This window comes from Euprymna scolopes, chromosome 46 (assembly GCF_053919585.1).
Source record: "Euprymna scolopes isolate OS-2025 chromosome 46, ASM5391958v1, whole genome shotgun sequence".
Lineage (NCBI taxonomy): Eukaryota > Metazoa > Mollusca > Cephalopoda > Sepiida > Sepiolidae > Euprymna > Euprymna scolopes.
Window position 1 is genome coordinate 23,109,854 of NC_136527.1, and position 144,179 is coordinate 23,254,032.

Here is a 144,179-nt window from a genome sequence, read left to right on the forward strand (position 1 = left end):
CGTTCTTTTGTTTTTACGTTTTTTTTTGTTTGTTTTGTTTTTGCAAGCATAAACTAAATGTTTTTGCTATATTTTTCTTTTAAACATATTTATGGGTACAACCGTTTTTCCGCGAGTATTTTTACGCTCTTAAAAATAAAAAATCAAAAAAAAAATCAACGTTTTTTTTCTTTTATCTTTTTTTATGACCCCGCCTTTTTTCTTAATTTTGTTTGAAAAAATAAATAAAACTGAAATATGTTTGCAAAAGAACAAAAAAATCATGTTTAAACTTAAAATATAACAAAAACATTTATTTTTATTTCAAGGGTGCCATTATATACATTTTGTGCTTCCATAACTGGGTGGACAGACAGTAACGCCACCTATAGTTAAACGGAGGAAACAGGCTCTCTCTTTCTTCCAGATTACCTTAAATTGTAAGGTTAAAAACACCCTCTCCACCCCATGTTAAGAATGGCTTTCTAAATAATAATGTTATTATTTCCGCACGGATAAATACGTGCACTAGTACCATTTTTTTTTTTTTCATATAAAACACATTATCTCTCAAATAAAACAGCTGAAATAAAACAGAAACAAGTGAATTTTTATTATTGTTTCAACATTTTTTTATTATTTTGAAAATTTGGCTTCGATTTCTAGTTTTTTGTCTGTCAAATAATTTACGCCGCTAAACTACACATTTGCCAAAAGGATGAAAAACATAAACAAATCGAACTTACTAGAGGATATAATAATTTCCGGTGAATGCTGGAAAAAATATCCAGTAAATAAAACGTTGTTTAGTAAATCGTTATTTGGCCATTTTGAGGCCAAATTTGGCCTTGTTCCGCTCTTGTATGGACCATTGTTTTTTTTTTTTTTACGCTCTTGCATAGACCATGGTTCCAGGCAAGAGCGAAAAAAGGGGCAAATTTGGCCTCAAAAAGGCCAATATGTCAAAGATTAGATAGGCCAAATTTTAAAAGCAATACAGTGGCTTCGATTTCTAGTTTTTTGTCTGTCAAATAATTTACGCCGCTAAACTACACATTTGCCAAAAGGATGAAAAACATAAACAAATCGAACTTACTAGAGGATATAATAATTTCCGGTGAATGCTGGAAAAAATATCCAGTAAATAAAACGTTGTTTAGTAAATCGTTATTTGTATTTTAAACTAAATATTTCATCGTGGTTTATTTGGGGGAAGGCATTTCATTTAACTTAATATGAAAATGGATAATAAACTTTAAAATATCAATTATTGAATGGATTTTATTATTTCCTTTTCTTTAAAAACTCCGTTTTATTTTTATTTTTTATGGATACATGTGTCCAGTGACACCGATATGATGGCTAAAATCGCAAATTATTGTCTTTAAGATTAAAATAACGCATGAATTTCTGTTTGCTTTTTTATATAAAAATAAAACATTGTTGATGTTTACAATTAAAAATAGTTTTAATATTTCAGGAACATTACGATAAGCAGTATTCATTCAATATTTTCACAAAAAATAATATCAAAAATATTTAATGTGGTTTTAATGATAAAAATTATCACAAAATTTTCGATTACATGGTTTAATGACTATTTTTCTCTCAAAAAACATTCACCTTCATTTCAAGCCACGTGTGCCACTATGTTCATAAAAATCACGTGCGTCGGCCATTACGGCACATTACGATAAGTAGTATTCATTCTCATTCAATATTTTCACAAAATTAATATTAAAAAAATATTCAGGAAATATACACATTCATTTCAAGTCACGTGTGATACTCTGTTCATAAAAATCAGTAATCTTAAACTTCATGCTATTCTCACGAGATCCTCATTTAATTAAGACTGCATAATGAACACTCGTTACAAAAAACAAAAAAACAAAACAAAAACATTTACCTTGAAACGATTTAAATTAATATTCCTAACACATAAATAAATGTTATTTCATCTTAATACAATGATTTCATGTTCTTTTTCTAGTGTCGTTATTTTCTGGAGTAATATCTATATTTTTTATTTTATGTATGTGAGGATGTGCCTTGGTGGAAACCTATTTATTGCTGATCTGGTTAAATTTACTTTTAACGGTCCTGCAGATACTCTACTACTTTTGACTTTAAGAGATTCCTGCACCTGCAATCTCGCTCATAAAAATTGATAGATCCCAATTATGTTATCTCTCACGTAAATATTAAAATGTTAAATAAAATAATATTAATTTTATCCATGATATTCACCAAATAAATCGGCTCTATTTCGAAATAATTTCTTTTTTATTTTTACTCTTCAATTTTATTTTCTGCGAACTTGCTCTTCCGTTTGTCGTGGGGGCAAGAAAAACTACCTTCCCACCGTTTTATATACGATAAAATAAGCACGCGTCATTTCTAGCATGAGCGACAGAAGAAAAGAAAGGAGATTGGACGAATAACCACACCTAAAAGGCAAGGCCAGCTGACCTACTTATGTCTCCCTTCCCCGGCATCCTAGCTGTTAAAGGAAATATACACAAAAATTAATCTTTTATGATTAAAAGCTAAATGATTGTCTTTTTGTTTCAGACGGAATGAATTAAAATACAATTCTCAAACTTCTAAACTAAGTTTATTTGTAAAAATTTCGTCTGGAATTAATGACCTTCATTTATTCATTTTCCGAGAGCGATGTAACTTGTACACCTTCTCGGCCCAAAAAGTTAAGCCGGCTAGGGGGCTACGAGTCCCCGAATTTGGAGATCCACTCACTTGCTGAAGGATCTCATGCGGTAATAGCAGCGCAACTCCAGAACCAGAACCAGCGCCAATGCAGCAACAGCAGTAATTCAAAGGGCTCTTTTCAGGGTTAGGTTCTACGAAAGACCTACCACTTTGTTTACTCTGTTAGCCCTCCTCATAACCACTCCAGAACCAGCGCTGATGCAGCAACAGCAGTAATTCAAAGTGCCCTTTTCAGGGCTAGGTTCCTACGAAAGACCTACCACTTTGTTTACTCTGTTAGCCCTCCTCATCACAGTTCCAGCAGCAGCCTTTTCCAGCCCTTGGTGCCTCCTGAAGCCTCCAGCTTCCTGCATCTCCTGCCTGCAACTTCCTGCACTGCACCTGCACCCTCCTGCATCTCTCGCCTGCAACCTCCCTTGCACCTCTGGTCCGCTACCTCGCTCGCACCTTGCACCTCTGGTCCGCTACCTCGCTTGCACCTTGCACCTCTGGCCCGCTACCTTGCTTGCACCTTGCACCTCTGGTCCGCTACCTCGCTCGTACGTTGTTCCTCTGGTTCGCAATCTAGCTCCCTACCGGTCGTCCGTTCTTAAACACTGATCCCTCCGTTCTCAGTATCGTCCGTTCCTTAACACTGACCCCCAAGCTCTCAGTGTTCACCATTTGTTCCGGATCGCTCTGACGTTTAAAGTTAAAAAAATGTCTTTTGTTTTTTCATTTTTTTTCAGCAAATTATTTTATAGTGTTTCGATAGGTGTAAGAAACTGCGTGAAAAATATTGAATAATTCGACCCCGTGTCTTTCCAAGCACATAACTACTCGAAAAATGTAATTCAAACCCTAATTTTATTTTCAATTAAAGGAGCAAGAACCAAGGTTTTATTTTCAAAAAAAAAAAAAAAACGTGATTTTAAAAAAAGTTTTAAACTTCGGACTTTATAGGTAAATTTCTAAAAAAAAAACACTTCTTTTTTGTTTTAAAATATAATATATTATTTATTGATCTTTTATCTTCAATTTGGCATATATAAAACTTTGGTGAGTAAATTCATTATTTACATTTTAATAGACATTTCAAAATAGGGGGGCGTGAAGTAAAAAAAAAAACGTTTGTCTAAAATATTATATTCGGTTCATTGGAAAGAGCATAACACTTCACATTGACCCTGAAAATATCGTACAAATAAAATCAATAGAAAAATTTTGATAGATTTTTAAAGTTTAGAAATTGAAAAATACTGAACTCGTAAAATTCAATTAATTTTATTACTGTTTTTTTTGTTTCAATAAAAAAAATAATATTTCTGTTACTTTTTATACAATTTTAATAGTTCATTTCGGAAGTATAATCCATAAAGAAAATAAATAACCCACTTTTAAAAGAGAAATTACGAGTTTTTTTTAAAAATATTTTATTCACAGTTTCGTGTTAGGGGTGTCAAAAATTCCCCCAAAATTCTGATACACCTAGTGTTTCCGGTGTGCTAAAAACGAATATATACTTCAAAAGTCGCACAGAGAATTATTTTCCATGTTACGAGGAAATTACTTTTTCAAAAAGTGGAGATCAGTTTTCCATATAAATTTAATGTAAAATAATCACCCACTTTCTGGCCACATGGTGACAATTTTTTAATTTGTTTTGTAGGCCTGCCTTAAAGCCGTTTTGATAAATTGTTATTTACTTTCCAGCTGAACAATCATCTTTATCCTTACCACTTCGATAGGTTTCTGGGTATGCTGAAAACGAATATCACATTAAAATTTGCTGCAAACAATTAAGTATCTGGATATAAAAAATGTAATTATTTGTTATCAGTGGTGGCCAATTAAGTATGCACTTGCACATACAGAATTGGCCACCACCGATAACATAGGGAATTACATTGCTTAATATTAGGAAAACTACTTGTTTGTGGTAAATATATGTGCGAGTGCGCACATACAAAAATGGTCATCATTGATAACATAAGGAATGACACGTATCTTTATACAGATTATACTTTATTTTTGTTCTTAAATACCTTCGTGTCTTTATTGAAAGAGGAAATCAGAAAAGAAAACAAAAACAAAATACTTTTCGCCCAAAAAACAAATGTAAAAAATTACCCCCTCCCCAAGTGGTCGTAATGTGGGCGCTCAATTTACGTTTAATTTATATTTAAATGTTATCCCTCACTTTTTGAAAAGTAAATTTTTCATATCATGAAACTATTTCTCTGCACTGATTTTTGAAGTATATATTGGTTTTCAGCATCCTCGAAAAGAAAACTTCTAAAAGTCGTCATTGTAAAGGAATTTGAGGCGTTTTGGAAAGATTTTAGACATTAACCAAAACAATAAACCTTACAAATATTGACTAAATAAAAACAAATTACAATGCTTTTTAAACAAATTACAATATTAAAGTTCTGAATTTTTTAGATGAGGAATGATTCTTTGTATTATTTAGATTATTAAGACTACTGTTCTCATCTTGAGTGTTATTTATCATGCAAATATTGTAAAAATAACACTTACTGGGTATTTATTAGCTCCCCCACTGAGCAAACTAGGCACAAGGCCGAGTTTTAATATGAGGAGTGAAGGGGAAATGGAGACCAGCTCCTCGGGAATAGGGGAGCTGGATAGTGGAAATTGGTATGAAGGGTTGCCCCTGCATTGACCAAGGTCTTATATGTGGGGTTGCCCCCACATATGGTCTTTGCTTGCAGTATCTGCCGGAACAGATACTACACTTTGATCCCAACCTGAAGCCCAAGAACCAGACAAGTGTGACAGTAAACTAACTGTAATTCAGTTTTAAAAAGTGAAGACAATATAAAATTAACTATTTCATATTTAGTAGACATTAATTGTGATAGATGAAAACATTTGAATTATTATTAATGGGTTTTCATAAGTGAATATTCTGCATATGTCATGTGTACAGTTTGACTGAGAAATGACCTTTTATTTGCGTTTTCAACCTTTTTCGATCATTTTTTCTCTCACGGCATATGAGTTAAAATACATCTGATTACTGTCGTTTGTATTGTGTCTTATCCTTTTTTCTGCATTTTTCTCTTCTCTTTCCCGAGACATCTGTATACGTACACTTGCTTCATTTGCATATGTGCTAAGATGGTGGCTGCTTTTATTTTCATTAGTCAGCTATCCTACAGCTGCTTCTGATTTTCTCACATGAGCACCATGCACGTTATATTACAAGAACATGTGTTTTTGGATAGCTGAATTATATATGCAGCATTTAAATAAAATCTGAGTATTATATCTAATTTCTTTCATAATTTATTTCAGCTGGTAAGACCCTTCTGGAAAGTTGTTTAATCCAGGTATTTTGAAAGTTAAAAAAAACCTGATATTATTTTAGTTTTTCAATAAGTGTGATTCATTATTAATTTTGTTGGATTGTATGTTTTATTGTTAATTCTTCCTGTTATTTATTACTAATTCTGTTACTCCCCCTTTGCTATTGTTATGGACTTTTATTTTTCTTCTGGTTATGACTGAAGGTAACCTTTTGTCCATGGAAATAAACTTTGGGTACGTTTCAAATGTTACCTATGATAATCATCTGGGAGGATGTAAGCAAGTAAACTTTTAATCCCCTTCCTAATCTTGAGGTCAAAGAGGATAAACTAGTGATTGTCACAAGGAAGAGATATGCTTGTTAGTTCTATTTTGATATAGAGCACCTTATTTTTCATTGGTCGCTAAAAGGAAATCATTTCCTGACATATATAAAAGATTTCAACTGCAAAATTCCCTACAATCATATGAAACCACCAAAAATGTATTCTCTTCTCTACCTGCATAACTAAAACTCTCCTCTGTCCATATAGGAAGAACAAGAGAAAGAAAAGACAATTAAGATATGCAATCAAAAATCTTAATTGAACAATTCTCCTGACCTGCGGTAGGTCCATCTCTCGCAATCGAGTTACTTACTTAACTTCCTGGAAGCTGCATGATTGGTCATAGGGACGAGGTTAAGGTTGGAGTCTAAGTATATATAAAACGAGCTACAGGCGGAAAATGTTGATTTCTTTCGTATTTTACCTCTCTTAGCCATCAACAAAATTATGTGATTAAAAACAATACATTAAGATGGTTCTAATTAAAATACATGACTACTTTTTCAAAACTTTAAAATTGTCATCCATTGTGGGTATTGCTTGTCAGTCCCAGAGTGGTATGATCACTGTTAAAATGGGTCAATATTCTATGAGATATGCTATTGATATTCTTAGCTATCAGGGTTGTGGAGTCAGATGGTGAAAGTCCGACTCCGACTCCTAGAATTCCTAGAATGCTGACTTCGACTCCTTTGATATCTTAGACTCCGACTCCCGACTCCTTGATCCCTATGCTGAAATCAATTCTGCAGATCCATATACCAGCCTCCCACACCTATTCAGCATTTTATAATGATTTTTCATGCATTTTTTACGTTTAACATTCACTTGTATGATTAATATACTCACATATACACTCAACCAGATTTATTTATTTACTTATTTTACTCACGGTAACTCTACATGAGGCATATCACCAATTGGACAAAAATGGCTACTTTTTGGGACCATGTCTAGGAAAGATTAGCAAGATGTCGATTTGTGTTACATTTAAACTTCTGCATATCAGTACGATCAGGAAAACAGGTAGCAGGAAGGGAATTCAGAACTCTAGCTGTTCAAGGGAAGATACTATTAGAATAGAAAGCTTTTTGGCATCTAGGGGCCTCAACAGTGAAGGGGTGAGATCTTATTGCTAAACGGATTTGTCGGGGATATGTATGGGGTACAAGTGCAACGAGTTCATCGGAACACATTCCACAGAGATGCAACATTGTGATGATGGGAAAAGAGCTGAAGCTTAGTTGATAAAGTGGGATTAGATTGACAATTCTTTTAAAACCTATCCAGGAGGATGAGATTAGGGGTAGGTGCAGCAGCCCAGATGTGGCAACAATACTCCATGCATGACCGAATGTTGGCCTTGTAGAGGTACGGGATACTCTCAGGTGTGAGTAGTCTTTTAGCTCGATAGAGGGAACCCATCATCTTTGCAGCAGTCGTTGCAATGTCCTCTACGTATCTCTTCCAGTCCATATTGCCCACAAAGTAAACTATAGTAAAATCGTCCCCCAAAAGGAATTTGGAGGTAGAATTCTCAGGTAGGGTGTTATTTTTCATTGATATAAGCGGTTCAAGAGGCGTCTTGTAATTGGTAAAGGAGAGCAGCTTAGTTTTATTTAGTGTTATTTTTCATTGATATAGGCGGTTCAAGAGGCGTCTTGTAATTGGTAAAGGAGAGCAGGTTAGTTTTACTAGCATTAAATGTTACTACTCATTTGCGTCCCCATTCAACTATGGACTGGAGGTCATTTTCTTATGATTCTACCGTTGTCTTAGATTTATACACATCTGTTCTCCATAATGCATGTTATAGAGCATTGGATCATCAGTAAATATACCCATCTCAGACACAATATCATCAGGGAGGTTGTTTTTTAATATGAGGAATAATAATAGTCCAAAGATCAACCCATGAGACACTCCCGCATTAATGCTATGCTGCTTGGATTTATGTCCATCAATGGCAACCTTCCTCCTTCTATTGTCTAAGATGGATCTAAATATATTACGCATACGCCCAGTTATAACGTACAATTTAATTTTCATTAGTAGCCCTTTGTGCCAAACACTATTATAGATTTTTCAGAAATCACGAGTTCCTATCATTGGTGATTATATGCGTTCCCTGGTTATTTCAGCCTGCTTTCTTTTGGCTGTCACTATTTCTCTCTTACAATGATTTATAGCATCTACGAATTTTTGCTTATTTGTTTTAGAATTATGACGTACAAATTGTCAGAATGCATACTGTCTTTGTGCCATAGCAGCTGTACAATCTGTAGTGAATTAGGGGGGGGGTAAGTGGAGCTGGTGGAAAACATTTTATCATGCTTCAACAAAGCTTCGTAACCTGGTGGAGATGACCTTTTATCCTCCTTGCAACCTCTTTCCCACAGAAGAGACGTTAAAAGCCTGTCTCTAATTTATCATTATTTTCATGGCAGGTGTTTGTCTGAGCTCCAATCTATGGTCCCCTCACCAAACTTTCATGAAAAACACCTGTCGAGCTGAAATCACTATTAATAATTTCTCCTACTATTTATCATGAGCCTAAACCGAAACATAAATTCCATGAACAAAGCTTCTTTCTTAGAACTGCACGCCTGTGGAACTCTCTTGCATTTGCCCGCTTTCCAGCTGACTACAATGTGTTCATATTCAAGTCCAACATAAACAAATTCCTGATGAGCCATCCCCTTAAGTAATCCAATTTACCAAATTTCCATTACTAACGATTACTAGGATATTGTCCCATTGACTTCTGTACACTCATTAACCATTATCCTCAAGTGACCTTTGGGCCTTGATAAGTGGTGACTCCTATGTAAAGAAAGCAAAAAGACTAATCCAATTAAAATTTAAATTCCAATCCGATTGTGATCCAACGTTATCCACAGTTATCCCACTCAAAGACAGAACTGTCTTGTGTGACGTCATAACCAAAACGAAAACGGCTGTCAAGACAGGATTTGCCATGATTCAACAGACCGAAATATCTTGAAGTGTAAGCATTACAGTACAGTACAAAATATGACATATTTCCAAAAATAAAAGCAAAACCATACAAAAACTGCTAAATTGTGCAAACTATTGCTTAGGAAGCAATTAATTTATTGCTTATTCACCAAACCTGTTTTCTTGCTCTTATTTACTTATACTGCTTCCCTCTTTTTAGAAATCATTATTTATCATTCTGTGACTAAGTGTAATGTTTAAATATAAGGCCTATACTGGCCACATGTATATTGTTACTGATGCATGTTACAGAATGATAAATTATGAGGTTTGAGGGTACCGGTTTGACAGTTGCTGGTTGCTATTTCCAACTGACAGTACAGGTCCCCTAACTCTTTGGTAGTGCTTGGAGTGTCTGTTCTGCCATCAGTTGTGTAATATCGGGATATTTGTAGTGCATGATCGCACATGTAAAGGCATGCTGCACTCATCTCTGGTGGGCATTACTGAGGCCACATTCCTGTGGATGAGGAGTCGGCCGATGGTCTACTCGTATTGCACGATTGTGGCTATGCAGATCCGTTTTGCCTAGCACCTCAATCTAGATCTGAAACTACGAAATAGAATAAATGACAGGACCAGCAAACATCACTTCTGGATCTATTTCTGACAAGATATCCTGAGGATTGTGTAACAAATGCTGATTGCCTACTTAGGAATGCTGATCATGCTGTGATAATAAGAGAATCACTCTAAACTCTCGACCCCAAGTTGAAGAGCCATTACTCAAAACGACAACATACTAAAATAAGGCTGACTGGGATGCCATTACAGATCACACCAGAGACGCCATAATGGGAAATATCTTTTGTCTTCCTACAGAACAGTGCACAAATGGGAATACAGCATGGTTCAAAGCAGCAATTGAAGCAGATGTTCCTAGACAGAAGTTCCATAGCAAACGCCACTCTCCCCAATGGTTTACTCCTACTTGCGCAGCTGCCATTGCTCAGAGGCAACAGGCATACATATTTATCAAGCATAAGTCCTATACAAACAGACAAAGTATATAGAAGCTAGAAGTAATTGTAAGAAAGAAGCAGTGACAACTAAGAGTGAATATACTGAAACCACCATTGAAGCGCAGAAATTAGGAACTCATGATTTCTGGAAAATCTACAATAGTGTAGTAAATAATGGGCAATCAGTAATTCCTCCACTATCCAACAATCATAAGGTTGTTTGCACAGCAACTGAGAACGCTAACATGTTTGCCCATTATTTTCCCTCAAACTCTTCCTTGGACCCAGCAAACCGTTTTCTCCCTAATTTTCCCCTGTGAACAGAAACCACACTAGATGATCTGAAAATCACCCCTTCTCAAGCACAGAAAATCATAAAAATCCTAGAACCTCAAAAGCAGGTGGACCTGATCTCATCTCCGCTGTGCTATTAAGAAACTGCTCCACTTAACTAATGTCTTTACGAATATTGCTTTTCTGACAGCTGGAATACTGTTTCTGTGGTACCAGTTTACAAAATTTCTGGAGAATGAACTGACCAATTAAATTATTGCTCAATTACTCCTCTCCCGCTTTTCACCAAAATATTTGAATCTTTAATTAATCCAGGTCTAGTCCACCACCTTAGAGCTACAAAACTTCTGTTTGACCATCAATATGGATGTAGGCAAGCCTGTTCTCCTGTAGATATTCTCACTGTAATCTCTGAACGTATATACCAAGCACTGGGTAAGGCAGTGGAGGGGAGGCCAATAGCCCTATATCTAAAGCTTTTGAAGGGTATGGCACGATGGTTTTCTCATGAAAAGAAAATCTATGGTTTTATTGGATTAATGCTTAGCATAATTAAATCCTTCTTAAATGTGAGGAGAATCCAGGTTGTCCTCGATGGACGTATGTCTAAAGAATATGATATAAACGCGGGAGATTATTGCTAAGGCTGTTGCAATGAAGGCGGCTCTCTTTACTGTGCTAGAAAGTTACTTCCGCCTGAAAGTATCATGTGCCTCTACAAAGCCACCATTCGCCCATGTATACAATACTGCTCTCATATTTGAGCTGGTGCATCTGCTACTAGTCTTTCGCTTCTGGACAGGGTTCAAAAGAAAGTCGCCAACCTGATAGGTTCTGAACTGTCATCTAAGCTTCAGCCGTATTTCAAGTATTTTAATGATCGAATCTCTGACGAACTACAAGCACTTGTACCCACTCGATGAAAATACTCCAGATAAACCCAACAAGCAGCGAAGTGCCAACCCTACACAGTAAAGATCAACAGATGTAAGAAAGCCTTCTACTCTAATAGCTTTTTCCCCAGAACTGCTAGACTTTGGAATTCTCTTCCAGGTTCCTGCTTCCCCAACTGTAGTGACATGCAGACGTTCAAATGTAAACATACATCTTGCTGCTAAACTCCCTAAAAGTACCTCTTAAACTTATGTCCCTGATAGTAGCCACCTACATCAAAGTGGCAATGTGGCTTCTTTGATGTGAAAATATAATTAAAAAGACTGGTAGAACCAAACAGGAAAACCATGTAAAAAATAACTTCACTGGACTTAAGATTCCCAAGAATCTGTGTCAAATTATGCAAGAGTACCGAATATTTTTTAAACAAAGAATATAGACCTTACCCAACCTAAACAATTCCCTCTCTCTTGTTCATCTTCTCCACTTCTAAACTCCAAACCTACTCTAAGCCTTTTCAAATAGATCTTATTATCATCTTTGATATCCAAGTGATGCAGAAAAGGGATAAATCAAAGTCATGCAACATGTTAGTACTCTCATCTCCATCAATAATATGTTAGACTCTTCATCCGACTTTTCCTGTTGATATCGACTCTTTCCTATTGTGATATCAGTTTGTTCCATGGCTGAATTGCTATCTTACTCAGTGGACTCCCTCGGAGAAGCCAATGTGGTCTTTCTTAATGGTATTTTCGTTCCTGGATCGATGTTGTCAGATCAAGGTTGTAAGCAGATGTTCCGCATGCACCTTTATCATGAGCATGTCAACTGATCCTTATCCTATTTTATCTATAATTTGGTTTCCAACATACATCTAACTTTCCTCGACTGTGTAACCCCTCCTCGTGAAGAAACTTGTTTCAGACCCCTATTTATCTTGATTTCTCGGCTCGTGTCGTCTAGTCTTATCTGTGGATGTTACATGAAATCTGGTATGCTGAAACCGAATAACAAACTCACGCAGGAAGAAAGACAACAAACACTTGTAGACTATTCTACTGAAGCTTACTTCGCAAAGTTATGTACAAATGTTTTTACAAATATCATTCAGTTCTTAGTAAGTTTTTCAGAGTCTCAAATCTCTTCACAGACAGCGACAGACGGGTGGATGAGTAGGTAGAGGGTCACATCTCTATGCGGTTTGTTCTTCTCGAAATCAACAAGCAATCTCTTCTTTGACTAATTTTCACGTGACAGTCGTATATATAGTAAGATATGTGGATGGGGTAGAAGCTCTCCCAGCCAATAAGATCTTGCCACGCAATCGAAAAGCCCCAGGTTTTATGTGGGTACAATTTCCAAACCTGGGATTTGAATTACTAATTCTCACGACTTGCAGTGTTATGTTTCGAGTTTCCTGTCATCAACTTAAAATATATTTCTCTGGTTTCAAACAATATCTATGTTCACATGAAATAATATATATATATATATATATATATATTTATAGTCTCCATTTTAGCTCCTCGGGTTATCTGGCGCTACCCGGGAATGATTAGTTATCTCAACGTAGTTATTCGACCCATCCTGTGCCCGCTGGGGATTCCAAAGCTCCTCAATTGGGGGATTACGTCACAACTGTGGTGGTTCTTATAAAAAAACAGATCTCCAATCTTAAAATCTACAGACTTTGTTTTCTTATCCGAGTTCTCTATCAGTTTTTTCCTTGCTTTCGAAATGTTAACCCTTACAAAAGTAAAAGATTGATGCATCTTTTGTAGAGTGATCTCGTGTTGCTGATCGCGATAGTATACTCTGTGAAATAATAATATATTATCTAATGGCAGGATCACTGATATTTTTCTTCCTCGGTTGGTATGGTCATCCTAAAATACTGCTCTACATCATCCACCCACCTCCTGTAACCACGTTTCCTTCTACATTGCAACGACACTATTTTCCTGTTATCGATCTTATTACTGACTCCACTGCCTTTTTCAATTCTGAATTTAGTCTCTGCAGAAAATGTAAAAATAGCTGCTTAATTATAACAATAGTAAATGCTACTGACGAAAGAACAAAATACCAATACAACTCAAAATCAATATTTGTTAAGAAACACGGAAAAAGGTGTATCTTTTTTCTTTAAGCTCCCACACCCGGGTAGCTAATGCTGTATTTATCCTTGTGTTAGCTCTAAACGAGCTCATGTGTGCATAGTATCTTTGTTTAAATTGGCCTTGTGTAATACCTATATATTTTTCCCGTATATTTGTAGATCGGTCCGTTAATGTGGCCTCATAAACAAGGTATTCAGCTTTACAATTGCCCTCCAATGAGCAACTATTTTTGGTCCTGCAAGAGCAGCCTGTGTTATCTTTCTTGGTTCCTTAGATATAATTGACTTGATAGATAGAGCCGTTGAATAACTAACTTGTACAGTATTTCTATTAAAAATTTTCTGCAGTTTGTCTTTTTCTGGATTATGTTTATCTAGAAGTCTAAGAAAAAATCTGCTACTCTAGTGTTTGTATTCAATGAGAACGGGGGTAAGAAGCAAATTATCTTCCATCTCCTATTTCGTTTTTTATTTTCTTTTTTATGCTGAGTTGAAATTTTATGTTTTCCCTGAACCCACTTTTATATAGTGCTTCATTATAATATGGGGCTGCTAGTTCGAACACTTCAGCATTCGAATAAAGTCGTGTTATTCTTTTGCTAATATTTGCTACCATATTTTTATGCACTGTGAGTAGGTGGCATGGACCCTTATTTATGTACATTAGTTTTTCATTTAGTTTGTGGAAGGTTTATGTAATTTTTCTCGAGATCTAGTGTTGCATCTAAAAATCTACTTCATCGAAATTTGTCTATGCATTTTTAAAGCATAACTCATTGAAAAATTCAGCTAGGTCTTAACATCGTTAGATGACACTCGATTACTCCCATGCGTGCTTACTGCTCGAGTTAATAAAAAAATAATTTCTTTTGTCTTTTTCATATCTCTTTTTCATAACTCAATCTTAACGCTTCACGCAAATGTCAAAACGGTTAACTATAATCATCTTCCAAAGTCTCATGCATGAAACGGACACCGAGAAAGGAATATTTGGTACTCATTTAGAATTTGAGGCAGATTATCGGGAATTCCTGTCAAGCATTGTTCAGGCAAGACTGGGAATCATTGGTTTAAGCCGAGTGATGTAATAGACACAGACTAATTTCAAAATGAACAAACGAGAAAAAATACAAATACAAATAATCAAGTCTAGTGTACGTCCATTACAGTCACGTGATAGGCAAAGTCTGTCATCCCTATATAACCCAAAAAGTGGCGGTCCTGATTATCGGGCTTGAAACCGATGGTACCAATGACTTGTCTTTTCTAACAACTATCTGGACACAAAATACAAAATATAAATACGCTCTTATTTTTCAGGTTTTCGTTTTCGGGTTTTCCTTTGAATGGAGCACTCTGCTGGATTACTTTTTCAAAAGAAAAACTAATCATATATATATATATATGTTTTTATCAGAAATACAATGGTAAAAAGAGTCGAATCTTACTTCCGTTATTGTTTTTATTTCGTTTTCCTCAAGTTAACATGACCTTTCTTTATCAAGTGTGCACAGATCGTCTACGCTTCTTTATTCTTTGTTAGAAAAACTAGTAAAAAACGGTCCCAAATGAAGCTACTGTGCAGTGGATTTTTCGTCAGTCAGAAAAAAATTGTACACTTCATTTTATATAAAAATATCACATCTTTTATTTTCTGTTTCTTTATTTCTAAAGATAAAGAGTGTGGACCAGAAGGTTGGTAGATGAAGCCACGCTTGTTATATTTTAATTGATGGCTGATTGTAGACCTCTCTTATCTTTTGCCTTTTTCTCTGGGTTATATATGTGACCTGCATTTTGCAAGTTCGCTTACCTTTGACAGCTACGCATGCCACAAAGTTGACCTTTCACCACTGACAATACAAATTCTGACAACCTGACCCCATCGTTCAGTGCATTTGCTACCAGCTGTCATGCAGTTATGCACCTTCAACATGTGACACAAAGGAATTAAACTCTTGTCGCTTTTACTTTCCAAGTCATGTGAGGACACATAGGGTTAACATCAATTACAGATTCTCATAATACAACAATAATAACATATAATATCTTTAAATATGTAGTCAGTATCCAAACTTTAATTCTCACAATGTATATTATGTAAAGAAAGTAACAATCCGTTTCATACCACATTGAACAAAAGCAATATGTACTAATAACAATACACATACAAAATCGCTCCTGAATACTGCTGTAATGTCATGTGGATAACAGTTTGTGCATCATACATGAAGGAAAAAATTGAAAGTATCTGTAATCTATAAAACGTCAGGATAGTAATCAAGAGTGGTTCAGCTCTCCAGAACATGTTGTGCATGTAAAACTGCTTATGAAAAAATCATGACTAAGAGATTCCATGTAAATGTGGAAAATTATACAAATGTAAGCCATGTCTTTCAATAACAGTAACATTAGAAAAACAATGAAAAGCTGTTATGTGGAAAGATTTAAAAATCAGTTATGGGAGAATATATATGGATGGAAAATTGAAACCATCTACCTTTATGGGATAAAGTAAAAATTATAGATGAAGAACAGTGAAGACCAAGCTGACTTTAGAAAAAACATCACGTGCATATGGAGTAATAAATAGTGATAAAGAAGAATCAGATTATGTAGAACAATCGCTAACAACACACAGCATGCTACTCTCATGTACTACATAAATTCAGTTGTAATTTACTCCTGAACGTTGAAGTTTCAATCCTTTGTGAGATTGAAAATAGAATTTCAAATTATGTAGGAGTTTTGAATGGAACGCATTGTTTTGTGCATGAGAGTAGCATGCTCTTGTGTGGTTGGGATGACTGGAACAATTGCCAAAACACAAACTCTTTCAAATTATACTTATACTTAAAACACCCTGATTAAATCACAGAAAACTATGCAAAGAAGTAGTCTAATCACGTATCCTGATAGGACACGCCTAAAAAACACTACTACAAGTCAGCAATGATATCATACAGTGGGTTTCCATTCATGAACAAAACTAGGTATTGAAATATAGCTTTATTGAGAGTAGATACCACTAAAGTCTTAATCTAAATCATTTAAAATTATGTATGCCTTTTGAATAAAACCCTTCCAAATTATACCTATACTTAAAAAAACTGACCAAATCCCATAAAGTCATGCAAAGAAGTAGTCTTATCATGGATCTGGATAGGACATACGTACATAACTCACTCCTAGATTCTAAAAAGTGAAGAACGTCCCAAATGTATACCATATCACAAACCTTATACAGTGCAACACCTTTTACTTGACTGCTATGACCTCACACGAATCTAACAACACTACTACAAGGCCACAAACTTACAAGAACTCTTTGAAAAAGAAAAGCCTTAAACGATTCTAAATTTACTAAAACGAGCAAACCTTTACCATAAAATATAAACGCCATCAAATAAGAAACTCTTCCAAAAAATTACCCGAATATACCCAGCGAAAATGGACTCCGAAATTATTTAAAAAATTGTTTAAACTTATATAAGCCTTAATTGAGCCAAAGACGGTCGACATGCTGGTTAAACAAAAAACGTCAGAATTTTGTATAGATTTGTGCATTCAAGAGAAAGATTCCAAGTTTGACGAAATAAGATCGGAGGTAACATAGAAACATTGTAAAAATAATACCCAAGATGAGAACAGTATTCTGAAGAATCCAAATAATATGAATAATCAATCCTCATCTCTACAAGGAAGAAAAGTAAAACATTTTAGTTTAATATTTGAAAATAGAAACTAATTAACTTTGTTTACAAACCAGTAGTGATTAAAATTATACGCATTTATTTTGGATTTTATGAATAATTAATTTATATTTATAAAAATCAACATAATAAATTCAATTTTACCAAATGAAATATATTTTTTCAAATTTATTGTATTTTTCAGAATTTGCAACAATGAAATGACATCCATTAATGCATCAGGTGGACCATTCGTCATTGATGATTTCAATATAATTTCTTCATGTAAATTTTCTAAAGTCAAAATTTATTAGCGCATCTCATCATACTATCCATTGCATATACTTATTGTGGAATTAGATGCGAAAAAACATGGAAGACAAACCCCATTCCTGTGAAGTATGTGGTATTTCTTTTGCACGAAAGTCACATTTGTTGAGTCATATAAAAACACACAGAGGAGATAAACCACATTCTTGTGAAGTATGTGGTTCTTCTTTTGCAAGGAAGTCAAGTTTGTTGCGTCATATGACAACACATACGGGAGAGAAACCACATTCTTGTGAAGTATGTGGTTCTTCTTTTGCACAAAAGTCAACTTTGTTGCGTCATATGACAATACATACAGGAGAGAAACCACATTTTTGTAAAATATGTGGTTCTTCTTTTGCACGAAAGTCACATTTGTTAAGACATATGAAAACACACACAGGAGAGAAACCACATTCTTGTGAAGTGTGTGGTTCTTCTTTTGCACAGAAGTCAACTTTATTGAGTCACATGAACACACATACAGGAGACAAACCACGTTCCTGTGAAGCATGTGGTTCTTCTTTCGCACGGAATTCAACTTTGTTTAATCACATGACAACACATACGGGAGAGAAACCACATTCTTGTGAAATATGTGGTTCTTCTTTTGCACGAAAGTCACATTTGTTGAGTCATATAAAAACACATACGGGAGACAAACCACATTCTTGTGAAGTATGTGGTTCTTCTTTTACACGAAAGTCACATTTGTTGCATCATATGAAAACACACACAGGAGAGAAACCACATTCTTGTGAAGTGTGTGGTTCTTCTTTTGCATTGAGGTCAAATTTATTGAGTCATATGAACACACATACGGGAGACAAACCACATTCCTGTGAATTATGTGGTTCTTCTTTTGCACAGAAGTCAAATTTGTTGTATCACATGAAAACACATACGGGAGAGAAACCACATTCTTGTGAAGTATGTGGTTCTTCTTTTGCAAGGAAGTCAAGTTTGGTTCGTCATATGAAAACACATACGGGAGAGAAACCACATTCTTGTGAAGTATATGGTTCTTCTTTTGCACAGAAGTCAACTTTGTTGCGTCATATGACAATACATACAGGAGAGAAACCACATTTTTGCGAAATATGTGGTTTTTCTTTCGCACGAAAGTCACATTTGTTGAGTCATATGAACACACATACGGGAGAGAAACATTCTTGTTAAGTATGTTGTTCCTCTTTTGCGTAGAAGTCAACTTTGTTGCATCATATAAAAATACATGCGGTAGACAAACCATATTCTTGTGAAGTGTGTGGTTCTTTTGCACTGAAGTCAACTTTATTGAGTTATAGGAACACACATATGATAGACAAACCACATTGTTTTGAAAATGTGGTACTTTTGCACAGAAGTCAAATTTGTTTAATCACATGACAACACATACGGGAGAGAAACCTCATTCTTGTGGAGTATGTGGTTCTTCTTTTGCATACGAGTCAAATTTGTTGAATTATATGAAAACACATACGAAAGACAAACCACATTCTTGTGAAATATATTGTTCTGCTTTTGCATGTAAATCATATATGTTGAGTCATATGAACATTCGACTTTGTGTTATCATCCGATAATTCACACGGGAGACAAACCACATTGTTGGGAAGTATGTTCTTTTGCAGAGGAGTCAAATTTGTTGAGTCATATGAAAACATAAGGGAGACGAGCCACATTTTTTTAAGTATGTTGTTCTTCTTTTGCATGGAAGTCACATTTGTTGAGTCATATGAAAACACATACTGGAGAGAAACATCCAACCAGATGTCTGAAATTTACCCTTATTTTCGGGAGTCCAACCCAGAGATCTTTTTCATGATTCTAGCCGTCCTTTACAAACGATTGCACTGAAAGGGACGGCTAGAATCCTGAAAAGATCTCTTGGTTGGACTCGCTAAAATAGGGGTAAATGTCAGATATCTGGTTGGATGTCCCACCCCTAGAAGAAAAAGTTAAGAAAAATGAAAAAAAGAAAGAAACCACATTGTTGTGAAGTATGTGGTTCTTTTGCACAGAAGTCAACTTTGTTATGTAATCTGCTTACACATGCATTAAACAACGTATGATGATCTTCCAGTATCAATACGTCAAGATACTATGCAGCATCATGGAACAAGAATTACAGAAAATTGGAAAAATGTGGCAAACCACAGTGTAGCGATAGGTGTATCAGAAGTTTTGGCCAAGTCGCCATAAACATTTGTTTGAATAGACACCTATCCGTCTATCAGATTATAACAATATGAAAACGTAATTTAAACCCGTAAATCTTATTTCAATAAAACGAGCAAAGACCAAATTTTGATATCATAAAAGCTTTAATAGAGAAATAAACAATTTTATTTATTTTTCCTTGGATTTCTTCACTTAACATTTCACGGAATGTCGAATAAATAACACTAGTTGAATCTTACGATATTCATTTAACTGGCAAAACATCACTTACCTGTTCCACATGACTATGATATGCTTTCTTTTAATCTTCCTGTATGAGAATTTATTCATATTTATGTATTATAATCCATGTATTTTTTAAATGGAAGGATTTTTCCACCACATGTCACGATAAATCGTGTCTTTAAAGAAAGTTTAAAGAAACCGGATGTTAAGATTCTCACTTTGTTATCTACGGAAGCCTATAAGTGTAAAAAAACACTAATTCGGGAACGTTAGTAATCTCGATATGGGATTATATTCCTCCAAATTTTCCACTTTTAAAGGTTTTCGGGGGCGCTGAAAACGGAAATAACCATTTATATATACGGCAAACGAAACTAGTACTTTCCAAGATAAGAAATTTTACAAATGGTCACAAAGTGGGGGGTCACTTTTCTATAATAATGTGACGTCAAATGGGCACCCACTTTATGGCCACATTGCGGGTGGGCAATGAACAGAATTTGGCCGTAATTTTAAAGGAATTTTCGAGGGTGGAGTAATTCTTCATATTGACCCTATATGAATAAAGGGTGGGATTCTTCATATTTACCCTATATGATGAAACAAACATTTAATGTAATAATAACAAACCAAAAGACGTCTTCTTTATAATATAAGTTTTTTATTCCGTTTTGTATAAAATAAACGAAGGTTTATGTATATATAAAAAATATAAACAGAACATTTTAGGATTGACATTTCCTATTTTCCAATGTAACTAAGATTTTAATCAAATAATTTCTTATAAATTCTTCAAAGATGTGAGAAATTAAGCAGAAAGACAAAGAAATTTCATTTGAATTTATTGAAATAAAAAAGAAATTGAGTTTATTTTAATTTCAGGGGAAAAAATTAAGATAAGTTTGCAAATGTCTTTAAAACAAGAAAATAAATAAAATTTTCCAGCGTACATTTTGAAATCAGAATAAAAGTTTAAATAATTTTATTTAAAACAAAATAAGAAAATATAAATTCTCTTTAGACAGATTTAAATTCCAGAATAAAAAGTTTTTCAATATTTTTTTTTTTACAAGAAAATAAATTTTTCCAGCAGACATTTTGAATTCAGAATAAAAGATTTGGATTCATTTTTTTTAAGCAATAAAATAAGAAAATCTTAATTTCCTTGGACAGATTTATAAAACATGATAGAAAGTTTGCAATAATTTTTTTTTTACAAGAAAATAAATTTTTCCAGCAGACATTTTGAATTCAGAATAAAAGGTTTGGATTCAATTTTTTTAACAATAAATAAAAAAATCTAAATTTCCTTGGACAGATTTATAAAACATGATAGAAATTTTTCAATAATTTTTTTGAACAAGAAAAACAAATACATTTTTCCAGCAGACATGTTGAATTTGGAATAAAAGGTTTTAAATATTTTTTTGTGAACCAACAAAAGAAGAAAATCTTTATTTTCTTGGATAGATTTAAAATCCAGGAAAAAATGTTTACAGTATTATTTTTGTTTTTACAAAACAATAATTTAAAATTCCATGTACTAATTTTACATTCGGGATGAAAGTATAATGATTTTAAAACAAGAAAATAAGTACAATTAACATTAACAGTTATATATTAGAATTAACCAATGGAAAAACAATTCATTTAAATTTTACGAAGACTAAGATTTTTCTTACAACAAAAACTAAATTTATTTTGTAACAAGAAATGGCAAGGATGTAGAAAAAATTAGATAAAAATTAATTCATTATTTGCATAGTCTGCGGCAAATTCGTATTTAGTTAATACCACCTCTTCAATTACTTCATCTTCTTTATCATATTCTACAGTATACTTGTTATTTTCAAAACTAATTACTAGACCGTTGAATTGTTTATCTACATTATTATATTCCCAGATATGTAAAATACTCCTACCTATGATACTGCCTAACAAAATATCCCTAATTTCTACATGATCTGGGAACTTCTCTATCAATAGGTTATTTGGAAGAGATGGATGATTTCTTTCTAGTTTTTTTAAATTCTACTTCTAATTGTTTTCTATGTTTATCTGAAATTCTTTTCTTAACAGTTTTATTTAATGTTTTTTTATATTGTGTATTTACTTTATGGTCTTCTGTGCTCTTTTTAATTGCTAAACTTATTAATTTATCCTGAAATTCTACATCTATTTTTTCGCCATGGAGGACATCTAAAACCTTATTTCTATTTGCTTTGATGAGATTGCTTATTGTAAAAGTATCTAAAGTTGATGAGGACTGTTTCCTACCACTATACTCACCAAAGACACTTTCTGCTTCCATAGTGTGTAACCTAGCTGAGGTCAGAGCATCCGTTCTTAATTTATCTACCCTAGCAAAATTAACTGTATACTGCCTTTGGATGACACCGATGATAGCTTCTAAAGACTTTTACATCATCAACGTAAACAAGTCACAGTATTGGGAAGGAGGACGCCTCATCAATTTACCTAAATCCTCATCCAAGTCAATTGGATTCCCCCCAAAATCAAAAGTTCTTTCTAACACTTTTATGGGATCTTGAACTAAAATCTTTAACTGATCAACTACACCTTCCACTATCTGGATCCCATCTGTGATTGTATACTGATCTTTCAAGGATGTGTAAAAAGTTTTCATCCAAGGACTTGAAAGAAGCTTACCTATAACACCTAAAACCTGTAACTCAAATATGCTACTTCATTCCCAAAGGCAGCTTCTAAATCTTTGCACAAAGATTTAGTATTCCGAAAACGCCTTAAAAATGCTAAAAATTCTTCTCTATGTGTAAAGTAAACCAAAGCTAAATGAAAAATTCTATTATTTCTATGACCTCTATATCTAGGAGCTACCTTAGTTGAAAATTTATCTCCTAAGAAATCCTTAAACTCTCTAATTAAACCTAAAGAATTATTATATCTAAGAGAAGACATTTTCATAATTATCTGATGCCCTATACAATCCTTGCCACTAAGGACTAACTCACTAACACTAGCATCCTCAAAATGCTTCGATTGCAGACATTTATCCTTTGTAATTGCTTCCAAAGGATGTATGTTGCAATTGAGCTCTATTAATTGCTTTTCCCATTGCAATTCCAATATTTCTACAGTACGGTGATTGACAGCTGCTCTGTCCGTCAAACACGAGCCAATTTTTTCAATTATTTTATTTTTTATGCTAATTGCTGGTTCACCAACATTTTTAGAGTGTACCTGAGCCAATTTACTAATGCAGTCATTGATGTGATTTGCATAGTCCTTTGCATAACCACCAGGTACACTCTGGACGGCTATGACATGGGTTGACTCAAGCATTGTCAACATGACATTATTAATATGTTCGCCATCCTTCGTGGTGGCGTCAAAAATCAAAGTACACGCATCAGAGTTAAGGATTTTATCCACAGTCATATAGTCTGCAATAAAACTTAACTCTGCTGGCATCTTAAATACTGTAGCTGCTGAAAAAAGTTTACATTTTTCATTTAAAAATTTACATAGAGAATTTACCAAATGTGGCAAATTCTTTGTTGCCACATTATGCATTTTACATATGTAAAATAAAATTCTGGAAAAATACTTAGTTTTGTTTTTTGTAGCTTTTTTTTAAAAATCTATCTGTGTTTAAGTACTTTTAAAGGTTCTCGTGGTGCTGGTACTACTGGTGGTGGTACTGGGACGACTGCTGCTGGTGGTGGTGGTAGAAGTACTGGTGGTGGTTGTGGTAGAGGGACTACTGGTGGTGGTGGTAGAGGTACTACTGGTGGTGGTGGTGGTGGTGGTGGTAGAGGGACTACTGGAGGTGGTAGTGGTGGTAGAGAACTCTGGGTAGAACAGAGTATGCACAGTTTTTTGCATAAACTAATGAACTCTGCAGACTTTGACGAGAAGAAAAATCTCTTGTATTTGTTCATTTTTTTGCAAACATTGGCAACATCATTAAATGTAATTACAGGAAAACCATTTTCTACATTTATGCTAGTTGCCCACTCTGATATCTCCCGCAGTAAAATACGTGGCCATTCAAAACTGGCTCATTTCCTTAAAAATTTTCAAAATTCTTTTAAATGGAGGTCATTAATGTAGGTTTTTTAGACTGAAAATAATAGAAAAAGAATTCTTATCAAACTTGGAACTTAATTTTTCAGATTATATAAAGTTTATGAAAATCGAAACAATTTCAATAATCCCAAAAAGCAAATGCTACAAACAAATAGTTATTAGAATCATTACATTTTGGGCTTCTGTGCACAGAAGTTGTCAAAAAACAAATGTATAACAAATGTTATCAAAGGCAAGATAAGTTATTTTTCTACCAAACTGGATATATTTTTTGTATGTTTATTCAGCTCGAAACCGATTTAAAAAATTAAAATGGCGGTCGGTCGACTCTCTCTTTAACATGATTAGTTTAGGGAAAAGGTGTTATAAAAAAAAACTAGACAGAATACTATTTAAAACCCACAGAAAATATGTCAGCCTATGTCACTGTAACATATAATAAGCGAGTTCCTAACAGTATTTTGTCTAGTTTTTATTTATAACACCTTTTTTCAAACATACCGTGTTAAAGATAGAGTCGGTTGCCATTTTAAATTTTCCAAAACACTGTTTTTCGAGCAGAATAAACGTTATATTCAATAAAAACACAAACAAATATATCCAGTTTGGTAGAAAAGTAAATTATCTGTCCTTTGATAACATTTATTTGTTATATATTTGTTTTAGACCACTTTTTAATACAAACATAATAAGTTTTACTTTATTGCCGAAACTGTCTGCAATAAAGTGTAGAAATTACCTTAAAAATTAATTTTTTTTTTACTCAAATAAAGTTTAAAAAGTCAAAATAAAATTTTAATACATACATCAGTCACAGAAAGTAAAAAAAAATATGTGTGGTAAAAATAAACTCACTATTATTCCAAGGTGTGTCAGAAATTTCGTGAAAAATATTGAATAATTTGACCCCATCTTTCCAAGCTTATAACTACTCGAAAAATGTAATTCAAACCCAATTTTTCTTTCAATTAAAGAGCAAGAAGCAAGGTTTTATTTATAAAAAAAACAAAAAAAAAACGTGATTTTTTTTAAAAAAAGGTTTTAAACTTCGGACTTTACAGGTAAATTTCTAAAAAAAACTACTTTTTTGTTTTAAATTTGAATATATTATTTATTGATCTTTTATCTTCAATTTGTCATAGTTAAGACTTTGGTACAAAAATTAATTATTTACTTTTTAATAGATATTTCAAAATGAAGGGCGGGAAAAAATTCGACCCCTTGTCTTTCCAAGCTTATAACTACTCGAAAAATGTAATTCAAACCCTAATTTTTTTTTTCAGTTAAAGGAGCGAAGACCAAAGTTTCATTAAAAAAAATATAAATACAAACAACGTGGTTAAAAAAAGGGGTTTAAACTTCGGACTTTACAGGTACATTTCTAAAAAAAATGTATTTTTTTTGGTTTTAAATTAGAATATATTATTTATTGATCTTTTATTTTCAATTTGTGATATATAAAACTTTGGTACAAAAATTAATTATTTACTTAATAGACATTTCAAAATAGGGGGCGTTTAATAGATATTTCAAAATAGGGGGGCGTTTTTTTTAAAAAAAGAACGTTTGTCTCAAATGTTCGGTTTATTGGAAAGAGCATAAAATTTCACATTGACCCTGAAAATATCGTAAAAATAGAATCAATAGAAACTTTTGATAGGTTTTTAAAGTTTAAAAATTGAAAATACTGAACTTGTAATATTCAATTAATTTCATTACTGTTTTTTAAAAAATAAAAAAAATATTTCTATTACTTTTTATACTACTTTAATGGGTTATTTTGGAAGTATCATCCATAAAGAAAATAAACAACCCACTTTTAAAAGAGAAATTACGAGGTTTTTATATTTTATTTGCAGTTTCGTGTTAAGGGTGTCAAAAATTCCTACAAAAATTCTGATACTGCTTATGCGTGCAAAACAAACCCACATGTTGCAATGCAACAATTGCAACATGTGGGTTTGTTTTGCAACATTGGTGCATTAAATAAAGACACTAAAATATTATCCACTTAGGTAGAAAAGTAACTTATCTTGCCTTTAATAACATTTATTTGCTATATTTTTGTTTTTAGACCACTTTCTTTTTAATCTTTGTGTACAGACAGACAGTAATAATACAAACGTAGTAACTTTTACTTTATCGCCGAAACATTTTCGGCGATAAAGTGTAGAAATTACCTGAAAAATTAATGTTTTTTACTCAAATAAAGTTTAAAAAGTCAAAATAAAATTTAAATACAACTTTCTCATCAGTTACAGAAAGTAAAAAAATACGTGTAATAAAAAAATAAACTCACCATTATTCCAATAAAATTCTTTAAAGACAAGTAAATAAGTCTGCAAAAACTATATAAATAAAACGAAACACTAAACAGTTGCGTAGTCGTGACAGGAGTCAATATATAATAAATGAAAATACCGATATATATATAAAATTTGTAATAATTGCAAAAAGAAACCAGAGACTGAAATTCTTAACACAGAACGTGGACGTGGGTTAGCGACAGTGTCGACCAGTTTAAAAGAATGCTCATGATTTTTCTGTCCGACTTATAAATAGCAAAGGGAGATAACTTATCGTCCTTTTTTTTTACTGTTGGCGTTTTTATGCTATCATACGTGAAAACTGGGATCTTTTATTTTTGGATTTACACGGATTACAGATTAACGAGCATATCAAATGTAATTTTTTTTAATATCTCAAAGAAATACCTGAATTTTTTAATTTATTATACTATAAATCTGCATTATACGGTATCGTCTTTTTTATATCGAAAAAAAGGAAACCAGGAATTAAATATAAAAATATATACTGACCGAAAAATATTGACTGGAAAATTCTAAACAAAAATAAGCTTCCACTTAAAAAAAACAAAAAAAAAACACGTGGTTATCGAAAAAAGAAGGATTTACATTTTGGACTTTACAGGTAAATTTACAGATAAGTGTTTTTTTTTTGTTTTAAATTTGAGTATTTTATTTATTGATGTTTTATCTTCATTTTGTGATATATAAAACGTGTGCACAAAAATTAATTATTAAAATTCTCATAGACATTTCCAAATGGGGGGGGTGAATTTATAAAACAACGTTTGTCTAAAATGTTATATTCAGTTTATCGGAAAGAGCATAAAATTTTACATTCACCCTGAAAAAACGTAAAAATTGAACCAATAGGAAAATTTTGATAGATTTTTAAAGTTTAAAAATTGAAAAATATTCATCTCGTAAAAATCAATTGATTTCATTACGTAAAAAAATGGCTGTCTGAGCGCACGCACGCACGCACGCACTTTGTAAACACTGTTTTTGAAAAAATGAAAAATAATATTTCTATTATTTTTTAAACAACTTAAATAGTTTATTTTGGAAGTATATTCTATAAAGAAAATAAATAACCCACTTTAGAAAGAGAAATTACGAGTTTTCTATATTTTATTCGCAGTTTTCTGTTAGGGGTGTCAAAAATTCCCCAAAAATTCTAATACACCTAGTGCGTCACCAAAATCCGTTTTTCATGGTATCCAAAAGGAAAAAAAAAAAGAGGAAAAACATTTATGGCAAATTCCTGGGAAAGAGTAACTAGAGGAAATGAGCAAAAGAAATACAGACCCGAATCAGTTTAAAATGATCCAAGTTTATTAAAACAAAAAGTTATCGATTGCCTTTATTGCCCAAGGCTGGGGTTAAAAACCCCCTTAAGGAAACATTTAAAAATACATACAAAAAATACAAAAAAAGACGTCAATCCTTACTTGCAAGAAAGGCTGAAAGAAAAAACCATTTAAAAAACGGAAAATTCAGTCCTTTTAACAAAATGTTCAGTCCTTCTTTGACAAAATGTTCTTTTTTTTCTTTTCCGAAAGGACAAACAAAAGTTTCTTTGACCTAAAATGGGAGAAAGAGTCATTTCCTTTGTGAAGGCTCATGTGCCTTTTAATTCAAAGGGGAGATAAGACCATAAAGCCGCTTTTATAGGCTTAATGTGTACAAATACGGGGTAAATTCCTGAATTATGGAAGATTTCCTTCCAAAGGAAACTTCGGTTGAAAAATCTTTCAAAGAGGGGATTTTCTTTCTAGGGCCGATATTCTGCTCGTCTCGTCGGCGAAATTAAATTTTGTTCTTCTTAGAAAACAACTCCTCAACACACAGTAGTTTCCTTCGTTAGTCCTTTGAGAATAATAATTTAATAACCAGTATTAATCTTCCAGTCGTAAGACCTTGTTGTCTTATAATGACTGAGAATAAAATAAAGTTAATAGTTTACTTCTAAACAAATGTCTTTCTCCAAAGGAGGAGAGAATAACCCGTGGAATTTAACGTCAAGAATCCTTTCTGATCTGACGGAGCCGAATAGCGTCCTTCTTCATGACCGGCTAGATTCAAACTGACGAAAACGGGCAAAAAGCCTTTCCTCCTCCTCCCCTCCAGAGGGTAGGAGTGGGACCGGCTGCTAGAAAGGGGACTATACCTAAGCTGCTGCTGCTGATGATAATAGAAGTGACCTGCCGGTCAAGGAATGCGTTCATTGACCCAGATGCGGAGATGTTGAATGGGTCTGAATAAAAAAATAAATATAAATTATTTCTCTATTTAAAATTTCAACAATTCAATAAAAACATTTAAACTTCTTTAGATTCAATAAACAACATCTAAACTTCTATAGATTCAATAAACAACATATAAACTTCTTTAGATTAAAAAAAACAACATCTAAACTTCTATAGATTCAATAAACAACATCTAAACTTCTATAGATTCAATAAACAACATCTAAACTTCTATAGATTCAATAAAAACATCTAAACTTCTATAGATTCAATAAAAAACATCTAAACTTCTATAGATTCAATAAACAATATCTAAACTTCTATAGATTCAATAAACAATATCTAAACTTCTATAGATTCAATAAACAACATCTAAACTTCTATAGATTCAATAAACAATATCTAAACTTCTATAGATTCAATAAACAATATCTAAACTTCTATAGATTCAATAAACAATATCTAAACTTCTATAGATTCAATAAACAATATCTAAACTTCTATAGATTCAATAAACAATATCTAAACTTCTATAGATTCAATAAACAATATCTAAACTTCTATAGATTCAATAAACAATATCTAAACTTCTATAGATTCAATAAAAAACATCTAAACTTCTTAAGATTAAAAAAAACAACATCTAAACTTCTATAGATTCAATAAACAACATCTAAACTTCTATAGATTCAATAAACAATATCTAAACTTCTATAGATTCAATAAACAATATCTAAACTTCTATAGATTCAATAAACAATATCTAAACTTCTATAGATTCAATAAAAAACATCTAAACTTCTATAGATTCAATAAAAACATCTAAACTTCTATAGATTCAATAAACAACATCTAAACTTCTATAGATTCAATAAACAACATCTAAACTTCTATAGATTCAATAAACAATATCTAAACTTCTATAGATTCAATAAAAAACATCTAAACTTCTTTAGATTAAAAAAAACAACATCTAAACTTCTATAGATTCAATAAACAACATCTAAACTTCTATAGATTCAATAAACAACATCTAAACTTCTATAGATTCAATAAACAACATCTAAACTTCTATAGATTCAATAAACAATATCTAAACTTCTATAGATTCAATAAACAACATCTAAACTCCTATAGATTCAATAAACAACATCTAAACTTCTATAGATTCAATAAACAACATCTAAACTTCTATAGATTCAATAAAAAACATCTAAACTTCTATAGATTCAATAAAAAACATCTAAACTTCTATAGATTCAATAAACAACATCTAAACTTCTATAGATTCAATAAACAATATCTAAACTTCTATAGATTCAATAAACAACATCTAAACTTCTATAGATTCAATAAAAACATCTAAACTTCTATAGATTCAATAAAAACATCTAAACTTCTATAGTTTCAATAAAAAACATCTAAACTTCTATAGATTCAATAAAAAACATCTAAACTTCTTTAGATTCAATAAAAAACATCTAAACTTCTATAGATTCGATAAAAAAACATCTAAACTTCTATAGATTCAATAAAAAACATCTAAACTTCTATAGATTCAATAAAAAACATCTAAACTTCTATAGTTTCAATAAAAAACATCTAAACTTCTATATATTCAATAAAAAACATCTAAACTTCTATAGATTCAATAAAAAACATCTAAACTTCTATAGATTCAATAAAAAACATCTAAACTTCTATAGATTCAATAAAAAACATCTAAACTTCTATAGATTCAATAAAAAACATCTAAACTTCTATAGTTTCAATAAAAAACATCTAAACTTCTATAGTTTCAATAAAAAACATCTAAACTTCTATAGATTCAATAGAAAACATCTAAACTTCTATAGATTCAATAAAAACATCTAAACTTCTATAGATTCAATAAAAAACATCTAAACTTCTATAGATTCAATAAACAACATCTAAACTTCTATAGATTCAATAAACAACATCTAAACTTCTATAGATTCAATAAACAACATCTAAACTTCTATAGATTCAATAAAAAATATCTAAACTTCTATAGATTCAATAAACAATATCTAAACTTCTATAGATTCAATAAACAACATCTAAACTTCTATAGATTCAATAAAAAACATCTAAACTTCTATAGATTCAATAAAAAACATCTAAACTTCTATAGATTCAATAAACAACATCTAAACTTCTTTAGATTAAAAAAAACAACATCTAAACTTCTATAGTTTCAATAAACAACATCTAAACTTCTATAGATTCAATAAAAAACATCTAAACCTCTATAGATTCAATAAAAACATCTAAACTTCTATAGTTTCAATAAAAAACATCTAAACTTCTATAGTTTCAATAAAAAACATCTAAACTTCTATAGATTCAATAAAAAACATCTAAACTTCTATAGATTCAATAAAAAACATCTAAACTTCTATAGATTCAATAAAAACATCTAAACTTCTATAGATTCAATAAAAAACATCTAAACTTCTATAGTTTCAATAAAAAACATCTAAACTTCTATAGTTTCAATAAAAAACATCTAAACTTCTATAGATTCAATAAAAAACATCTAAACTTCTATAGATTCAATAAAAAACATCTAAACTTCTATAGATTCAATAAAAAACATCTAAACTTCTATAGTTTCAATAAAAAACATCTAAACTTCTATAGTTTCAATAAAAAACATCTAAACTTCTATAGATTCAATAAAAAACATCTAAACTTCTATAGATTCAATAAAAAACATCTAAACTTCTATAGATTCAATAAAAACATCTAAACTTCTATAGATTCAATAAACAACATATAAACTTCTATAGATTCAATAAAAAACATCTAAACTTCTATAGATTCAATAAAAAACATCTAAACTTCTATAGTTTCAATAAAAAACATCTAAACTTCTATAGTTTCAATAAAAAACATCTAAACTTCTATAGATTCAATAAAAAACATCTAAACTTCTATAGATTCAATAAACAACATCTAAACTTCTATAGATTCAATAAAAAACATCTAAACTTCCATAGATTCAATAAACAACATATAAACTTCTATAGTTTCAATAAAAAACATCTAAACTTCTATAGTTTCAATAAACAACATATAAACTTCTATAGTTTCAATAAAAAACATCTAAACTTCTATAGTTTCAATAAAAAACATCTAAACTTCTATAGATTCAATAAAAAACATCTAAACTTCTATAGTTTCAATAAAAACATCTAAACTTCTATAGTTTCAATAAAAAACATCTAAACTTCTATAGATTCAATAAAAAACATCTAAACTTCTATAGTTTCAATAAAAAAACATCTAAACGTCTATAGATTCAATAAAAACATCTAAACTTCTATAGATTCAATAAAAAACATCTAAACTTCTATAGATTCAATAAAAAACATCTAAACTTCTATAGATTCAATAAAAAACATCTAAACATCTATAGATTCAATAAAAAACATCTAAACGTCTATAGATTCAATAAAAACATCTTAGCTGATAAAAATATTTTTTTAAAAATTTCCTCTATTTAATAAAAATTATTTAATAAAAAAATCTGTTTTCTAATATTGTCAATTTCAATATTTTATTTTATTTATAAAATGACGTCAATTTCCCTATCCAATCAAATGGAATTCTTACTACCGATGTAACACAGCTTATGGCCCATTTTCTTCTTCATATTTTAGTGTCTTCCTGGAGGGCTGACTTTTATACGTGCGCCGAGCAATTTAAGAAGAAATGTTAACTTTAAACTTTTGGAATAGTGAAAAGCATTTTAAATTTAGAAAATAATATTTTTTTCTTTGGTAAACGATAAAAGGGTTGTTTTTTTTTTTTGGGGGGGGGGTGAGTCAGTATTGAAAACAAAAAAAAATTAATCAACAGCGAAAAATGTTATTACGATAATTCGCCTAGTAAAGAATACGCTTGAAATAGAATAAATTAATTTTGTGAAATAGCCGTTCCCGTTGTCATCTTGCTCTAAATAACGTTGTATGGTCTTTACTTCCGGGTAGTGCATCCTTATTTTAGAGGATGTTTTAGTACCGAACAACATATTGACCTCTTCTTGCTCAAATCCGGATGAAAACATTACCAGCCTAGCTTTCCTGTTAATAAAGCTACTAAAACTCGATTCGCAGTTCAGCCCTATTCTTCATACTAACAAGTAACACGTACCACAGCATGGTGGCAACAATGGGATTAAATAAGTCATAAAAATATATGAACGATACAATAAAACTACAACTCAAAATAACAGGTGAACAGAAGAAAAATGACACTTTACATGACATGCGATGAAATAAATAATACATGGGGTGACGCCATTTTACAAACCGGAAGTACCCCAACAGTTTGAACATTTATGTACTACTTTATCTCGTTATTTATATCCCTTAAAGTTAACTCATGTCAGAAGATAATAAGTAATAAGGTCGTCAATAATAAATAAATATGGCACATCTTCTACCAATATTGACTGGTCAGACCGACCAAAGTGAAGCCGTGGCCGTTTTAAAACAGAAAAACAACCTATACATAGAAGATGAAGAAATAATTGAAGAAACTAAACAAACCAGAAAAATCTGCTGGACCATAGGTGAACAAAACCTTAGCAGTCTAGTGGTTTAACTAACGAACAAAAGAAATCACCAGAACACCCGTGGAATTTCTTCGAAAGCCAACTTAGGGTGAACCTCAACTTCAGAATTCACAGATTCCACCCGATGCAGTCAAAAACAAAAGATATCGATACTGGTAGTGATGAAGATGCATACCTTCAGTACTTCCACTCAATCACTGTCAAATGCATCGACAGTATAATTAAGAAACCCAGGGATGAGGCTTACACGACCCTGAACATCAGGCCATCTCACCTGAAATGCCAAACAAACGATACTCTCCACATGAAAATCGATTCAGGGACATCAGAACATTCCATAAGTTGTACGGAACATTTCATGAAGCCCTCTCCATCCTACAACCTTGTCCCCATGTGAAACTCACCTCATATGGAGGCGATCGAATTAGATGTCTGGGAACCATCAGCTTCCCATGCCAATATAAAGACTCAGCATGGACTAACACAACATTCTATGTGGTAGAAGTACCAGGAGGTGCAGTCGTGAGGCTCCAACATGCGAAATGCTAAAGCTAATCACAATCTATGTGGATATACTTAGAAGATGTTCAACTACACCTATCTCCTCCGTCACCCAACTTATTGGGAACTTTAGTTGGACTGTCAAACTCCTACTAAAGGAAGATTTAGAACCCTTTATTGCCCCTCATGCAAATGCAGCATCCACCTTAAATACAAAAAAAGGTAATTAACAGGCTCATCGACAAAGATGTGCTCCAGAAGGTTGAGGAACATATAGATTGATCAGGACAAGACTATAACGTTCGAAGTGGATACTTCGTGGAAGAGCCTGAGAATGGCACTGATCCAAAATGGCAAACCAATTGCATTTGGATCCAAAACACTAACCGATGCCCAAACCAAATACAGCCATATAAGCCACAATATGCGCTAAACCACTGCATTCAGCACCACACTGGCTGCAGTGCATGTTACTAAAGGTACATGGCTTCTTATACCGAATCAGCTACAGCAGCGAAATAATCTTTGCTGAGACATTAACGTAACCTAAGCCCGGAAAACAACATACCAATCGAGTATGAGACTATTGGACAGCAGAAATACTGAGGTCAATGAGGACAAAATCAGCTTAACCATCAACGGCTCATTTGAAAAGCAGATGCTACGTATTAAGATGAAAAACAACCCAACCATAAATCTCATCAAGGAAGTCATACACCAGGGATGGCCTGACAACATCCGCGATATACCCACAGAGATCTGTTCATATTGGTCCTATGAGGAACTTGCCGCTGAATCTGGAATATTTTCAAGGGCCGACAAGTATTCAGTCCAGATACCATGAAAGAGGAAATCCTCCAGCAGCTCCACCACGCCCATCAAGGCATAGTGAAAACACGCAGGCTCATCAGAGAACGTGTGTACTGGGTCAATATAACAATACTACTAGATAGCAAACTCTCATCAACAGCGTAAATACTACTCAGCCAATCAGAATCATCGAACATGAAGACCCAACATTACCACCACAGTGTAACAAGACAACTATCAGCACTATACCAGTGCGTATAGATACTAAACCAGCCAAATGACATATAGCATCCTGGGACCATCATCCGAAATGACGATGGACCTTAGAACTACATAGTGGAAATGCCAAATGGCACCACTTATGGCGCCATACCTTTCCAAGCGACTAAGAAGATCCATTTTTATATATGTAAACCTGATACCATACCTAACACAACCAAACCAGAAGGTCGGGGACGAAATCCAGAAATCCAACAAACACATCTCTACTAGACAAAAACATGTACTACTCCCAACTAAATCTGAACTATAAAAATATCTTCGTGGTACAAGAACTGATCCCACACTTTGAAGCAAGGGCATAACATACCATACAAAAAAAAAACAACAAACAAAAAACACACAAACAAAAAAAACACACACAGAACTAATGTTAACTTATTGCACAAAATATTCACCTCTTCTCACTTAGGCCCGGATGTAAACATTACCGGCCTAGCTTTCATTCTTAATAAAGCTACTAAAACTCTCTCCACGCTTTGGCTCTATTCTTCATACCAACAATTAACAAGTATCACATCAGAGAATGGATGTCTTTGTGTCTTATCTTCTTAGTTGCTATCAGATTCAAGGGGTAGTCGGCAATGCCACCCAGGCTATGACAATGATAATTTCAATTAAACTAGCGGGGGTACCTGGCGCCGCTCGGCTGTTTGGAGGTGTAAAAGAAAAACAAAGTGTCAGTAGTCAGTCAGGCTCAAACACGTGATGCGGTGATGCAAAGGCGGAAAAGAAAGTGAACAGCAATCTTTTGATATGATGCCTTTAAAACGTGCCGGGTACGAGGGCCAGTGAGCTGATTTGATTCAATTTAGTTTCGCTTTATTTATACGAAAAAGATAAACACAGGAAATCAGGGTTTTTTAAAAAGTTTCTCAAAATAAATGAAGAGACGACGATTATAGATATTACAATCTAGGGAGTATATAAAAAATTCTAAAATATAGTAACCCTAACATCCCCTCCCCGAGAACCCCAGCGAAAAAATCCTTTGCTGGGCATACAAAAACGCGCGCGGCCGTTTTGCCTTTTATATATATATAGAAGATGTCTTTATTCTGTTGGATATCCATAGGCACATGTTTCGTCATATCTGAGTCTCACGTGTGGCTTTACGTACATAGATGAAATGGTAAAACTTCAATTATTGGCACACAGCACTCTACCGGTTCAATGAAAATGCTTGTGACAGTGAGAGAAACTGGAATGGAGCTCTTCATCTTATCCTCTTTCACATGGCGGGTTAATGTGACACAAGAGTCGGAAAGAGGGATTTGAAGAGTCAGCGCCCAAATGTAAGAGTACACTAGCCTGATACATGCCTGGAAAGCCCGTCCACATTCTCAGGATATTAGCAATGATTATAATAAGCAATCGGTGAAGGCCAAAGTGAAGCATATGTTTTATTTAATGAATCCATTATCCCAGGCATTATCAACTTATTTTGGATACCAAATATTAAATTATTATTGCGTGAAGGATGGCGATAGAACTAAGAAGGATGTTTGCAGCTAGATTAATTTGACATTTTTGAGATCTTAATTCTGAATATGAATTGACCTTGTGTCTAACTCATACTATAAAATATAAACAAATCAGACTTTCGTGATATTATTTCAGTGTCTGTTCTCTCCCAGAAGGATCTGCTCGCAGGTAAACATTTCTGTAAGAGGCTGAATGTTTCTTTTCCATCACAGTATTTGTTCAATTTTTGGAAAACTAGATTCCGATTATGAAATGACTTTTCCACTGTGTAGATTTTGGCATATATTTAAATTGTTGTATGTTGTTTGTGCAAAAGGTTTTAATTATATATTAGCTATATACAATGAATCACATTCCACCAATAAATTATTACCAATGATTTTCTTAGGCTGATGACATTTCTTTTTGTGTTTATGGATGGGCGTACTATATTTGAGGATTGATGAATAAACTTAGCTATACTTTGTAGCGGTGATTAATTCCTATTGCCATTTCCAAAAACAAGTTAGGTTTCACAAGAATGTATTAACTCAAAATATTTCGATCCTTCGACAATTGTTTTAAACTGGAAAAATAATACTCTTAACGTTATATATGGGGATCGTACGCTTATGACAATTTTGGTAATTCGTATGAATTTTGGTGCGGGTACATCTAAGGATTACTTGTCAGCAAACAGAAATATAGAGGTGGCGCAAGTGTCATATATGGTAAAGAAGGAAGTTTGAATTGGGAAGCATGATAGGCAAGATGCGTCTGAAAATATAAAGAGAATCTATGTCATTGTAACCTCGATGTCTGTCCATCTGCGTCTCTCAATTCCCATCGTTAAGGCTAACGTAGTACAAATTTATTAAGAAGTAATTAGTTAATTAGATGTTGGTCTTTCCTCCCAGCAACAATTTTCTTTAAATAAAAAATTTGAAAACCAGCAGATCTTAATTATGTTTTACTACATGTGTAATTTTTGTTTGTTTAGTTAAAGTGATGGCCAGAAGTCAACAACCACAAGGCGATCACAGTAAGTCAGGAACAATAATTAAATCGACTATAAAACAAAAATCTTGATCGCTTGAAGTCAAAACCACAAGTGAAAAAAAATTATGCATTTATGAAAAACCGTGTATGAAATTTTGTTGAACATTAAAAGGTTACATTAAGTTAAATTAATAAAGCTGTATAACATGTGCTTTGGGTGACAAAATAAAATTTCTTCAAATTTCTCAAGCTTCTTAGGCCAAAATGCTCAAGAACGCCTGCTAAACAACAACTCTCTGTCTTTGGCCGGAGGATGCTAAGAGTCGAAAAGGAATCTTATATAGCTCACATACATGCCTCTATCTCATGCATATGCAGAATAAATCTATTTAATCCAAAGTTATTGAAAATGTATTTTCTAATATTTTGTTAAATTTATTTAGGAAGAGGTTAAGAAATGATTTAACACCAAATGTTATGTCAGTAGAAAGATTCATTCACGTAAATAAATATAAAAACAACTTCACAAACTATAACTGCTATACAACTTACTATCTACACGGAGATTGTATATTGCTAATCAGTTTATAATTGTTGAATTTTTATGGATATGTTCATGCTGCAACAGGAAATGATACGTAATTCTCTGGTCTAATTTCACATATAAGTATAACAACGAACAATGACACAGTTATTAGGTTTTTTCTAGATAAGAACATCAAAGAGTTACAAATTGATTGCATCGTTTTACGCATATCTTGGGACATTTTTTGTTGAAGATGCGAAAATTCAGAAATCAAGCTCCATCACCTGGAAAACAACTTTCTGGCTTCAAGATATTATAATAGAATGGTGTAAGCTCCTCCAATTGTGGTAAAATTTGCCCGGAAATCTCTTATCTCCATTTTAGTTATAGAACAATGCGAGCATCACGTGGCCAACAGGAACTGCAAATTGTGGTACTTAAGAAATGACAGATTGAAAAGACACCAGATTCAGGTGCTACTGCTACAGATTTAATGAAATATTGGAATTCACAATGCCAATTTTTACAAGAACAATATGATGTGACACCTTTCTTGACATTTTTTTCTAGTCTAGGAATCCATCAGATAACTTTCACGAACTAATATGCCCTAATAATGACTTTTTTGTTTTTAGTCTAGGAATCCATCAGATAACTTTCACAAACTTATCTGCATAATCATGACTTTTTTGTTTTCAGTCTAGAAATCCATCAGATAACTTTCACAAACTAATCTGCATAATCATGACTTTTTTGTTTTCAGTCTAGGAATCCATTAGATAACTTTCACAAACTAATCTGCATAATCATGACTTTTTTGTTTTCAGTCTAGAAATCCATCAGATAACTTTCACAAACTAATCTGCATAATCATGACTTTTTTGTTTTCAGTCTAAGAATCCATCAGATTACTTTTACAAACTAATCTGCATAATCATGACTTTTTTGTTTTCAGTCTAGGAATCCATCAGATAACTTTCACAAACTAATCTGCACTAATCATGATTTTTTTTGTTTTCAGTCTAGGAATCCATCAGATAACTTTCACAAACTAATCTGCACTAATCATGATTTTTTTTGTTTTCAGTCTAGGAATCCATCAGATAACTTTCACAAACTAATCTGCATAATCATGACTTTTTTGTTTTCAGTCTAGGAATCCATCAGATAACTTTCACAAACTAATCTGCATAATCATGACTTTTTTGTTTTCAGTCTAGGAATTCATCAGATAACTTTCACAAACTAATCTACACTAATCATGACTTTTTTGTTTTCAGTCTAGGAATCCATCAGATAACATTCAAAAACTAATCTGCATAATAATGACTTTTTTGTTTTCAGTCTAGGAATTCATCAGATAACTTTCACAAACTAATCTGCATAATCATGACTTTTTTGTTTTCAGTCTAGGAATCCATCAGATAACTTTCACAAACTAATCTGCATAATAATGACTTTTTTGTTTTCAGTCTAGGAATTCATCAGATAACTTTCACAAACTAATCTGCATAATCATGACTTTTTTGTTTTCAGTCTAGGAATCCATCAGATAACTTTCACAAACTAATCTGCATAATCATGACTTTTTTGTTTTCAGTCTAGGAATTCATCAGATAACTTTCACAAACTAATCTACACTAATCATGACTTTTTTGTTTTCAGTCTAGGAATCCATCAGATAACATTCAAAAACTAATCTGCATAATAATGACTTTTTTGTTTTCAGTCTAGGAATTCATCAGATAACTTTCACAAACTAATCTGCATAATCATGACTTTTTTGTTTTCAGTCTAGGAATCCATCAGATAACTTTCACAAACTAATCTGCATAATAATGACTTTTTTGTTTTCAGTCTAGGAATTCATCAGATAACTTTCACAAACTAATCTACACTAATCATGACTTTTTTGTTTTCAGTCTAGGAATCCATCAGATAACTTTCACAAACTAATCTGCATAATAATGACTTTTTTGTTTTCAGTCTAGGAATTCATCAGATAACTTTCACAAACTAATCTGCATAATAATGACTTTTTTGTTTTCAGTCTAGGAATTCATCAGATAACTTTCACAAACTAATCTTCCTAATCATGACTTTTTTGTTTTCAGTCTCGGAATCCATCAGATAACTTTCACAAACTAATCTGCATAATAATGACTTTTTTGTTTTCAGTCTAGGAATCCATCAGATAACTTTCACAAACTAATCTTCCTAATAATGACTTTTTTGTTTTCAGTCTAGGAATCCATCAGATAACTTTCACAAACTAATCTGCATAATAATGACTTTTTTGTTTTCAGTCTAGGAATCAATCAGATAACTTTCACAAACTAATCTGCATAATCATGACTTTTTTGTTTTTAGTCTAGGAATCCATCAGATAACTTTCACAAACTAATCTGCATAATCATGACTTTTTTGTTTTCAGTCTAGGAATTCATCAGATAACTTTCACAAACTAATCTTCCTAATCATGACTTTTTTGTTTTCAGTCTAGGAATCCATCAGATAACTTTCACAAACTAATCTGCATAATAATGACTTTTTTGTTTTCAGTCTAGGAATCCATCAGATAACTTTCACAAACTAATCTGCATAATCATGACTTTTTTGTTTTCAGTCTAGGAATCCATCAGATAACTTTCACAAACTAATCTGCATAATCATGACTTTTTTGTTTTCCGTCTAGGAATTCATCAGATAACTTTCAAAAACTAATCTACACTAATCATGACTTTTTTGTTTTCAGTCTAGGAATCCATCAGATAACTTTTACAAACTTATCTGCACTAATCATGACTTTTTTTGTTTTCAGTCTAGGAATTCATCATATAACTTTCAACAACTAATCTGCATAATCATGACTTTTTTGTTTTCAGTCTAAGAATCCATCAGATTACTTTTACAAACTAATCTGCATAATCATGACTTTTTTGTTTTCAGTCTAGGAATCCATCAGATAACTTTCACAAACTAATCTGCACTAATCATGATTTTTTTTGTTTTCAGTCTAGGAATCCATCAGATAACTTTCACAAACTAATCTGCACTAATCATGATTTTTTTTGTTTTCAGTCTAGGAATCCATCAGATAACTTTCACAAACTAATCTGCATAATCATGACTTTTTTGTTTTCAGTCTAGGAATCCATCAGATAACTTTCACAAACTAATCTGCATAATCATGACTTTTTTGTATTCAGTCTAGGAATTCATCAGATAACTTTCACAAACTAATCTACACTAATCATGACTTTTTTGTTTTCAGTCTAGGAATTCATCAGATAACTTTCACAAACTAATCTGCATAATCATGACTTTTTTGATTTAAGTCTAGGAATCCATCAGATAACTTTCACAAACTAATCTGCATAATAATGACTTTTTTGTTTTCAGTCTAGGAATCCATCAGATAACTTTCACAAACTAATCTGCATAATAATGACTTTTTTGTTTTCAGTCTAGGAATCCATCAGATAACTTTCACAAACTAATCTGCATAATAATGACTTTTTTGTTTTCAGTCTAGGAAACCATCAGATAACTTTCACAAACTAATCTGCATAATAATGACTTTTTTGTTTTCAGTCTAGGAATCCATCAGATAACTTTCACAAACTAATCTTCCTAATCATGACTTTTTTGATTTCAGTCTAGGAATCCATCAGATAACTTTCACAAACTAATCTGCATAATAATGACTTTTTTGTTTTCAGTCTAGGAATCCATCAGATAACTTTCACAAACTAATCTGCATAATCATGACTTTTTTGTGTTCAGTCTAGGAATCCATCAGATAACTTTCACAAACTAATCTGCATAATCATGACTTTTTTGTTTTCAGTCTAGGAATTCATCAGATAACTTTCACAAACTAATCTGCATAATAATGACTTTTTTGTTTTCAGTCTAGGAATCCATCAGATAACTTTCACAAACTAATCTGCATAATCATGACTTTTTTGTTTTCAGTCTAGGAATCCATCAGATAACTTTCACAAACTAATCTGCATAATCATGACTTTTTTGTTTTCAGTCTAGGAATCCATCAGATAACTTTCACAAACTAATCTGCATAATAATGACTTTTTTGTTTTCAGTCTAGGAATTCATCAGATAACTTTCACAAACTAATCTACACTAATCATGACTTTTTTGTTTTCAGTCTAGGAATCCATCAGATAACTTTCACAAACTAATCTGCATAATAATGACTTTTTTGTTTTCAGTCTAGGAATTCATCAGATAACTTTCACAAACTAATCTGCATAATAATGACTTTTTTGTTTTCAGTCTAGGAATTCATCAGATAACTTTCACAAACTAATCTTCCTAATCATGACTTTTTTGTTTTCAGTCTAGGAATCCATCAGATAACTTTCACAAACTAATCTTCCTAATCATGACTTTTTTGTTTTCAGTCTCGGAATCCATCAGATAACTTTCACAAACTAATCTGCATAATAATGACTTTTTTGTTTTCAGTCTAGGAATTCATCATATAACTTTCACAAACTAATCTTCCTAATCATGACTTTTTTGTTTTCAGTCTAGGAATTCATCAGATAACTTTCACAAACTAATCTTCCTAATCATGACTTTTTTGTTTTCAGTCTAGGAATTCATCAGATAACTTTCACAAACTAATCTTCCTAATCATGACTTTTTTGTTTTCAGTCTCGGAATCCATCAGATAACTTTCACAAACTAATCTGCATAATAATGACTTTTTTGTTTTCAGTCTAGGAATTCATCATATAACTTTCACAAACTAATCTTCCTAATAATGACTTTTTTGTTTTCAGTCTAGGAATTCATCAGATAACTTTCACAAACTAATCTTCCTAATCATGACTTTTTTGTTTTCAGTCTAGGAATTCATCAGATAACTTTCACAAACTAATCTTCCTAATCATGACTTTTTTGTTTTCAGTCTCGGAATCCATCAGATAACTTTCACAAACTAATCTGCATAATAATGACTTTTTTGTTTTCAGTCTAGGAATTCATCATATAACTTTCACAAACTAATCTGCATAATCATGACTTTTTTGTTTTCAGTCTAAGAATCCATCAGATAACTTTTACAAACTAATCTGCATAATCATGACTTTTTTGTTTTCAGTCTAGGAATCCATCAGATAACTTTCACAAACTAATCTGCACTAATCATGATGTTTTTGTTTTCAGTCTAGGAATTCATCAGATAACTTTCACAAACTAATCTACACTAATAATGACTTTTTTGTTTTCAGTCTAGGAATTCATCAGATAACTTTCACAAACTAATCTGCATTATAATGACTTTTTTGTTTTCAGTCTAGGAATTCATCAGATAACTTTCACAAACTAATCTGCATAATAATGACTTTTTTGTTTTCAGTCTAGGAATTCATCAGATAACTTTCACAAACTAATCTGCATAATAATGACTTTTTTGTTTTCAGTCTAGGAATTCATCAGATAACTTTCACAAACTAATCTTCCTAATCATGACTTTTTTGATTTCAGTCTAGGAATCCATCAGATAACTTTCACAAACTAATCTGCATAATCATGACTTTTTTGTTTTCAGTCTAGGAATCCATCAGATAACTTTCACAAACTAATCTGCATAATCATGACTTTTTTGTTTTCAGTCTAGGAATCCATCAGATAACTTTCACAAACTAATCTGCATAATAATGACTTTTTTGTTTTCAGTCTAGGAATTCATCAGATAACTTTCACAAACTAATCTACACTAATCATGACTTTTTTGTTTTCAGTCTAGGAATCCATCAGATAACTTTCACAAACTAATCTGCATAATAATGACTTTTTTGTTTTCAGTCTAGGAATTCATCAGATAACTTTCACAAACTAATCTGCATAATAATGACTTTTTTGTTTTCAGTCTAGGAATTCATCAGATAACTTTCACAAACTAATCTTCCTAATCATGACTTTTTTGTTTTCAGTCTCGGAATCCATCAGATAACTTTCACAAACTAATCTGCATAATAATGACTTTTTTGTTTTCAGTCTAGGAATCCATCAGATAACTTTCACAAACTAATCTTCCTAATAATGACTTTTTTGTTTTCAGTCTAGGAATCCATCAGATAACTTTCACAAACTAATCTGCATAATCATGACTTTTTTGTTTTCAGTCTAGGAATCCATCAGATAACTTTCACAAACTAATCTGCATAATCATGACTTTTTTGTTTTCAGTCTAGGAATTCATCAGATAACTTTCACAAACTAATCTACACTAATCATGACTTTTTTGTTTTCAGTCTAGGAATCCATCAGATAACTTTTACAAACTTATCTGCACTAATCATGATTTTTTTTTGTTTTCAGTCTAGGAATCCATCATATAACTTTCACAAACTAATCTGCATTATAATGACTTTTTTGTTTTCAGTCTAGGAATTCATCAGATAACTTTCACAAACTAATCTACACTAATCATGACTTTTTTGTTTTCAGTCTAGGAATCCATCAGATAACTTTTACAAACTTATCTGCACTAATCATGACTTTTTTTGTTTTCAGTCTAGGAATTCATCATATAACTTTCACAAACTAATCTGCATAATCATGACTTTTTTGTTTTCAGTCTAAGAATCCATCAGATAACTTTTACAAACTAATCTGCATAATCATGACTTTTTTGTTTTCAGTCTAGGAATCCATCAGATAACTTTCACAAACTAATCTGCACTAATCATGATGTTTTTGTTTTCAGTCTAGGAATTCATCAGATAACTTTCACAAACTAATCTACACTAATAATGACTTTTTTGTTTTCAGTCTAGGAATTCATCAGATAACTTTCACAAACTAATCTGCATTATAATGACTTTTTTGTTTTCAGTCTAGGAATTCATCAGATAACTTTCACAAACTAATCTGCATAATAATGACTTTTTTGTTTTCAGTCTAGGAATTCATCAGATAACTTTCACAAACTAATCTGCATAATAATGACTTTTTTGTTTTCAGTCTAGGAATTCATCAGATAACTTTCACAAACTAATCTTCCTAATCATGACTTTTTTGATTTCAGTCTAGGAATCCATCAGATAACTTTCACAAACTAATCTGCATAATAATGACTTTTTTGTTTTCAGTCTAGGAATCCATCAGATAACTTTCACAAACTAATCTGCATAATCATGACTTTTTTGTGTTCAGTCTAGGAATCCATCAGATAACTTTCACAAACTAATCTGCATAATCATGACTTTTTTGTTTTCAGTCTAGGAATTCATCAGATAACTTTCACAAACTAATCTACACTAATCATGACTTTTTTGTTTTCAGTCTAGGAATCCATCAGATAACTTTCACAAACTAATCTGCATAATAATGACTTTTTTGTTTTAAGTCTAGGAATCCATCAGATAACTTTCACAAACTAATCTGCATAATAATGACTTTTTTGTTTTCAGTCTAAGAATCCATCAGATAACTTTCACAAACTAATCTGCATAATCATGACTTTTTTGTTTTCAGTCTAGGAATCCATCAGATAACTTTCACAAACTAATCTGCATAATCATGACTTTTTTGTTTTCAGTCTAGGAATTCATCAGATAACTTTCACAAACTAATCTACACTAATCATGACTTTTTTGTTTTCAGTCTAGGAATCCATCAGATAACTTTCACAAACTAATCTGCATAATAATGACTTTTTTGTTTTCAGTCTAGGAATTCATCAGATAACTTTCACAAACTAATCTGCATAATAATGACTTTTTTGTTTTCAGTCTAGGAATTCATCAGATAACTTTCACAAACTAATCTTCCTAATCATGACTTTTTTGTTTTCAGTCTCGGAATCCATCAGATAACTTTCACAAAATAATCTGCATAATAATGACTTTTTTGTTTTCAGTCTAGGAATCCATCAGATAACTTTCACAAACTAATCTTCCTAATAATGACTTTTTTGTTTTCAGTCTCGGAATCCATCAGATAACTTTCACAAACTAATCTGCATAATAATGACTTTTTTGTTTTCAGTCTAGGAATTCATCAGATAACTTTCACAAACTAATCTGCATAATAATGACTTTTTTGTTTTCAGTCTAGGAATCCATCAGATAACTTTCACAAACTAATCTGCATAATCATGACTTTTTTGTTTTTAGTCTAGGAATCCATCAGATTACTTTCACAAACTAATCTGCATAATCATGACTTTTTTGTTTTCAGTCTAGGAATTCATCAGATAACTTTCACAAACTAATCTTCCTAATCATGACTTTTTTGTTTTCAGTCTAGGAATCCATCAGATAACTTTCACAAACTAATCTGCATAATAATGACTTTTTTGTTTTCAGTCTAGGAATCCATCAGATAACTTTCACAAACTAATCTGCATAATCATGACTTTTTTGTTTTCAGTCTAGGAATCCATCAGATAACTTTCACAAACTAATCTGCATAATCATGACTTTTTTGTTTTCCGTCTAGGAATTCATCAGATAACTTTCAAAAACTAATCTACACTAATCATGACTTTTTTGTTTTCAGTCTAGGAATCCATCAGATAACTTTTACAAACTTATCTGCACTAATCATGACTTTTTTTGTTTTCAGTCTAGGAATTCATCATATAACTTTCACAAACTAATCTGCATAATCATGACTTTTTTGTTTTCAGTCTAAGAATCCATCAGATTACTTTTACAAACTAATCTGCATAATCATGACTTTTTTGTTTTCAGTCTAGGAATCCATCAGATAACTTTCACAAACTAATCTGCACTAATCATGATTTTTTTTGTTTTCAGTCTAGGAATTCATCAGATAACTTTCACAAACTAATCTGCATAATCATGACTTTTTTGTTTTCAGTCTAGGAATCCATCAGATAACTTTCACAAACTAATCTGCATAATCATGATTTTTTTGTTTTCAGTCTAGGAATCCATCAGATAACTTTCACAAACGAATCTGCATAATCATGACTTTTTTGTTTTCAGTCTAGGAATTGATCAGATAACTTTCACAAACTAATCTACACTAATCATGACTTTTTTGTTTTCAGTCTAGGAATCCATCAGATAACTTTCACAAACTAATCTGCATAATAATGACTTTTTTGTTTTCAGTCTAGGAATCCATCAGATAACTTTCACAAACTAATCTGCATAATCATGACTTTTTTGTTTTCAGTCTAGGAATCCATCAGATAACTTTCACAAACTAATCAGCATAATCATGACTTTTTTGTTTTCAGTCTAGGAATTCATCAGATAACTTTCACAAACTAATCTACACTAATCATGACTTTTTTGTTTTCAGTCTAGGAATCCATCAGATAACTTTCACAAACTAATCTGCATAATCATGACTTTTTTGTTTTCAGTCTAGGAATTCATCAGTTTACTTTCACAAACTAATCTTCATAATCATGACTTTTTTGTTTTCAGTCTAGGAATCCATCAGATAACTTTCACAAACTAATCTTCCTAATAATGACTTTTTTGTTTTCAGTCTAGGAATCCATCAGATAACTTTCACAAACTAATCTGCATAATAATGACTTTTTTGTTTTCAGTCTAGGAATCCATCAGATAACTTTCACAAACTAATCTGCATAATCATGACTTTTTTGTTTTCAGTCTAGGAATTCATCAGATAACTTTCACAAACTAATCTACACTAATCATGACTTTTTTGTTTTCAGTCTAGGAATCCATCAGATAACTTTTACAAACTTATCTGCACTAATCATGACTTTTTTTGTTTTCAGTCTAGGAATTCATCATATAACTTTCACAAACTAATCTGCATAATCATGACTTTTTTGTTTTCAGTCTAGGAATTCATCAGATAACTTTCACAAACTAATCTACACTAATCATGACTTTTTTGTTTTCAGTCTAGGAATCCATCAGATAACTTTTACAAACTCATCTGCACTAATCATGACTTTTTTTGTTTTCAGTCTAGGAATTCATCATATAACTTTCACAAACTAATCTGCATAATCATGACTTTTTTGTTTTCAGTCTAAGAATCCATCAGATAACTTTTACAAACTAATCTGCATAATCATGACTTTTTTGTTTTCAGTCTAGGAATCCATCAGATAACTTTCACAAACTAATCTGCACTAATCATGATTTTTTTTGTTTTCAGTCTAGGAATTCATCAGATAACTTTCGCAAACTAATCTGCATAATCATGACTTTTTTGTTTTCAGTCTAGGAATCCATCAGATAACTTTCACAAACTAATCTGCACTAATCATGATTTTTTTTGTTTTCAGTCTAGGAATTCATCAGATAACTTTCACAAACTAATCTGCATAATCATGACTTTTTTGTTTTCAGTCTAGGAATCCATCAGATAACTTTCACAAACTAATCTGCATAATCATGATTTTTTTGTTTTCAGTCTAGGAATCCATCAGATAACTTTCACAAACGAATCTGCATAATCATGATCTTTTTGTTTTCAGTCTAGGAATTCATCAGATAACTTTCACAAACTAATCTACACTAATCATGACTTTTTTGTTTTCAGTCTAAGAATCCATCAGATAACTTTCACAAACTAATCTGCATAATAATGACTTTTTTGTTTTCAGTCTAGGAATCCATCAGATAACTTTCACAAACTAATCTGCATAATCATGACTTTTTTGTTTTCAGTCTAGGAATCCATCAGATAACTTTCACAAACTAATCAGCATAATCATGACTTTTTTGTTTTCAGTCTAGGAATTCATCAGATAACTTTCACAAACTAATCTACACTAATCATGACTTTTTTGTTTTCAGTCTAGGAATCCATCAGATAACTTTCACAAACTAATCTGCATAATCATGACTTTTTTGTTTTCAGTCTAGGAATTCATCAGTTTACTTTCACAAACTAATCTTCATAATCATGACTTTTTTGTTTTCAGTCTAGGAATCCATCAGATAACTTTCACAAACTAATCTTCCTAATAATGACTTTTTTGTTTTCAGTCTAGGAATCCATCAGATAACTTTCACAAACTAATCTGCATAATAATGACTTTTTTGTTTTCAGTCTAGGAATCCATCAGATAACTTTCACAAACTAATCTGCATAATCATGACTTTTTTGTTTTCAGTCTAGGAATTCATCAGATAACTTTCACAAACTAATCTACACTAATCATGACTTTTTTGTTTTCAGTCTAGGAATCCATCAGATAACTTTTACAAACTTATCTGCACTAATCATGACTTTTTTTGTTTTCAGTCTAGGAATTCATCATATAACTTTCACAAACTAATCTGCATAATCATGACTTTTTTGTTTTCAGTCTAGGAATTCATCAGATAACTTTCACAAACTAATCTACACTAATCATGACTTTTTTGTTTTCAGTCTAGGAATCCATCAGATAACTTTTACAAACTCATCTGCACTAATCATGACTTTTTTTGTTTTCAGTCTAGGAATTCATCATATAACTTTCACAAACTAATCTGCATAATCATGACTTTTTTGTTTTCAGTCTAAGAATCCATCAGATAACTTTTACAAACTCATCTGCATAATAATGACTTTTTTGTTTTCAGTCTAGGAATCCATCAGATAACTTTCACAAACTAATCTGCATAATCATGACTTTTTTGTTTTCAGTCTAGGAATCCATCAGATAACTTTCACAAACTAATCTGCACTAATCATGATTTTTTTTGTTTTCAGTCTAGGAATTCATCAGATAACTTTCGCAAACTAATCTGCATAATCATGACTTTTTTGTTTTCAGTCTAGGAATCCATCAGATAACTTTCACAAACTAATCTGCATAATCATGACTTTTTTGTTTTCAGTCTAAGAATCCATCAGATAACTTTCACAAACTTTGTGGCAAATTCTGGAAATAAAATAAATTTGAAAAATACATTACATGTGGTAAAATTGAATTATCTTGATTTTTCTTAAAGATAACCAAACATTAATAAAATTAAAAATAAAACGAATACAGTTTTTGAAATAATGATTAGTTAAAAAATTAATTTGTTTTTATTTTCAAATATTTAACTAAAAACTTTTACAATTCTTTATTTTCAAATATTTAACTAAAAACCTTTACAAAATCGAAATGAGAATTAATTATTCATCGTATTTGGATTCTTAAGAATACTGTTTTACTCTTGAGTTTTATTCAAGTGTTTTCTCAAAATTAGGAACCTTGCTCGTGAAATCAGAAATCTATACAGAATTCTGATTCGAACACTTTATTTTGTACATGAGAGTAGAAAAATAAACATATATTTTGTAAACAAACAAAAACGATACAGAGATATTTTTAAAATAGAAAAACAAAAAAGATTTTAAAGTAGATAAACAAGAACAACAACAGATATATGGTCTCCTAATTTTTTAAGCTTTTTTCTCTTTCGTATTTCTTAACAAATATTGATTTTGAGTTGTATTGTCGTATTGGTCTTTTCTCAATAGCATGCTATTATTATAATTTTTTTTGCTATTATTATAATTTTTTTTGCTATTATTATAATTTTTTTTGCTATTATTATAATTGTGCTGTAGCTATTTTCCACTATTATTATATTTTCACTTTTGTGAAGGGACTGACTTCAGAATTGAAATAGGCAGTTGGATCAGTAACAAGACCAATAAAAGGAAAATAGCTCCCTTGGAAAATAGCAGTAGCTACAGTGGTTACAAGAAGTCAGTGATGATATTGAGCGGTATCTTAGGGTGAGCAGAGCAGTGAATGAGAAAAAATGTCAAATAGCTCTTGTAACTTCAAGGGACCCAGTCAGACAATTCATAAAAAGACTCATGTTTAACAATGAGAGTTTAAAATGGGCAGAATTGAAGACAATTCTCTAGAGGACTACTATGATACTGTCACAAACTCTAACAAACATACAGTCGAATTAGTGAAAAAGGTAAAGTTAGAAGGAATACAGGACTATATGCAAAGGATATCTAGATTTGAAGCAGGCACTTATATTGTGATAGCCCAGAGAAGCAGGCTAGTCAGACACAGTAGCTGGGATTCGTTATAGGGAAGCGAAGATACTTATCATAAGACACGATCTACAGGATCTCCAAGCGGCTTATGAGAAAGTCCTTACAGAAGTAAAATTGAAGATCTGACTAAACTCAAGAAAGGAGTATGAAGACAAGCCCATGGGAGTTTGTTACAAGAGACTGTTGACTCTAGCTGAGGCTGTGGATCCAGCCAAAAGAGGAAACCAAGTAGAGAATATTTACGTGTTACTATTTTGGTGGGGGTGGATTGCATACAGAGATTCTGCAAGAAACGATGGTGCTCTGACTGACAAATAGGACAAGGGCATACCAATGCACATCGTAAGTAACATAGGCACATTAAAGTTTGTTTCACAATTGGTGAATAGGGGAGTTTTGTTGTGATAAGAGTGAAACAATCCTCTTTTAAGCAAGTCTTTAAAGTCTTAGATCAATAAAAGAAAAATAGTGTCCTTGAAAAATAGCGAGGACGGTGGCTACAAGAAGTTGGTTAATGATTAAGAGCGGTATCTCAGGGTGACCAGAGCAGTGAATGATGACAAATGTCACATAGCTTTTCTAACTTCAAGGGACCCAGTCAGACAATTAATAAAACAACTCATGTTTAACAATGAAAGTTAAAAATGGGCAGAATTGAAGACAATTCCCTAGAGGAATACTATGATATTGTCACAAACCCTAACAAACATATGATCGAATTAGTGAAAAAGATAAGGTTAAAAGAGATACAGGATTACATGCAAAGTATAGTTAGCAGAAGGCGCTTATAATGTGAGAGACCAGGGAAGCAGACTAGGCGGAAAACAGGTACTGGAATTCTTTATAGGGAAGCAAAGATAGTTATCATTAAGCACGAGCCATGGGATCTTCAAGTAAAATTGAAGATCTGACTAAACTCAAGAAAGGAGTATGAAGACAAGCCCATGGGTGCTTGTTACAAGAGACTGTTGATTCTAGCTGAATCTGTGGATCCAGCCAGTCCTTGAAGATATGGAGACAGAGGCACAAGAGGAAAACAAGTAAAGAATAAGAGACCAGTATTTAAATTATGTGTTACTCTTGTGGTAGGGTGCATTACATACAGAGTTAAATTATGTGTTACTCTTGTGGTAGGGCTGCATTACATACAGAGTTCTGCAAGAGGCGTATCCATGGAAACGATGGTGCTCTGTTTGTGTGATGACTGGAGTATTTTTAACAACATGGTGATTTCTGTTTCAGACTTTTTTTTCTAATTCTATCATATCGGTAAGATAGTCTTGTAAAAGATGAATAGGTGTTGTGATAAAGGTTGCAAAAAAAGAACTTCATAAGAACGTAGTTTATCTTTCATATGCGTTTAATATAACGCAAAATTCACTTCCATGCAATAAGGACTTCACAAAAATGTGGTTTGATGTTTTCCCTATGCTTGTTTTCATATAACTCAACAAAGTTGACTTTTGTGCAAAAACACATACTTAACATGAATGTGGTTTTTCTCCCGTATGTATTTTCATATGATCCAACAAAGTTGATTTCCGCGCAAATGAAGAACCACATACTTCACAAGAATGTGGTTTCTCTCCCGTATGTGTTTTCATATGATCCAACAAAGTTGACTTCTGTGCAAAAGAAGAACCACATACTTCACAAGAATGTGGTTTCTCTCCCGTATGTGTTTTCATATGACCCAACAAAGTTGACTTCTGTGCAAAAGAAGAACCACATACTTCACATGAATGTGGTTTCTCTCCCGTATGTGTTTTCATATGATCCAACAAAGTTGACTTCTGTGCAAAAGAAGAACCACATACTTCACAAGAATGTGGTTTCTCTCCCGTATGTGTGTTCATATGACGAAACAAATTGGACTTCCATGCAAATGAAGAACCACATACATCACAAAAATGTTGTTTCACTCCCGTATGTGTTTTCATATGATCCAACAAAGTTGACTTCTGTGCAAAAGAAGAACCACATACTTCACATGAATGTGGTTTCTCTCCCGTATGTGTTTTCATATGATCCAACAAAGTTGACTTCTGGGCAAAAGAAGAACCACATACTTCACAAAAATGTGGTTTCTCTCCCGTATGTGTTTTCATATGACCCAACAAAGTTGATTTCTGTGCAAAAGAAGAACCACATACTTCACATGAATGTGGTTTCTCTCCCGTATGTGTGTTCATATGACTCAACAAATTGTACTTCTGTGCAAAAGAAGCACCACATACTTCGCAAGAATGTGGTTTCTCTCCTGTATGTGTTTTCCTATGACGCAACAAATTTGACTTCCATGCAAAAGAGGAGCCACACACTTCACAAGAATGTTGTTTGTCTCCCATGGTTGCGTGAATCTGAGTCCACAAAAAGTATATGCAATGAAGTGTCTGATGATAGATACACTGATAAGTTTCAACTTTGGAAAATTTATATAAATGAATTGATAATTATTTTAAACGTTTTTAAATCATCGATGAAGAAAGGTCCTTCTTATCCTTTAATGTATTTTTTTATTGTTCAAATTCTGGAAATAAAAAAATTGAAAAAATACATTACATGTGGTAAAATTGAATTATGTTGATTTTTTTAGAAAAAAATATCCAAAACATTGATTATTAATGAAACCTGGGTTGCAAAGTTCGGAGTTAATTTTTTCATGGTTTTGCTGCTTGCGCAATTTAGCAGGTGTTTTGTAAATAAAAATGTAATTTAAGAAAATAATGAACAACAGATGCACATGTTATGTTCATGGATTAGTTTATGGGTTAGTATCAGAATGTAGACGGCAGAAAACTAAATGTAATCGTTGGTTATGTTTGTAGGCACCGCCAAAAATGGCCGAAAAATCAAGTTATTGTTGGTTTTTAAAGCGAAATTACATTTATTAAAATCCATTATTTCTGAGTAACTTTTTTTTCCAGAAAGATAAAACCCTGAATTTTATCATATAGAAAACAGAATGTAAAACTTTTTTCTATTATTTTTAATTAAATTTTAAATGTTAAATTTTTCCAAAAAGTTAACAATTGACATTTTTTGTCGTGCACAAAAAACGTACTTAAATATTAAAAAAAAAAGGTTTTTGAACTAATTAATTTATTTACTTGTTGTCTAACTAAGATTTAGGATGATTTTCTATGAGAATATGCAAAAATATTATAAGTACCTGGATTTCAAATAATTCGACTTATTCATATAGGCAACCAGTTACTTCGCGTCGATCTGGAGTCTAGATCGACAATGTTTACGTTTGTGTTTAATAAAAAGCCAACTATGGAAGACCAAACAGGCAAAAAAAATCTCATTTTTCAGTGACGAAAATTTCAATGTATTATTAACGCCGAGGCTGGCCAGTACCAGATGGGTGACCATTTGTATGAGTTTGGTTTTTAATGTGTATGCCTGTGGGGGCAAGACTCCACAAAATAGGGAGGCAATTTAAAGCAGAATAAAAACAAATTATTTCAGCGCGTTTGGTCCACCGTAGTAGAAAGGCGGCAAACGTTTTCAAACGGGATCGAAAAAATGATCCTATTTTTAACAAAAAGGGCAAAATATTTATCGAATTTTTTTTGTATCGATTCTTCAAAGCATGCTCTGGTCATGCATTATTTTGCTCGCTAAAAAGAATTGTTACCTTATTTATCAAAGATTTTAAAATGGCTTTTTCGTATAAATATTTAAAAAAATTTTTTGTTGTTTTGCTTAACTTAAATTAATTATTTTACTTAACATATTGTAGTAAAAAAAAAAATCGTGCAAACCTTTTACCACTGGCAACGCCCGCTTCAGAGAGTGAAAGAAGAAGAAGAGAATGGCCACTTCGTCTATTTATAGACTAGAGATCATGGGAAGAGTATGCAAATAACGTTGGACGGTTTTGTCCTATAAAAAGCCTGTATTTGGGAGAGAGGGTGTCTTTTTTGTTTGGCAGAAGCAATTGCTGTCAGAAGTGCATTGGACTGCAGGATTGAAGAGTGAAGATTGAGTTGTGGAGTCATTGTATTTAACCACACATATTCACCGAATTTCAGACTTCAAAACTCAAAAGCGGGATAATTAAACACAATCGAATTCTGATATTCAGACGTCAAAATAAGGTATGCAAACAATTTTTTTAAATCTAAAATTCTGTCCCTTACAACAACACAATATGTTGTGTTCAGTTTCAGATGATTATTTTAAGCATATTTTTACCCCCTCAAAACAAGGGGGTTTGTAAGCTAATATATATATATATATATATATATATATATATATATATATATATATATATATATATATATATCGTTTAGGGAAATAAGTACACTGTTATTAAGTTAATTCTTCTCTTAATAATCGCTGAAAATTTCGTATTGATGGGATAATTACCTGATTTTTGGTAAATTATTAAAAAGACGGTCCGTCAAAAAGTACTTACCTGTCCCCCAGTTTTGGCGGTACCTATGTTTATGGGTTAGTATCAGAATGAAGACGACACAAAACTAAATGTAATCGTAGGTTAAGTTTATGGGTTAGTCTCAGAATGAAGACGACACAAAACTAAATGTAATCGTAGGTTATATTTGTGGGTTAGTATCAGAATGAAGATGACACAAAACTAAATGTAATCGTAGGTTATGTTTGTAGGTATGTATCAGAATGAAGACGACACAAAACTAAATGTAATCGTAGGTTAAGTTTATGGGTTAGAATCAGAATGAAGATGACACAAAACTAAATGTAATCGTAGGTTATGTTTGTAGGTATGTATCAGAATGAAGATGACAAAAAGTAAATGTAATCGTAGGTTATGTTTGTGGGTTAGTCTCAGAATGAAGACGACACAAAACTAAATGTAATCGTAGGTTATGTTTGTGGGTTAGTATCAGAATGAAGATGACACAAAACTAAATGTAATCGTAGGTTATGTTTGTAGGTATGTATCAGAATGAAGATGACAAAAAGTAAATGTAATCGTAGGTTATGTTTGTGGGTTAGTATCAGAATGAACACGACACAAAACTACATGTCATCGTAGGTTATGTTTGTGGGTTAGTATCAGAATGAAGACGATACAAAACTAAATGTAATCGTAGGTTATGTTTGTGGGTTAGTATCAGAATGAAAACGACAAAAAACTAAATGTAATCGTAGGTTATATTTGTGGGTTAGTATCAGAATGAAGACGACACAAAACTAAATGTAATCGTAGGTTATGTTTGTGGGTTAGTATCAGAATGAAAACGACACAAAACTAAACGTAATCGTAGGTTATGTTTGTGGGTTAGTATCAGAATGAAAACGACAGAAAACTAAATGTAATCGTAGGTTATGTTTGTGGGTTAGTATCAGAATGAAAACGACACAAAACTAAACGTAATCGTAGGTTATGTTTGTGGGTTAGTATCAGAATGAAAACGACAGAAAACTAAATGTAATCGTAGGTTATGTTTGTGGGTTAATATCAGAATGAAGATGACAGAAAACTAAATGTAATCGTAGGTTATGTTTATGGGTTAGTATCAGAATGAAGATGACAGAAAACTAAATGTAATCGTAGGTTATGTTTATGGGTTAGTATCAGAATGAAGATGACACAAAACTAAATGTAATCGTAGGTTATGTTTATGGGTTAGTATCAGAATGAAGATGACAGAAAACTAAATGTAATCGTAGGTTATGTTTGTGGGTTAGTATCAGAATGAAGATGACAGAAAACTAAATGTAATCGTAGATTATGTTTATGGGTTAGTATCAGAATGAAGACGACACAAAACTAAATGTAATCGTAGGTTATGTTTATGGGTTAGTATCAGAATGAAGATGACAGAAAACTTAATGTAATCGTAGGTTATGTTCATGGGTTAGTATCAGAATGAAGATGACAGAAAACTAAATGTAATCATAGGTTATGTTTGTGGGTAAGTATCAGAATGGAGATGACAGAAAACTAAATGTAATCGTAGGTTACGTTTGTGGGTTAGTATCAGAATGAAGACGACACAAAACTAAATGTAATCGTAGGTTATGTTTATGGGTTAGTATCAGAATGAAGATGACAGAAAACTAAATGTAATCGTAGGTTATGTTTATGGGTTAGTATCAGAATGAAGATGACAGAAAACTTAATGTAATCGAAGGTTATGTTTATGGGTTAGTATCAGAATGAAGATGACAGAAAACTAAATGTAATCGTAGGTTATGTTTGTGGGTTAGTATCAGAATGAAGATGACAGAAAACTAAATGTAATCGTAGGTTATGTTTATGGGTTAGTATCAGAATGAAGATGACAGACAACTAAATGTAATCGTAGGTTATGTTTATGGGTTAGTATCAGAATGAAGATGACAGAAAACTAAATGTAATCGTAGGTTATGTTTGTGGGTTAGTATCAGAATGAAGATGACAGAAAACTTAATGTAATCGTAGGTTATGTTTGTGGGTTAGTATTAGAATGAAGACGACACAAAACTAAATGTAATCGTAGGTTATGTTTGTGGGTTAGTATTAGAATGAAGACGACACAAAACTAAATGTAATCGTAGGTTATGTTTGTGGGTTAGTATCAGAATGAAGATGACAGAAAACTAAATGTAATCGTAGGTTATGTTTATGGGTTAGTATCAGAATGAAGATGACAGAAAACTAAATGTAATCGTAGGTTATGTTTATGGGTTAGTATCAGAATGAAGATGACAGAAAACTAAATGTAATCGTAGGTTATGTTCATGGGTTAGTATCAGAATGAAGATGACAGAAAACTAAATGTAATCGTAGGTTATGTTTGTGGGTAAGTATCAGAATGAAGATGACAGAAAACTAAATGTAATCGTAGGTTATGTTTGTGGGTTAGTATCAGAATGAAGACGACAGAAAACTAAATGTAATCGTAGGTTATGTTTGTGGGTTAGTATCAGAATGAAGACGACAGAACACTAAATGTAATCGTAGGTTTTGTTTGTGGGTTAGTATCAGAATAAAGATGACAGAAAACTAAATGTAATCGTAGGTTATGTTTGTGGGGTAGTATCAGAATGAAGACGACACAAAACTAAATGTAATCGTAGGTTATGTTTATGGGTTAGTATTAGAATGAAGACGACACAAAACTAAATGTAATCGTAGGTTATGTTTGTGGGTTAGTATCAGAATGAAGACGACACAAAACTAAATGTAATCGTAGGTTATGTTTGTGGGTTAGTATCAGAATGAAGACTACAGAAAACTAAATGTAATCGTAGGTTATGTTTGTAGGTAAGTATCAGAATGAAGACGGCACAAAACTAAATGTAATCGTAGGTTATGGTTGTGGGTTAGTATCAGAATGAAGATGACACAAAACTAAATGTAATCGTAGGTTATGTTTGTAGGTATGTATCAGAATGAAGATGACACAAAACTAAATGTGATCGTAGGTTATGTTTGTGGGTTAGTATCAGAATGAAGACGACACAAAACTAAATGTAATCGTAGGTTATGTTTATGGGTTAGTATCTGTGATGAAAAGAGAGACCAACGAGAACAGAATAAGGCAAAGAGTGGAGTAACTGCTCAAGTGGGCTTTATTGAACTAAATCCTCACATGAGGAGTCCATGAGAGTAGCGTGCGTACCACGAGGAGACTCTCGGAAAAGGAGGAATCAGGTAAAGGGAGGGGGGCTGTACAGGAAGTAGGAAAAGGGAGATAATCAACGGATGTTGATGGGAGAGTTCTTCTGATTTCACCACATTTTCCGCCGCTCAGGGAAAGTCCAGGTCAGTCAGCTTCTTAGGGACCAGGTCGCTGCAGTAGTCTATTTCGGCCGAAATAGGAAACAAAGAGAAAAGATATAAGAGTTCAATGTTGGTAATTTTCCTCTAGGTACCGAGGTTTCCGACGAACTCTAGAGGAGCGTCGCGGATTGGTTGCATCATATAGGATCGGAGAGGGCCTCGAATTATCGTCTTGGAAGGTTGATTGAGGACAAGGAGGAGCGAGATTCTCCACGATAGAGTTAGCGGTGTCAGTAGGGTTTACCATAAGAAGGTGTTCAGGTTCCTCGAGTGTCGAAGGGAGTATGTCGGGTTGGTCATTTGGCAGAGCACATGGTGGGTCAGAAAGGGTGGAATCTGATTCCAGAAGTGGCTGGGAATGAATTGCTTCTTCTGCTAAGGGAGCAATATGACGAAGAGATACAGTAGTTTCTCTTCCATTATTAAGCCGTACGTGGGCATAGTTCGGATTCACATCCAGGATCTCAACTGTTTCCACCGAGGGCTCATATTTACTACCGAGCACGTGTCGCTTCAGGAGAGCAGATTTAGATTTTGTCATCCATGTCGGTATAGATTCACCTGTAGACGATTTTCTGGGGAAGGTAAACATGCGTTCGTGAGGGGTACAATTAGTAGCAGTGGAGAGCAACGAACGTATACAATGGAGGGCCACGTCTAGAACTTTTTCCCAACTACTAACATGAAGATTATTTGACCGCAGTGCTAAGTTCACTGTTTGCCAGATAATTCCATTGTATCTTTCCACTTGACCATTACCTTGAGGATTGAAGGCGGTAGTTCTGCTCGTGGCAATTCGCCGGGAATTTAGGAATTCCTTTAGTTCATCCGACATGAAGGCCGTGCCCCGGTCAGAGTGCACAAAAGATGGATTTCCAAAAACGGAGAATAGGTTGGTCAAATGCTTCTTTACCGTAGCTGCTGAGACGTCTGCGCAAGGGTAGGCGAACGGGAAACGAGAATATTCATCCACAATGGTCAGTATGTACCTGTTGCGAGAGTTGGAAGGTAGAGGTCCTTTGAAATCCATACTTAGTCTCTCGAACGGTTTGCTCGCCTTTATGAGGGGTTGGGAGGACACTTTAATAAATCTTGGTTTTATCTCGGAACACACCTGGCAAGACCTAGTCATAGCCCTTATGTCTTCCACCGAGTAGGGCAAGTTCTTACTTCGAATGAAATGCAGCATTCGAGTCACTCCAGGGTGACATAAGCTCCTGTGTAGATCGAACAATTTGTTATTCATTTTTGCGGATGAACAAATTCGAGACAGTGCATCGGCGGCCGCGTTTTGTTTTCCGGGGCGATACACTATATCGTAGCTGAAGCAGGCAAGCTCTAATTTCCACCTAGTAATTTTCTCATTTTTTATTTTGCTTTTACCTTTAGGGTTTAGCATGAAGGAGACAGATTTTTGGTCGGTGATGAGCTTGAAATGCTTCCCAAGTAGCAAGTGTCGCCATTTTCTGATCGCTTCTACAATGGCATAGGCTTCTTTTTCTACAGCAGAATGCTTTTGTTCTGTAGGCGTTAGGGTTCTTGAAAAGAAAGCCGCGGGCCGACCGTTTTGGGTTAGTGAAGCAGCAATAGCATGTTCGGAAGCATCCGTTTCAATTTCAAGGGGGGAGTCCGAGTCTATACTAGTCAGCGAGGATTTGGCAATTTCTTTTTTTAGGTGGAAGAAAGCATCCGACTGTCTCTCAGAGAGGGGAAAACTAGTTACTCTAGTCAGGGGATGTAATTTCTCAGAAAAATTGGGTATCCACCTTGAATAGTGGGAGAACATTCCCATCGCTCGACGGAGGGAAGAGAGGTTTTTTGGTACTGGTAGGTCCATCAATCCTTTAAGTCTGTCAGGGTCGGGTTTTACTGACCCTTTACTTATGCTATACCCAAGCAAATTCACGGAGCCGAGTGAATAGTAGCATTTACTTGCATTCAAAGTTAAGCCATACTTTGCCACACTATCCAGGAATCTTTTCAAATTGTTGTCATGGTCCGCCTGGTTTCGTCCACATATAGTGACATTATCAATATAAGCGTAGGTACCTAGAAGGTTTTCACGCTTTATCATGTCATCCATCACTCGCTGGAAACTCGCCACACCATTGGTCACTCCGAAAGGGATTCGACAAAACTGATACAGGGACCCAGCAGCTTCAAAGGCTGTATATTTCCGCTCTTCGGGTTTTATCGCGACTTGATGATAAGCACTTGTCAGGTCTAATGTGCTAAATACTTGGTAGCTGGCAATCTCGTTCACCATGTCCTCTATCCGCGGAAGGGGGTAAGCATCCAATAACGTAAAGCGGTTTATTGTCTGCGAATAGTCGACGACAAGTCTTTTCTTGTGATTTTCAGGCGATATTACTAGTGATTGGGCTCGCCAAGGGGATTGCGAGGGTTCTATAATGCCTTCTTTCAGCATACGTTTTACTTCTGACTGAATGAATTTCGAGTCAGGTAGGCTATGTCTTCTGGATTTTATAGCTACCGGACGGCAGTCTGAAGTTAGATTCGCAAAAAGGGAGGGATAGCCAATGTTGTTCATAGCAGTAAGTCCACACACAGTAAGGGGAGTAAGTGATCCCCCAAAAGGTATTTCTAATGAAGAAAGTCGACATAGAAAATCATGCCCGAGAATGACATCGCAGCACAAGTCTGGCATAACAGAAAGCCTCACCTTATGGTATTCTCTATCTTTCAAACGGAGGGATGCTATACAATGAAGATAGCAGAAAACTAAATGTAATCGTAGGTTATGTTTGTGGGTTAGTATCAGAATGAAGATGACAGAAAACTAAATGTAATCGTAGGTTATGTTTATGGGTTAGTATCAGAATGAAGATGACAGACAACTAAATGTAATCGTAGGTTATGTTTATGGGTTAGTATCAGAATGAAGATGACAGAAAACTTAATGTAATCGTAGGTTTGTTTATGGGTTAGTATCAGAATGAAGATGACAGAAAACTAAATGTAATCGTAGGTTATGTTTGTGGGTTAGTATCAGAATGAAGATGACAGAAAACTAAATGTAATCGTAGGTTATGTTTGTGGGTTAGTATCAGAATGAAGACGACACAAAACTAAATGTAATCGTAGGTTATGTTTATGGGTTAGTATCAGAATGAAGATGACAGAAAACTAAATGTAATCGTAGGTTATGTTTGTGGGTTAGTTATAGAATGAAGACGACACAAAACTAAATGTAATCGTAGGTTATGTTTGTGGGTTAGTATTAGAATGAAGACGACACAAAACTAAATGTAATCGTAGGTTATGTTTGTGGGTTAGTATCAGAATGAAGATGACAGACAACTAAATGTAATCGTAGGTTATGTTCATGGGTTAATATCAGAATGAAGATGACAGAAAACTAAATGTAATCGTAGGTTATGTTTGTGGGTAAGTATCAGAATGAATATGACAGAAAACTAAATGTAATCGTAGGTTATGTTTGTGGGTTAGTATCAGAATGAAGACGACAGAAAACTAAATGTAATCGTAGGTTATGTTTGTGGGTTAGTATCAGAATGAAGACGACAGAACACTAAATGTAATCGTAGGTTTTGTTTGTGGGTTAGTATCAGAATGAAGACGACAGAAAACTAAATGTAATGGTAGGTTATGTTTGTGGGTTAGTATCAGAATAAAGACGACAGAAAACTAAATGTAATCGTAGGTTATGTTTATGGGTTAGTATCAGAATGAAGACGACACAAAACTAAATGTAATCGTAGGTTATGTTTATGGGTTAGTATTAGAATGAAGACGACACAAAACTAAATGTAATCGTAGGTTATGTTTGTGGGTTAGTATCAGAATGAAGACGACAGAAAACTAAATGTAATCGTAGGTTATGTTTGTGGGTTAGTATCAGAATGAAGACGACACAAAACTAAATGTAATCGTAGGTTATGTTTGTGGGTTAGGATCAGAATGAAGACGACACAAAACTAAATGTAATCGTAGGTTATGTTTGTGGGTTAGTATCAGAATGAAGACTACAGAAAACTAAATGTAATCGTAGGTTATGTTTGTGGGTTAGTATCAGAATGAAGACGGCACAAAACTAAATGTAATCGTAGGTTATGGTTGTGGGTTAGTATCAGAATGAAGATGACAGAAAACTAAATGTAATCGTAGGTTATGTTTATGGGTTAGTATCAGAATGAAGATGACAGAAAACTAAATGTAATCGTAGGTTATGTTTGTGCGTTAGTATCAGAATGAAGATGACAGAAAACTTAATGTAATCGTAGGTTATGTTCATGGGTTAGTATCAGAATAAAGATGACAGAAAACTAAATGTAATCGTAGGTTATGTTTGTGGGTAAGTATCAGAATGAAGATGACAGAAAACTAAATGTAATCGTAGGTTATGTTTGTGGGTTAGTATCAGAATGAAGACGACAGAAAACTAAATGTAATCGTAGGTTATGTTTGTGGATTAGTATCAGAATGAAGACGACAGAACACTAAATGTAATCGTAGGTTTTGTTTGTGGGTTAGTATCAGAATGAAGATGACAGAAAACTAAATGTAATCGTAGGTTATGTTTGTGGGTTAGTATCAGAATAAAGACGACAGAAAACTAAATGTAATCGTAGGTTATGTTTGTGGGTTAGTATCAGAATGAAGACGACACAAAACTGAATGTAATCGTAGGTTATGTTTGTGGGTTAGTATCAGAATGACGACTACAGAAAACTAAATGTAATCGTAGGTTATGTTTGTAGGTAAGTATCAGAATGAAGACGGCACAAAACTAAATGTAATCGTAGGTTATGGTTTGTGGGTTAGTATCAGAATGAAGATGACACAAAACTAAATGTAATCGTAGGTTATGTTTGTAGGTATGTATCAGAATGAATATGACACAAAACTAAATGTGATCGTAGGTTATGTTTGTGGGTTAGTATCAGAATGAAGACGACACAAAACTAAATGTAATCGTAGGTTATGTTTATGGGTTAGTATCAGAAGTAAGATGACAGAAAACTAAATGTAATCGTAGGTTATGTTTGTGGGTTAGTATCAGAATGAAGACGACACAAAACTAAATGTAATCGTAGGTTATGTTTATGGGTTAGTATCAGAATGAAGATGACAGAAAACTAAATGTAATCGTAGGTTATGTTTGTGGGTTAGTATTAGAATGAAGACGACACAAAACTAAATGTAATCGTAGGTTATGTTTGTGGGTTAGTATTAGAATGAAGACGACACAAAACTAAATGTAATCGTAGGTTATGTTTGTGGGTTAGTATCAGAATGAAGATGACAGAAAACTAAATGTAATCGTAGGTTATGTTTATGGGTTAGTATCAGAATGAAGATGACAGAACACTAAATGTAATCGTAGGTTATGTTTATGGGTTAGTATCAGAATGAAGATGACAGAATACTTAATGTAATCGTAGGTTATGTTCATGGGTTAATATCAGAATGAAGATGACAGAAAACTAAATGTAATCGTAGGTTATGTTTGTGGGTAAGTATCAGAATGAAGATGACAGAAAACTAAATGTAATCGTAGGTTATGTTTGTGGGTTAGTATCAGAATGAAGACGACAGAAAAGTAAATGTAATCGTAGGTTATGTTTGTGGGTTAGTATCAGAATGAAGACGACAGAACACTAAATGTAATCGTAGGTTTTGTTTGTGGGTTAGTATCAGAATGAAGACGACAGAAAACTAAATGTAATCGTAGGTTATGTTTGTGGGTTAGTATCAGAATAAAGACGACAGAAAACTAAATGTAATCGTAGGTTATGTTTATGGGTTAGTATCAGAATGAAGACGACACAAAACTAAATGTAATCGTAGGTTATGTTTATGGGTTAGTATTAGAATGAAGACGACACAAAACTAAATGTAATCGTAGGTTATGTTTGTGGGTTAGTATCAGAATGAAAACGACAGAAAACTAAATGTAATCGTAGGTTATGTTTGTGGGTTAGTATCAGAATGAAGACTACAGAAAACTAAATGTAATCGTAGGTTATGTTTGTAGGTAAGTATCAGAATGAAGACGGCACAAAACTTAATGTAATCGTAGGTTATGGTTGTGGGTTAGTATCAGAATGAAGATTACACAAAACTAAATGTAATCGTAGGTTATGTTTGTGGGTTAGTATCAGAATGAAGATGACAGAAAACTAAATGTAATCGTAGGTTATGTTTGTAGGTTAGTATCAGAATGAAGACGACACAAAACTAAATGTAATCGTAGGTTATGTTTGTGGGTTAGTATCATAATGAAGATGACAGAAAACTAAATGTAATCGTAGGTTATGTTTGTAGGGGTGTATCAGAATGAAGATGACACAAAACTAAATGTAATCGTAGGTTATGTTGGTGGGTTAGTATCAGAATGAAGACGACAGAAAAGTAAATGTAATCGTAGGTTATGTTTGTGGGTCAGTACCAGAATGAAGACGACAGAAAACTAAATGTAATCGTAGGTTATGTTTGTGGGATAGTATAAGAATGAAGACGACAGAAAACTAAATGTAATCGTAGGTTATGTTTGTGGGTTAGTATCAGAATGAAGATGACAAAAAACTAAATTTAATCGTAGGTTATGTTTGTGGGTTAGTATCAGAATGAAGACGACAGAAAACCAAATGTAATCGTAGGTTATATTTGTGGGTTAGTATCAGAATAAAGATGACAGAAAACTAAATGCAATAGTAGGTTATGTTTGTGGGTTCGTGTCAGAATGAAGATGACAGAACACTAAATGTAATCGTAGGTTATGTTTGTGGGTTAGTATCAGAAAAAAGATGACACAAAACTAAATGTAATCGTAGGTTATGTTTGTGGGTTAGTATCAGAATGAAGATGACAGAAAACTAAATGTTATCGTAGGTTATGTTTGTAGGTTAGTATCAGAATGAAGATGACACAAAACTAAATGTAATCGTAGGTTATGTTTGTAGGTTAGTATCAGAATGAAAACGACACAATACTAAATGTAATCGTAGGTTATGTTTGTGGGTTAGTATCAGACTGAAGACGACACAAAACTAAATGTAATCGTAGGTTATGTTTGTGGGTTAGTATCAGAATGAAGACGACAGAAAACTAAATGTAATCGTAGGTTATGTTCATGGGTTAGTATCAGAATAAAGATGACAGAAAACTAAATGTAATCGTAGGTTATGTTTGTGGGTAAGTATCAGAATGAAGATGACAGAAAACTAAATGTAATCGTAGGTTATGTTTGTTGGTTAGTATCAGAATGAAGACGACAGAAAACTAAATGTAATCGTAGGTTATGTTTGTGGGTTAGTATCAGAATGAAGACGACAGAACACTAAATGTAATCGTAGGTTTTGTTTGTGGGTTAGTATCAGAATGAAGATGACAGAAAACTAAATGTAATCGTAGGTTATGTTTGTGGGTTAGTATCAGAATAAAGACGACAGAAAACTAAATGTAATCGTAGGTTATGTTTGTGGGTTAGTATCAGAATGAAGACGACACAAAACTGAATGTAATCGTAGGTTATGTTTGTGGGTTAGTATCAGAATGACGACTACAGAAAACTAAATGTAATCGTAGGTTATGTTTGTAGGTAAGTATCAGAATGAAGACGGCACAAAACTAAATGTAATCGTAGGTTATGGTTGTGGGTTAGTATCAGAATGAAGATGACACAAAACTAAATGTAATCGTAGGTTATGTTTGTAGGTATGTATCAGAATGAATATGACACAAAACTAAATGTGATCGTAGGTTATGTTTGTGGGTTAGTATCAGAATGAAGACGACACAAAACTAAATGTAATCGTAGGTTATGTTTATGGGTTAGTATCAGAATGAAGATGACAGAAAACTAAATGTAATCGTAGGTTATGTTTGTGGGTTAGTATCAGAATCAAAATGACAGAAAACTAAATGTAATCGTCGGTTATGTTTATGGGTTAGTATCAGAATGAAGATGACAGACAACTAAATGTAATCGTAGGTTATGTTTGTGGGTTAGTATCAGAATGAAGATGACAGAAAACTAAATGTAATCGTAGGTTATGTTTATGGGTTAGTATCAGAATGAAGATGACAGAACACTAAATGTAATCGTAGGTTATGTTTATGGGTTAGTATCAGAATGAAGATGACAGAATACTTAATGTAATCGTAGGTTATGTTCATGGGTTAATATCAGAATGAAGATGACAGAAAACTAAATGTAATCGTAGGTTATGTTTGTGGGTAAGTATCAGAATGAAGATGACAGAAAACTAAATGTAATCGTAGGTTATGTTTGTGGGTTAGTATCAGAATGAAGACGACAGAAAAGTAAATGTAATCGTAGGTTATGTTTGTGGGTTAGTATCAGAATGAAGACGACAGAACACTAAATGTAATCGTAGGTTTTGTTTGTGGGTTAGTATCAGAATGAAGACGACAGAAAACTAAATGTAATCGTAGGTTATGTTTGTGGGTTAGTATCAGAATAAAGACGACAGAAAACTAAATGTAATCGTAGGTTATGTTTATGGGTTAGTATCAGAATGAAGACGACACAAAACTAAATGTAATCGTAGGTTATGTTTATGGGTTAGTATTAGAATGAAGACGACACAAAACTAAATGTAATCGTAGGTTATGTTTGTGGGTTAGTATCAGAATGAAGACGACACAAAACTAAATGTAATCGTAGGTTATGTTTGTGGGTTAGTATCAGAATGAAGACTACAGAAAACTAAATGTAATCGTAGGTTATGTTTGTAGGTAAGTATCAGAATGAAGACGGCACAAAACTTAATGTAATCGTAGGTTATGGTTGTGGGTTAGTATCAGAATGAAGATTACACAAAACTAAATGTAATCGTAGGTTATGTTTGTGGGTTAGTATCAGAATGAAGATGACAGAAAACTAAATGTAATCGTAGGTTATGTTTGTAGGTTAGTATCAGAATGAAGACGACACAAAACTAAATGTAATCGTAGGTTATGTTTGTGGGTTAGTATCATAATGAAGATGACAGAAAACTAAATGTAATCGTAGGTTATGTTTGTAGGGGTGTATCAGAATGAAGATGACACAAAACTAAATGTAATCGTAGGTTATGTTGGTGGGTTAGTATCAGAATGAAGACGACAGAAAAGTAAATGTAATCGTAGGTTATGTTTGTGGGTCAGTACCAGAATGAAGACGACAGAAAACTAAATGTAATCGTAGGTTATGTTTGTGGGATAGTATCAGAATGAAGACGACAGAAAACTAAATGTAATCGTAGGTTATGTTTGTGGGTTAGTATCAGAATGAAGATGACAAAAAACTAAATTTAATCGTAGGTTATGTTTGTGGGTTAGTATCAGAATGAAGACGACAGAAAACCAAATGTAATCGTAGGTTATATTTGTGGGTTAGTATCAGAATAAAGATGACAGAAAACTAAATGCAATAGTAGGTTATGTTTGTGGGTTCGTGTCAGAATGAAGATGACAGAACACTAAATGTAATCGTAGGTTATGTTTGTGGGTTAGTATCAGAATAAAGATGACACAAAACTAAATGTAATCGTAGGTTATGTTTGTGGGTTAGTATCAGAATGAAGATGACAGAAAACTAAATGTTATCGTAGGTTATGTTTGTAGGTTAGTATCAGAATGAAGATGACACAAAACTAAATGTAATCGTAGGTTATGTTTGTAGGTTAGTATCAGAATGAAAACGACACAATACTAAATGTAATCGTAGGTTATGTTTGTGGGTTAGTATCAGACTGAAGACGACACAAAACTAAATGTAATCGTAGGTTATGTTTGTGGGTTAGTATCAGAATGAAGACGACAGAAAACTAAATGTAATCGTAGGTTATGTTCATGGGTTAGTATCAGAATAAAGATGACAGAAAACTAAATGTAATCGTAGGTTATGTTTGTGGGTAAGTATCAGAATGAAGATGACAGAAAACTAAATGTAATCGTAGGTTATGTTTGTGGGTTAGTATCAGAATGAAGACGACAGAAAACTAAATGTAATCGTAGGTTATGTTTGTGGGTTTGTATCAGAATGAAGACGACAGAACACTAAATGTAATCGTAGGTTTTGTTTGTGGGTTAGTATCAGAATGAAGATGACAGAAAACTAAATGTAATCGTAGGTTATGTTTGTGGGTTAGTATCAGAATAAAGACGACAGAAAACTAAATGTAATCGTAGGTTATGTTTGTGGGTTAGTATCAGAATGAAGACGACACAAAACTGAATGTAATCGTAGGTTATGTTTGTGGGTTAGTATCAGAATGACGACTACAGAAAACTAAATGTAATCGTAGGTTATGTTTGTAGGTAAGTATCAGAATGAAGACGGCACAAAACTAAATGTAATCGTAGGTTATGGTTGTTGGTTAGTATCAGAATGAAGATGACACAAAACTAAATGTAATCGTAGGTTATGTTTGTAGGTATGTATCAGAATGAATATGACACAAAACTAAATGTGATCGTAGGTTATGTTTGTGGGTTAGTATCAGAATGAAGACGACACAAAACTAAATGTAATCGTAGGTTATGTTTATGGGTTAGTATCAGAATGAAGATGACAGAAAACTAAATGTAATCGTAGGTTATGTTTGTGGGTTAGTATCAGAATCAAAATGACAGAAAACTAAATGTAATCGTCGGTTATGTTTATGGGTTAGTATCAGAATGAAGATGACAGACAACTAAATGTAATCGTAGGTTATGTTTGTGGGTTAGTATCAGAATGAAGACGACAGAAAACCAAATGTAATCGTAGGTTATGTTTGTGGGTAAGTATCAGAATGAAGACGACAGAAAACTCAATGTAATCGTGGGTTTTGTTTGTGGGTTAGTATCAGAATGAATATGACAGAAAACTAAATGTAATCGTAGGTTATGTTTGTGGGTTAGTATCAGAATAAAAACGACAGAAAACTAAATGTAATCGTAGGTTATGTTTATGGGTTAGTATCAGAATGAAGATGACAGAAAACTAAATGTAATCGTAGGTTATGTTTGTGGGTTAGTATCAGAATGAAGACGACACAAAACTAAATGTAATCGTAGGTTATGTTTATGGGTTAGTATCAGAATGAAGATGACAGAAAACTAAATGTAATCGTAGGTTATGTTTGTGGGTTAGTATTAGAATGAAGACGACACAAAACTAAATGTAATCGTAGGTTATGTTTGTGGGTTAGTATTAGAATGAAGACGACACAAAACTAAATGTAATCGTAGGTTATGTTTGTGGGTTAGTATCAGAATGAAGATGACAGAAAACTAAATGTAATCGTAGGTTATGTTTATGGGTTAGTATCAGAATGAAGATGACAGAAAACTAAATGTAATCGTAGGTTATGTTTATGGGTAAGTATCAGAATGAAGATGACAGAAAACTAAATGTAATCGTAGGTTATGTTTGTGGGTTAGTATCAGAATGAAGACGACAGAAAAGTAAATGTAATCGTAGGTTATGTTTGTGGGTTAGTATCAGAATGAAGACGACAGAACACTAAATGTAATCGTAGGTTTTGTTTGTGGGTTAGTATCAGAATGAAGACGACAGAAAACTAAATGTAATCGTAGGTTATGTTTGTGGGTTAGTATCAGAATAAAGACGACAGAAAACTAAATGTAATCGTAGGTTATGTTTATGGGTTAGTATTAGAATGAAGACGACACAAAACTAAATGTAATCGTAGGTTATGTTTGTGGGTTAGTATCAGAATGAAGACGACACAAAACTAAATGTAATCGTAGGTTATGTTTGTGGGTTAGTATCAGAATGAAGACTACAGAAAACTAAATGTAATCGTAGGTTATGTTTGTAGGTAAGTATCAGAATGAAGACGGCACAAAACTTAATGTAATCGTAGGTTAGCTTTGTGGGTTAGTATCAGAATGAAGATTACACAAAACTAAATGTAATCGTAGGTTATGTTTGTGGGTTAGTATCAGAATGAAGATGACAGAAAACTAAATGTAATCGTAGGTTATGTTTGTAGGTTAGTATCAGAATGAAGACGACACAAAACTAAATGTAATCGTAGGTTATGTTTGTGGGTTAGTATCATAATGAAGATGACAGAAAACTAAATGTAATCGTAGGTTATGTTTGTAGGGGTGTATCAGAATGAAGATGACACAAAACTAAATGTAATCGTAGGTTATGTTGGTGGGTTAGTATCAGAATGAAGACGACAGAAAAGTAAATGTAATCGTAGGTTATGTTTGTGGGTCAGTACCAGAATGAAGACGACAGAAAACTAAATGTAATCGTAGGTTATGTTTGTGGGATAGTATCAGAATGAAGACGACAGAAAACTAAATGTAATCGTAGGTTATGTTTGTGGGTTAGTATCAGAATGAAGATGACAAAAAACTAAATGTAATCGTAGGTTATGTTTGTGGGTTAGTATCAGAATGAAGACGACAGAAAACCAAATGTAATCGTAGGTTATATTTGTGGGTTAGTATCAGAATAAAGATGACAGAAAACTAAATGCAATAGTAGGTTATGTTTGTTGGTTCGTGTCAGAATGAAGATGACAGAACACTAAATGTAATCGTAGGTTATGTTTGTGGGTTAGTATCAGAATAAAGATGACACAAAACTAAATGTAATCGTAGGTTATGTTTGTGGGTTAGTATCAGAATGAAGATGACAGAAAATTAAATGTTATCGTAGGTTATGTTTGTAGGTTAGTATCAGAATGAAGATGACACAAAACTAAATGTAATCGTAGGTTATGTTTGTAGGTTAGTATCAGAATGAAAACGACACAAAACTAAATGTAATCGTAGGTTATGTTTGTGGGTTAGTATCAGACTGAAGACGACACAAAACTAAATGTAATCGTAGGTTATGTTTGTGGGTTAGTATCAGAATGAAGACGACAGAAAACTAAATGTAATCGTAGGTTCTGTTTGTGGGTTAGTATTAGAATGAAGACGACACAAAACTAAATGTAATCGTAGGTTATGTTTATGGGTTAGTATCAGAATGAAAACGACACAAAAGTAAATGTAATCGTAGGTTATGTTTGTGGGTTAGTATAAGAATGAAAACGACACAAAACTAAATGTAATCGTAGGTTGTTTGTGGGTTAGTATCAGAATGAAAACGACAGAAAACTAAATGTAATCGTAGGTTCTGTTTGTAGGTTAGTATCAGAATGAAGATGAAAGAAAACTAAATGTAATCGTAGGTTATGTTTTGGGTTGGTATCAGAATGAAGATGACACAAAACTTAATGTAATCGTAGGTTATGTTTGTGGGTTAGTATCAGAATGAAGATGACAGAAAACTAAATGTAATCGTAGGTTATGTTTATGGGTTAGTATCAGAATGAAGACGACACCAAACTAAATGTAATCGTAGGTGTTGTTTATGGGTTAGTATCAGAATGAATATGACAGAAAACTAAATGTAATCGTAGGTTATGTTTGTGGGTTAGTATCAGAATGAAGATGACAGAAAACTAAATGTTATCGTAGGTTATGTTTGTGGGTTAGTATCAGAATGAAGATGACAGAAAACTAAATGTAATCGTAGGTTATGTTTATGGCTTAGTATCAGATTAAGACGACACAAAACTAAATGTAATCGTAGGTTATGTTTGTAGATTAGTATCAGAATGAAGACGACAGAAAACTAAATGTAATCGCCGGTTATGTTTGTGCGTTAGTATCAGAAGTAAGATGACAGAAAACTTAATCTAATCGTAGGTTATGTTTGTGGGTTAGTATCAGAATGAAAACGACATAAAACTAAATGTAATCGTAGGTTATGTTTGTGGGTTGGTATCAGAATTAAGACGACACAAAACTAAATGTAATCGTAGGTTATGTTTGTGGGTTAGTATCAGAATGATGATGACAGAAAACTAAATGTAATCGTAGATTATGTGTGTGGGTTAGTATCAGAATGAAGACGACAGAAAACTAAATGTAATCGTAGGTTATGTTTGTGGGTTAGTATCAGAATGAAGATGACACCAAACTAAATGTAATCGTAGGTTATGTGTGTTGGTTAGTATCAGAATGAAGACGACAGAAAACTAAATGTCATCGTAGGTTATGTTTGTGGGTTAGTATCAGAATGAAGATGACACAAAACTAAATGTAATCGTAGGTTATGTGTGTGGGTTCGTATCAGAATTAAAATGACAGAAAACTAAATATAATCGTAGGTTATGTTTGTGGGTTTGTTTCAGAATGAAGACGACACAAAACTAAATGTAATCGTAGGTTATGTTTGTGGGTTAGTATTAGAATGAAGACGACACAAAACTAAATGTAATCGTAGGTTATGTTTGTGGGTTAGTATCAGAATGAAGATGACAGAAAACTAAATGTAATCGTAGGTTATGTTTGTGGGTTAGTATCAGAATGAAGACGACAGAAAACTAAATGTAATCATAGGTTATGTGTGTGCGTTAGTATCAGAATGAGGACGACAAAAAACTAAATGTAATCGTTGGTTATGTTTGTGGGTTAGTATCAGAATGAAGACGACAGACAACTAAATGTAATCGTAGGTTATGTTTATGGGTTAGTATCAGAATGAAGACGACAGAAAACTAAATGTAATCGTAGGTTATGTTTGTGGGTTAGTATCAGAATGAAGACGACACAAAACTAAATGTAATCGTAGGTTATGTTTATGGGTTAGTATCAGAATGAAGACGACACAAAACTAAATGTAATCGTAGGTTATGTTTATGGGTTAGTATCAAAATGAAGACGACAGAAAACTAAATGTAATCATAGGTTATGTTTGTGAGTTAGTATCAGAATGAAAACGACACAAAACTAAATGTAATCGTAGGTTCTGTTTGTGGGTTAGTATCAGAATGAAGATGACAGAAAACTAAATGTAATCGTAGGTTATGTTTGTGGGTTAGTATCAGAATGAAGATGACAGAAAACTAAATGTAATCGTAGGTTATGTTTGTGGGTTGGTATCAGAATGAAGATGACACAAAACTAAATGTAATCGTAGGTTATGTTTGTGGGTTAGTATCAGAATGAAGATGACAGAAAACTAAATGTAATCGTAGGTTATGTTTGTAGGTTAGTATCAGAATGAAGACGACACAAAACTAAATGTAATAATAGGTTCTGTTTGTAGGTTCGTATCAGAATGAAGACGACACAAAACTAAATGTAATCGTAGGTTATGTTTGTGGGTTAGTATCAGAATGAAGATGACAGAAAACTAAATGTAATCGTAGGTTATGTTTGTAGGGGTGTATCAGAATGAAGATGACAGAAAACTAAATGTAATCGTAGGTTATGTTTGTGGGTTAGTATCAGAATGAAGACGACAGAAAATAAATGTAATCGTAGGTTATGTTTGTGGGTTAGTATCAGAATAAAGATGACAGAAAACTAAATGTAATAGTAGGTTATGTTTGTGGGTTCGTATCAGAATTAAGATGACAGAAAACTAAATGTAATCGTAGGTTATGTTTGTGGGTTAGTATCAGAATGAAGATGACACAAAACTAAATGTAATCGTAGGTTATGTTTGTGGGTTAGTATCAGAATGAAGATGACACAAAACTAAATGTTATCGTAGGTTATGTTTGTAGGTTAGTATCAGAATGAAGACGACACAAAACTAAATGTAATCGTAGGTTATGTTTGTGGGTTAGTATCAGAATGAAGATGACACAAAACTAAATGTAATCGTAGGTTATGTTTGTGGGTTAGTATCAGAATGAAGACGACAGAAAACTAAATGTAATCGTAGGTTATGTTTGTGGGTTAGTATCAGAATGAAGACGACAGAAAACTAAATGTAATCGTAGGTTATGTTTATGGGTTAGTATCAGAATGAAGACGACACCAAACTAAATGTAATCGTAGGTTATGTTTATGGGTTAGTATCAGAATGAAGACGACACAAAACTAAATGTAATCGTAGGTTATGTTTGTGGGTTAGTATCAGAATGAAGACGACATAAAACCAAATGTAATCGTAGGTTATATTTGTGGGTTAGTATCAGAATAAAGATGACAGAAAACTAAATGTAATAGTAGGTTATGTTTGTGGGTTCGTATCAGAATTAAGATGACAGAAAACTAAATGTAATCGTAGGTTATGTTTGTGGGTTAGTATCAGAATGAAGATGACACAAAACTAAATGTAATCGTAGGTTATGTTTGTGGGTTAGTATCAGAATGAAGATGACACAAAACTAAATGTTATCGTAGGTTATGTTTGTAGGTTAGTATCAGAATGAAGACGACACAAAACTAAATGTAATCGTAGGTTATGTTTGTGGGTTAGTATCAGAATGAAGATGACACAAAACTAAATGTAATCGTAGGTTATGTTTGTGGGTTAGTATCAGAATGAAGACGACACAAAACTAAATGTAATCGTAGGTTCTGTTTGTGGGTTAGTATCAGAATGAAGACGACAGAAAACTAAATGTAATCGTAGGTTATGTTTATGGGTTAGTATCAGAATGAAGACGACACCAAACTAAATGTAATCGTAGGTTATGTTTATGGGTTAGTATCAGAATGAAGACGACACAAAACTAAATGTAATCGTAGGTTATGTTTGTGGGTTAGTATCAGAATGAAGACGACATAAAACCAAATGTAATCGTAGGTTATATTTGTGGGTTAGTATCAGAATAAAGATGACAGAAAACTAAATGTAATAGTAGGTTATGTTTGTGGGTTCGTATCAGAATTAAGATGACAGAAAACTAAATGTAATCGTAGGTTATGTTTGTGGGTTAGTATCAGAATGAAGATGACACAAAACTAAATGTAATCGTAGGTTATGTTTGTGGGTTAGTATCAGAATGAAGATGACACAAAACTAAATGTTATCGTAGGTTATGTTTGTAGGTTAGTATCAGAATGAAGACGACACAAAACTAAATGTAATCGTAGGTTATGTTTGTGGGTTAGTATCAGAATGAAGATGACACAAAACTAAATGTAATCGTAGGTTATGTTTGTGGGTTAGTATCAGAATGAAGACGACAGAAAACTAAATGTAATCGTAGGTTATGTTTGTGGGTTAGTATCAGAATGAAGACGACAGAAAACTAAATGTAATCGTAGGTTATGTTTATGGGTTAGTATCAGAATGAAGACGACACCAAACTAAATGTAATCGTAGGTTATGTTTATGGGTTAGTATCAGAATGAAGACGACACAAAACTAAATGTAATCGTAGGTTATGTTTGTGGGTTAGTATCAGAATGAAGACGACAGAAAACTAAATTTAATCGTAGGTTATGTTTGTGGGTTAGTATCAGAATGAAGACGACAGAAAACTAAATGTAATCGTAGGTTATGTTTATGGGTTAGTATCAGAATGAAGACGACACCAAACTAAATGTAATCGTAGGTTATGTTTATGGGTTAGTATCAGAATGAAGACGACACAAAACTAAATGTAATCGTAGGTTATGTTTGTGGGTTAGTATCAGAATGAAGACGACACAAAACTAAATGTAATCGTAGGTTATGTTTGTGGGTTAGTATCAGAATGAAGACGACAGAAAACTAAATGTAATCGTAGGTTATGTTTGTGGGTTAGTATTAGAATGAAGACGACAGAATCTAAATGTAATCGTAGGTTATGTTTGTGGGTTAGTATCAGAATGAATATGACAGAAAACTAAATGTAATCGTAGGTTATGTTTGTGGGTTAGTATCAGAATGAAGATGACAGAAAACTAAATGTAATCGTAGGTTATGTTTGTGGGTTAGTATCAGAATGAAGATGACAGAAAACTAAATGTAATCGTAGGTTATGTTTGTGGGTTCGTATCAGAATGAAGATGATACAAAACTAAATGTAATCGTAGGTTATGTTTGTGGGTTAGTATAAGAATTAAGATGACACCAAACTAAATGTAATCGTATGTTATGTTTGTGGGTTAGTATCAGAATGAAGATGACAGAAAACTAAATGTAATCGTAGGTTATGTTTGTAGGTTAGTATCAGAATGAAGATGACACAAAACTAAATGTAATCGTAGGTTATGTTTGTAGGTTAGTATCAGAATGAAAACGACAACAAACTAAATGTAATCGTAGGTTATGTTTGTGGGTTAGTATCAGAATGAAGACGACACAAAACTAAATGTAATCGTAGGTTATGTTTGTGGGTTAGTATCAGAATGAATATGACAGAAAACTAAATGTAATCGTAGGTTATGTTTGTGGGTTAGTATCAGAATGAAGACGACAGAAAACTAAATGTAATCGTAGGTTATGTTTGTGGGTTAGTATCAGAATGAAGACTACAGAAAACTAAATGTAATCGTAGGTTATGTTTGTGGGTTAGTATTAGAATGAAGACCACAGAATCTAAATGTAATCGTAGGTTATGTTTGTTGGTTAGTATCAGAATGAATATGACAGAAAACTAAATGTAATCGTAGGTTATGTTTGTGGGTTAGTATCAGAATGAAGATGACAGAAAACTAAATGTAATCGTAGGTTATGTTTGTGGGTTAGTATCAGAATGAAGATGACAGAAAACTAAATGTAATCGTAGGTTATGTTTGTGGGTTCGTATCAGAATGAAGATGATACAAAACTAAATGTAATCGTAGGTTATGTTTGTGGGTTAGTATAAGAATTAAGATGACACCAAACTAAATGTAATCGTATGTTATGTTTGTGGGTTAGTATCAGAATGAAGATGACAGAAAACTAAATGTAATCGTAGGTTATGTTTGTAGGTTAGTATCAGAATGAAGACGACAGAAAACTAAATGTAATCGTAGGTTATGTTTATGGGTTAGTATCAGAATGAAGACGACACCAAACTAAATGTAATCGTAGGTTATGTTTGTGGGTTAGTATCAGAATGAAGACGACACAAAACTAAATGTAATCGTAGGTTATGTTTGTGGGTTAGTATCAGAATGAAGATGACAGAAAACTAAATGTAATCGTAGGTTATGTTTGTGGGTTAGTATCAGAATGAAGATGACAGAAAACTAAATGTAATCGTAGGTTATGTTTACGGGTTAGTATCAGAATGAAGACGACACAAAACTAAATGTAATCGTAGGTTATGTTTGTGGGTTAGTATCAGAATGAAGACGACAGAAAACTAAATGTAATCGTAGGTTATGTTTGTAGATTAGTATCAGAATGAAGACGACAGAAAACTAAATGTAATCGTAGGTTATGTTTGTGGGTTAGTATCAGAAGTAAGATGACAGAAAACTAAATGTAATCGTAGGTTATGTTTGTGGGTTAGTATCAGAATGAAAACGACACAAAACTAAATGTAATCGTAGGTTATGTTTGTGGGTTGGTATCAGAATGAAGACGACAGAAAACTAAATGTAATCGTAGGTTATGTTTGTGGGTTAGTATCAGAATGAAGATGACACCAAACTAAATGTAATCGTAGGTTATGTGTGTTGGTTAGTATCAGAATGAAGACGACAGAAAACTAAATGTCATCGTAGGTTATGTTTGTGGGTTAGTATCAGAATGAAGATGACACAAAACTAAATGTAATCGTAGGTTATGTGTGTGGGTTAGTATCAGAATGAAGACGACAGAAAACTAAATGTAATCGTAGGTTATGTTTGTGGGTTAGTATCAGTATGAAGATGACAGAAAACTAAATGTAATCGAAGGTTATGTTTGTGGGTTCGTATCAGAATTAAGATGACAGAAAACTTAATATAATCGTAGGTTATGTTTGTGGGTTTGTGTCAGAATGAAGACGACACAAAACTAAATGTAATCGTAGGTTATGTTTGTGGGTTAGTATTAGAATGAAGACGACACAAAACTAAATGTAATCGTAGGTTATGTTTGTGGGTTAGTATCAGAATGAAGATGACACAAAACTAAATGTAATCGTAGGTTATGTTTATGGGTTAGTATCAAAATGAAGACGACAGAAAACTAAATGTAATCATAGGTTATGTTTGTGAGTTAGTATCAGAATGAAAACGACACAAAACTAAATGTAATCGTAGGTTCTGTTTGTGGGTTAGTATCAGAATGAAGATGACAGAAAACTAAATGTAATCGTAGGTTATGTTTGTGGGTTAGTATCAGAATGAAGATGACAGAAAACTAAATGTAATCGTAGGTTATGTTTGTGGGTTGGTATCAGAATGAAGATGACACAAAACTAAATGTAATCGTAGGTTATGTTTGTGGGTTAGTATCAGAATGAAGATGACAGAAAACTAAATGTAATCGTAGGTTATGTTTGTAGGTTAGTATCAGAATGAAGACGACACAAAACTAAATGTAATAATAGGTTCTGTTTGTAGGTTCGTATCAGAATGAAGACGACACAAAACTAAATGTAATCGTAGGTTATGTTTGTGGGTTAGTATCAGAATGAAGATGACAGAAAACTAAATGTAATCGTAGGTTATGTTTGTAGGGGTGTATCAGAATGAAGATGACAGAAAACTAAATGTAATCGTAGGTTATGTTTGTGGGTTAGTATCAGAATGAAGACGACAGAAAATAAATGTAATCGTAGGTTATGTTTGTGGGTTAGTATCAGAATAAAGATGACAGAAAACTAAATGTAATAGTAGGTTATGTTTGTGGGTTCGTATCAGAATTAAGATGACAGAAAACTAAATGTAATCGTAGGTTATGTTTGTGGGTTAGTATCAGAATGAAGATGACACAAAACTAAATGTAATCGTAGGTTATGTTTGTGGGTTAGTATCAGAATGAAGATGACACAAAACTAAATGTTATCGTAGGTTATGTTTGTAGGTTAGTATCAGAATGAAGACGACACAAAACTAAATGTAATCGTAGGTTATGTTTGTGGGTTAGTATCAGAATGAAGATGACACAAAACTAAATGTAATCGTAGGTTATGTTTGTGGGTTAGTATCAGAATGAAGACGACAGAAAACTAAATGTAATCGTAGGTTATGTTTGTGGGTTAGTATCAGAATGAAGACGACAGAAAACTAAATGTAATCGTAGGTTATGTTTATGGGTTAGTATCAGAATGAAGACGACACCAAACTAAATGTAATCGTAGGTTATGTTTATGGGTTAGTATCAGAATGAAGACGACACAAAACTAAATGTAATCGTAGGTTATGTTTGTGGGTTAGTATCAGAATGAAGACGACATAAAACCAAATGTAATCGTAGGTTATATTTGTGGGTTAGTATCAGAATAAAGATGACAGAAAACTAAATGTAATAGTAGGTTATGTTTGTGGGTTCGTATCAGAATTAAGATGACAGAAAACTAAATGTAATCGTAGGTTATGTTTGTGGGTTAGTATCAGAATGAAGATGACACAAAACTAAATGTAATCGTAGGTTATGTTTGTGGGTTAGTATCAGAATGAAGATGACACAAAACTAAATGTTATCGTAGGTTATGTTTGTAGGTTAGTATCAGAATGAAGACGACACAAAACTAAATGTAATCGTAGGTTATGTTTGTGGGTTAGTATCAGAATGAAGATGACACAAAACTAAATGTAATCGTAGGTTATGTTTGTGGGTTAGTATCAGAATGAAGACGACACAAAACTAAATGTAATCGTAGGTTATGTTTGTGGGTTAGTATCAGAATGAAGACGACAGAAAACTAAATGTAATCGTAGGTTATGTTTATGGGTTAGTATCAGAATGAAGACGACACCAAACTAAATGTAATCGTAGGTTATGTTTATGGGTTAGTATCAGAATGAAGACGACACAAAACTAAATGTAATCGTAGGTTATGTTTGTGGGTTAGTATCAGAATGAAGACGACATAAAACCAAATGTAATCGTAGGTTATATTTGTGGGTTAGTATCAGAATAAAGATGACAGAAAACTAAATGTAATAGTAGGTTATGTTTGTGGGTTCGTATCAGAATTAAGATGACAGAAAACTAAATGTAATCGTAGGTTATGTTTGTGGGTTAGTATCAGAATGAAGATGACACAAAACTAAATGTAATCGTAGGTTATGTTTGTGGGTTAGTATCAGAATGAAGATGACACAAAACTAAATGTTATCGTAGGTTATGTTTGTAGGTTAGTATCAGAATGAAGACGACACAAAACTAAATGTAATCGTAGGTTATGTTTGTGGGTTAGTATCAGAATGAAGATGACACAAAACTAAATGTAATCGTAGGTTATGTTTGTGGGTTAGTATCAGAATGAAGACGACAGAAAACTAAATGTAATCGTAGGTTATGTTTGTGGGTTAGTATCAGAATGAAGACGACAGAAAACTAAATGTAATCGTAGGTTATGTTTATGGGTTAGTATCAGAATGAAGACGACACCAAACTAAATGTAATCGTAGGTTATGTTTATGGGTTAGTATCAGAATGAAGACGACACAAAACTAAATGTAATCGTAGGTTATGTTTGTGGGTTAGTATCAGAATGAAGACGACAGAAAACTAAATTTAATCGTAGGTTATGTTTGTGGGTTAGTATCAGAATGAAGACGACAGAAAACTAAATGTAATCGTAGGTTATGTTTATGGGTTAGTATCAGAATGAAGACGACACCAAACTAAATGTAATCGTAGGTTATGTTTATGGGTTAGTATCAGAATGAAGACGACACAAAACTAAATGTAATCGTAGGTTATGTTTGTGGGTTAGTATCAGAATGAAGACGACACAAAACTAAATGTAATCGTAGGTTATGTTTGTGGGTTAGTATCAGAATGAAGACGACAGAAAACTAAATGTAATCGTAGGTTATGTTTGTGGGTTAGTATTAGAATGAAGACGACAGAATCTAAATGTAATCGTAGGTTATGTTTGTGGGTTAGTATCAGAATGAATATGACAGAAAACTAAATGTAATCGTAGGTTATGTTTGTGGGTTAGTATCAGAATGAAGATGACAGAAAACTAAATGTAATCGTAGGTTATGTTTGTGGGTTAGTATCAGAATGAAGATGACAGTAAACTAAATGTAATCGTAGGTTATGTTTGTGGGTTCGTATCAGAATGAAGATGATACAAAACTAAATGTAATCGTAGGTTATGTTTGTGGGTTAGTATAAGAATTAAGATGACACCAAACTAAATGTAATCGTATGTTATGTTTGTGGGTTAGTATCAGAATGAAGATGACAGAAAACTAAATGTAATCGTAGGTTATGTTTGTAGGTTAGTATCAGAATGAAGATGACACAAAACTAAATGTAATCGTAGGTTATGTTTGTAGGTTAGTATCAGAATGAAAACGACAACAAACTAAATGTAATCGTAGGTTATGTTTGTGGGTTAGTATCAGAATGAAGACGACACAAAACTAAATGTAATCGTAGGTTATGTTTGTGGGTTAGTATCAGAATGAATATGACAGAAAACTAAATGTAATCGTAGGTTATGTTTGTGGGTTAGTATCAGAATGAAGACGACAGAAAACTAAATGTAATCGTAGGTTATGTTTGTGGGTTAGTATCAGAATGAAGACTACAGAAAACTAAATGTAATCGTAGGTTATGTTTGTGGGTTAGTATTAGAATGAAGACCACAGAATCTAAATGTAATCGTAGGTTATGTTTGTGGGTTAGTATCAGAATGAATATGACAGAAAACTAAATGTAATCGTAGGTTATGTTTGTGGGTTAGTATCAGAATGAAGATGACAGAAAACTAAATGTAATCGTAGGTTATGTTTGTGGGTTAGTATCAGAATGAAGATGACAGAAAACTAAATGTAATCGTAGGTTATGTTTGTGGGTTCGTATCAGAATGAAGATGATACAAAACTAAATGTAATCGTAGGTTATGTTTGTGGGTTAGTATAAGAATTAAGATGACACCAAACTAAATGTAATCGTATGTTATGTTTGTGGGTTAGTATCAGAATGAAGATGACAGAAAACTAAATGTAATCGTAGGTTATGTTTGTAGGTTAGTATCAGAATGAAGACGACAGAAAACTAAATGTAATCGTAGGTTATGTTTATGGGTTAGTATCAGAATGAAGACGACACCAAACTAAATGTAATCGTAGGTTATGTTTGTGGGTTAGTATCAGAATGAAGACGACACAAAACTAAATGTAATCGTAGGTTATGTTTGTGGGTTAGTATCAGAATGAAGATGACAGAAAACTAAATGTAATCGTAGGTTATGTTTGTGGGTTAGTATCAGAATGAAGATGACAGAAAACTAAATGTAATCGTAGGTTATGTTTACGGGTTAGTATCAGAATGAAGACGACACAAAACTAAATGTAATCGTAGGTTATGTTTGTGGGTTAGTATCAGAATGAAGACGACAGAAAACTAAATGTAATCGTAGGTTATGTTTGTAGATTAGTATCAGAATGAAGACGACAGAAAACTAAATGTAATCGTAGGTTATGTTTGTGGGTTAGTATCAGAAGTAAGATGAATGAAAACTAAATGTAATCGTAGGTTATGTTTGTGGGTTAGTATCAGAATGAAAACGACACAAAACTAAATGTAATCGTAGGTTATGTTTGTGGGTTGGTATCAGAATGAAGACGACAGAAAACTAAATGTAATCGTAGGTTATGTTTGTGGGTTAGTATCAGAATGAAGATGACACCAAACTAAATGTAATCGTAGGTTATGTGTGTTGGTTAGTATCAGAATGAAGACGACAGAAAACTAAATGTCATCGTAGGTTATGTTTGTGGGTTAGTATCAGAATGAAGATGACACAAAACTAAATGTAATCGTAGGTTATGTGTGTGGGTTAGTATCAGAATGAAGACGACAGAAAACTAAATGTAATCGTAGGTTATGTTTGTGGGTTAGTATCAGTATGAAGATGACAGAAAACTAAATGTAATCGAAGGTTATGTTTGTGGGTTCGTATCAGAATTAAGATGACAGAAAACTTAATATAATCGTAGGTTATGTTTGTGGGTTTGTTTCAGAATGAAGACGACACAAAACTAAATGTAATCGTAGGTTATGTTTGTGGGTTAGTATTAGAATGAAGACGACACAAAACTAAATGTAATCGTAGGTTATGTTTGTGGGTTAGTATCAGAATGAAGATGACAGAAAACTAAATGTAATCGTAGGTTATGTTTGTGGGTTAGTATCAGAATGAAGACGACAGAAAACTAAATGTAATCATAGGTTATGTGTGTGCGTTAGTATCAGAATGAGGACGACAAAAAACTAAATGTAATCGTTGGTTATGTTTGTGGGTTAGTATCAGAATGAAGACGACACAAAACTAAATGTAATCGTAGGTTATGTTTATGGGTTAGTATCAGAATGAAGACGACAGAAAACTAAATGTAATCGTAGGTTATGTTTGTGGGTTAGTATCAGAATGAAGACGACACAAAACTAAATGTAATCGTAGGTTATGTTTATGGGTTAGTATCAGAATGAAGACGACACAAAACTAAATGTAATCGTAGGTTATGTTTATGGGTTAGTATCAAAATGAAGACGACAGACAACTAAATGTAATCATAGGTTATGTTTGTGAGTTAGTATCAGAATGAAAACGACACAAAACTAAATGTAATCGTAGGTTCTGTTTGTGGGTTAGTATCAGATTGAAGATGACAGAAAACTAAATGTAATCGTAGGTTATGTTTGTGGGTTAGTATCAGAATGAAGATGACAGAAAACTAAATGTAATCGTAGGTTATGTTTGTGGGTTGGTATCAGAATGAAGATGACACAAAACTAAATGTAATCGTAGGTTATGTTTGTGGGTTAGTATCAGAATGAAGATGACAGAAAACTAAATGTAATCGTAGGTTATGTTTGTAGGTTAGTATCAGAATGAAGACGACACAAAACTAAATGTAATAATAGGTTCTGTTTGTAGGTTCGTATCAGAATGAAGACGACACAAAACTAAATGTAATCGTAGGTTATGTTTGTGGGTTAGTATCAGAATGAAGATGACAGAAAACTAAATGTAATCGTAGGTTATGTTTGTAGGGGTGTATCAGAATGAAGATGACAGAAAACTAAATGTAATCGTAGGTTATGTTTGTGGGTTAGTATCAGAATGAAGACGACAGAAAATAAATGTAATCGTAGGTTATGTTTGTGGGTCAGTACCAGAATAAAGACGACAGAAAACTAAATGTAATCGTAGGTTATGTTTGTGGGATAGTATCAGAATGAAGACGACAGAAAACTAAATGTAATCGTAGGTTATGTTTGTGGGTTAGTATCAGAATGAAGATGACAGAAAACTAAATGTAATCGTAGGTTATGTTTGTAGGGGTGTATCAGAATGAAGACGACAAAAAACTAAATGTAATCGTAGGTTATGTTTGTGGGTTAGTATCAGAATGAAGACGACATAAAACCAAATGTAATCGTAGGTTATATTTGTGGGTTAGTATCAGAATAAAGATGACATAAAACTAAATGTAATAGTAGGTTATGTTTGTGGGTTCGTATCAGAATTAAGATGACAGAAAACTAAATGTAATCGTAGGTTATGTTTGTGGGTTAGTATCAGAATGAAGATGACACAAAACTAAATGTAATCGTAGGTTATGTTTGTGGGTTAGTATCAGAATGAAGATGACACAAAACTAAATGTTATCGTAGGTTATGTTTGTAGGTTAGTATCAGAATGAAGACGACACAAAACTAAATGTAATCGTAGGTTATGTTTGTGGGTTAGTATCAGAATGAAGATGACACAAAACTAAATGTAATCGTAGGTTATGTTTGTGGGTTAGTATCAGAATGAAGACGACAGAAAACTAAATGTAATCGTAGGTTATGTTTGTGGGTTAGTATCAGAATGAAGACGACAGAAAACTAAATGTAATCGTAGGTTATGTTTATTGGTTAGTATCAGAATGAAGACGACACCAAACTAAATGTAATCGTAGGTTATGTTTATGGGTTAGTATCAGAATGAAGACGACACAAAACTAAATGTAATCGTAGGTTATGTTTGTGGGTTAGTATCAGAATGAAGACGACATAAAACCAAATGTAATCGTAGGTTATATTTGTGGGTTAGTATCAGAATAAAGATGACAGAAAACTAAATGTAATAGTAGGTTATGTTTGTGGGTTCGTATCAGAATATAGATGACAGAAAACTAAATGTAATCGTAGGTTATGTTTGTGGGTTAGTATCAGAATGAAGATGACACAAAACTAAATGTAATCGTAGGTTATGTTTGTGGGTTAGTATCAGAATGAAGATGACACAAAACTAAATGTTATCGTAGGTTATGTTTGTAGGTTAGTATCAGAATGAAGACGACACAAAACTAAATGTAATCGTAGGTTATGTTTGTGGGTTAGTATCAGAATGAAGATGACACAAAACTAAATGTAATCGTAGGTTATGTTTGTGGGTTAGTATAAGAATGAAGACGACAGAAAACTAAATGTAATCGTAGGTTATGTTTGTGGGTTAGTATCAGAATGAAGACGACAGAAAACTAAATGTAATCGTAGGTTATGTTTATGGGTTAGTATCAGAATGAAGACGACACCAAACTAAATGTAATCGTAGGTTATGTTTATGGGTTAGTATCAGAATGAAGACGACACAAAACTAAATGTAATCGTAGGTTATGTTTGTGGGTTAGTATCAGAATGAAGACGACAGAAAACTAAATTTAATCGTAGGTTATGTTTGTGGGTTAGTATCAGAATGAAGACGACAGAAAACTAAATGTAATCGTAGGTTATGTTTATGGGTTAGTATCAGAATGAAGACGACACCAAACTAAATGTAATCGTAGGTTATGTTTATGGGTTAGTATCAGAATGAAGACGACACAAAACTAAATGTAATCGTAGGTTATGTTTGTGGGTTAGTATCAGAATGAAGACGACACAAAACTAAATGTAATCGTAGGTTATGTTTGTGGGTTAGTATCAGAATGAAGACGACTGAAAACTAAATGTAATCGTAGGTTATGTTTGTGGGTTAGTATTAGAATGAAGACGACAGAATCTAAATGTAATCGTAGGTTATGTTTGTGGGTTAGTATCAGAATGAATATGACAGAAAACTAAATGTAATCGTAGGTTATGTTTGTGGGTTAGTATCAGAATGAAGATGACAGAAAACTAAATGTAATCGTAGGTTATGTTTGTGGGTTAGTATCAGAATGAAGATGACAGAAAACTAAATGTAATCGTAGGTTATGTTTGTGGGTTCGTATCAGAATGAAGATGATACAAAACTAAATGTAATCGTAGGTTATGTTTGTGGGTTAGTATAAGAATTAAGATGACACCAAACTAAATGTAATCGTATGTTATGTTTGTGGGTTAGTATCAGAATGAAGATGACAGAAAACTAAATGTAATCGTAGGTTATGTTTGTAGGTTAGTATCAGAATGAAGATGACACAAAACTAAATGTAATCGTAGGTTATGTTTGTAGGTTAGTATCAGAATGAAAACGACAACAAACTAAATGTAATCGTAGGTTATGTTTGTGGGTTAGTATCAGAATGAAGACGACACAAAACTAAATGTAATCGTAGGTTATGTTTGTGGGTTAGTATCAGAATGAATATGACAGAAAACTAAATGTAATCGTAGGTTATGTTTGTGGGTTAGTATCAGAATGAAGACGACAGAAAACTAAATGTAATCGTAGGTTATGTTTGTGGGTTAGTATCAGAATGAAGACTACAAAAAACTAAATGTAATCGTAGGTTATGTTTGTGGGTTAGTATTAGAATGAAGACCACAGAATCTTAATGTAATCGTAGGTTATGTTTGTGGGTTAGTATAAGAATGAATATGACAGAAAACTAAATGTAATCGTAGGTTATGTTTGTGGGTTAGTATCAGTATGAAGATGACAGAAAACTAAATGTAATCGTAGGTTATGTTTGTGGGTTAGTATCAGAATGAAGATGACAGAAAACTAAATGTAATCGTAGGTTATGTTTGTAGGTAAGTATCAGAATGAAGACGACAGAAAACTAAATGTAATCGTAGGTTATGTTTATGGGTTAGTATCAGAATGAAGACGACACCAAACTAAATGTAATCGTAGGTTATGTTTGTGGGTTAGTATCAGAATGAAGACGACACAAAACTAAATGTAATCGTAGGTTATGTTTGTGGGTTAGTATCAGAATGAAGATGACAGAAAACTAAATGTAATCGTAGGTTATGTTTGTGGGTTAGTATCAGAATGAAGATGACAGAAAACTAAATGTAATCGTAGGTTATGTTTACGGGTTAGTATCAGAATGAAGACGACACAAAACTAAATGTAATCGTAGGTTATGTTTGTGGGTTAGTATCAGAATGAAGACGACAGAAAACTAAATGTAATCGTAGGTTATGTGTGTTGGTTAGTATCAGAATGAAGACGACAGAAAACTAAATGTAATCGTAGGTTATGTTTGTGGGTTAGTATCAGAAGTAAGATGACAGAAAACTAAATGTAATCGTAGGTTATGTTTGTGGGTTAGTATCAGAATGAAAACGACACAAAACTAAATGTAATCGTAGGTTATGTTTGTGGGTTGGTATCAGAATGAAGACGACAGAAAACTAAATGTAATCGTAGGTTATGTTTGTGGGTTAGTATCAGAATAAAGATGACAGAAAACTAACTGTAATCGTAGGTTATGTGTGTTGGTTAGTATCAGAATGAAGACGACAGAAAACTAAATGTAATCGTAGGTTATGTTTGTGGGTTAGTATCAGAATACAGATGACACAAAACTAAATGTAATCGTAGGTTATGTGTGTTGGTTAGTATCAGAATAAAGACGACAGAAAACTAAATGTAATCGTAGGTTATGTTTGTGGGTTAGTATCAGAATGAAGATGACACAAAACTAAATGTAATCGTAGGTTATGTGTGTGGGTTATTATCAGAATGAAGACGACAGAAAACTAAATGTAATCGTAGGTTATGTTTGTGGGTTAGTATCAGTATTAAGATGACAGAAAACTAAATGTAATCGAAGGTTATGTTTGTGGGTTCGTATCAGAATTAAGATGACAGAAAACTAAATATAATCGTAGGTTATGTTTGTGGGTTAGTTTCAGAATGAAGACGACACAAAACTAAATGTAATCGTAGGTTATGTTTGTGGGTTAGTATAAGAATGAAGACGACACAAAACTAAATGTAAGCGTAGGTTATGTTTGTGGGTTAGTATCAGAATGAAGATGACAGAAAACTAAATGCAATAGTAGGTTATGTTTGTGGGTTCGTATAAGAATTAAGATGACAGAAAACTAAATGTAATCGTAGGTTATGTTTGTGGGTTAGTATCAGAATGAAGACGACAGAAAACTAAATGTAATCGTAGGTTATGTTTGTGGGTTAGTATAAGAATGAAGACGACACAAAACTAAATGTAATCGTAGGTTATGTGTGTGGGTTAGTATCAGAATGAAGACGACAGAAAACTAAATGTAATCGTAGGTTATGTTTGTGGGTTAGTATCAGAATGAAGACGACACAAAACTAAATGTAATCGTAGGTTATGTTTGTGGGTTAGTATCAGAATGAAGATGACAGAAAACTAAATGTAATCATAGGTTATGTGTGTGGGTTAGTATCAGAATGAAGACGACAGAAAACTAAATGTAATCGTAGGTTATGTTTGTGGGTTAGTATCAGAATGAAGATGACACAAAACTAAATGTAATCGTAGGTAGTGTGTGTTGGTTAGTATCAGAATTAAGACGACAGAAATCTGAATGTAATCGTAAGTTATGTTTGTGGGTTAGTATCAGAATGAAGATGACACAAAACTAAGTGTAATCGTAGGTTATGTGTGTGGGTTAGTATCAGAATGAAGACGACAGAAAACTAAATGTAATCGTAGGTTATGTTTGTGGGTTAGTATCAGTATGAAGATGACAGAAAACTAAATGTAATCGAAGGTTATGTTTGTGGGTTCGTATCAGAATTAAGATGACAGAAAACTAAATATAATCGTAGGTTGTGTTGGTGGGTTAGTGTCAGAATGAAGACGACACAAAACTAAATGTAATCGTAGGTTATGTTTGTGGGTTAGTATCAGATAAAGACGACACAAAACTAAATGTAATCGTAGGTTATGTTTGTGGGTTAGTATCAGAATGAAGACGACAGAAAAGTAAATGTAATCGTAGGTTATGTTTGTGGGTTAGTATCAGAATGAAGACGACAGAACACTAAATGTAATCGTAGGTTTTGTTTGTGGGTTAGTATCAGAATGAAGACGACAGAAAACTAAATGTAATCGTAGGTTATGTTTGTGGGTTAGTATCAGAATAAAGACGACAGAAAACTAAATGTAATCGTAGGTTATGTTTATGGGTTAGTATCAGAATGAAGACGACACAAAACTAAATGTAATCGTAGGTTATGTTTATGGGTTAGTATTAGAATGAAGACGACACAAAACTAAATGTAATCGTAGGTTATGTTTGTGGGTTAGTATCAGAATGAAGACGACACAAAACTAAATGTAATCGTAGGTTATGTTTGTGGGTTAGTATCAGAATGAAGACTACAGAAAACTAAATGTAATCGTAGGTTATGTTTGTAGGTAAGTATCAGAATGAAGACGGCACAAAACTTAATGTAATCGTAGGTTATGGTTGTGGGTTAGTATCAGAATGAAGATTACACAAAACTAAATGTAATCGTAGGTTATGTTTGTGGGTTAGTATCAGAATGAAGATGACAGAAAACTAAATGTAATCGTAGGTTATGTTTGTAGGTTAGTATCAGAATGAAGACGACACAAAACTAAATGTAATCGTAGGTTATGTTTGTGGGTTAGTATCATAATGAAGATTACAGAAAACTAAATGTAATCGTAGGTTATGTTTGTAGGGGTGTATCAGAATGAAGATGACACAAAACTAAATGTAATCGTAGGTTATGTTGGTGGGTTAGTATCAGAATGAAGACGACAGAAATGTAAATGTAATCGTAGGTTATGTTTGTGGGTCAGTACCAGAATGAAGACGACAGAAAACTAAATGTAATCGTAGGTTATGTTTGTGGGATAGTATCAGAATGAAGACGACAGAAAACTAAATGTAATCGTAGGTTATGTTTGTGGGTTAGTATCAGAATGAAGATGACAAAAAACTAAATTTAATCGTAGGTTATGTTTGTGGGTTAGTATCAGAATGAAGACGACAGAAAACCAAATGTAATCGTAGGTTATATTTGTGGGTTAGTATCAGAATAAAGATGACAGAAAACTAAATGCAATAGTAGGTTATGTTTGTGGGTTCGTGTCAGAATGAAGATGACAGAACACTAAATGTAATCGTAGGTTATGTTTGTGGGTTAGTATCAGAATAAAGATGACACAAAACTAAATGTAATCGTAGGTTATGTTTGTGGGTTAGTATCAGAATGAAGATGACAGAAAACTAAATGTTATCGTAGGTTATGTTTGTAGGTTAGTATCAGAATGAAGATGACACAAAACTAAATGTAATCGTAGGTTATGTTTGTAGGTTAGTATCAGAATGAAAACGACACAATACTAAATGTAATCGTAGGTTATGTTTGTGGGTTAGTATCAGACTGAAGACGACACAAAACTAAATGTAATCGTAGGTTATGTTTGTGGGTTAGTATCAGAATGAAGACGACAGAAAACTAAATGTAATCGTAGGTTATGTTCATGGGTTAGTATCAGAATAAAGATGACCGAAAACTAAATGTAATCGTAGGTTATGTTTGTGGGTAAGTATCAGAATGAAGATGACAGAAAACTAAATGTAATCGTAGGTTATGTTTGTGGGTTAGTATCAGAATGAAGACGACAGAAAACTAAATGTAATCTTAGGTTATGTTTGTGGGTTAGTATCAGAATGAAGACGACAGAACACTAAATGTAATCGTAGGTTTTGTTTGTGGGTTAGTATCAGAATGAAGATGACAGAAAACTAAATGTAATCGTAGGTTATGTTTGTGGGTTAGTATCAGAATAAAGACGACAGAAAACTATATGTAATCGTAGATTATGTTTGTGGGTTAGTATCAGAATGAAGACGACACAAAACTGAATGTAATCGTAGGTTATGTTTGTGGGTTAGTATCAGAATGACGACTACAGAAAACTAAATGTAATCGTAGGTTATGTTTGTAGGTAAGTATCAGAATGAAGACGGCACAAAACTAAATGTAATCGTAGGTTATGGTTGTGGGTTAGTATCAGAATGAAGATGACACAAAACTAAATGTAATCGTAGGTTATGTTTGTAGGTATGTATCAGAATGAATATGACACAAAACTAAATGTGGTCGTAGGTTATGTTTGTGGGTTAGTATCAGAATGAAGACGACACAAAACTAAATGTAATCGTAGGTTATGTTTATGGGTTAGTATCAGAATGAAGATGACAGAAAACTAAATGTAATCGTAGGTTATGTTTGTGGGTTAGTATCAGAATCAAAATGACAGAAAACTAAATGTAATCGTCGGTTATGTTTATGGGTTAGTATCAGAATGAAGATGACAGACAACTAAATGTAATCGTAGGTTATGTTTGTGGGTTAGTATCAGAATGAAGATGACAGAAAACTAAATGTAATCGTAGGTTATGTTTATGGGTTAGTATCAGAATGAAGATGACAGAACACTAAATGTAATCGTAGGTTATGTTTATGGGTTAGTATCAGAATGAAGATGACAGATTACTTAATGTAATCGTAGGTTATGTTCATGGGTCAATATCAGAATGAAGATGACAGAAAACTAAATGTAATCGTAGGTTATGTTTGTGGGTAAGTATCAGAATGAAGATGACAGAAAACTAAATGTAATCGTAGGTTATGTTTGTGGGTTAGTATCAGAATGAAGACGACAGAAAAGTAAATGTAATCGTAGGTTATGTTTGTGGGTTAGTATCAGAATGAAGACGACAGAACACTAAATGTAATCGTAGGTTTTGTTTGTGGGTTAGTATCAGAATGAAGACGACAGAAAACTAAATGTAATCGTAGGTTATGTTTGTGGGTTAGTATCAGAATAAAGACGACAGAAAACTAAATGTAATCGTAGGTTATGTTTATGGGTTAGTATCAGAATGAAGACGACACAAGACTAAATGTAATCGTAGGTTATGTTTATGGGTTAGTATTAGAATGAAGACGACACAAAACTAAATGTAATCGTAGGTTATGTTTGTGGGTTAGTATCAGAATGAAGACGACACAAAACTAAATGTAATCGTAGGTTATGTTTGTGGGTTAGTATCAGAATGAAGACTACAGAAAACTAAATGTAATCGTAGGTTATGTTTGTAGGTAAGTATCAGAATGAAGACGGCACAAAACTTAATGTAATCGTAGGTTATGGTTGTGGGTTAGTATCAGAATGAAGATTACACAAAACTAAATGTAATCGTAGGTTATGTTTGTGGGTTAGTATCAGAATGAAGATGACAGAAAACTAAATGTAATCGTAGGTTATGTTTGTAGGTTAGTATCAGAATGAAGACGACACAAAACTAAATGTAATCGTAGGTTATGTTTGTGGGTTAGTATCATAATGAAGATGACAGAAAACTAAATGTAATCGTAGGTTATGTTTGTAGGGGTGTATCAGAATGAAGATGACACAAAACTAAATGTAATCGTAGGTTATGTTGGTGGGTTAGTATCAGAATGAAGACGACAGAAAAGTAAATGTAATCGTAGGTTATGTTTGTGGGTCAGTACCAGAATGAAGACGACAGAAAACTAAATGTAATCGTAGGTTATGTTTGTGGGATAGTATCAGAATGAAGACGACAGAAAACTAAATGTAATCGTAGGTGTTGTTTGTGGGTTAGTATCAGAATGAAGATGACAAAAAACTAAATTTCATCGTAGGTTATGTTTGTGGGTTAGTATCAGAATGAAGACGACAGAAAACCAAATGTAATCGTAGGTTATATTTGTGGGTTAGTATCAGAATAAAGATGACAGAAAACTAAATGCAATAGTAGGTTATGTTTGTGGGTTCGTGTCAGAATGAAGATGACAGAACACTAAATGTAATCGTAGGTTATGTTTGTGGGTTAGTATCAGAATAAAGATGACACAAAACTAAATGTAATCGTAGGTTATGTTTGTGGGTTGTATCAGAATGAAGATGACAGAAAACTAAATGTTATCGTAGGTTATGTTTGTAGGTTAGTATCAGAATGAAGATGACACAAAACTAAATGTAATCGTAGGTTATGTTTGTAGGTTAGTATCAGAATGAAAACGACACAATACTAAATGTAATCGTAGGTTATGTTTGTGGGTTAGTATCAGACTGAAGACGACACAAAACTAAATGTAATCGTAGGTTATGTTTGTGGGTTAGTATCAGAATGAAGACGACAGAAAACTAAATGTAATCGTAGGTTATGTTCATGGGTTAGTATCAGAATAAAGATGACAGAAAACTAAATGTAATCGTAGGTTATGTTTGTGGGTAAGTATCAGAATGAAGATGACAGAAAACTAAATGTAATCGTAGGTTATGTTTGTGGGTTAGTATCAGAATGAAGACGACAGAAAACTAAATGTAATCGTAGGTTATGTTTGTGGGTTAGTATCAGAATGAAGACGACAGAACACTAAATGTAATCGTAGGTTTTGTTTGTGGGTTAGTATCAGAATGAAGATGACAGAAAACTAAATGTAATCGTAGGTTATGTTTGTGGGTTAGTATCAGAATAAAGACGACAGAAAACTAAATGTAATCGTAGGTTATGTTTGTGGGTTAGTATCAGAATGAAGACGACACAAAACTGAATGTAATCGTAGGTTATGTTTGTGGGTTAGTATCAGAATGACGACTACAGAAAACTAAATGTAATCGTAGGTTATGTTTGTAGGTAAGTATCAGAATGAAGACGGCACAAAACTAAATGTAATCGTAGGTTATGGTTGTGGGTTAGTATCAGAATGAAGATGACACAAAACTAAATGTAATCGTAGGTTATGTTTGTAGGTATGTATCAGAATGAATATGACACAAAACTAAATGTGATCGTAGGTTATGTTTGTGGGTTAGTATCAGAATGAAGACGACACAAAACTAAATGTAATCGTAGGTTATGTTTATAGGTTAGTATCAGAATGAAGATGACAGAAAACTAAATGTAATCGTAGGTTATGTTTGTGGGTTAGTATCAGAATCAAAATGACAGAAAACTAAATGTAATCGTCGGTTATGTTTATGGGTTAGTATCAGAATGAAGATGACAGACAACTAAATGTAATCGTAGGTTATGTTTGTGGGTTAGTATCAGAATGAAGACGACAGAAAACCAAATGTAATCGTAGGTTATGTTTGTGGGTAAGTATCAGAATGAAGACGACAGAAAACTCAATGTAATCGTGGGTTTTGTTTGTGGGTTAGTATCAGAATGAAGATGACAGAAAACTAAATGTAATCGTAGGTTATGTTTGTGGGTTAGTATCAGAATAAAGACGACAGAAAACTAAATGTAATCGTAGGTTATGTCTATGGGTTAGTATCAGAATGAAGATGACAGAAAACTAAATGTAATCGTAGGTTATGTTTGTGGGTTAGTATCAGAATGAAGACGACACAAAACTAAATGTAATCGTAGGTTATGTTTATGGGTTAGTATCAGAATGAAGATGACAGAAAACTAAATGTAATCGTAGGTTATGTTTGTAGGTTAGTATTAGAATGAAGACGACACAAAACTAAATGTAATCGTAGGTTATGTTTGTGGGTTAGTATTAGAATGAAGACGACACAAAACTAAATGTAATCGTAGGTTATGTTTGTGGGTTAGTATCAGAATGAAGATGACAGAAAACTAAATGTAATCGTAGGTTATGTTTATGGGTTAGTATCAGAATGAAGATGACAGAAAACTAAATGTAATCGTAGGTTATGTTTATGGGTAAGTATCAGAATGAAGATGACAGAAAACTAAATGTAATCGTAGGTTATGTTTGTGGGTTAGTATCAGAATGAAGACGACAGAAAAGTAAATGTAATCGTAGGTTATGTTTGTGGGTTAGTATCAGAATGAAGACGACAGAACACTAAATGTAATCGTAGGTTTTGTTTGTGGGTTAGTATCAGAATGAAGACGACAGAAAACTAAATGTAATCGTAGGTTATGTTTGTGGGTTAGTATCAGAATAAAGACGACAGAAAACTAAATGTAATCGTAGGTTATGTTTATGGGTTAGTATCAGAATGAAGACGACACAAAACTAAATGTAATCGTAGGTTATGTTTATGGGTTAGTATTAGAATGAAGACGACACAAAACTAAATGTAATCGTAGGTTATGTTTGTGGGTTAGTATCAGAATGAAGACGACACAAAACTAAATGTAATCGTAGGTTATGTTTGTGGGTTAGTATCAGAATGAAGACTACAGAAAACTAAATGTAATCGTAGGTTATGTTTGTAGGTAAGTATCAGACTGAAGACGGCACAAAACTTAATGTAATCGTAGGTTATGTTTGTGGGTTAGTATCAGAATGAAGATTACACAAAACTAAATGTAATCGTAGGTTATGTTTGTGGGTTAGTATCAGAATGAAGATGACAGAAAACTAAATGTAATCGTAGGTTATGTTTGTAGGTTAGTATCAGAATGAAGACGACACAAAACTAAATGTAATCGTAGGTTATGTTTGTGGGTTAGTATCATAATGAAGATGACAGAAAACTAAATGTAATCGTAGGTTATGTTTGTAGGGGTGTATCAGAATGAAGATGACACAAAACTAAATGTAATCGTAGGTTATGTTGGTGGGTTAGTATCAGAATGAAGACGACAGAAAAGTAAATGTAATCGTAGGTTATGTTTGTGGGTCAGTACCAGAATGAAGACGACAGAAAACTAAATGTAATCGTAGGTTATGTTTGTGGGTTAGTATCAGAATGAAGACGACAGAAAACTAAATGTAATCGTAGGTTATGTTTGTGGGTTAGTATCAGAATGAAGATGACAAAAAACTAAATGTAATCGTAGGTTATGTTTGTGGGTTAGTATCAGAATGAAGACGACAGAAAACCAAATGTAATCGTAGGTTATATTTGTGGGTTAGTATCAGAATAAAGATGACAGAAAACTAAATGCAATAGTAGGTTATGTTTGTTGGTTCGTGTCAGAATGAAGATGACAGAACACTAAATGTAATCGTAGGTTATGTTTGTGGGTTAGTATCAGAATAAAGATGACACAAAACTAAATGTAATCGTAGGTTATGTTTGTGGGTTAGTATCAGAATGAAGATGACAGAAAACTAAATGTTATCGTAGGTTATGTTTGTAGGTTAGTATCAGAATGAAGATGACACAAAACTAAATGTAATCGTAGGTTATGTTTGTAGGTTAGTATCAGAATGAAAACGACACAAAACTAAATGTAATCGTAGGTTATGTTTGTGGGTTAGTATCAGACTGAAGACGACACAAAACTAAATGTAATCGTAGGTTATGTTTGTGGGTTAGTATCAGAATGAAGACGACAGAAAACTAAATGTAATCGTAGGTTCTGTTTGTGGGTTAGTATTAGAATGAAGACGACACAAAACTAAATGTAATCGTAGGTTATGTTTATGGGTTAGTATCAGAATGAAAACGACACAAAAGTAAATGTAATCGTAGGTTATGTTTGTGGGTTAGTATAAGAATGAAAACGACACAAAACTAAATGTAATCGTAGGTTGTTTGTGGGTTAGTATCAGAATGAAAACGACAGAAAACTAAATGTAATCGTAGGTTCTGTTTGTGGGTTAGTATCAGAATGAAGATGACAGAAAACTAAATGTAATCGTAGGTTATGTTTTGGGTTGGTATCAGAATGAAGATGACACAAAACTTAATGTAATCGTAGGTTATGTTTGTGGGTTAGTATCAGAATGAAGATGACAGAAAACTAAATGTAATCGTAGGTTATGTTTATGGGTTAGTATCAGAATGAAGACGACACCAAACTAAATGTAATCGTAGGTGTTGTTTATGGGTTAGTATCAGAATGAATATGACAGAAAACTAAATGTAATCGTAGGTTATGTTTGTGGGTTAGTATCAGAATGAAGATGACAGAACACTAAATGTTATCGTAGGTTATGTTTGTGGGTTAGTATCAGAATGAAGATGACAGAAAACTAAATGTAATCGTAGGTTATGTTTATGGCTTAGTATCAGATTAAGACGACACAAAACTAAATGTAATCGTAGGTTATGTTTGTAGATTAGTATCAGAATGAAGACGACAGAAAACTAAATGTAATCGCCGGTTATGTTTGTGCGTTAGTATCAGAAGTAAGATGACAGAAAACTTAATCTAATCGTAGGTTATGTTTGTGGGTTAGTATCAGAATGAAAACGACATAAAACTAAATGTAATCGTAGGTTATGTTTGTGGGTTGGTATCAGAATTCAGACGACGCAAAACTAAATGTAATCGTAGGTTATGTTTGTGGGTTAGTATCAGAATGAATATGACAGAAAACTAAATGTAATCGTAGGTTATGTGTGTGGGTTAGTATCAGAATGAAGACGACAGAAAACTAAATGTAATCGTAGGTTATGTTTGTGGGTTAGTATCAGAATGAAGATGACACCAAACTAAATGTAATCGTAGGTTATGTGTGTTGGTTAGTATCAGAATGAAGACGACAGAAAACTAAATGTCATCGTAGGTTATGTTTGTGGGTTAGTATCAGAATGAAGATGACTCAAAACTAAATGTAATCGTAGGTTATGTGTGTGGGTTAGTATCAGAATGAAGACGACAGAAAACTAAATGTAATCGTAGGTTATGTTTGTGGGTTAGTATCAGTATGAAGATGACAGAAAACTAAATGTAATCGAAGGTTATGTTTGTGGGTTCGTATCAGAATTAAGATGACAGAATACTAAATATAATCGTAGGTTATGTTTGTGGGTTTGTTTCAGAATGAAGACGACACAAAACTAAATGTAATCGTAGGTTATGTTTGTGGGTTAGTATTAGAATGAAGACGACACAAAACTAAATGTAATCGTAGGTTATGTTTGTGGGTTAGTATCAGAATGAAGATGACAGAAAACTAAATGTAATCGTAGGTTATGTTTGTGGGTTAGTATCAGAATGAAGACGACAGAAAACTAAATGTAATCATAGGTTATGTGTGTGCGTTAGTATCAGAATGAGGACGACAAAAAACTAAATGTAATCGTTGGTTATGTTTGTGGGTTAGTATCAGAATGAAGACGACACAAAACTAAATGTAATCGTAGGTTATGTTTATGGGTTAGTATCAGAATGAAGACGACAGAAAACTAAATGTAATCGTAGGTTATGTTTGTGGGTTAGTATCAGAATGAAGACGACACAAAACTAAATGTAATCGTAGGTTATGTTTATGGGTTAGTATCAGAATGAAGACGACACAAAACTAAATGTAATCGTAGGTTATGTTTATGGGTTAGTATCAAAATGAAGACGACAGAAAACTAAATGTAATCATAGGTTATGTTTGTGAGTTAGTATCAGAATGAAAACGACACAAAACTAAATGTAATCGTAGGTTCTGTTTGTGGGTTAGTATCAGAATGAAGATGACAGAAAACTAAATGTAATCGTAGGTTATGTTTGTGGGTTAGTATCAGAATGAAGATGACAGAAAACTAAATGTAATCGTAGGTTATGTTTGTGGGTTGGTATCAGAATGAAGATGACACAAAACTAAATGTAATCGTAGGTTATGTTTGTGGGTTAGTATCAGAATGAAGATGACAGAAAACTAAATGTAATCGTAGGTTATGTTTGTAGGTTAGTATCAGAATTAAGACGACACAAAACTAAATGTAATAATAGGTTCTGTTTGTAGGTTCGTATCAGAATGAAGACGACACAAAACTAAATGTAATCGTAGGTTATGTTTGTGGGTTAGTATCAGAATGAAGATGACAGAAAACTAAATGTAATCGTAGGTTATGTTTGTAGGGGTGTATCAGAATGAAGATGACAGAAAACTAAATGTAATCGTAGGTTATGTTTGTGGGTTAGTATCAGAATGAAGACGACAGAAAATAAATGTAATCGTAGGTTATGTTTGTGGGTTAGTATCAGAATAAAGATGACAGAAAACTAAATGTAATAGTACGTTATGTTTGTGGGTTCGTATCAGAATTAAGATGACAGAAAACTAAATGTAATCGTAGGTTATGTTTGTGGGTTAGTATCAGAATGAAGATGACACAAAACTAAATGTAATCGTAGGTTATGTTTGTGGGTTAGTATCAGAATGAAGATGACACAAAACTAAATGTTATCGTAGGTTATGTTTGTAGGTTAGTATCAGAATGAAGACGACACAAAACTAAATGTAATCGTAGGTTATGTTTGTGGGTTAGTATCAGAATGAAGATGACACAAAACTAAATGTAATCGTAGGTTATGTTTGTGGGTTAGTATCAGAATGAAGACGACAGAAAACTAAATGTAATCGTAGGTTATGTTTGTGGGTTAGTATCAGAATGAAGACGACAGAAAACTAAATGTAATCGTAGGTTATGTTTATGGGTTAGTATCAGAATGAAGACGACACCAAACTAAATGTAATCGTATGTTATGTTTATGGGTTAGTATCAGAATGAAGACGACAGAAAACTAAATGTAATCGTAGGTTATGTTTGTGGGTTAGTATCAGAATGAAGACGACATAAAACCAAATGTAATCGTAGGTTATATTTGTGGGTTAGTATCAGAATGAAGACGACAGAAAACTAAATGTAATCGTAGGTTATGTTTGTAGGTTAGTATCAGAATGAAGACGACACAAAACTAAATGTAATCGTAGGTTATGTTTGTGGGTTAGTATCAGAATGAAGATGACACAAAACTAAATGTAATCGTAGGTTGTGTTTGTGGGTTAGTATCAGAATGAAGACGACAGAAAACTAAATGTAATCGTAGGTTATGTTTGTGGGTTAGTATCAGAATGAAGACGACAGAAAATAAATGTAATCGTAGGTTATGTTTGTGGGTTAGTATCAGAATAAAGATGACAGAAAACTAAATGTAATAGTACGTTATGTTTGTGGGTTCGTATCAGAATTAAGATGACAGAAAACTAAATGTAATCGTAGGTTATGTTTGTGGGTTAGTATCAGAATGAAGATGACACAAAACTAAATGTAATCGTAGGTTATGTTTGTGGGTTAGTATCAGAATGAAGATGACACAAAACTAAATGTTATCGTAGGTTATGTTTGTAGGTTAGTATCAGAATGAAGACGACACAAAACTAAATGTAATCGTAGGTTATGTTTGTGGGTTAGTATCAGAATGAAGATGACACAAAACTAAATGTAATCGTAGGTTATGTTTGTGGGTTAGTATCAGAATGAAGACGACAGAAAACTAAATGTAATCGTAGGTTATGTTTGTGGGTTAGTATCAGAATGAAGACGACAGAAAACTAAATGTAATCGTAGGTTATGTTTATGGGTTAGTATCAGAATGAAGACGACACCAAACTAAATGTAATCGTATGTTATGTTTATGGGTTAGTATCAGAATGAAGACGACAGAAAACTAAATGTAATCGTAGGTTATGTTTGTGGGTTAGTATCAGAATGAAGACGACATAAAACCAAATGTAATCGTAGGTTATATTTGTGGGTTAGTATCAGAATGAAGACGACAGAAAACTAAATGTAATCGTAGGTTATGTTTGTAGGTTAGTATCAGAATGAAGACGACACAAAACTAAATGTAATCGTAGGTTATGTTTGTGGGTTAGTATCAGAATGAAGATGACACAAAACTAAATGTAATCGTAGGTTGTGTTTGTGGGTTAGTATCAGAATGAAGACGACAGAAAACTAAATGTAATCGTAGGTTATGTTTGTGGGTTAGTATCAGAATGAAGACGACAGAAAACTAAATGTAATCGTAGGTTATGTTTATGGGTTAGTATCAGAATGAAGACGACACCAAACTAAATGTAATCGTAGGTTATGTTTATGGGTTAGTATCAGAATGAAGACGACACAAAACTAAATGTAATCGTAGGTTATGTTTGTGGGTTAGTATCAGAATGAAGACGACAGAAAACTAAATTTAATCGTAGGTTATGTTTGTGGGTTAGTATCAGAATGAAGACGACAGAAAACTAAATGTAATCGTAGGTTATGTTTATGGGTTAGTATCAGAATGAAGACGACACCAAACTAAATGTAATCGTAGGTTATGTTTATGGGTTAGTATCAGAATGAAGACGACACAAAACTAAATGTAATCGTAGGTTATGTTTGTGGGTTAGTATCAGAATGAAGACGACACAAAACTAAATGTAATCGTAGGTTATGTTTGTGGGTTAGTATCAGAATGAAGACGACAGAAAACTAAATGTAATCGTAGGTTATGTTTGTGGGTTAGTATTAGAATGAAGACGACAGAATCTAAATGTAATCGTAGGTTATGTTTGTGGGTTAGTATCAGAATGAATATGACAGAAAACTAAATGTAATCGTAGGTTATGTTTGTGGGTTAGTATCAGAATGAAGGTGACAGAAAACTAAATGTAATCGTAGGTTATGTTTGTGGGTTAGTATCAGAATGAAGATGACAGAAAACTAAATGTAATCGTAGGTTATGTTTGTGGGTTCGTATCAGAATGAAGATGATACAAAACTAAATGTAATCGTAGGTTATGTTTGTGGGTTAGTATAAGAATTAAGATGACACCAAACTAAATGTAATCGTATGTTATGTTTGTGGGTTAGTATCAGAATGAAGATGACAGAAAACTAAATGTAATCGTAGGTTATGTTTGTAGGTTAGTATCAGAATGAAGATGACACAAAACTAAATGTAATCGTAGGTTATGTTTGTAGGTTAGTATCAGAATGAAAACGACAACAAACTAAATGTAATCGTAGGTTATGTTTGTGGGTTAGTATCAGAATGAAGACGACACAAAACTAAATGTAATCGTAGGTTATGTTTGTGGGTTAGTATCAGAATGAATATGACAGAAAACTAAATGTAATCGTAGGTTATGTTTGTGGGTTAGTATCAGAATGAAGACGACAGAAAACTAAATGTAATCGTAGGTTATGTTTGTGGGTTAGTATCAGAATGAAGACTACAGAAAACTAAATGTAATCGTAGGTTATGTTTGTGGGTTAGTATTAGAATGAAGACCACAGAATCTAAATGTAATCGTAGGTTATGTTTGTGGGTTAGTATCAGAATGAATATGACAGAAAACTAAATGTAATCGTAGGTTATGTTTGTGGGTTAGTATCAGAATGAAGATGACAGAAAACTAAATGTAATCGTAGGTTATGTTTGTGGGTTAGTATCAGAATGAAGATGACAGAAAACTAAATGTAATCGTAGGTTATGTTTGTGGGTTCGTATCAGAATGAAGATGATACAAAACTAAATGTAATCGTAGGTTATGTTTGTGGGTTAGTATAAGAATTAAGATGACACCAAACTAAATGTAATCGTATGTTATGTTTGTGGGTTAGTATCAGAATGAAGATGACAGAAAACTAAATGTAATCGTAGGTTATGTTTGTAGGTTAGTATCAGAATGAAGACGACAGAAAACTAAATGTAATCGTAGGTTATGTTTATGGGTTAGTATCAGAATGAAGACGACACCAAACTAAATGTAATCGTAGGTTATGTTTGTGGGTTAGTATCAGAATGAAGACGACACAAAACTAAATGTAATCGTAGGTTATGTTTGTGGGTTAGTATCAGAATGAAGATGACAGAAAACTAAATGTAATCGTAGGTTATGTTTGTGGGTTAGTATCAGAATGAAGATGACAGAAAACTAAATGTAATCGTAGGTTATGTTTACGGGTTAGTATCAGAATGAAGACGACACAAAACTAAATGTAATCGTAGGTTATGTTTGTGGGTTAGTATCAGAATGAAGACGACAGAAAACTAAATGTAATCGTAGGTTATGTTTGTAGATTAGTATCAGAATGAAGACGACAGAAAACTAAATGTAATCGTAGGTTATGTTTGTGGGTTAGTATCAGAAGTAAGATGACAGAAAACTAAATGTAATCGTAGGTTATGTTTGTGGGTTAGTATCAGAATGAAAACGACACAAAACTAAATGTAATCGTAGGTTATGTTTGTGGGTTGGTATCAGAATGAAGACGACAGAAAACTAAATGTAATCGTAGGTTATGTTTGTGGGTTAGTATCAGAATGAAGATGACACCAAACTAAATGTAATCGTAGGTTATGTGTGTTGGTTAGTATCAGAATGAAGACGACAGAAAACTAAATGTCATCGTAGGTTATGTTTGTGGGTTAGTATCAGAATGAAGATGACACAAAACTAAATGTAATCGTAGGTTATGTGTGTGGGTTAGTATCAGAATGAAGACGACAGAAAACTAAATGTAATCGTAGGTTATGTTTGTGGGTTCGTATCAGTATGAAGATGACAGAAAACTAAATGTAATCGTAGGTTATGTTTGTGGGTTAGTATCAGAATGAAGACGACAGAAAACTAAATGTAATCGTAGGTTATGTTTGTAGATTAGTATCAGAATGAAGACGACAGAAAACTAAATGTAATCGTAGGTTATGTTTGTGGGTTAGTATCAGAAGTAAGATGACAGAAAACTAAATGTAATCGTAGGTTATGTTTGTGGGTTAGTATCAGAATGAAAACGACACAAAACTAAATGTAATCGTAGGTTATGTTTGTGGGTTGGTATCAGAATGAAGACGACAGAAAAATAAATGTAATCGTAGGTTATGTTTGTGGGTTAGTATCAGAATGAAGATGACACCAAACTAAATGTAATCGTAGGTTATGTGTGTTGGTTAGTATCAGAATGAAGACGACAGAAAACTAAATGTCATCGTAGGTTATGTTTGTGGGTTAGTATCAGAATGAAGATGACACAAAACTAAATGTAATCGTAGGTTATGTGTGTGGGTTAGTATCAGAATGAAGACGACAGAAAACTAAATGTAATCGTAGGTTATGTTTGTGGGTTAGTATCAGTATGAAGATGACAGAAAACTAAATGTAATCGAAGGTTATGTTTGTGGGTTCGTATCAGAATTAAGATGACAGAAAACTTAATATAATCGTAGGTTATGTTTGTGGGTTTGTTTCAGAATGAAGACGACACAAAACTAAATGTAATCGTAGGTTATGTTTGTGGGTTAGTATTAGAATGAAGACGACACAAAACTAAATGTAATCGTAGGTTATGTTTGTGGGTTAGTATCTGAATGAAGATGACAGAAAACTAAATGTAATCGTAGGTTATGTTTGTGGGTTAGTATCAGAATGAAGACGACAGAAAACTAAATGTAATCGTTGGTTATGTTTGTGGGTTAGTATCAGAATGAAGACGACACAAAACTAAATGTAATCGTAGGTTATGTTTATGGGTTAGTATCAGAATGAAGACGACAGAAAACTAAATGTAATCGTAGGTTATGTTTGTGGGTTAGTATCAGAATGAAGACGACACAAAACTAAATGTAATCGTAGGTTATGTTTATGGGTTAGTATCAGAATGAAGACGACACAAAACTAAATGTAATCGTAGGTTATGTTTATGGGTTAGTATCAAAATGAAGACGACAGAAAACTAAATGTAATCATAGGTTATGTTTGTGAGTTAGTATCAGAATGAAAACGACACAAAACTAAATGTAATCGTAGGTTCTGTTTGTGGGTTAGTATCAGATTGAAGATGACAGAAAACTAAATGTAATCGTAGGTTATGTTTGTGGGTTAGTATCAGAATGAAGCTGACAGAAAACTAAATGTAATCGTAGGTTATGTTTGGGGGTTGGTATCAGAATGAAGATGACACAAAACTAAATGTAATCGTAGGTTATGTTTGTGGGTTAGTATCAGAATGAAGATGACAGAAAACTAAATGTAATCGTAGGTTAGTTTGTAGGTTAGTATCAGAATGAAGACGACACAAAACTAAATGTAATAATAGGTTCTGTTTGTAGGTTCGTATCAGAATGAAGACGACACAAAACTAAATGTAATCGTAGGTTATGTTTGTGGGTTAGTATCAGAATGAAGATGACAGAAAACTAAATGTAATCGTAGGTTATGTTTGTAGGGGTGTATCAGAATGAAGATGACAGAAAACTAAATGTAATCGTAGGTTATGTTTGTGGGTTAGTATCAGAATGAAGACGACAGAAAATAAATGTAATCGTAGGTTATGTTTGTGGGTCAGTACCAGAATAAAGACGACAGCAAACTAAATGTAATCGTAGGTTATGTTTGTGGGATAGTATCAGACTGAAGACGACAGAAAACTAAATGTAATCGTAGGTTATGTTTGTGGGTTAGTATCAGAATGAAGATGACAGAAAACTAAATGTAATCGTAGGTTATGTTTGTAGGGGTGTATCAGAATGAAGACGACAAAAAACTAAATGTAATCGTAGGTTATGTTTGTGGGTTAGTATCAGAATGAAGACGACATAAAACCAAATGTAATCGTAGGTTATATTTGTGGGTTAGTATCAGAATAAAGATGACATAAAACTAAATGTAATAGTAGGTTATGTTTGTGGGTTCGTATCAGAATTAAGATGACAGAAAACTAAATGTAATCGTAGGTTATGTTTGTGGGTTAGTATCAGAATGAAGATGACACAAAACTAAATGTAATCGTAGGTTATGTTTGTGGGTTAGTATCAGAATGAAGATGACACAAAACTAAATGTTATCGTAGGTTATGTTTGTAGGTTAGTATCAGAATGAAGACGACACAAAACTAAATGTAATCGTAGGTTATGTTTGTGGGTTAGTATCAGAATGAAGATGACACAAAACTATATGTAATCGTAGGTTATGTTTGTGGGTTAGTATCAGAATGAAGACGACAGAAAACTAAATGTAATCGTAGGTTATGTTTGTGGGTTAGTATCAGAATGAAGACGACAGAAAACTAAATGTAATCGTAGGTTATGTTTATGGGTTAGTATCAGAATGAAGACGACACCAAACTAAATGTAATCGTAGGTTATGTTTATGGGTTAGTATCAGAATGAAGACGACACAAAACTAAATGTAATCGTAGGTTATGTTTGTGGGTTAGTATCAGAATGAAGACGACATAAAACCAAATGTAATCGTAGGTTATATTTGTGGGTTAGTATCAGAATAAAGATGACAGAAAACTAAATGTAATAGTAGGTTATGTTTGTGGGTTTCGTATCAGAATTAAGATGACAGAAAACTAAATGTAATCGTAGGTTATGTTTGTGGGTTAGTATCAGAATGAAGATGACACAAAACTAAATGTAATCGTAGGTTATGTTTGTGGGTTAGTATCAGAATGAAGATGACACAAAACTAAATGTTATCGTAGGTTATGTTTGTAGGTAAGTATCAGAATGAAGACGACACAAAACTAAATGTAATCGTAGGTTATGTTTGTGGGTTAGTATCAGAATGAAGATGACACAAAACTAAATGTAATCGTAGGTTATGTTTGTGGGTTAGTATCAGAATGAAGACGACACAAAACTAAATGTAATCGTAGGTTATGTTTGTGGGTTAGTATCAGAATGAAGACGACAGAAAACTAAATGTAATCGTAGGTTATGTTTATGGGTTAGTATCAGAATGAAGACGACACCAAACTAAATGTAATCGTAGGTTATGTTTGTGGGTTAGTATCAGAATGAAGACGACACAAAACTAAATGTAATCGTAGGTTATGTTTGTGGGTTAGTATCAGAATGAAGACGACATAAAACCAAATGTAATCGTAGGTTATATTTATGGGTTAGTATCAGAATAAAGATGACAGAAAACTAAATGTAATAGTAGGTTATGTTTGTGGGTTCGTATCAGAATTAAGATGACAGAAAACTAAATGTAATCGTAGGTTATGTTTGTGGGTTAGTATCAGAATGAAGATGACACAAAACTAAATGTAATCGTAGGTTATGTTTGTGGGTTAGTATCAGAATGAAGATGACACAAAACTAAATGTTATCGTAGGTTATGTTTGTAGGTTAGTATCAGAATGAAGACGACACAAAACTAAATGTAATCGTAGGTTATGTTTGTGGGTTAGTATCAGAATGAAGATGACACAAAACTAAATGTAATCGTAGGTTATGTTTGTGGGTTAGTATCAGAATGAAGACGACAGAAAACTAAATGTAATCGTAGGTTATGTTTGTGGGTTAGTATCAGAATGAAGACGACAGAAAACTAAATGTAATCGTAGGTTATGTTTATGGGTTAGTATCAGAATGAAGACGACACCAAACTAAATGTAATCGTAGGTTATGTTTATGGGTTAGTATCAGAATGAAGATGACACAAAACTAAATGTAATCGTAGGTTATGTTTGTGGGTTAGTATCAGAATGAAGATGACACAAAACTAAATGTAATCGTAGGTTATGTTTGTAGGTTAGTATCAGAATGAAAACGACAACAAACTAAATGTAATCGTAGGTTATGTTTGTGGGTTAGTATCAGAATGAAGACGACACAAAACTAAATGTAATCGTAGGTTATGTTTGTGGGTTAGTATCAGAATGAATATGACAGAAAACTAAATGTAATCGTAGGTTATGTTTGTGGGTTAGTATCAGAATGAAGACGACAGAAAACTAAATGTAATCGTAGGTTATGTTTGTGGGTTAGTATCAGAATGAAGACTACAGAAAACTAAATGTAATCGTAGGTTATGTTTGTGGGTTAGTATTAGAATGAAGACCACAGAATCTTAATGTAATCGTAGGTTATGTTTGTGGGTTAGTATCAGAATGAATATGACAGAAAACTAAATGTAATCGTAGGTTATGTTTGTGGGTTAGTATCAGTATGAAGATGACAGAAAACTAAATGTAATCGTAGGTTATGTTTACGGGTTAGTATCAGAATGAAGACGACACAAAACTAAATGTAATCGTAGGTTATGTTTGTGGGTTAGTATCAGAATGAAGACGACAGAAAACTAAATGTAATCGTAGGTTATGTTTGTAGATTAGTATCAGAATGAAGACGACAGAAAACTAAATGTAATCGTAGGTTATGTTTGTGGGTTAGTATCAGAAGTAAGATGACAGAAAACTAAATTTAATCGTAGGTTATGTTTGTGGGTTAGTATCAGAATGAAAACGACACAAAACTAAATGTAATCGTAGGTTATGTTTGTGGGTTGGTATCAGAATGAAGACGACACAAAACTAAATGTAATCGTAGGTTATGTTTGTGGGTTAGTATCAGAATAAAGATGACAGAAAACTAACTGTAATCGTAAGTTATGTGTGTTGGTTAGTATCAGAATGAAGACGACAGAAAACTAAATGTAATCGTAGGTTATGTTTGTGGGTTAGTATCAGAATACAGATGACACAAAACTAAATGTAATCGTAGGTTATGTGTGTTGGTTAGTATCAGAATGAAGACGACAGAAAACTAAATGTAATCGTAGGTTATGTTTGTGGGTTAGTATCAGAATGAAGATGACACAAAACTAAATGTAATCGTAGGTTATGTGTGTGGGTTAGTATCAGAATGAAGACGACAGAAAACTAAATGTAATCGTAGGTTATGTTTGTGGGTTAGTATCAGTATGAAGATGACAGAAAACTAAATGTAATCGAAGGTTATGTTTGTGGGTTCGTATCAGAATTAAGATGACAGAAAACTAAATATAATCGTAGGTTATGTTTGTGGGTTAGTTTCAGAATGAAGACGACACAAAACTAAATGTAATCGTAGGTTATGTTTGTGGGTTAGTATAAGAATGAAGACGACACAAAACTAAATGTAAGCGTAGGTTATGTTTGTGGGTTAGTATCAGAATGAAGATGACAGAAAACTAAATGCAATAGTAGGTTATGTTTGTGGGTTCGTATAAGAATTAAGATGACAGAAAACTAAATGTAATCGTAGGTTATGTTTGTGGGTTAGTATCAGAATGAAGACGACAGAAAACTAAATGTAATCGTAGGTTATGTTTGTGGGTTAGTATAAGAATGAAGACGACACAAAACTAAATGTAATCGTAGGTTATGTGTGTGGGTTAGTATCAGAATGAAGACGACAGAAAACTAAATGTAATCGTAGGTTATGTTTGTGGGTTAGTATCAGAATGAAGACGACACAAAACTAAATGTAATCGTAGGTTATGTTTGTGGGTTAGTATCAGAATGAAGATGACAGAAAACTAAATGTAATCGTAGGTTATGTGTGTGGGTTAGTATCAGAATGAAGACGACAGAAAACTAAATGTAATCGTAGGTTATGTTAGTGGGTTAGTATCAGAATGAAGATGACACAAAACTAAATGTAATCGTAGGTAGTGTGTGTTGGTTAGTATCAGAATTAAGACGACAGAAAACTGAATGTAATCGTAAGTTATGTTTGTGGGTTAGTATCAGAATGAAGATGACACAAAACGAAATGTAATCGTAGGTTATGTGTGTGGGTTAGTATCAGAATGAAGACGACAGAAAACTAAATGTAATCGTAGGTTATGTTTGTGGGTTAGTATCAGTATGAAGATGACAGAAAACTTAATGTAATCGAAGGTTATGTTTGTGGGTTCGTATCAGAATTAAGATGACAGAAAACTAAATATAATCGTAGGTTGTGTTGGTTGGTTAGTGTCAGAATGAAGACGACACAAAACTAAATGTAATCGTAGGTTATGTTTGTGGGTTAGTATCAGATAAAGACGACACAAAACTAAATGTAATCGTAGGTTATGTTTGTGGGTTAGTATCAGAATTAAGATGACAGAAAACTAAATGTAATCGAAGGTTATGTTTGTGGGTTCGTATAAGAATGAAGATGACAGAAAACTAAATGTAATCGTAGGTTATGTTTGTGGGTTAGTATCAGAATGAAGACGACAGAAAACTAAATGTAATCGTAGGTTATGTTTGTGGGTTAGTATCAGAATGAAGACGACACAAAACTAAATGTAATCGTAGGTTAGATTTGTGGGTTAGTATCAGAATGAAGACCACACAAAACTAAATGTAATCGAAGGTTATGTTTGTGGGTTAGTATCAGAATAAAGACGACACAAAACTAAATGTAATCGTAGGTTATGTTTGTGGGTTAGTATCAGAATGAAGACGACAGAAAACTAAATGTAATCATAGGTTATGTTTGTGCGTTAGTATCAGAATGAGGACGACAAAAAACTAAATGTAATCGTTGGTTATGTTTGTGGGTTAGGATCAGAATGAAGACGACACAAAACTAAATGTAATCGTAGGTTATGTTTATGGGTTAGTATCAGAATGGACACGACAGAAAACTCTAATGTAATCGTAGGTTATGTTTGTGGGTTAGTATCAGAATTAAGACGACACAAAACTAAATGTAATCGTAGGTTATGTTTATGGGTTAGTATCAGAATGAAGACGACACAAAACTAAATGTAATCGTAGGTTATGTTTATGGGTTAGTATCAAAATGAAGACGACAGAAAACTAAATGTAATCATAGGTTATGTTTGTGAGTTAGTATTAGAATGAAAACGACACAAAACTAAATGTAATCGTAGGTTATGTGTATGGGTTAGTATCAGAATGAAAACGACACAAAATTAAATGTAAACGTAGGTTATGTTTATGGGTTAGTATCAGAATGAAGACGACACAAAACTAAATGTAATCGTAGGTCATGTTTGTGGGTTAGTATCAGAATGAAAACGACACAAAACTAGATGTAATCGTAGGTTGTTTGTGGGTTAGTATCAGAATGAAAACGACACAAAACTAAATGTAATCGTAGGTTATGTTTATGGGTTAGTATAAGAATGAAGATGACAGAAAACTAAATGTAATCGTAGGTTATGTTTGTGGGTTAGTATCAGAATGAAGATGACAGAAAACTTAATGTAAACGTAGGTTATGTTTATTGGTTAGTATCAGAATGAAGACGACACAAAACTAAATGTAATCGTAGGTTATGTTTGTGGGTTAGTATCAGAATGAAGACGACAGAAAACTAAATGTAATCGTAGGTTATGGTTGTGGGTTAGTATTAGAATGAAGACCACAGAATCTAAATGTAATCGTAGGTTATGTTTGTGGGTTAGTATCAGAATGAAGATGACAGAACACTAAATGTAATCGTAGGTTATGTTTGTGGGTTAGTATCAGAATAAAGATGACACAAAACTAAATGTAATCGTAGGTTATGTTTGTGGGTTAGTATCAGAATGAAGATGACAGAAAACTAAATGTTATCGTAGGTTATGTTTGTAGGTTAGTATCAGAATGAAGATGACACAAAACTAAATGTAATCGTAGGTTATGTTTGTAGGTTAGTATCAGAATGAAAACGACACAATACTAAATGTAATCGTAGGTTATGTTTGTGGGTTAGTATCAGACTGAAGACGACACAAAACTAAATGTAATCGTAGGTTATGTTTGTGGGTTAGTATCAGAATGAAGACGACAGAAAACTAAATGTAATCGTAGGTTATGTTCATGGGTTAGTATCAGAATAAAGATGACCGAAAACTAAATGTAATCGTAGGTTATGTTTGTGGGTAAGTATCAGAATGAAGATGACAGAAAACTAAATGTAATCGTAGGTTATGTTTGTGGGTTAGTATCAGAATGAAGACGACAGAAAACTAAATGTAATCGTAGGTTATGTTTGTGGGTTAGTATCAGAATGAAGACGACAGAACACTAAATGTAATCGTAGGTTTTGTTTGTGGGTTAGTATCAGAATGAAGATGACAGAAAACTAAATGTAATCGTAGGTTATGTTTGTGGGTTAGTATCAGAATAAAGACGACAGAAAACTAAATGTAATCGTAGATTATGTTTGTGGGTTAGTATCAGAATGAAGACGACACAAAACTGAATGTAATCGTAGGTTATGTTTGTGGGTTAGTATCAGAATGACGACTACAGAAAACTAAATGTAATCGTAGGTTATGTTTGTAGGTAAGTATCAGAATGAAGACGGCACAAAACTAAATGTAATCGTAGGTTATGGTTGTGGGTTAGTATCAGAATGAAGATGACACAAAACTAAATGTAATCGTAGGTTATGTTTGTAGGTATGTATCAGAATGAATATGACACAAAACTAAATGTGATCGTAGGTTATGTTTGTGGGTTAGTATCAGAATGAAGACGACACAAAACTAAATGTAATCGTAGGTTATGTTTATGGGTTAGTATCAGAATGAAGATGACAGAAAACTAAATGTAATCGTAGGTTATGTTTGTGGGTTAGTATCAGAATCAAAATGACAGAAAACTAAATGTAATCGTCGGTTATGTTTATGGGTTAGTATCAGAATGAAGATGACAGACAACTAAATGTAATCGTAGGTTATGTTTGTGGGTTAGTATCAGAATGAAGATGACAGAAAACTAAATGTAATCGTAGGTTATGTTTATGGGTTAGTATCAGAATGAAGATGACAGAACACTAAATGTAATCGTAGGTTATGTTTATGGGTTAGTATCAGAATGAAGATGACAGAATACTTAATGTAATCGTAGGTTATGTTCATGAGTTAATATCAGAATGAAGATGACAGAAAACTAAATGTAATCGTAGGTTATGTTTGTGGGTAAGTATCAGAATGAAGATGACAGAAAACTAAATGTAATCGTAGGTTATGTTTGTGGGTTAGTATCAGAATGAAGACGACAGAAAAGTAAATGTAATCGTAGGTTATGTTTGTGGGTTAGTATCAGAATGAAGACGACAGAACACTAAATGTAATCGTAGGTTTTGTTTGTGGGTTAGTATCAGAATAAAGACGACAGAAAACTAAATGTAATCGTAGGTTATGTTTGTGGGTTAGTATCAGAATAAAGACGACAGAAAACTAAATGTAATCGTAGGTTATGTTTATGGGTTAGTATCAGAATGAAGACGACACAAAACTAAATGTAATCGTAGGTTATGTTTATGGGTTAGTATTAGAATGAAGACGACACAAAACTAAATGTAATCGTAGGTTATGTTTGTGGGTTAGTATCAGAATGAAGACGACACAAAACTAAATGTAATCGTAGGTTATGTTTGTGGGTTAGTATCAGAATGAAGACTACAGAAAACTAAATGTAATCGTAGGTTATGTTTGTAGGTAAGTATCAGAATTAAGACGGCACAAAACTTAATGTAATCGTAGGTTATGGTTGTGGGTTAGTATCAGAATGAAGATTACACAAAACTAAATGTAATCGTAGGTTATGTTTGTGGGTTAGTATCAGAATGAAGATGACAGAAAACTAAATGTAATCGTAGGTTATGTTTGTAGGTTAGTATCAGAATGAAGACGACACAAAACTAAATGTAATCGTAGGTTATGTTTGTGGGTTAGTATCATAATGAAGATGACAGAAAACTAAATGTAATCGTAGGTTATGTTTGTAGGGGTGTATCAGAATGAAGATGACACAAAACTAAATGTAATCGTAGGTTATGTTGGTGGGTTAGTATCAGAATGAAGACGACAGAAAAGTAAATGTAATCGTAGGTTATGTTTGTGGGTCAGTACCAGAATGAAGACGACAGAAAACTAAATGTAATCGTAGGTTATGTTTGTGGGATAGTATCAGAATGAAGACGACAGAAAACTAAATGTAATCGTAGGTGTTGTTTGTGGGTTAGTATCAGAATGAAGATGACAAAAAACTAAATTTCATCGTAGGTTATGTTTGTGGGTTAGTATCAGAATGAAGACGACAGAAAACCAAATGTAATCGTAGGTTATATTTGTGGGTTAGTATCAGAATAAAGATGACAGAAAACTAAATGCAATAGTAGGTTATGTTTGTGGGTTCGTGTCAGAATGAAGATGACAGAACACTAAATGTAATCGTAGGTTATGTTTGTGGGTTAGTATCAGAATAAAGATGACACAAAACTAAATGTAATCGTAGGTTATGTTTGTGGGTTGTATCAGAATGAAGATGACAGAAAACTAAATGTTATCGTAGGTTATGTTTGTAGGTTAGTATCAGAATGAAGATGACACAAAACTAAATGTAATCGTAGGTTATGTTTGTAGGTTAGTATCAGAATGAAAACGACACAATACTAAATGTAATCGTAGGTTATGTTTGTGGGTTAGTATCAGACTGAAGACGACACAAAACTAAATGTAATCGTAGGTTATGTTTGTGGGTTAGTATCAGAATGAAGACGACAGAAAACTAAATGTAATCGTAGGTTATGTTCATGGGTTAGTATCAGAATAAAGATGACAGAAAACTAAATGTAATCGTAGGTTATGTTTGTGGGTAAGTATCAGAATGAAGATGACAGAAAACTAAATGTAATCGTAGGTTATGTTTGTGGGTTAGTATCAGAATGAAGACGACAGAAAACTAAATGTAATCGTAGGTTATGTTTGTGGGTTAGTATCAGAATGAAGACGACAGAACACTAAATGTAATCGTAGGTTTTGTTTGTGGGTTAGTATCAGAATGAAGATGACAGAAAACTAAATGTAATCGTAGGTTATGTTTGTGGGTTAGTATCAGAATAAAGACGACAGAAAACTAAATGTAATCGTAGGTTATGTTTGTGGGTTAGTATCAGAATGAAGACGACACAAAACTGAATGTAATCGTAGGTTATGTTTGTGGGTTAGTATCAGAATGACGACTACAGAAAACTAAATGTAATCGTAGGTTATGTTTGTAGGTAAGTATCAGAATGAAGACGGCACAAAACTAAATGTAATCGTAGGTTATGGTTGTGGGTTAGTATCAGAATAAAGATGACACAAAACTAAATGTAATCGTAGGTTATGTTTGTAGGTATGTATCAGAATGAATATGACACAAAACTAAATGTGATCGTAGGTTATGTTTGTGGGTTAGTATCAGAATGAAGACGACACAAAACTAAATGTAATCGTAGGTTATGTTTATAGGTTAGTATCAGAATGAAGATGACAGAAAACTAAATGTAATCGTAGGTTATGTTTGTGGGTTAGTATCAGAATCAAAATGACAGAAAACTAAATGTAATCGTCGGTTATGTTTATGGGTTAGTATCAGAATGAAGATGACAGACAACTAAATGTAATCGTAGGTTATGTTTGTGGGTTAGTATCAGAATGAAGACGACAGAAAACCAAATGTAATCGTAGGTTATGTTTGTGGGTAAGTATCAGAATGAAGACGACAGAAAACTCAATGTAATCGTGGGTTTTGTTTGTGGGTTAGTATCAGAATGAAGATGACAGAAAACTAAATGTAATCGTAGGTTATGTTTGTGGGTTAGTATCAGAATAAAGACGACAGAAAACTAAATGTAATCGTAGGTTATGTCTATGGGTTAGTATCAGAATGAAGATGACAGAAAACTAAATGTAATCGTAGGTTATGTTTGTGGGTTAGTATCAGAATGAAGACGACACAAAACTAAATGTAATCGTAGGTTATGTTTATGGGTTAGTATCAGAATGAAGATGACAGAAAACTAAATGTAATCGTAGGTTATGTTTGTGGGTTAGTATTAGAATGAAGACGACACAAAACTAAATGTAATCGTAGGTTATGTTTGTGGGTTAGTATTAGAATGAAGACGACACAAAACTAAATGTAATCGTAGGTTATGTTTGTGGGTTAGTATCAGAATGAAGATGACAGAAAACTAAATGTAATCGTAGGTTATGTTTATGGGTTAGTATCAGAATGAAGATGACAGAAAACTAAATGTAATCGTAGGTTATGTTTATGGGTAAGTATCAGAATGAAGATGACAGAAAACTAAATGTAATCGTAGGTTATGTTTGTGGGTTAGTATCAGAATGAAGACGACAGAAAAGTAAATGTAATCGTAGGTTATGTTTGTGGGTTAGTATCAGAATGAAGACGACAGAACACTAAATGTAATCGTAGGTTTTGTTTGTGGGTTAGTATCAGAATGAAGACGACAGAAAACTAAATGTAATCGTAGGTTATGTTTGTGGGTTAGTATCAGAATAAAGACGACAGAAAACTAAATGTAATCGTAGGTTATGTTTATGGGTTAGTATCAGAATGAAGACGACACAAAACTAAATGTAATCGTAGGTTATGTTTATGGGTTAGTATTAGAATGAAGACGACACAAAACTAAATGTAATCGTAGGTTATGTTTGTGGGTTAGTATCAGAATGAAGACGACACAAAACTAAATGTAATCGTAGGTTATGTTTGTGGGTTAGTATCAGAATGAAGACTACAGAAAACTAAATGTAATCGTAGGTTATGTTTGTAGGTAAGTATCAGACTGAAGACGGCACAAAACTTAATGTAATCGTAGGTTATGTTTGTGGGTTAGTATCAGAATGAAGATTACACAAAACTAAATGTAATCGTAGGTTATGTTTGTGGGTTAGTATCAGAATGAAGATGACAGAAAACTAAATGTAATCGTAGGTTATGTTTGTAGGTTAGTATCAGAATGAAGACGACACAAAACTAAATGTAATCGTAGGTTATGTTTGTGGGTTAGTATCATAATGAAGATGACAGAAAACTAAATGTAATCGTAGGTTATGTTTGTAGGGGTGTATCAGAATGAAGATGACACAAAACTAAATGTAATCGTAGGTTATGTTGGTGGGTTAGTATCAGAATGAAGACGACAGAAAAGTAAATGTAATCGTAGGTTATGTTTGTGGGTCAGTACCAGAATGAAGACGACAGAAAACTAAATGTAATCGTAGGTTATGTTTGTGGGTTAGTATCAGAATGAAGACGACAGAAAACTAAATGTAATCGTAGGTTATGTTTGTGGGTTAGTATCAGAATGAAGATGACAAAAAACTAAATGTAATCGTAGGTTATGTTTGTGGGTTAGTATCAGAATGAAGACGACAGAAAACCAAATGTAATCGTAGGTTATATTTGTGGGTTAGTATCAGAATAAAGATGACAGAAAACTAAATGCAATAGTAGGTTATGTTTGTTGGTTCGTGTCAGAATGAAGATGACAGAACACTAAATGTAATCGTAGGTTATGTTTGTGGGTTAGTATCAGAATAAAGATGACACAAAACTAAATGTAATCGTAGGTTATGTTTGTGGGTTAGTATCAGAATGAAGATGACAGAAAACTAAATGTTATCGTAGGTTATGTTTGTAGGTTAGTATCAGAATGAAGATGACACAAAACTAAATGTAATCGTAGGTTATGTTTGTAGGTTAGTATCAGAATGAAAACGACACAAAACTAAATGTAATCGTAGGTTATGTTTGTGGGTTAGTATCAGACTGAAGACGACACAAAACTAAATGTAATCGTAGGTTATGTTTGTGGGTTAGTATCAGAATGAAGACGACAGAAAACTAAATGTAATCGTAGGTTCTGTTTGTGGGTTAGTATTAGAATGAAGACGACACAAAACTAAATGTAATCGTAGGTTATGTTTATGGGTTAGTATCAGAATGAAAACGACACAAAAGTAAATGTAATCGTAGGTTATGTTTGTGGGTTAGTATAAGAATGAAAACGACACAAAACTAAATGTAATCGTAGGTTGTTTGTGGGTTAGTATCAGAATGAAAACGACAGAAAACTAAATGTAATCGTAGGTTCTGTTTGTGGGTTAGTATCAGAATGAAGATGACAGAAAACTAAATGTAATCGTAGGTTATGTTTTGGGTTGGTATCAGAATGAAGATGACACAAAACTTAATGTAATCGTAGGTTATGTTTGTGGGTTAGTATCAGAATGAAGATGACAGAAAACTAAATGTAATCGTAGGTTATGTTTATGGGTTAGTATCAGAATGAAGACGACACCAAACTAAATGTAATCGTAGGTGTTGTTTATGGGTTAGTATCAGAATGAATATGACAGAAAACTAAATGTAATCGTAGGTTATGTTTGTGGGTTAGTATCAGAATGAAGATGACAGAACACTAAATGTTATCGTAGGTTATGTTTGTGGGTTAGTATCAGAATGAAGATGACAGAAAACTAAATGTAATCGTAGGTTATGTTTATGGCTTAGTATCAGATTAAGACGACACAAAACTAAATGTAATCGTAGGTTATGTTTGTAGATTAGTATCAGAATGAAGACGACAGAAAACTAAATGTAATCGCCGGTTATGTTTGTGCGTTAGTATCAGAAGTAAGATGACAGAAAACTTAATCTAATCGTAGGTTATGTTTGTGGGTTAGTATCAGAATGAAAACGACATAAAACTAAATGTAATCGTAGGTTATGTTTGTGGGTTGGTATCAGAATTAAGACGACGCAAAACTAAATGTAATCGTAGGTTATGTTTGTGGGTTAGTATCAGAATGAAGATGACAGAAAACTAAATGTAATCGTAGGTTATGTGTGTGGGTTAGTATCAGAATGAAGACGACAGAAAACTAAATGTAATCGTAGGTTATGTTTGTGGGTTAGTATCAGAATGAAGATGACACCAAACTAAATGTAATCGTAGGTTATGTGTGTTGGTTAGTATCAGAATGAAGACGACAGAAAACTAAATGTCATCGTAGGTTATGTTTGTGGGTTAGTATCAGAATGAAGATGACTCAAAACTAAATGTAATCGTAGGTTATGTGTGTGGGTTAGTATCAGAATGAAGACGACAGAAAACTAAATGTAATCGTAGGTTATGTTTGTGGGTTAGTATCAGTATGAAGATGACAGAAAACTAAATGTAATCGAAGGTTATGTTTGTGGGTTCGTATCAGAATTAAGATGACAAAAAACTAAATTTCATCGTAGGTTATGTTTGTGGGTTTGTTTCAGAATGAAGACGACACAAAACTAAATGTAATCGTAGGTTATGTTTGTGGGTTAGTATTAGAATGAAGACGACACAAAACTAAATGTAATCGTAGGTTATGTTTGTGGGTTAGTATCAGAATGAAGATGACAGAAAACTAAATGTAATCGTAGGTTATGTTTGTGGGTTAGTATCAGAATGAAGACGACAGAAAACTAAATGTAATCATAGGTTATGTGTGTGCGTTAGTATCAGAATGAGGACGACAAAAAACTAAATGTAATCGTTGGTTATGTTTGTGGGTTAGTATCAGAATGAAGACGACACAAAACTAAATGTAATCGTAGGTTATGTTTATGGGTTAGTATCAGAATGAAGACGACAGAAAACTAAATGTAATCGTAGGTTATGTTTGTGGGTTAGTATCAGAATGAAGACGACACAAAACTAAATGTAATCGTAGGTTATGTTTATGGGTTAGTATCAGAATGAAGACGACACAAAACTAAATGTAATCGTAGGTTATGTTTATGGGTTAGTATCAAAATGAAGACGACAGAAAACTAAATGTAATCATAGGTTATGTTTGTGAGTTAGTATCAGAATGAAAACGACACAAAACTAAATGTAATCGTAGGTTCTGTTTGTGGGTTAGTATCAGAATGAAGATGACAGAAAACTAAATGTAATCGTAGGTTATGTTTGTGGGTTAGTATCAGAATGAAGATGACAGAAAACTAAATGTAATCGTAGGTTATGTTTGTGGGTTGGTATCAGAATGAAGATGACACAAAACTAAATGTAATCGTAGGTTATGTTTGTGGGTTAGTATCAGAATGAAGATGACAGAAAACTAAATGTAATCGTAGGTTATGTTTGTAGGTTAGTATCAGAATGAAGACGACACAAAACTAAATGTAATAATAGGTTCTGTTTGTAGGTTCGTATCAGAATGAAGACGACACAAAACTAAATGTAATCGTAGGTTATGTTTGTGGGTTAGTATCAGAATGAAGATGACAGAAAACTAAATGTAATCGTAGGTTATGTTTGTAGGGGTGTATCAGAATGAAGATGACAGAAAACTAAATGTAATCGTAGGTTATGTTTGTGGGTTAGTATCAGAATGAAGACGACAGAAAATAAATGTAATCGTAGGTTATGTTTGTGGGTTAGTATCAGAATGAAGATGACAGAAAACTAAATGTAATAGTACGTTATGTTTGTGGGTTCGTATCAGAATTAAGATGACAGAAAACTAAATGTAATCGTAGGTTATGTTTGTGGGTTAGTATCAGAATGAAGATGACACAAAACTAAATGTAATCGTAGGTTATGTTTGTGGGTTAGTATCAGAATGAAGATGACACAAAACTAAATGTTATCGTAGGTTATGTTTGTAGATTAGTATCAGAATGAAGACGACACAAAACTAAATGTAATCGTAGGTTATGTTTGTGGGTTAGTATCAGAATGAAGATGACACAAAACTAAATGTAATCGTAGGTTATGTTTGTGGGTTAGTATCAGAATGAAGACGACAGAAAACTAAATGTAATCGTAGGTTATGTTTGTGGGTTAGTATCAGAATGAAGACGACAGAAAACTAAATGTAATCGTAGGTTATGTTTATGGGTTAGTATCAGAATGAAGACGACACCAAACTAAATGTAATCGTATGTTATGTTTATGGGTTAGTATCAGAATGAAGACGACAGAAAACTAAATGTAATCGTAGGTTATGTTTGTGGGTTAGTATCAGAATGAAGACGACATAAAACCAAATGTAATCGTAGGTTATATTTGTGGGTTAGTATCAGAATAAAGATGACAGAAAACTAAATGTAATAGTAGGTTATGGTTGTGGGTTCGTATCAGAATTAAGATGACAGAAAACTAAATGTAATCGTAGGTTATGTTTGTGGGTTAGTATCAGAATGAAGATGACACAAAACTAAATGTAATCGTAGGTTATGTTTGTGGGTTAGTATCAGAATGAAGATGACACAAAACTAAATGTTATCGTAGGTTATGTTTGTAGGTTAGTATCAGAATGAAGACGACACAAAACTAAATGTAATCGTAGGTTATGTTTGTGGGTTAGTATCAGAATGAAGATGACACAAAACTAAATGTAATCGTAGGTTATGTTTGTGGGTTAGTATCAGAATGAAGACGACACAAAACTAAATGTAATCGTAGGTTATGTTTGTGGGTTAGTATCAGAATGAAGACGACAGAAAACTAAATGTAATCGTAGGTTATGTTTATGGGTTAGTATCAGAATGAAGACGACACCAAACTAAATGTAATCGTAGGTTATGTTTATGGGTTAGTATCAGAATGAAGACGACACAAAACTAAATGTAATCGTAGGTTATGTTTGTGGGTTAGTATCAGAATGAAGACGACATAAAACCAAATGTAATCGTAGGTTATATTTGTGGGTTAGTATCAGAATAAAGATGACAGAAAACTAAATGTAATAGTAGGTTATGTTTGTGGGTTCGTATCAGAATTAAGATGACAGAAAACTAAATGTAATCGTAGGTTATGTTTGTGGGTTAGTATCAGAATGAAGATGACACAAAACTAAATGTAATCGTAGGTTATGTTTGTGGGTTAGTATCAGAATGAAGATGACACAAAACTAAATGTTATCGTAGGTTAAGTTTGTAGGTTAGTATCAGAATGAAGACGACACAAAACTAAATGTAATCGTAGGTTATGTTTGTGGGTTAGTATCAGAATGAAGATGACACAAAACTAAATGTAATCGTAGGTTGTGTTTGTGGGTTAGTATCAGAATGAAGACGACAGAAAACTAAATGTAATCGTAGGTTATGTTTGTGGGTTAGTATCAGAATGAAGACGACAGAAAACTAAATGTAATCGTAGGTTATGTTTATGGGTTAGTATCAGAATGAAGACGACACCAAACTAAATGTAATCGTAGGTTATGTTTATGGGTTAGTATCAGAATGAAGACGACACAAAACTAAATGTAATCGTAGGTTATGTTTGTGGGTTAGTATCAGAATGAAGACGACAGAAAACTAAATTTAATCGTAGGTTATGTTTGTGGGTTAGTATCAGAATGAAGACGACAGAAAACTAAATGTAATCGTAGGTTATGTTTATGGGTTAGTATCAGAATGAAGACGACACCAAACTAAATGTAATCGTAGGTTATGTTTATGGGTTAGTATCAGAATGAAGACGACACAAAACTAAATGTAATCGTAGGTTATGTTTGTGGGTTAGTATCAGAATGAAGACGACACAAAACTAAATGTAATCGTAGGTTATGTTTGTGGGTTAGTATCAGAATGAAGACGACAGAAAACTAAATGTAATCGTAGGTTATGTTTGTGGGTTAGTATTAGAATGAAGACGACAGAATCTAAATGTAATCGTAGGTTATGTTTGTGGGTTAGTATCAGAATGAATATGACAGAAAACTAAATGTAATCGTAGGTTATGTTTGTGGGTTAGTATCAGAATGAAGATGACAGAAAACTAAATGTAATCGTAGGTTATGTTTGTGGGTTAGTATCAGAATGAAGATGACAGAAAACTAAATGTAATCGTAGGTTATGTTTGTGGGTTCGTATCAGAATGAAGATGATACAAAACTAAATGTAATCGTAGGTTATGTTTGTGGGTTAGTATAAGAATTAAGATGACACCAAACTAAATGTAATCGTATGTTATGTTTGTGGGTTAGTATCAGAATGAAGATGACAGAAAACTAAATGTAATCGTAGGTTATGTTTGTAGGTTAGTATCAGAATGAAGATGACACAAAACTAAATGTAATCGTAGGTTATGTTTGTAGGTTAGTATCAGAATGAAAACGACAACAAACTAAATGTAATCGTAGGTTATGTTTGTGGGTTAGTATCAGAATGAAGACGACACAAAACTAAATGTAATCGTAGGTTATGTTTGTGGGTTAGTATCAGAATGAATATGACAGAAAACTAAATGTAATCGTAGGTTATGTTTGTGGGTTAGTATCAGAATGAAGACGACAGAAAACTAAATGTAATCGTAGGTTATGTTTGTGGGTTAGTATCAGAATGAAGACTACAGAAAACTAAATGTAATCGTAGGTTATGTTTGTGGGTTAGTATTAGAATGAAGACCACAGAATCTAAATGTAATCGTAGGTTATGTTTGTGGGTTAGTATCAGAATGAATATGACAGAAAACTAAATGTAATCGTAGGTTATGTTTGTGGGTTAGTATCAGAATGAAGATGACAGAAAACTAAATGTAATCGTAGGTTATGTTTGTGGGTTAGTATCAGAATGAAGATGACAGAAAACTAAATGTAATCGTTGGTTATGTTTGTGGGTTCGTATCAGAATGAAGATGATACAAAACTAAATGTAATCGTAGGTTATGTTTGTGGGTTAGTATAAGAATTAAGATGACACCAAACTAAATGTAATCGTATGTTATGTTTGTGGGTTAGTATCAGAATGAAGATGACAGAAAACTAAATGTAATCGTAGGTTATGTTTGTAGGTTAGTATCAGAATGAAGACGACAGAAAACTAAATGTAATCGTAGGTTATGTTTATGGGTTAGTATCAGAATGAAGACGACACCAAACTAAATGTAATCGTAGGTTATGTTTGTGGGTTAGTATCAGAATGAAGACGACACAAAACTAAATGTAATCGTAGGTTATGTTTGTGGGTTAGTATCAGAATGAAGATGACAGAAAACTAAATGTAATCGTAGGTTATGTTTGTGGGTTAGTATCAGAATGAAGATGACAGAAAACTAAATGTAATCGTAGGTTATGTTTACGGGTTAGTATCAGAATGAAGACGACACAAAACTAAATGTAATCGTAGGTTATGTTTGTGGGTTAGTATCAGAATGAAGACGACAGAAAACTAAATGTAATCGTAGGTTATGTTTGTAGATTAGTATCAGAATGAAGACGACAGAAAACTAAATGTAATCGTAGGTTATGTTTGTGGGTTAGTATCAGAAGTAAGATGACAGAAAACTAAATGTAATCGTAGGTTATGTTTGTGGGTTAGTATCAGAATGAAAACGACACAAAACTAAATGTAATCGTAGGTTATGTTTGTGGGTTGGTATCAGAATGAAGACGACAGAAAACTAAATGTAATCGTAGGTTATGTTTGTGGGTTAGTATCAGAATGAAGATGACACCAAACTAAATGTAATCGTAGGTTATGTGTGTTGGTTAGTATCAGAATGAAGACGACAGAAAACTAAATGTCATCGTAGGTTATGTTTGTGGGTTAGTATCAGAATGAAGATGACACAAAACTAAATGTAATCGTAGGTTATGTGTGTGGGTTAGTATCAGAATGAAGACGACAGAAAACTAAATGTAATCGTAGGTTATGTTTGTGGGTTAGTATCAGTATGAAGATGACAGAAAACTAAATGTAATCGTAGGTTATGTTTGTGGGTTAGTATCAGAATGAAGACGACAGAAAACTAAATGTAATCGTAGGTTATGTTTGTAGATTAGTATCAGAATGAAGACGACAGAAAACTAAATGTAATCGTAGGTTATGTTTGTGGGTTAGTATCAGAAGTAAGATGACAGAAAACTAAATGTAATCGTAGGTTATGTTTGTTAGTGTGTATCAGAATGAAAACGACACAAAACTAAATGTAATCGTAGGTTATGTTTGTGGGTTGGTATCAGAATGAAGACGACAGAAAACTAAATGTAATCGTAGGTTATGTTTGTGGGTTAGTATCAGAATGAAGATGACACCAAACTAAATGTAATCGTAGGTTATGTGTGTTGGTTAGTATCAGAATGAAGACGACAGAAAACTAAATGTCATCGTAGGTTATGTTTGTGGGTTAGTATCAGAATGAAGATGACACAAAACTAAATGTAATCGTAGGTTATGTGTGTGGGTTAGTATCAGAATGAAGACGACAGAAAACTAAATGTAATCGTAGGTTATGTTTGTGGGTTAGTATCAGTATGAAGATGACAGAAAACTAAATGTAATCGAAGGTTATGTTTGTGGGTTCGTATCAGAATTAAGATGACAGAAAACTTAATATAATCGTAGGTTATGTTTGTGGGTTTGTTTCAGAATGAAGACGACACAAAACTAAATGTAATCGTAGGTTATGTTTGTGGGTTAGTATTAGAATGAAGACGACACAAAACTAAATGTAATCGTAGGTTATGTTTGTGGGTTAGTATCTGAATGAAGATGACAGAAAACTAAATGTAATCGTAGGTTATGTTTGTGGGTTAGTATCAGAATGAAGACGACAGAAAACTAAATGTAATCGTTGGTTATGTTTGTGGGTTAGTATCAGAATGAAGACGACACAAAACTAAATGTAATCGTAGGTTATGTTTATGGGTTAGTATCAGAATGAAGACGACAGAAAACTAAATGTAATCGTAGGTTATGTTTGTGGGTTAGTATCAGAATGAAGACGACACAAAACTAAATGTAATCGTAGGTTATGTTTATGGGTTAGTATCAGAATGAAGACGACACAAAACTAAATGTAATCGTAGGTTATGTTTATGGGTTAGTATCAAAATGAAGACGACAGAAAACTAAATGTAATCATAGGTTATGTTTGTTAGTTAGTATCAGAATGAAAACGACACAAAACTAAATGTAATCGTAGGTTCTGTTTGTGGGTTAGTATCAGATTGAAGATGACAGAAAACTAAATGTAATCGTAGGTTATGTTTGTGGGTTAGTATCAGAATGAAGCTGACAGAAAACTAAATGTAATCGTAGGTTATGTTTGGGGGTTGGTATCAGAATGAAGATGACACAAAACTAAATGTAATCGTAGGTTATGTTTGTGGGTTAGTATCAGAATGAAGATGACAGAAAACTAAATGTAATCGTAGGTTAGTTTGTAGGTTAGTATCAGAATGAAGACGACACAAAACTAAATGTAATAATAGGTTCTGTTTGTAGGTTCGTATCAGAATGAAGACGACACAAAACTAAATGTAATCGTAGGTTATGTTTGTGGGTTAGTATCAGAATGAAGATGACAGAAAACTAAATGTAATCGTAGGTTATGTTTGTAGGGGTGTATCAGAATGAAGATGACAGAAAACTAAATGTAATCGTAGGTTATGTTTGTGGGTTAGTATCAGAATGAAGACGACAGAAAATAAATGTAATCGTAGGTTATGTTTGTGGGTCAGTACCAGAAAAAAGACGACAGCAAACTAAATGTAATCGTAGGTTATGTTTGTGGGATAGTATCAGACTGAAGACGACAGAAAACTAAATGTAATCGTAGGTTATGTTTGTGGGTTAGTATCAGAATGAAGATGACAGAAAACTAAATGTAATCGTAGGTTATGTTTGTAGGGGTGTATCAGAATGAAGACGACAAAAAACTAAATGTAATCGTAGGTTATGTTTGTGGGTTAGTATCAGAATGAAGACGACATAAAACCAAATGTAATCGTAGGTTATATTTGTGGGTTAGTATCAGAATAAAGATGACATAAAACTAAATGTAATAGTAGGTTATGTTTGTGGGTTCGTATCAGAATTAAGATGACAGAAAACTAAATGTAATCGTAGGTTATGTTTGTGGGTTAGTATCAGAATGAAGATGTCACAAAACTAAATGTAATCGTAGGTTATGTTTGTGGGTTAGTATCAGAATGAAGATGACACAAAACTAAATGTTATCGTAGGTTATGTTTGTAGGTTAGTATCAGAATGAAGACGACACAAAACTAAATGTAATCGTAGGTTATGTTTGTGGGTTAGTATCAGAATGAAGATGACACAAAACTATATGTAATCGTAGGTTATGTTTGTGGGTTAGTATCAGAATGAAGACGACAGAAAACTAAATGTAATCGTAGGTTATGTTTGTGGGTTAGTATCAGAATGAAGACGACAGAAAACTAAATGTAATCGTAGGTTATGTTTATGGGTTAGTATCAGAATGAAGACGACACCAAACTAAATGTAATCGTAGGTTATGTTTATGGGTTAGTATCAGAATGAAGACGACACAAAACTAAATGTAATCGTAGGTTATGTTTGTGGGTTAGTATCAGAATGAAGACGACATAAAACCAAATGTAATCGTAGGTTATATTTGTGGGTTAGTATCAGAATAAAGATGACAGAAAACTAAATGTAATAGTAGGTTATGTTTGTGGGTTCGTATCAGAATTAAGATGACAGAAAACTAAATGTAATCGTAGGTTATGTTTGTGGGTTAGTATCAGAATGAAGATGACACAAAACAAAATGTAATCGTAGGTTATGTTTGTGGGTTAGTATCAGAATGAAGATGACACAAAACTAAATGTTATCGTAGGTTATGTTTGTAGGTAAGTATCAGAATGAAGACGACACAAAACTAAATGTAATCGTAGGTTATGTTTGTGGGTTAGTATCAGAATGAAGATGACACAAAACTAAATGTAATCGTAGGTTATGTTTGTGGGTTAGTATCAGAATGAAGACGACACAAAACTAAATGTAATCGTAGGTTATGTTTGTGGGTTAGTATCAGAATGAAGACGACAGAAAACTAAATGTAATCGTAGGTTATGTTTATGGGTTAGTATCAGAATGAAGACGACACCAAACTAAATGTAATCGTAGGTTATGTTTGTGGGTTAGTATCAGAATGAAGACGACACAAAACTAAATGTAATCGTAGGTTATGTTTGTGGGTTAGTATCAGAATGAAGACGACATAAAACCAAATGTAATCGTAGGTTATATTTGTGGGTTAGTATCAGAATAAAGATGACAGAAAACTAAATGTAATAGTAGGTTATGTTTGTGGGTTCGTATCAGAATTAAGATGACAGAAAACTAAATGTAATCGTAGGTTATGTTTGTGGGTTAGTATCAGAATGAAGATGACACAAAACTAAATGTAATCGTAGGTTATGTTTGTGGGTTAGTATCAGAATGAAGATGACACAAAACTAAATGTTATCGTAGGTTATGTTTGTAGGTTAGTATCAGAATGAAGACGACACAAAACTAAATGTAATCGTAGGTTATGTTTGTGGGTTAGTATCAGAATGAAGATGACACAAAACTAAATGTAATCGTAGGTTATGTTTGTGGGTTAGTATCAGAATGAAGACGACAGAAAACTAAATGTAATCGTAGGTTATGTTTGTGGGTTAGTATCAGAATGAAGACGACAGAAAACTAAATGTAATCGTAGGTTATGTTTATGGGTTAGTATCAGAATGAAGACGACACCAAACTAAATGTAATCGTAGGTTATGTTTATGGGTTAGTATCAGAATGAAGATGACACAAAACTAAATGTAATCGTAGGTTATGTTTGTGGGTTAGTATCAGAATTAAGATGACAGAAAACTAAATATAATCGTAGGTTATGTTTGTGGGTTAGTTTCAGAATGAAGACGACACAAAACTAAATGTAATCGTAGGTTATGTTTGTGGGTTAGTATAAGAATGAAGACGACACAAAACTAAATGTAAGCGTAGGTTATGTTTGTGGGTTAGTATCAGAATGAAGATGACAGAAAACTAAATGCAATAGTAGGTTATGTTTGTGGGTTCGTATAAGAATTAAGATGACAGAAAACTAAATGTAATCGTAGGTTATGTTTGTGGGTTAGTATCAGAATGAAGACGGCAGAAAACTAAATGTAATCGTAGGTTATGTTTGTGGGTTAGTATAAGAATGAAGACGACACAAAACTAAATGTAATCGTAGGTTATGTGTGTGGGTTAGTATCAGAATGAAGACGACAGAAAACTAAATGTAATCGTAGGTTATGTTTGTGGGTTAGTATCAGAATGAAGACGACACAAAACTAAATGTAATCGTAGGTTATGTTTGTGGGTTAGTATCAGAATGAAGATGACAGAAAACTAAATGTAATCGTAGGTTATGTGTGTGGGTTAGTATCAGAATGAAGACGACAGAAAACTAAATGTAATCGTAGGTTATGTTTGTGGGTTAGTATCAGAATGAAGATGACACAAAACTAAATGTAATCGTAGGTAGTGTGTGTTGGTTAGTATCAGAATTAAGACGACAGAAAACTGAATGTAATCGTAAGTTATGTTTGTGGGTTAGTATCAGAATGAAGATGACACAAAACGAAATGTAATCGTAGGTTATGTGTGTGGGTTAGTATCAGAATGAAGACGACAGAAAACTAAATGTAATCGTAGGTTATGTTTGTGGGTTAGTATCAGTATGAAGATGACAGAAAACTAAATGTAATCGAAGGTTATGTTTGTGGGTTCGTATCAGAATAAAGATGACAGAAAACTAAATATAATCGTAGGTTGTGTTGGTTGGTTAGTGTCAGAATGAAGACGACACAAAACTAAATGTAATCGTAGGTTATGTTTGTGGGTTAGTATCAGATAAAGACGACACAAAACTAAATGTAATCGTAGGTTATGTTTGTGGGTTAGTATCAGAATTAAGATGACAGAAAACTAAATGTAATCGAAGGTTATGTTTGTGGGTTCGTATAAGAATGAAGATGACAGAAAACTAAATGTAATCGTAGGTTATGTTTGTGGGTTAGTATCAGAATGAAGACGACAGAAAACTAAATGTAATCGTAGGTTATGTTTGTGGGTTAGTATCAGAATGAAGACGACACAAAACTAAATGTAATCGTAGGTTAGATTTGTGGGTTAGTATCGGAATGAAGACCACACAAAACTAAATGTAATCGAAGGTTATGTTTGTGGGTTAGTATCAGAATAAAGACGACACAAAACTAAATGTAATCGTAGGTTATGTTTGTGGGTTAGTATCAGAATGAAGACGACAGAAAACTAAATGTAATCATAGGTTATGTTTGTGCGTTAGTATCAGAATGAGGACGACAAAAAACTAAATGTAATCGTTGGTTATGTTTGTGGGTTAGGATCAGAATGAAGACGACACAAAACTAAATGTAATCGTAGGTTATGTTTATGGGTTAGTATCAGAATGGACACGACAGAAAACTCTAATGTAATCGTAGGTTATGTTTGTGGGTTAGTATCAGAATTAAGACGACACAAAACTAAATGTAATCGTAGGTTATGTTTGTGGGTTAGTATCAGAATGAAGACGACAGAAAACTAAATGTAATCGTAGGTTATGTTTATGGGTTAGTATCAGAATGAAGACGACACCAAACTAAATGTAATCGTAGGTTATGTTTGTGGGTTAGTATCAGAATGAAGACGACACAAAACTAAATGTAATCGTAGGTTATGTTTGTGGGTTAGTATCAGAATGAAGACGACATAAAACCAAATGTAATCGTAGGTTATATTTGTGGGTTAGTATCAGAATAAAGATGACAGAAAACTAAATGTAATAGTAGGTTATGTTTGTGGGTTCGTATCAGAATTAAGATGACAGAAAACTAAATGTAATCGTAGGTTATGTTTGTGGGTTAGTATCAGAATGAAGATGACACAAAACTAAATGTAATCGTAGGTTATGTTTGTGGGTTAGTATCAGAATGAAGATGACACAAAACTAAATGTTATCGTAGGTTATGTTTGTAGGTTAGTATCAGAATGAAGACGACACAAAACTAAATGTAATCGTAGGTTATGTTTGTGGGTTAGTATCAGAATGAAGATGACACAAAACTAAATGTAATCGTAGGTTATGTTTGTGGGTTAGTATCAGAATGAAGACGACAGAAAACTAAATGTAATCGTAGGTTATGTTTGTGGGTTAGTATCAGAATGAAGACGACAGAAAACTAAATGTAATCGTAGGTTATGTTTATGGGTTAGTATCAGAATGAAGACGACACCAAACTAAATGTAATCGTAGGTTATGTTTATGGGTTAGTATCAGAATGAAGCTGACACAAAACTAAATGTAATCGTAGGTTATGTTTGTGGGTTAGTATCAGAATGAAGATGACACAAAACTAAATGTAATCGTAGGTTATGTTTGTAGGTTAGTATCAGAATAGACACGACAACAAACTAAATGTAATCGTAGGTTATGTTTGTGGGTTAGTATCAGAATGAAGACGACACAAAACTAAATGTAATCGTAGGTTATGTTTGTGGGTTAGTATCAGAATGAATATGACAGAAAACTAAATGTAATCGTAGGTTATGTTTGTGGGTTAGTATCAGAATGAAGACGACAGAAAACTAAATGTAATCGTAGGTTATGTTTGTGGGTTAGTATCAGAATGAAGACTACAGAAAACTAAATGTAATCGTAGGTTATGTTTGTGGGTTAGTATTAGAATGAAGACCACAGAATCTTAATGTAATCGTAGGTTATGTTTGTGGGTTAGTATCAGAATGAATATGACAGAAAACTAAATGTAATCGTAGGTTATGTTTGTGGGTTAGTATCAGTATGAAGATGACAGAAAACTAAATGTAATCGTAGGTTATGTTTACGGGTTAGTATCAGAATGAAGACGACACAAAACTAAATGTAATCGTAGGTTATGTTTGTGGGTTAGTATCAGAATGAAGACGACAGAAAACTAAATGTAATCGTAGGTTATGTTTGTAGATTAGTATCAGAATGAAGACGACAGAAAACTAAATGTAATCGTAGGTTATGTTTGTGGGTTAGTATCAGAAGTAAGATGACAGAAAACTAAATGTAATCGTAGGTTATGTTTGTGGGTTAGTATCAGAATGAAAACGACACAAAACTAAATGTAATCGTAGGTTATGTTTGTGGGTTGGTATCAGAATGAAGACGACACAAAACTAAATGTAATCGTAGGTTATGTTTGTGGGTTAGTATCAGAATAAAGATGACAGAAAACTAACTGTAATCGTAAGTTATGTGTGTTGGTTAGTATCAGAATGAAGACGACAGAAAACTAAATGTAATCGTAGGTTATGTTTGTGGGTTAGTATCAGAATACAGATGACACAAAACTAAATGTAATCGTAGGTTATGTGTGTTGGTTAGTATCAGAATGAAGACGACAGAAAACTAAATGTAATCGTAGGTTATGTTTGTGGGTTAGTATCAGAATGAAGATGACACAAAACTAAATGTAATCGTAGGTTATGTGTGTGGGTTAGTATCAGAATGAAGACGACAGAAAACTAAATGTAATCGTAGGTTATGTTTGTGGGTTAGTATCAGTATGAAGATGACAGAAAACTAAATGTAATCGAAGGTTATGTTTGTGGGTTCGTATCAGAATTAAGATGACAGAAAACTAAATATAATCGTAGGTTATGTTTGTGGGTTAGTTTCAGAATGAAGACGACACAAAACTAAATGTAATCGTAGGTTATGTTTGTGGGTTAGTATAAGAATGAAGACGACACAAAACTAAATGTAAGCGTAGGTTATGTTTGTGGGTTAGTATCAGAATGAAGATGACAGAAAACTAAATGCAATAGTAGGTTATGTTTGTGGGTTCGTATAAGAATTAAGATGACAGAAAACTAAATGTAATCGTAGGTTATGTTTGTGGGTTAGTATCAGAATGAAGACGACAGAAAACTAAATGTAATCGTAGGTTATGTTTGTGGGTTAGTATAAGAATGAAGACGACACAAAACTAAATGTAATCGTAGGTTATGTGTGTGGGTTAGTATCAGAATGAAGACGACAGAAAACTAAATGTAATCGTAGGTTATGTTTGTGGGTTAGTATCAGAATGAAGACGACACAAAACTAAATGTAATCGTAGGTTATGTTTGTGGGTTAGTATCAGAATGAAGATGACAGAAAACTAAATGTAATCGTAGGTTATGTGTGTGGGTTAGTATCAGAATGAAGACGACAGAAAACTAAATGTAATCGTAGGTTATGTTTGTGGGTTAGTATCAGAATGAAGATGACACAAAACTAAATGTAATCGTAGGTAGTGTGTGTTGGTTAGTATCAGAATTAAGACGACAGAAAACTGAATGTAATCGTAAGTTATGTTTGTGGGTTAGTATCAGAATGAAGATGACACAAAACGAAATGTAATCGTAGGTTATGTGTGTGGGTTAGTATCAGAATGAAGACGACAGAAAACTAAATGTAATCGTAGGTTATGTTTGTGGGTTAGTATCAGTATGAAGATGACAGAAAACTAAATGTAATCGAAGGTTATGTTTGTGGGTTCGTATCAGAATTAAGATGACAGAAAACTAAATATAATCGTAGGTTGTGTTGGTTGGTTAGTGTCAGAATGAAGACGACACAAAATTAAATGTAATCGTAGGTTATGTTTGTGGGTTAGTATCAGATAAAGACGACACAAAACTAAATGTAATCGTAGGTTATGTTTGTGGGTTAGTATCAGAATTAAGATGACAGAAAACTAAATGTAATCGAAGGTTATGTTTGTGGGTTCGTATAAGAATGAAGATGACAGAAAACTAAATGTAATCGTAGGTTATGTTTGTGGGTTAGTATCAGAATGAAGACGACAGAAAACTAAATGTAATCGTAGGTTATGTTTGTGGGTTAGTATCAGAATGAAGACGACACAAAACTAAATGTAATCGTAGGTTAGATTTGTGGGTTAGTATCAGAATGAAGACCACACAAAACTAAATGTAATCGAAGGTTATGTTTGTGGGTTAGTATCAGAATAAAGACGACACAAAACTAAATGTAATCGTAGGTTATGTTTGTGGGTTAGTATCAGAATGAAGACGACAGAAAACTAAATGTAATCATAGGTTATGTTTGTGCGTTAGTATCAGAATGAGGACGACAAAAAACTAAATGTAATCGTTGGTTATGTTTGTGGGTTAGGATCAGAATGAAGACGACACAAAACTAAATGTAATCGTAGGTTATGTTTATGGGTTAGTATCAGAATGGACACGACAGAAAACTCTAATGTAATCGTAGGTTATGTTTGTGGGTTAGTATCAGAATTAAGACGACACAAAACTAAATGTAATCGTAGGTTATGTTTATGGGTTAGTATCAGAATGAAGACGACACAAAACTAAATGTAATCGTAGGTTATGTTTATGGGTTAGTATCAAAATGAAGACGACAGAAAACTAAATGTAATCATAGGTTATGTTTGTGAGTTAGTATTAGAATGAAAACGACACAAAACTAAATGTAATCGTAGGTTATGTGTATGGGTTAGTATCAGAATGAAAACGACACAAAATTAAATGTAAACGTAGGTTATGTTTATGGGTTAGTATCAGAATGAAGACGACACAAAACTAAATGTAATCGTAGGTCATGTTTGTGGGTTAGTATCAGAATGAAAACGACACAAAACTAGATGTAATCGTAGGTTGTTTGTGGGTTAGTATCAGAATGAAAACGACACAAAACTAAATGTAATCGTAGGTTATGTTTATGGGTTAGTATCAGAATGAAGATGACAGAAAACTAAATGTAATCGTAGGTTATGTTTGTGGGTTAGTATCAGAATGAAGATGACAGAAAACTTAATGTAAACGTAGGTTATGTTTATTGGTTAGTATCAGAATGAAGACGACACAAAACTAAATGTAATCGTAGGTTATGTTTGTGGGTTAGTATCAGAATGAAGACGACAGAAAACTAAATGTAATCGTAGGTTATGTTTGTGGGTTAGTATTAGAATGAAGACCACAGAATCTAAATGTAATCGTAGGTTATGTTTGTGGGTTAGTATCAGAATGAATATGACAGAAAACTAAATGTAATCGTAGGTTATGTTTGTGGGTTAGTATCAGTATGAAGATGACAGAAAACTAAATGTAATCGTAGGTTATGTTTGTGGGTTAGTATCAGAATGAAGATGACAGAAAACTAAATGTAATCGTAGGTTATGTTTGTAGGTTAGTATCAGAATGAAGACGACAGAAAACTAAATGTAATCGTAGGTTATGTTTGTGGGTTAGTATCAGAATGAAGACGACACAAAACTAAATGTAAGCGTAGGTTATGTTTGTGGGTTAGTATCAGAATGATGATGACAGAAAACTAAATGTAATCGTAGGTTATGTTTGTGGGTTAGTATCAGAATGAATACGACACAAAACTAAATGTAATCGTAGGTTATGTTTATGGGTTAGTATCAAAATGAAGACGACACAGAACTTAGTGCAATCATAGGTTTATTGAGCAGCCATCAGTTTTTCTATCGTTTTGCTTTTATGTTTGGGGATATTATATTTTGTACTGTAATGCTTCTACTTCATCACGATATTTTGGTCTATTGGATAACTGCAAATCCTGTCTGGACAGCGGTTTTCGTTTTGGTTGTAACTTCGCACCGAATCAATGAAAATTCTGTCTTTGAGTGGGATCACTGTGGGCTTCATCGGATAACAATCGGATTGTTATCTGAAAGTTATCTAGTTCCTGAATCAAATGGAATCTGACAATTAGATTAGTCCAGGATCGATCTGGAATTACAATCTTATAAAAAAAAACGGGCATAAATCAATAAGAAGCAACCAATGGTAATATATCCCTTTATAGCTTTTTCCTTTTTTATATATAGGAGTCACCACTTATCAAGTCTGGAAGCCACTCGAGGATAAGGATTAATGAGGATACAGAAATCAATGTAACAATATCCTAGTAATCGTTAGTAGTATAAATTTGGTAAACTGGACTATTTAAGGGGATGGCTCATCAATAATTTGTTTACGTTGGACTTGAAGATGACCAAATTGTAGTCAGCTGGAAAGCAGACAAATGAAAGGGAGTTCCCCAAGCATACAGTTCTAAAAATGTGTATTTAGGTTTAGGCACAAAGAAAAGGGTGAGGGAAATTATTGATAGTAGTTTCATATAAACAAGTGTTTTTCGTGAAAGTTTGGCAAGAAGGGACCATAGATTGGAGCTCAGACGAGCACTTGCCATGAAAATAGCGATAAAGCAGAGACAGGTTCGCAAAGTCTCTTCTGTTGGAAAGAGGTTGCAGGGAAGAGAAAAGAGTAAGGCCCACTAGGCTAGGAAATATATTTTGAACTTTGTCAAGGCAGGATAAGTAATTTCTAGCAGCTCCTCCCTAGATGTTGCAACAGTTCTCCATTTTAGTTACGAGGTATGTTCAATAAGTAATGAGAAAATATGAGGAGAAACATTAAGCAAGATTTGATCAAATGTTACTTCATGGTGAAGTACATATTCATATAGTCTACAAAATGATTTACTGACAACTTTCTCTTATAATTGGTTATAATATAGTCTACAAAAATCTGTGAACTCTTGACAAGATGCAGGAAAATAAGAAATAACGTTATGCCAGCAAATTTTGTGTTAAACTTAAAACGAAACAATTGAATGTTAAATGATGCCTATGAGGATGAACAGATGAATCAAGTTTATATTGCTGGAAGATTTGGATCTCCACAAAGTCTGTGCTGTTCATGCCAAAAATCCTCTCCGAAACCAGAAGCAGTTTCATGTGGAACGTTGCACTGACATTCTTGAAATGATCGGAGCTGGTTCAGGTTTCTCGGACAAGGTGTTAACTTTCGACGAGAGATGGATTTCCACCTACGACCCTGAGAGCAAACGTCAGAGTGCCCAGTGGAAGCACCCATCCTCCCCCAGGCCCAATAAGGCAAAGATGAGCAGGTCACAAGAGAAAGCAATGGTCATTCCTTTCTTTGACTCCCAGGGCCCCATTCATGTTGAATGTGTTCCTCAGGGTCAAAATGTCAAGAAGGAATATTACTTACTGTTCTGAAAATGTTCGGAGAGAAAATGAGGAAGAAGAGGCAACAGCAGTGGAGGACAATTCCCTATGCCACATCAATGCTGGTGACAACCTGGGTGACCGACAGGTGAATAAAAGTGGTACAACACCAACTGTACAGCCCTGACCTAGCCCCATGTGACTTCTTCCCGTTCCCTCGCAATGAAAGACAGCCTTACGGAAATCAGATTTCAGTCAACAGAGGAGCTGAAAGAGGCATCGGAAATTTCCTGAAGCTAAAAGTACTAAAGAAGACTTTTGAGGAGGTTTTCCAGGATTGAAAGAGACGCATCAAGAAATGTGTAGATGTGGGAGACCATTATTTCTAAGGGGACAAAGTTTTGTAAGCTTATGAAAATAAATGTTATCCCTCCTGACATTTTCTTATTACTTATTGAACATAACTCTTGCGTGTTCCATCTCAAATCAGGAGTAAAGGTGAAGCCCAGGAGCTTTTCAAAACATGTAGCCTCCTCAAAACGAGAGCCATTTATTTCAATTGATGCCAGATATGGGGATCAGAGCGTTGATAATATAAAGATAGAAGCTCGGTTTTAAGATGCATTAAAATTAACATCTTTTCCTATTGCACCACGTATCCATGATCATAGTCGAGAGAATGAGAGAGAACTTGGTCATTTTCGGTCTTTGATGTTTCGGCCATAGATGGCAGTGTCATCAACATGTCATCGAATAATCTTAACATGTGATTTTGAAGATCACTAATGTAGATCAGACAGAGAGTTGGGCCGACTATGAATCCCGAGGGACTCCAGCATAAATACTGTGCGATTCTGATTTCTGCCCATGAACCACTACACTTATTTACCCATCAGAGAGAAATGATTTAATAATTGAGAAAACATTTCCCGCTATACTGTCGCGGGAGATGAAGTAGACCTTTATGTCATATCCTATCAAAGGTCTTTGATATGTCAAGAGTAATTGCCCTAGAAAATAAGCTTCCATTGAAAGATTGACTAATCCTATGAGCTATGATCATTTTGAACTGATAGCATCATAAAATTTAATTGTAAGTTTTTTTTCCCCTTTGTTATCTTAATTTGTTCTAGTTTTTATTCTTAGTTCGTATTTTTAAATGTATTTTTAACCACATTTCCAAGCTTTCATTCTTATCTGATTTGATTTTAACTGGCGAGTCTACTCCCCATCTTATACAATAAAATACGATAATAACATTTTGTAAGTGGAGCTTGCATAAAAAAGTTTTAAATCTTTTTAAAATTTTAACCATCCCCTAATTTACCTATAAGATGGATACTCCTAAAACTGAATTTATTTTATTATTTTATTCCATTTCAATATTCCGAGCTATCTACCTACTTGAAAATCTATTTTCCCAGATTTCTCTTGCATGTCACCTTGTTTGTAATATATTAGTAACAGCTTGCAATATATGTAGAGACACAATAGGAAAAATGGAAATGCATATCTTTTTTAGCATTCATTACCTTTGGAAAATGAGTTTGTATGTTTAAATACAGAAATCGAAAATTATACCGTTTCAATTGAATAAAAGAATAGAAATATTATAATCACATTTGGCTCTTAAGGCAGATCCTCCCTCCCTTCCTCTTACTACTCTCAAATAAACGCTAATCTTTGCACCCCAACTCATTCCATGTGGAGATAATTGTCTTTTAGCTAGACACCCATGGGCCGCTCGAAGAACACCAAGTGCATCTATTTATCCATGTTGTGTGTAACCTCTTTATATAGATCTAGTTTCACCATTTCTTTTGTTTTCTTTGCTTTAGAATCTCTTATATATTCAAGTAATTTCCCATTCGTTTATTCATCCATGTTGTGTGTAACCTCTTTATATAGATCTAGTTTCACCATTTCTTTTGTTTTCTTTGCTTTAGAATCTCTTACATATTCAAGTAATTTCTCATTCGTTTATTTTAAAACAAATTAGTTGCTAGAGCAGATTGGTTCTCTTACATTACTTGAAAGATACAATTTCTTGTAAGTGTTAGAGGGGAATCTATCTCCAATCCAGCGCTTATTTATGTAAAATACAGAAAACCTTTAAAGTAAGATAGTCTTAATCCATGCGGGGGTGCAGAAATACCTGGTGTAGAAACCAGGCGCCTGGTCACACCTCTTGGTGGGATGGATTTGTAGATCTTGTCAGATCATCCAAGAGAAAGAAAACTGGTAATAAAACTGGAAGTGGGAGGCCTCCTCAGTCATGGTTGATATCCCTTCTGGTATACAAACTTCTCGGTATACAAACCTAACTAGCTTAAGGAGTAGGTAGGCTCTTCCTATCGCCGGTTTTTACACTTCCTCAAGGTACAATACCAGGTACACCACAGAGCAACCCTGTGCTTGGCCTTGTATCCTTACTAGGACATTGAACGCTGTTCTCTTATTTCCCATTTAAAATTCCTCTGTTTCTCTCAGAAACTGAAAAAAATTGGGTTTGCTGCATGCCACTTGTGCTCGCTAGACTTGTTTGGGCCAGTATTTTCTGAGAGGTTGAGGGTAACTGATTGACAGTTTGTCTTGCTGCTGTTTTCGACTGACAGTACAGGAGCCCTAAATCTTTGGTAACGCATAGACCGGCTGCTCTGTCATCAGTTGTATAATATTCGGACACTTATAGAGGTACAGGATACTTTCCGGCGTAAGTAATTTTCAAGCACGGTAGAGAGAGCCTACCTTCTTTGCAGCAGCCTTGGCAATGCTCTCAATGTATATATTCCAGTTCATGTTCCCTGTAAATGTTAGGCCGAGGAGTTTAAAGGAAGTACTTTCAGGCAGTGTGTTCTTAGCCATTGCTATTGGTAATAGAAAAGGTTCCTTGAAGGAAACAAGCTTAATCTTGGCAGCATCGAATGTGACCATCCATTTTTGTCCCCATTCCACTACAGATTGGAGGTCATCTTCTAGTGTTTCTGCCATTTCCTTAAATGTGTTCATTTGTTTTCCCCTCATGTCTGTTATAGAGGGTGGTGTCATCGACAAATATACCCATCTCCGAAACAATTTTATCAGGGAGGTGATTTATGAATATCAGGAACAATAAAGGTCCAAGTATAGACCCCTGGGGATACTCTCGCATTTATATCATATTATTTGGATGTACGGCCGTCATGGACAACTTGGATTTTTCTCTTACTTTTGAAGGATTTAATTACATTATGTAATTTTCCAGTGATAACATATGATCTAATTTTCCTTAGAAGACCATCGTGCCATACCCTGTCAAAAGCCTTAGACATATCAAGGGCTACCGCTCTACCCTCCTCTGTTTTTTCAGTGAACGCTATATACGTTCAGAGACTAGAGTTCAGATATCTTCCCCCTCTTCACTAAAATCTTTGAGACCTTAATTAATCGAGCACTAGTTCATCACCTCACAAAAGCAAATCTCTCTGACAAACAGTATGGATTTATACACTGTCGTTCTATTGCATATATTTTAACATTTATCTGTGAATGCATTTACCATGTACTGGATAAAGTGGACGAAGCCACAGATGTATACTTTGATACATCCACAAGGACTGCTAATGAAAATTAAATCATATTTTAAAACTGGACGTAAACTAAATATACTTAGATGCATCTTAGACAATAGAAGGATACAGGTTATCATTGACAGACATACATCCAAGCAGTATAACATAGCATTGCCTCAGGAGTCGATCCTTGGAGTGTCAATATTCCCGATATTCAATTTTAAATGCATTATGAACCAACATCTTGTTAATCTTTCCTAGACCTGGTCCCAAATATTAGCCTTTTACGTTCAAATGGTGATATGCCTTGTTAGGGGTTATCGTGATTACTATAAATAAAGATGGTTGAGTGTATATGTGAGTATATTTATCATACAATTGAATGTTAAAGGTAAAACATAATATACATGAAAAGTATTTATAAAATGCATGCTATGAATAGGTGTGGGAGGTTGGTATATGATTTGCAGAATGGATTTTCATATAGAGGTCAAGGAGTCGGAAGTTGGAGTTGGAGTCAGAGTCAGGAGTTGAAGTCAGGAGTTGGAGTCGGAGTCAAAGATATCAAAGGAGTCAGAGTCGGAGTTGGCATTCTAGGAGTCGGAATTGGAGTCGGAGTCGGACTTTAACCATCCCACTCCACAACCCTGAAAAGCAGAACCACATACTTCACGTGAATGCGGTTTGTCTCCAATATGTTTTTTCATATGGCTCAACAGACTTCCGTGTAAAAGAAGAACCACATACTTCACAACAATGTGGTTTCTTTCCTATATGTCTGTTCATATGATTCAACAAAATTAACTTTCATGCAAAAGAAGAATCACAAACGTCACAAGAATGTGGTTTCTCCCCAGTATGTGTTTTCATATGATTCACCACAATTGACTTCTCTATAAAAGAAAAGCCACATACTGCACAAGAATATGGTTTGTCTCCAGAATGTGTGTTTCATATGACGCAACAAATTTGACTTCCATGCAAAAGAAGAACAACACACTTCACAAGAATGTGGCTTGTCTCCTAAATAGGTTTTATATGATGCAACAAATTTGACTTCCGTGCAAAAGAATAAGTACATATTTCACAAGAATGTGGTTTGTCTCCTGTATGTGTTTTCATATGACTCGACAGTGTGACTTCTGTGTAAAAGACGAACCACATACTTCACAATAATATGGTTTGTCTTCTGTATGTATCGTAATATTACGCAACAAATTTGACTTAATGTTGTTTGTCTGTCATGTTTGCTTTCCAATGATCCCACAAAAATTATATGAAATGGAGTGTATGATGACAGGCACGCTCATGAATTTAAACTTTAGAAAATTTATATGAAGAAAATTTTAATTATTTTAAAACTTTGTAACTCATCACTGACGAAAGGTTCTGCTTATCCATTAATGGGATGTTTTTCCCTATAGAAAATTCTGAAAATATAAAATAAATTTAGAATATCGTCTGTTAAAATTAAATTTCTTATGTTGATTTTTATTTAAAACTTTTATTAATAAAATTCCAAAGAAAATGAGTTAATAATATTTGTTAACAAATAAACAATATATATATATATATATATATATATATATATATATATATATATATATATATATATATATGCGATTAAGGTTAATTAACAAAATTAATGTATTTCTATTTTCAAATATTCAATTAAAAATGTTACGTACAAAATTTAGTACATAAGGTTAGCAAAAACATTCTACGTAATTCAAAATTCTATTCTAATTTGAGGATTGAGACTTCAGTGTTTAGTATTATCTAACTTCCAACTGAATTTTACCAAGTTTTATTCTAGCTGACAATCCTAGTACGAATTTTAAGAAATTTTTCGTTTCTACATGGTATCACTATTACTACACACACACACACATATATATATATATATATATATATAAATGTTTAGAGGTACAGAATTTGTATATGGTTTTAAATAAAATACTTGGCGGAAGTTTCTCGAGAGCTCTTTCGGCTATCATCTCTTCAGGAGTAAATCGATAGCAATCTAAATAATATTGTAACGAAAATAAAGTGTTCTATTGGGAAACTTATTTAATGTGCCAACGTACGGGGACATTAATTAAATTTATTTACGTTTAAAAACGATTAAAAATGTTGGCACAACGAGGGAAAAAAAGCGAGAGAAAAAATTCAAAGTTCCCCAAAGAGAAACAATGCGTTTGATGTTTCTTTTTGCCGGCACAAAGAAGGTTGACGCACCGCGATAGAGACGGCCTCCAAAATCTTTAAATGGTTTTTGGAGTCCGCTCTATGTAGCACCTCGAACCAATCTATTTTATATCTATCGGCACAGCACGGGTTGTCAATCAAATGCTGGCCAATAGCAGAGTCCAAGGCTGCAGAAGGAGGGAGACCACCGAACCCCATCCTCCCTTGTCTGATCTTCGATGGAACATGCTGGTTTATACGAGTCAAAAGGTGCAAGGATGTTCGCCCAACATAACCAGTATCGCACTGGCATCTAAACTGATATACAATATTACTATTTTGGATGTAAGATTTTGGAGGCCGTCTCTATCGCGGTGTGTCAACGTTCTTTGTGCCGGCAAAAAGAAACATCAAACGCATTGTTTCTATATATATATATATATATATATATATATATATATATATATATATATATATATATATATATGTTAGCATCCAAAAGAAAGTCTGCACTTGACATTTTTTCAAAAAGCCGCAAATTTAAGCTAAATTGAATATAAAAATTTATACATAATTTGATGCAACTTTTATTCGTCTAGAAATTTACGTTTTATTTTTACTTTTATTTGGCATATTCTAGTGTTTACATCAATTTAAAAAATTAAATCCAAATCGAGAAGGCAAAAATAAACTGACGATTGGACAAGTATTTCAACAAAAATACAACAAGACCACAATGAATTTGTTAATATTTAGTCGCATAATACGTCTGCAATTTGACAGCCTAAAATCATTTGGGCATTCTTTGAATTAGTCTACAGCAATACTCCATTGAAAGGGCACCCCACTTATTTTTTCTTAACACTTTAATTTTTGTCTAACGTTCTTTCAGATTTGTGATTTTATCATTGCAAAACTGTTGCTTAATGTAATGCCATACGTTTTTGATAAGAGGGACGTTTGAGATTGTGCAGACAAAACCAGACACGGCATATCATGTTCTCATCAAGGAATCTCTTGACATTGCCAGCTGTGTGAATGGAAGCATTATTAGGCATGAAAATGAATGGGATTTTTATCCAAATTCCGGCCAAAGTAACTTTAAAAATTCTCAAATATATTACTGTAATTGCACACGAAATATAGGCCCTGGATCATTAGCACTAGTAATGCCATACACTAAAAGGGAACCTCCACCACCTTGCAGTGTTGAAACTGTGCACATCTGATGAAATTATTTGTCCTTCCTTCAACTGATGTATTGCCTATCATAGTCTGGCCTATTGAACTTGCTTTCGTCACTATGAATCACTTTTGACCAATACGTCATGATCTTCATTGCATCTGATGAAGTTCACACAGCGCTTTCTTTTCTTTACAGTAATCATTGGCTTGCATGTTTTAAAACAGCCTCGCAAATTAAATTCCTTTAATCTATTCTTAACTTTATAAAGCGCGTACTTCTTAACAAGATAACACTGTTTTTGATTTGGAAAGCATTTTCAAATCTGTTTCTGAGGCTGCAGATCTTCATAGCATTGTCTTCCCTGTAAGAAATAACTCTATGATGACCTACTTTAGGGGAATTCAATTTGCGGACGATTTCTTGATTAAATAAACCA